The sequence below is a fragment of the Thalia democratica genome, chromosome 6, assembly GCF_965202585.1.
Source record: "Thalia democratica chromosome 6, ktThaDemo2.hap1.1, whole genome shotgun sequence".
Taxonomy (NCBI): domain Eukaryota; kingdom Metazoa; phylum Chordata; class Thaliacea; order Salpida; family Salpidae; genus Thalia; species Thalia democratica.
In genome coordinates, this window is record NC_139170.1 from 48,735,511 (window position 1) to 48,860,110 (window position 124,600).

A 124,600-nucleotide genomic window follows, 5' to 3' on the forward strand; every position below is an offset into this window, starting at 1 on the left:
GCCTTTTTAGAAATATAAATTGCAAGCTAAATGTTGTGCTTATATTGCTTTATAATGTTCAATCATTCGTTTAACTATGACACTGATTAAATTTTATATAATCATTTGACATTTTTTATGTAAATAATTTGCTTTTAATTATATTTTATGTAGCTAATTTTGTTTGATTTTTTGAACAAGCTGTTGATTTTCGTGTTTATAAATTACAATATTTTTTTAAACTTAATAAAAAAAAGTTTACTTAATTTTTATCTTTTTTAAAATTTAATGATCTTAGGTTTATTATTGCAATGTATTCATGTACATCAAAAAAATACTTTATAAAGTTTTTTTTATGTCAATTTCGGTTTTTTAAATAGTGGCAACTGTAAGAAAAACAGCATTTTTAAAACGTGCTTAAATTTATATCTTTTAGTTTTTTTTTCTGTTGAACTTTTGACTATTTTTGTGAAATTCTGTTGTTCCATGTTTAGTCTATGCATTCATAAAAACATTTTTCTACAATGAAATATATTTGTATTAGCCTTTGATGGCTCGATGTAATACTTTTTGATATTTAAAAAACGAATAATGAAGTAGAAATAATTCGTTTGATAAGTAAAAATAACCTTACTCAATTTTTTTGGAAAATATTTACAAAATTTTTAAACTTTTTAATTATGACCAAGCTTATCTAACACGAAAAAAATACTCATAAATGTGGTCAATGGGACCTGGTGTATAGAAAAACATTTTAGTCACTATGAAATCATTTAGATTTGTTATCTCTAAAGTTGCCTTGTTTAAACACGAATTCAATAAAAGCCACAAGCTAAAAGTTGAGTTATTGAAAGATTGTATTTTTTTAGTTTAATTTATTAAATACCAAGTAATATTTTGTATAAAAACATTCAAGTATTTATTAAGCTTTCAGAACTATCTTTTATCGCAATCCTGGGCTGGATTATTACATTAATAATAATATATACAAAAGTTAAGTAACATAATAATTTCATCATACTCTATTTTCAATATACTAATAACTATTCTTTGCATGTTTTTCACATATGAAAGAAAAGAAAAACAACTAATTTTGATACAAAATAAAAAGATTCTTTTACCAGGCAGTAAAAAGTATCTAGTTGTTGATTAAACTGTTTAGCTGTTTAAAATCTGGTTATATGTTGAATGGAAAAATATAGGTGAAGACTAAAGGTGGATATATTAACAATAACTAGCTTGCTAAAACTTGAATAAAGATAATTAGTAAAAAGATCTGAAAAGTTTCAGTTATGTAATATTTGTTAAACTTGTATGCAGTGTTAGTAGACATTAACTGTTGGTTAAAACTTTAAAACAGAAGGAATTATATATTAAAACAAAAATAAATAGTTATCCAACTCATATATTTAAGTATTTTTATAGTGTATTTTAACTATTGGTAAAAAGTTGTAAGGTAAAAACAAGTATTATAATTATCTATATGTTATTAGAATAAATACTAGATAAAACGTGAATGAAAATTTTATTAGTTTTAAATGATTTTGTTATATTTTAAAAATTGAATAATACCTATAAAAAGTATAATAGGATTATTTAATATTTAAATAACAAAATTATATTAAGTTAAATAATTAAAGAAAATATTGAAGTATTACTATACAGGTGTCTTAGTCAAGTAGTTAACATGGTCATTAGTAAACTACAAAAATCAAAACTTTAAACAGTTGTTAAAGCAAATGTTACAAAGAAAGAATGAAGCTAAAATGTGTGTTAGAATTTAAAAAGCTAAATTAATAAAGTCCCATTTTAAATATTTTATATGTAATTAATTACAACTTACTTCCTTTAATTTATTTTCAAAAAGTAGTTCATTGTAGTTAACACTAATGACTTGGCATTGAATATTTTAAAATAGAGTTTCAGTATCTAGTTCGTAAACGGTTAAATAACTTGTTTACATATACATACCAGCTATCTTAAGTCGATTGAAAATATAATTTAAGTCAGCGCAGGGATCCAGTACCAAAAGACTTGTAGTACAAACAACTTGATTTGAGTGTAAAATGAAATACTCAAAGTCTTAGATGCATATAAATAAGATAAAAGTTTCTTACTAAAAGATAACTTATTTGAAACAAAAGCTGTTAATATCTAAAAAATACCAAACGTGTCTTACAATTGAGCAATCAGTTTCTTAAAAATAGCCTCTCGTAGAGTTAATGTTAGCTAAATTAAGTGTTTTAAGAACTTAAAAATATGTACCACTCTAAAATAAGTAATTTTGTATTTTTTCTGCTTCCTACTTTAATTACCAATCTCTCAATAACTTTTTAGTACAACAAAAATAATATATGTTTATAATATTTCTAAAAGAACTTTTTTTTTATTGTTACTCCTAGCTTTACACAAAATCAGTGCTAAAATGTTTACTTTTATTAAGAGAGTTTGACAAAAAATTACTAGAAAGCTTCACACTTCAGTAGCTCATACAAATATAATTTAAAAAAAAGTTTTATTGTATTCAGCGCTTTACAAATGTTTGTCGCTTACGCGATGGTCACAAGCAAATCAGTTAACAAGTAACAGTGGATAAACACTTCATATAGTTTTACCTTCGAAATTATGGTATTTAAAATATTAATAAAACTTAATTAGTTTTATTCTTGTATTTCCCATAGAATTATCTTGATCATACGATAGTGATGTGTTAAAACAACTATTTTTCAAAGTCTTTTTAAATGCAACTTTTATTTTATCAAAAACTTCTCAGGTTTAGAAAAAGATGATAATATATTTTGGATCATAGATAGAATTTAGACATGGATGATTAAAACGGAATATCATACAGATGTTTATAATATTCTCTTTTCTATATGAAAGATATTTGTCGTTTTCCAAGTCTATGGTTATATCTAAAAAATCCACTCTTTGTTGACTAAAATGTTTACAACTACTAAGTTATTGGTTGTTAAACATATGACAAAATTTTATTCACTTCTAAGTCTTCTTCTTTTTAAAGGATGAAAGTGAATGAAATTTAAAAATAACAAAACGAATACTAAATGTTGAAAACATGTTTGAACACAAACTGATTTTTTTTCTAACCTAAAAATTACTTTTCAAAAGTTGAATTAAAGTTTTACTTTTCAAACACAGATAAAGTACATAACTAGTTTACAACATATCAAAAATAAATATATTTTTATTAAGATGTAGTAGACATATAAATTAAAGTTTTCTTAAAATATTAAAACTACTACTGTTTTAATGATACTAACATTTTATTTTTATATTTTAAAGCGGATGTTGTAAACTGTTTTACGCAGATTTCGTGACGTGCTTCCAGTATTAAAAAACAAAAGCATTTTTTATTGTTAGGAGTTACATTTGTTTCAGTGCTTATAAAACGGAATTTTACTTGCAGTAGCAGTTTCGGCAGAGCATTCGGCAGTTATTAGTGTGCTTTAAGTTAAAATACATTTTAAACACGTTAGATTTAAGAACTAATGTTTTCATGTGTTTTTAACTTTAGTTTTCGTATAGAGTGATGTAATTGTATCTTTGTGTTGTTTAGTTTATGAAAATAAAATATAAGTGTTGTTTTGATTGTTGTACTAATATACTTTACTAATCCCTACTACCCCATAATAAAATCTGTGTAACGGGATACTGTTATTAAAATAAAAATAACTACAAAGTTTTGTTTAAATGATATCTAAAATTTATCTTTATTTTATTTATATATCAAGCAACCAACATATAATGATTGTAAATACGTGTGATTTCAGTCGGAAAATATTTGAGTCTTTAAAGAACATCAGTATGTTGAGCAATTATAGGTTGACTGTAAAAACAAAATAAGATATCATAACACTTTTTCAATATATAAAGACGTTCAAAAACTCTCAACACTGATACGTAGTTATGAACTAATTTGTCAATTTACTTAGTTTGTTGTAAGATAAAACCCCAAACAGGCACTGAGTTTTACAAACGAAGTTATACTTGCAAAATGTTCGTATTAAATAAAACAATGGGAACAAACTCTTCTTTTAAACTTGACAGCTTTTATAAGCGGTTATCGATAAACAGTAGTGAACCAATGCAAATAAATAGTGAAAACATCAGTTTGTGTTCTCTTATACTCAACAAGAAACATTTTGCGAATATGGAGCAAGCAAGTTTCATTGTGCGTAATTTGACCTACTCTTTTGTTATTAACACTTAAGTATTATAAAATAAATAAAAAAACACGTAAAAGCACTTGATGGTCCAAAGACCTGGTGTACGAACAAACTTTTCGGTCATCGAGTCGTACACAACTTGGATACGGTTTAACGTCATTGTCCAGGACACTTAATCATTATAAAGTAAACAAAAATATGTAAAAACCCTTAAAGGCTTATAGTTTGGAAAACACCTACCAAAACACCAAAATTAGAATGAACATTAAAGACTACAAAGAGTGAGAAAATCCTCAAGCAATCGATTACGGAAGCTACAACTAAAAAATACACCAACATTGTGTGATCATTGTCACAACCTCTGTTACAAATCAAACTAGATTACTAAATTTTAAATCTTAAAAAAATACTGACAACAATGCACTTAACCTATAAATATTAACAAAGATGCAACATTTTAAGCAGTGAAAGTATAAACGATTTACTGTTTATTGAACGACAAAAAAAGCGCTCGAAAAATTGGTTTAACGTTAAAAACATTTCGGTTATCAATTCGTACACCATGGATACAGTTTGAATTTTTGTCCAGGATAGTGAATAAAACTATTAAAAAGTTTTATAATAAAACACAACTGTTTAAGAAAATATGTATAAAAACTCGTTTATGATCTTAAAATACTACAGATAGAAAAATCACATTGTTTAAACAACCATCATAATATTTAATTATAAAAATTAAAACTTTATCATGATTGCCACTGATCAAGCTGAGAAAAATTTCCTGACTTTTCCTGACTTTTTACCAAAATTTTCCTGACTTTTTTTAATCAAACTCTAAAATTAAACTCATTCTAAAATACATAATCTAACACTGGAAACTATATAAAGCTTTCAATCTAATTTTAATACAGGTTAAAAACAACAGTCTTTTGCTGAATTCTATCATCAAACTTCCAGTACATCACTTAAACCATCTGTGTATGATTAATGTTTGTAATAAACAGCTCTATCAGCAAAATACTTGTATTATTACCTTAAAACACAGCTTGTCTGAAAAAACGCACAATTTTTTAGTTTTTCTAGCATAAATGTATCTAGATAAAAAAACGACATATAAGCAACTTTTACAATTAAAACCTTGAATTAATAACGAACTTTCACAACTAAAATTTTAAAACAATAACAAATTTTTGCAGTTAAAACCTTAAAACAATAAAGAACACATTTTTTTAGTATTTCCTAGCATAAATGTATCTAGATAAACAAACGACATATAGGGAACTTTTACAATTAAAACCTTAAATCAATAAGGAACTTTCACAACTCAAACATTAAAACAATAACGAACTTTTACAGTTAAAACATTAAAACAATAAAAAAATTAATTGAATACTGTCTTTTTAAATGTATGTACTAATTTTTTTTTGTTTTTTATTAGCACTTTAACCTCTTCATCTAATGAAGATATGGTTTCCTTCATCTGAACTGCATTCCGCTTCATTTTCTTGGCAGTTAAAATTATTTGCCTCATTTTATTTAAATCGCTCTCATCTGCTGCCCCTACACTTGTTGAAGAGAATACTTTCTCTAAATCAAGCCACAACTTGTGGGCTTCATTTCTTTTCTTTTGGCACTCGTTTATTTTTCCTTTCATTTATAAAATATTTCCTCTTATCATCTAGTATAAAATTTGTGACGAAAAAATTTACTCTTAATTACTTTAAAAACTTAAGTTACTCTACAAAAAATACAAATAAACTTAATCTTGGCATATACCTCTCTTATAACTTATTTTATAAATTTAAGCAACTTTGAAAAAATTATAAAGAGGTAATGTATACACATTAACTTGTTACATAAAATACTAAACTAACTGCTTAGTTATAAAGAACCCAATTAATTACTTAAACAAAAAACACTTTAATTAAAATTATGCTAGATAAACTTTTTGTATGTATCACAGTTTCACTATGGAAGTGTCCTTACTACAGATCATCAATACTAAAAAGCTTACAAAATCTGCTTGTTCAAAAAAGGTACAAGTAGGTCTTTTGTTCAATATGTTAATAGAAAGTTTTTGCAGTTTTGTATAGGATATTCTACTAATTTATACCAGATGAAGGCATTGGAAATAAAATTAAATAATTTTGTAAATTTCTAGGATAATTTTTGAATTTTTTTCTGACTTTAAAGGACTTTTTATTAATTAAACTAAGGTTTTGAAGGCTTTGGAAAACAATGAAATTTTGTAAATTTAAACTGACAAAATCTGACTTTTTTTTAAATTTTATCAAATTTCCTGACTTTTTTTCAAAACCCCCCATTTTTTCCTGACTTTTGTCATTCTTTTTTATTTATTTTTTGACTTTTCCTGACCGAGTGGTAACCCTGCTTTATGCATTGTATCTATTTAATACAAATTTAAAGCTATCTTCCAAGTGTGTTATGCGAATAAGTAGATCAAACAAACGTTAATCAACTGTAGTCAGTCTACCATCCAGTTAAATCATAGTCAACTTGCAATTAAAACACTTACTTTAATTCCAGCAGAACAGTCTTTCAGAACAATGGGTGCCTTTTGAGTCAGGGCAGGCGCGGAACAATCATTTATATATTTTTAATCATACGATTGGCTTGAATTAACAGTCACCACCTCAACAAACATACAATGCAGAATAAAATAAACTGTAGTACGTCTTTTAAAAATGTTCGCACCCAAAAAACAAACTCAGCTTAGACAAAACAACTCAATAATTTTTTTATTTAAAAGATCTTAAATAGATCTTCCAATATAGCTCGTCATTCAAAACTATATACAAACGCTTTTATTTTGCTCAACATTTAGAAACACGTTCGTCATTACACTAAAATCCACTTTTTTTACTAAGGTTCAAATAGTTTTTGAGTTGTTGTGAACTAAATTTTTCAAGTTACTTTTACCATCATAAACTTTCTGGTTTGACCTTAAAGAACTAAAAAAAAATTTAATAATTTCATTTAATATGGCTGTAAGAAGTTTTAAAACTTAATAAAGTATGTCTATTTTCAGTTTTAATTAATTTTTTCTATCAATAAATATCTTTATAGTGTTATAATCTGATTAATTAAGACGTTCAAATACATTTTTTATTATTTTATAATTTCAAAATACTTATAGAGATATGATCTCTTAAATATTTTTAAGAATTTGAATCGTCAATTAACTATGTTTTAAAATAAACATTCGAACTTTTTCTGTTACAATACTTTACATGGTTTATACTCATACATATATATACGATTTAAGATATTATTATACTTTATGTTGCTTAAATAAAAACTATTTATTTTAAGATACACGTTTTATAAAACCATCTGAATTATAGTGCCAAGCTTAAATTTTGGTGCAAAATTTTTTTTGATAATGCTGTCTTGGAGAGTTTTAACGTTTTATGAAAAAGATTTGTAAGCAGTTTATATTATCGTTACTTTCGTGGTATAATGAAAAACTTGTAGATAAAACTCCTTAGACTTGGTACATACATCTAAAATGATAATAATACTTCTCTAGTTGAGATTTAATGCTTTTAAAAAAACATATTTGGCTTATCAAGTTCCAGAGACATTTTTAATTATAATTAGAAACAGTATTTATAAACTTAAAATCAATTGATTAAAATTAGGGAGCAATGTCGTTTTTTTCATAACATTTTTGGCAATTCTGTTGTACAAAAACACTTGTCTTTTAACATGTTATTTTATATTTCTTTAAACTAAATAACTTAAGTTTCATCCTTAAATTATGAATAACCTGTAAATTAAGTTTATTAATAATTTAAAATAGCTTAACTTTAAAACTAAGCTTAGTACTTTTCCTCACAGAGTATATAATTAACATTGAAACTTACATACATAAAAAACACAAACCAGAAATTGATATACTTTTTTTGTACATTAATATTTACACTTTTCAAAAAGAATAAATACAATCAAAAAGCAACAATGAAATAAATTAAAAAACTGTTTTCGTTATGTCTCTGTTATATATTATGTATTATGTGCAAAAAAAGCATGAACAAAGATTAACATAATTGAAGCTATTTATTAAAAACTGAAAAAAAAACCTGAAATTCATTTTGGTATTCTACAGTCATTTAAAAAATAATATTTCTTGATGTTCAACTATAAAACTTTAGAATGTTCTTATAAAATGACCTGAGCAACCGATGAAAGCCAAAATCTACCATCTAAATTAAAAAAACTTAAAACAGCTCAACCGAATCAAACAATTCAAGCAAACTAATTAAAACGTATTAAAATTCGTAAACCAAACAATATATTGACGAAACTTTCAAACAATACAAAAAACTACATCTCTTGGCAAACCGTGTAAATTTTCTTCAAGAAATTAAACTTTTACCAAACAACAAATTATTTATCCTCCAGTTTTCTCCTCGACGCGGCGGTGTTGCTCGGAATCGCCTGCAGCTGCGGATCTACTTTCTTTTGGCTTTTCGGCGGAGCGGACAACTTCTGACTGGTGGGGGTCTGCGAGGCGCGGAGGAATATCTGCCCGGGCGTCTTCCTCAGCTGCGGGCTCTCCACGAAGCTCCTCTTCTTCGATCTCTTGCTGGGAGTGGTCAGCGACGCGTTGTGGCGCTGCTGAGACGACTGTGACGTCATTGGGGTGATGACGTCGTCGCGCTTGAGCTTGGGCGAGGCGGATGCTGTGACGTCATGTGGTGGTGGTGGGGGCATGGCTGTTTCCATGGTAAAAGTATAAGTTAATCAACACCTAACTACCTAGTTGTGCGCATACAGTAAAATAAAATAATATTAAAAATAATCATGACTCATTACTAAATATCAGTAGTTAAAACGCGTTTTAAATTATAATGATAATTTTTTATTGTTCTACTTTAAGCTTTACGCCAAAATGATGGATAACAGACTTGAAATGATATTCATAAGGTGCAAGTGTGCCAAACTTTCAGTTTAATTTTATGAAAATTGTTGAGAACTTATGTTAAACTTTAAAAAATCATAAAGTTAAACTTACAAGAAATATCGTGAACGGATTGATTTTCTTTTTCATCCGAAGAACTCTCAACTATCGGTAACTTTTTAACGAATTCTTTAATGTATTTAGTTGCCATTTTGTCTGTTACAACCTGAAACAAAAGTTATTTTTTAAAATAAGGTTAGGTAAGAGATTAATTTCTCGTAGTAAATTAAAATACACATACCTTTATACAAAACAGTACCTGACAAAAAATTTAAATAACAATTTATATTTTAAAACTGCCATTTTGAAAACTTATATTTAAAAAGATAACTAGAACCCGTTTAACATACATGCTTAAAAGCTTTAGCTTTGAGAAAATTTTCAATATTGTAAAGTGTTATTGTTTATTTATAATAATATACTTTATATTGTACAAAAACTAAACGTTAACTTCATGTAAGCTACGGTGAAATTTTCAGTATAAGCATCAAACAACTAGTAGCACAACTTTAAAAACTTAAATAAATAAGTTATTTACTTTTTGATGGATGATATAATACCATGTAAGGTTATACCTTACATTACCTTACATTTTTCTATTATCACACAAAAACACAACAAACTTGTAGCATATTGGATGCATGCATATATTCAAAAGTTGTTAAAATTTACCATTTTAATTCGACAACTTTCAAAACAAAAAATTTCACAAACCTGCAGCAGATTGGAAGTTAACACGTGCAGGTCTTTCACGTTGTTGGTCAGCTTGAAATCGAGTTCCAGCTGCGGCAACGCTCTGCACAAAACCGCTGCATTCATTGCAGACGGGTCTGCGAGAACCTCGTTGCAGATCATCGAGGCGAAGTTGTCGTGCGCGGAACCCTCTTTCAACTGTGGTTTGTTTGTTACAACTATTATAACTTTTCTAATATAAAAAGTGAAAAACAATTTTAAAGATATTGAGAAGTTATTAGGATTCTAACTTTTTCATTAAACATTGCTGTTATGTAAATAAATAAATTTTAAATTTAATGAAACTTTGTCAAGCGAGTATAAAACTGATTATCAGTACAACTTCTATATTTTCATCAATTAAACACTGGGATATTAAAATGTCTAACTTGATAAATCATTACTTAAAATTATGCTTAAGCTTAACATCATGCTTCTACTTTGAAGATTTCGGACATTCAACCATCAACCAACCCAATTTTTCTTCTTGAGGAAATGCTGCGAGGTCTCCCTTATGAGGCAAGGACTGGTGGCGGTGATGAAGAGGTTGACGACGTTGTTTATTTTAACGTGGGAGTAGGGCGAGTTGTGCGGGGCGTCGAAGAGCGTCCTCAACGTGGGAAGGAAGGCTTGCTGCATGCACTCGTGCGCTTCGCTGTGGTGAAATAACTTGCTATTAATTAATTAAACATAAATTAGACAATTTAGATTGAGAGTTTTATTCAACACGGTGTTTCATGCAAACGCAATGATCACGATTTAAAAACTCTATAAAGTAAGATAGGCAAAGCTATACATACTACTATTAGATGCTACTAAACAACACTAATCGACACTAATTATATTCTTATCACAACTGATTAAATTAAATGTGCTTGCTAAATTAACAAAAAAATTCCAAAATGCTTAATGGCCGATTAAGTAAAACCTATTGGATAAGTACAAAATAGATAAATAAATAACTAGAAAACACAAATGCAACAATAATAAAATAAAAATAAAAATAATAGAATAAAACTATATTAAAAACAAAATAAAATAAAATGCAAGCACGAATGTAATATACTTATAAAACTTGTAAATATGAACATGACAATGTTAAGATTTTAAATAAAATTTAGCGAAGTGTCTGCATTTGCCAATTAACTCAGTTCTGGTGTTGAGCCAAATAACTTACTAGTAGGTTTGTTCAAGTGAGGTTACTCTGTTAAACAAACTTACTACTACAAATGTTAAGTGTTTACTAAAATCTACGGCATGTGCTTCTCAGTTAAGTTCTATTATGTATTACTGGTAGTGTTTAAAAAATACCGAAAATTAACAAATTACAAATAACGGTTTTTACGGATTTCAAAATATCAAAACCTTCATGCATTTATGAGCTTCGCTGAGAAAATACTTACAAGTTAAGTAAAAAAATATTTTAATTTGAGTAATTTCAATTTGGTTTATTGGTTTAATATAAGATCATTTCTTGCCAAGGATACTTAATACAAACTAAAAAACAACTGACTATTCAGTGATTGAAAATACAAAACATATTTCGAAATATATAAAAATAATATAACCACGTATTTAAAAACTCATCAAGTTCATTATAAAAGAATTTATTATTCAATAACTTACCCCGACATGTTAGGGAAAATATCCAAGAATTTCGATATGAGTTCAACGATCGTAGGATCTGATTTTGTTATTGGATTGAACCAGTGAAGAACCAACCTGCATTAAGAGATAAAAATAAAACTATTTACTAATACACAGCGCCCGCTAACGTAAAATAATTACAACAAATTTTGGCAAAGTACTTACACTAACCTGCAACTTAAAAACATAAAACTATTTACTAATACGCAGCGCCCACTAGCGGATATAAAAACAAACCTGCAGCAGACCATGGGGCTTATTATGTGATGACTGACGTGAGTTCGAACCAACAACGAAACTACGGCTTCGCGCACTTCCAGCTCCTGTGACGTCATAATAAAGTTATCAGTAATCAGACTTTTTATCTGCTACATAGATATTTATACGGAATTTTTTCAAGCTTAAAACTGATCAACTGGGACGTTTTATTTAGGTGTTAACACGATTCTGGAACTGATTTATTTTAAGAACATTTGTAATAAATAAGTTGTTGTTGGCAGGTTTGGATTGCATTTATAAAGTCTTTTTCTCAAGAAAATCATGTGACTAAAGTTTTAGTCAAAATAAGTTGTAGGAAAGTTCATGGTAAGATTGATTATGGTCAATTATTTATGAGTTACTTTATACTATTGCATGAGGTTTAAATTTATTGAATTGATGACTAAAGTTTATATATATATTGTTAGAAATATTGTACAAAAGGACTAAATACAAGTTATGTTAATAAGCAAAAATATCAAATTCAACTCATAAAAGTTTCAAATCTTTGGTTATTTAAGTTTAATGAACATTCTTTAAAATATTATACGATCTACTTGCTTCTTACTTTTAAACTGTTGCAAACAAATCAGTTAAATTTACTGTGTAATTACTTTTTTTACCTTCCTACCCTTTTTATTGAAATATTTTTTCAAATATATCTAAAAGTAAAAGAAGCTTGTAAATTTTAAGTATAACTAGATAAAAACGGATTAGTTATTGAAAACTTTACTGAGGATTTTTATGTAAAAATTTTTAATGAAACAAAACACCTTCATGTTAATTTTTATGATTAAATTTCCTCGCACATTGTTAAAAATCAGTTTAATTTTTAATATACTTAAATTAAATTTTGTTTAATTTACCTTTCATTTGATTTAGATAAACAAATCTAAAGCTATAAAATGAATAACAGAACTGTTTACGATTCATCATAAATAAATTTTAAAGTTCAATTTCTTTCAATATTAAATGTAACTTTAGTAAAACGCTATAAGTTTTGTTGAATAATATGACAAAAATGTTGGTTTAAAAAATCAAAATTAAAGCTACATAAGAACGTTATTTTAATAAAAACATATTTTTTTACATATCATGTGTTTGTATAAAAATAAAACAATTTAACTCCCATGCGACAATAAAATGAAGCTTAGATAACATTTAAAATTTGTTGACAAAACAATTTTATGTAAAAGTATTTCTTTTAAAACTACTTTTAAAATTAAATCAGTAATCAATATTTAATGAGTTTTTAAGAAACTGTTTTGTAACCATCACGAGACGTAAAGGTTAAAGATGATTTAATTTGATATGAAAAGTATAAACATAGACATCCTTGAGAGAGTGTTACCTAACGAAGCTCAATACTTTTTAAGAAATCGATTTTCTAGCTCGATTGCATAAAAAATATTCTTACAGCCTTTACAAAAAATTAAGTGTATTTTAATAGCAGTAGTGTAAAAAACATTTTAAATCAAACACTATCTTTATACTCGAAAAATAAAACTTTTTAAAACTCACAAAATTTCATAAGGCTTATTTGCTGCATAATATTATACTCGAATAACTTTTTTTTTATTCTTAGCATTGATAAAAAAACAATTTTGAAACTTTAAAAAAAATTAAAAACTAATTTTTCTATACAAAAACTTTTATATTTCAACGTGGCAAATTTAATCATTAAAGTAGGTTGATATTCTTTATTGTCATACAACATTATATTAATAATTAAATTATCAATTACTTATTCAAATTAACCTCATCATCAAGCATTGATAGAAATTTGTTCATCAAAACCGATTGACATTCTTTATTGTCGTATTCTTCGCCTGATTCCTGAAAAAATTATTAATTAAATTAAATTTTTTCGCCGGATTCCTGTTATAAACGTTAAAATAAAATTCAGTTTAAATCCCACAATGCTATTGTGTTTTCACTTATCAAAACAAATAAATAATAATGTAACTTGCTTTAAATCTATTCTATTTGAATAAGACCTATTTACAACAACTGAGGATCTCCTATATGCAAGTATAGGAGTGAAACATTGTTTTGTTTGTAATAAACTGTTGAAATAAATATTGGAAAACAAATAAATGAACAAATTTTCTCATAATAAAACCTTGAATTAATTAGAAGCAAGAAACTTTAATCTTAATGTTGTCAGTATTTTTTTTTACTCAGTAAAATAGCTATAAAAAAAAATTTATAAAAGGAAACTTTGTAGGAAAAGCATATGTTTAAATCACGATGCAATATTTGCAAATTTAAGTAAATCTTATTCAAACAAAGTACCGTTGTGTATCAACTTTTTTTTTGTAAAGTAATTAACAAAATAAAAAAAAAAACAATCAAAAGCTGAGCCGTAAACACCCGACTTTTACTTTTTTTAAAAGTTTAACCAAAATAATTAAACATTAAACCTCCATGCTTTTCTTCAGAACTGACTTGCAGCCGAAAAATCTGATGAAGTCGCAAACGCAGTTGATGGCCTCCGCTCTCACGTTGTACTCGTCAACTTCTGCAGCCTGTGTGACGTCATAATTACTATTTAATTTATATATATTATATATAATATGCTCTGACGTTGTACTCAATGTTATGTGTGACGACATAATTAACTAAAAACGTACAAAATAATAAAACACACACATTAGCTAACAACCAGATAGGTTTGAGAGGAAACTTTTAACATTTATTAAATCATATTTATACAAATTATTTAGTTACTATCTAATTTAACTCGTTAACTTCTGCCGCCTATGTGACGTAACAATCGTTACTTAAAATTATAAACTAATGCTTTAAAATGATTGAAAACTTTAATAAAAGTTGAAAACATGAATATTTTAAAATAAATCATTGACCGAAAAAAAGTGTAAAGTATTAATTATCAAAATAGCTTCCTGAATAGTTTAAAATGTAAACGGGTATTTTTTAATAAAATATATTAAGTTTATAATGAAATAAACAAAATACCTTCATAAAAAGTTGGAAATGCAGACTTGCAAGCTTGTTCGAATACAGGCAACAGGTTCCAAGCGTCTTCACAGCTTCGAACCTCACATTTGAGTCGGGATTGAAGAAACATGGAACCACTATGTAGTCTATCCAACCCAAGAATGTTGAGTGAATACTAGAAAAAATTAAGAGAGTAATTATATTAGTTTGTTATTTTTATTTATTAACTACTATGTAGTTTATACAACCCAAAAATATTTAATGTTTACTAGAAAATAATAAGAAAATAGTCGTTATTAGTTCATTATTTATTGAACTACTATGTAGTCTGTCCAACCTATAAATGTAGAATGAATACTAGAAAATTGTTAATAATATACTCATTATTAGTTTGTTATTTATTAAGAAAATAAACAAAAAAAAGTTTTTTGTTTTTAGTCATAAAAATTTTAATTTTTGATTTTTTATAATTTTGTTCCGACAGAATTTTATAAATATCGCAAGGACAACTCCCTGAAAGTTTGAAGTAATTATCTCCAAAAAAACTAGGAGGAGATAGATTTTTAGTGATTTCTAGTTATTTGCCGTTTTAGTTTGCGCCTCCCATAAAGAACCTATTGTAGTTACCGATTTCGACCGGCTACATCTCAAAAATTGTTTTGAGTTTTAAAAATCTGCAAAAAGCAACTTGTAGCTAAGTAAAAACTCAATAAAATAAGACTTTATTGTGAAAAAGATGATATACCTCCCTACGCCCTTAATTAATACTAACTATTATTTCATTATTTATTAAATTTCCCTATAGTAAATATATTGAGTTGAAATTTAATTTATATATAGTTTATTTTCCATATCAACGCTAATTTGACAAAAATTAATTGCCTACTGAATTTTCTACTATTTGTTAATCAACTTTTAACATACTTTACCTTTTCTTTGAGTCATAAACTGCCCTGAGTCACCCTGAGTTTTTTTTCAAATCCTTAATTTTTTTTTTGCCTCTGGCGCAAACTACTTATGCTTCATGTTCTTTTTTCTTCTAAATATTTAAAAGAAAGGTTGTATGTGTATGCTTCTGCATAAGATATTCACTAAACTTGTGAGAAATAGTGTTTTTAAAGATTCAACGTTAAAAATAAAGTTAATTGAGATTAAAAATAAAATTTGTGGATAATTTTATGTAATCATGTTAGTTAACTTCATACATAATAGAAAATTACTTGGGACTTTTTTTTATTTTAACTAACTAAATTTGGTCTAACTTCTTAAAGTACTCACTTGAATGAATAAACTCAAACATTGTGAAATTTAATTTCAGATATGAAACAAAAACTACAATGCTATTTCTGAAGTAATTTAACTATAGAGTTTAGAACAAATAAATAGGACACAGTAACCTATCCACTAATAGGAGATTGACAATTAATAATTTATTATTTTTGAGAATAAACAATTACTCAGTTTCACCGCAGTTTCACTACAGATTTACAAATTGAAAATCCGCTCTGCGGTGAAACTGAGTAATTGTTTATTCTCAAAAATAATAAATTAATATTATTTATAAAGTAGGCTAAAAATAACTAAATAAGCATTTCAAAGTCAATAAAAATCATGTAATTAAACAAAATTGTTTATATAAAATAACAAAATATTGAAACTTGATCAATTAAACCCCATTCTAGATCTAGAAAAAAATATTTCCTAAGGTTTTAAAAAATTCTAAAACTATCTGAGACTTTTATAAAAAATCAAAACTGGCCTGAGTCATCCTGAGTTAAGAAAATTTCAAAATATCCTGAGTTATCATGAGTACTCTGAGTGTGTGGCAATCCTGCATTTATAAACAAAATAACTTTATAACTAACCTTCCCTTATGAACAGCAATCTTGGTACTGTTGGCAGATTTGCACCTCAACACAAATAACGAGCTGGCAAGTTCAGTTACCAGTCTCAAGCATTTTATGAGTGTGCTCTGATCGTTCTGTGTAAACTATCATTCATTACTGTTTTGTAGATATTACTAAAAAATTATAAGTGTTATTTGGTGGTTATGTATTAGCTTATTTTAGAAATATTAACCTTTTTTGAATACTCTAGCAAAACAATTGACAAGTGTAATTTTAGTTGTTTCGTGTTAAACCATTAACAATTTAATATAAAATTTAAAATTTTATACTAATAATGAGCTTGCAGGATAAAAGTTCACTGCTTTAACTATAACTTAAAGCAGTATTCAAAATATGATTTTATGTTATAAAATATTAAAAATCATAACAAACTTTTTCGTTTTGTTGGGTTTCTTGTTGAGATTCCTGCGAGTCTTGGGAGTTCACGTTCAGAAGATCTTTTTTGTTCCTGTAAAAAATATTTGACTACAATGAAAATATTCAGTATTTGTTAAAAACTGGTTAGATTCTTTGACTACCAAAACTTTAAAGTACTAACTTTTAAGGCCAGTTAAAAGTTAAAGCTGAACAAATCAATCATTTAAGCTAAGTATTAATGTAATAACTGTTTTAACCGATATAATCAGTATTCTGAAACATCAAACCTAACAGTATTGAATATTTCAAGTAAGTGTGAAATTTTAAACCGTATAAGAAATACCTGATGGCAAGATTCGCTTTAAGATGAAAAGTGTAAAACTTGAAAAATCAGTAAAAATTATGAACAAACTTTAATCTCATATAATATCAAAACAAACAATATTCTTAAAACAATTATGAAACCTTATAGCAATACCAAGACTAACAATAATTTAAACTAATTAAATACTTAACACAATAAAACATTATACAAAAAGCCTTATAGCAGAGGCGAGATTGACAAAGTATGACTTTCATTTTCAATTTTATTAAGTAAAAGTACTACAAATAAAATAAATACCAGTAAACAATGAAACCTGATGGCCGATGCGGGGTTGACAATGTTGGATATTACGTTTTCGATCTTCGAGCATTGCGATTTGATCTCATCAATGTTTTTCTGGCACTCCTCCGCTTGACCGTACTTCTTTTCGCTTATGAGCTGATCCAGTATCTCGTTCTCACTACGTAAGTTCATCGTGAGTTCTGCTTTCTGTAATTAAAGTATGTCCGATATAGTTACACAACACTTTGCTATTAATTAACAAGTTCGTGCCTGTTAATCTTTCCAAGATCTTTTCTGTTAATGCTCTTATTAAAAGATCGATATTGATATGTACTTGAATCATTTTATTAGTTAAAGATTCGATCAAAAAATTTTGATAGAAATTACACTGTAATGTTAAACTTTCAAATTTTCTTAACTTATATTAACCTAAAAAAAGATTTTTCACGATATAAATAATAAACGTAAGTTGAAATGCAATTGAAACGGGACACGTTCAAAATACACCCAGTCAAATTCGAGAACCGCTTATCGATCGAAGGTAAGGGTTAGGGGTAACAGTGATAGTGAAAAATATATAAAAATAAATTTACAAATGCAAAAAATTTATAAAATAAATTAATAAATAAAGAAAAAAAATGGGTGGATTTTGAACGCGGTGGATTTTGATAGTATACCAATTGAAACATGCCAAAAACAAAAATTCTTAACAATGTTGAAAAAAACGATGAAAAGTTGATACATATCTTTTTATATATTAAAATCTAAAACAAACCTTGAACCGCAACGTGTGAACTTTCTTCTCGTCCAAGTCGGGATTGTCCGACGAAGATCGGGGGAGCTGGTCTTCCTGCGAGGAGTCCTGCGGGATCGTCATCGAAGGAATCCTCAGCTCCGATATGAGACGAGACACCGCGTTGATGGTTTCCGTTTCGTTGCTGCGTCATAAAAAATGTGTGACGTCATAATGATAAAAACTTTCAAAAGAACTGCTGTTACACAGTTTTATCGAGCGTGAGCAGTAAAATTTCAAGTAGCTTTACAAGGAAAAACAACTGGTTAACAGTTAAAAAAGAAGCTGAGATAATATTTAGACATGTACGTTTGCAGTTCATAAAAACTATATAAGTACTTCCTGCTTATTACCGGTATCAGTAATATAGAACAGCTACTAAAATGTTGAAACCTCCAGAAAGTTTTTCAGATTGAAACATAAGTAAGATGAGCACAAAAACATTGCATAATGCACACAATTAGTAACAAAAAAGTGTCTTACTTTGAGAAATGCACAGCTACAAACAGCTTAGCCAGAGCCGGGTAGAAATTGGGAAACATTACGACGTCTACATTTGAAATTATCTTGTTTGTTATTTCGTCCATTTTGCGACGACCTTAAGAAATATAATCATTAATACAGATATATTATTTAATTACATTTGATATTATCTTGTTTGTTATTTCATCCATTTTGCGACGACCTTAAGAAATATAATCATTAATACAGATATATTATTTAATTACATTTTATATTATCTTGTTTGTTATTTCATCCATTTTGCGACGACCTTAAGAAATATAATTATTAATACAGATATATTATTTAATTACATTTTATATTATCTTGTTTGTTATTTCCTCTATTTTACGTCGACCTTAAAAAACTAAAAAGTACAGTACTTAACTACGTTTCATATTACTTTGTTTGTTATTTTGTTGATTTTCCTGAGAGCTTGAACAGATATTTTAAATGCCAAGTTTCAGTTTTTTACTATTATCAAAAAAAAATTTGTCTGAACTTATATTGTGGATTTTTTTTAAACTATAAAATGAGGTACTTATGGCCTTTCAATATTGTTTTTTCTATTGTAAAATATTTCATGTTTACTTAGATAAAATAACAAGTTTGCTTTGTTGCTTTATGCCTAAAGGAATAGAAAATAAATGTATAATATACATGTGTAATATTTAAAAGAATTGAAACTTAAGTTCGTTACCTCAGTAGACAAAAATTTTAGCGATTGTACATTTTGTTAGGAATTATACCAGCAAAAACTGAGTATTCAAGAGTTGATGTCGTATTAAAACAGTTTTTTACAAGAACAATGCTTCAAATAAAACTTTTTGTAATAAAATAATTGATATAGTTCACATACCTGCGGAATCGGAGTAGTCAAGAGTCGCCGCCATGTTAAAGAGCTGTTCAGCCACGAATTCCTTGTCGATTCTTTCGTCTTCCAAATCTTCAGACAACACTTCATCAGCATCCATTGTCAGGAATGGCACTATGTTTCTGTTTGAAAATAAAATTTTACTTATTTGATAATATATAAGTTATTTAGTAAATTTTTAATACTTGTACAATTTGTAATATTTCTGTTTGCATTATTTACTTAATAAAATATTGTTAGTTTTATTGTTAATATTGGCACAATGTATTTGTTAGTAATAAAGTGTTTTGATAAACTTCTTAAAATGTTTCTGTTAGTAATAATATGAATGTCAGTTGTTGAAATTAATAAATATGATCATTGTAACAATCTTTCTGATAAAATATATATCATAAAACTTCTATTATTGACCATAATATTTGTATGTGGTATTATCATAACACTATTCAGTATGTTGTGCTAACTTAAATGTTGATCAAAACTTTTCAATCATATAAAAACTATGTTTTAACAATTAAACTTTAGCATATTAAGGGCATTGGGGGGGGGGGGGGTAAACACCCTTTTTTGGTTTTTGATCTTATTTTATATAGTTTTTACTAAACTACAAGGTGCTTTTTACAGATTTAAAATAATCAAAATAGTTTTTGAGATATAGCCGGTCAAAGTCGAAGCCGACAATAGGATCCTTATGGGAGGCGCAAACTAAAACGGCAAAAATAGACTATTTCACTAAAAATCTATCTTCTCCTACGTTTTTTGAGATAACTACCTCAAACTTTCAGGAAATGTTCCTTGATATATTTAGAAAATTCTGTCAGAAGGAATTTAAAAAAAAAAAAAATTATATAAAAAATAAACAAAAAAAACAGTTTTTTTTTGTTTTTTTGTTATAAAATTTTTTAATTTTTTTAAATTCTGTTCTGACAGAATTTTCTAAATACTGCAAGGAACATTTCCCGAAAATTTGAGGTAGTTATCTCAAAAAACGTAGGAGGAGATAGATTTTTAGTGATTTCTAGTTATTTGACGTTTTAGTTTGCGCCTCCCATAAGGATCCTATTGTTGCCTCTGATTTTGACCGGCTATATCTCAAAATTTATTTTGAATTTTTTTAATCTGTAAAAAGCATCTTGTAGCTTAGTAAAAACTATATGAAATAAGATCAAAAACCAAAAAAGGGTGTTTACCCCCCCCTATGCCCTTAAATATAACAACAAACTTCTCATAGTATTATTCAATGTGTTGTGCAAATTTGAACATTAAAGGATTTATTTTAAATATTTGAAACAATATTTTATTTATCATGATATATAACAACAAACTTCTCATAGTATTCTTCAATGTGTTGTGCGAACTTGAAGGTAGAAGGCAGCAGATCATCAAGCATAACAGTTCCCTCGCCTTTCAGACTTCTCAGATACTCGCACAATATGTTCCAATAAGCAACACTTTCGGGCGATAGTGAGTCAATCGGAATGAGGTTTCTGTAATAAGAAAATTAAATTTGTAACAGTATTTCTTTTATTTTTCTTTATTTCAAGTTTTATATTTTTGTTATACTAATCGTACAACATGTTCGAATAAGCAACACTTTCGGGTGATAGTGAGTCAATCGGAATGAGGTTTCTGTATAATAAAATTTTAATTATAATGAGTATTTTTTTTATATTTATTTATCTATTTCTAGTTTTATATTTTTGTTATACTAATCGCACAATAAGTTCCAATAAGCAACACTTTCGGGTGATAGGGCGCCTATTTGAATGAATTTTCTGTATAAGATTTCTTTTTTAATAAGTATGTCTTTTAAGTCTCTATTATTAATTTCGGCATACTATTTTCTAACTTTGCATTTTTATTATATCTTTTGCACAGTATGTTCCAATAAACGACTGATTGAGGCGTCAGTAAATTTATTCAGATCAGGTTTATGTAAGGAGAAAATTTTAACTTTATCATTAAATTTAACTTTAAGTTTTTTAATGGTTGTATGTTATAATTAAAATATTTGCAGTAAACTATTTGAAAATTAATTCAGCAATCTTATCTGCTCATCCAGAGTCTTATAATTGATTTATTTAAATTTTATACAAAATGTTTCTTGGTAAACAATACATCAATTCATATTTTATTTTACAAACATTTTATGTCATACTAACACTGTTTACATCTCACAGTTGCTATTAATATTAGAAACTATTCAATTTGAATTAATTATTCTAAAATAATTAACTATTCAAATTAACTATTAACTATTCAAAAAACATAACTTGTTAACACAATCAACGTGTGTTAGCTTAAAAAAAAAGAGTACTGTTTAAATTTGTTACTATTATTTAAAACATATTTTTTGAACAACTCACTCTTCATTCAGCAGTTTGAACTTGTTCACCGCATCGAGGTTTTGTTTTTGCAGGATTGCAATCACTGCGTGTCGGGTTGTGTCGTAAGCTCCTATTATGTCCAAGTGTTTCAACAGTTCAACTATGTCGTCCTGTTGTGTATAATATGTTAATATTTATTAATACACATAAAAGTAAGCCCTATTACGCCCAAACTATTATAGCACCTTATTAAAACAAACACAAAACAGATGAGTCCGTGATAACTTGGTTGTTGTTTGAAATTACTATTTACAACTTATCAACAAAAACGAACATCGAATTGATTCAGCCATCCCATGATAACTTGATTTTGCACGACTTTTCTCACGCTAGCAGACGAATCGCTCAATCCTTGTATGATCAGGTACAACCTCTTGTTGTTGTCCAGCGCCTTGATGCTCAGTTTCGACGCGATAGTCTGAAATATTTACTTCATTTGTTCGATGCGTAAACAAAAAATAAACATGTGACATTTTACCTTTTTACTTGGTATACTAATTATTTTCTGTTTGTATTAATATCGGAATTACTTTTTTGCTATTGTTTATATTAGTCGAAAGTTGATATTTATTATAAACTTTATAATAAATATCAACTTTCGAATGTGAGTCATACTACTTAGCTTTTTTTTCGAGTCTTAGTATTTAACTGCTTTCACAAAAGTCATACCAGTTAGATGCTCAGTTTTGTCTGGTTAAAAATATGCATTTAACTTAGCTAATGTATGCAATTTTGTAACATAATCATACAACCTTTGTTTTTTTCAGTCGGTGGTCATAATTTCAAAAGTTTTATTGTTGTAACAAAAATTTATACTAATACTTACTATGAAAAACATGTCTAATTAACAGGGTTGCCACTCGTTTCTTCAATTTTTTTTCCAGGTCTTCCAAATTTCTTCCAGGTTTTTAAAAGTAAACATTTTTGGGTTTATTTTTAGTTTTAGGTTAACTTCTATATAAAAAAGTGTAAAAAATAGTATAAAAACATTGAAAAGATACTGAGAAGTTACTTTAATTGTGTTTTTTAATAAAAAAATTTATGATGATGACAAAAAATCTTATTTATATGATAGATTTTTTGTGTCAAATCGAAATTTTATTACTGATAATGTAACAATTATTAAAAATTCCAGGTTTTTCCAGATTTTATGATCAAATTTCCAGGTTTTTCCATGTTTTTTTCAAAATTTCTTAAGTTCCAGGTTTTTCCAGGTTATTTTTGCCTAAATTGTCGAATTCCAGGTTTTTCAAGGTTTTTCCAGGTTTCCAGGTAAAGTGGCAACCATGAATTAAACAAAATTATATTGTTTTAAGTAAGCTTAAAACAACAATGTCTGTTTGGTACACAAGTTAATATTATTATAGCACTTAGCTCATCAAAAAACGTATTCATATTAAAAATATATCGTACCTCATAAATGAGCTTATATCAATGTTCCTTACAAAAAAACAGCAAAGTTTATTCAAAACGTAAATAGCATTGTAATAGTATATCAAATATTAATAACCATATATTTTAAAACTCATGTTAAGTTATTTTTAATACGCTAATTCATCTAGCTGAAGGAAAATTCACATTGTTAATTCATACAAAACAATATCTTTAGGAAGATTGAATATATTAACAATTAAATTATTATTTAATTCAAAAGCATCTCATAAATGAGCCTTCTGGCATAAGTAATCAAACTAAATTAAAGAACTACTATACAATTTTTACTTGATAACTGGAAAATAATATCTCATAAGAGAGAAAAATTCAAAAAACCACATAAAAATTAAAGAAAAAATATCTCATAGCAACTTAGCTACATTATATTAACAATTATAATACAAATCACACCTCATATGTGAGCCTCCTTATGTTTTCAGAAACGTCCCTGACTCTTTCCAACACTAGAGGCAGCGTTTTGACGGTCAGGTACATGCATTGCAGGCACGAAGATCTCACGACCGCTGATTCGTCACATTGTAGATGGAACATGTATTCTATTTGTATCATATTATCTATTATATTATTTATTATTTTATATATTATTTGATTCGTCACATTGTAGATGGAACATGTACTCTGTTTATATCATATTATCTATTATATTATTTATTATTTTATATATTATTTGATTCGTCAAATCGTAGATGGAACATGTATTCTGTTTATATCATATTATCTATTATATTATTTATTATTTTACATACTATTTGATTCGTCACGTTGAAACATTTTTTCGGTTAGCATTTCTTAGAATTTATATTAATTAATGCGTTTTAGAAATGTTTTAGTAAAATTTCTAAAATATAAGTTATGTTCTATGTTGGATCACCATAAAAAGTTTCAGCAATTTTGTTACAAATTATAGGTGACACAATATTTAAAATAATGAAACATGTATTCTGTTGGTACTAGAATTATTTAATTGTCAGTTAGTACATATTCTTAAGTATTCCGTTCGTTTTTATAAAATAATCGAGTACTTTACATTTTTCTTTATAACAAACTAACAATTGTATGTAACAAGAATTCAAGATATTAGTAGTAACAACTAACAAGTATCCAACATGATAGCTTTTAAAAACTAACGGTTGATAATTGGGCAGTTCTTGTCTTTGGGCTGCTGCAACCTGACCGAAGCCTTGACCGCTTGAGCCCTCACTCCCGCCACTTTATCGTCCATTCGGTGGACCATCACGTCCGTTATCCTGTGATTTGTTTTTACATTTATATTAAACGGATAAATATCAAGTGTATCAAATATATAAATCACTTCTGTTATCCTGTATTTTGTGTTCGTGTTTATTACACTTAATGTTTATATGTTATACAAAGCCAGCTACTATATCAGCCATTCTATAGACCATTGCGTCTGTAGAGATAGATAAGTATTTTGGATTGATAAAATACTATAAAGGATGATGTTATAGACAGATACATGAAATGAACCCAAGTTAAGTGGTAAATATTTTAAGGGCATAGGGGGTCCACCTTGATTTTTACAAGTTGATCTTATTTTAAAGAGTTTTATCTAAGCTATCAGACATTTTCAACCGCTTGAAAAATTCCAAGTATTTTTTGAGATATGAGAGATCAAAGTCGGTGACTTCAATAGGTTCCTAATGGAAGGCGCAAACTAAAAACACAAAAAAAGACCAATTCACTAAAAATCTATTTCCTCCTTCATTTTTTAAGCAATCTTCTTCAAATTTTCACTGAAAGTGTGTTATTAATTTTTTTAAAGATTGAATGCAGATTTTTTTTTTAATTTTGAAAAATAAAATTTTTATTAAAAAAAAACCTCTTTTTTTTTTGTCTAAAATTAAAACATTATATTTTTAAATATTTTGAAAATTTCAACATTCAAAGTCTTATAAACTATAAACGGAACGTTTCCTGAAAGTTTGAGGCCTCTAGCTCAAAAAATGAAGGTGAAGATTGATTTTTTGTGGTTTTTTAAATTTCCAAGAAAATGACCTTAAAAAATATGCGGTCTATTTGTTTGTATTGGAAACTTTTTATAAAAATTACAATATTTAAAAAGTTAAATAAGATTTCTTAATTCTATAAAAACCGGATTGTAGTTTGTACTTTATGCTTTCATTTTAGATCCAATATCATATACTTCCCCCCCCCCTTATGCCCTTAATGGTGAAAATACATAACAATTTAATGCATGTAAAAGATCACTTGTTTTCACTGTGGGAGAGATCAATTTGGATTTTTTAGTAATACATTAAATATATCAAGCAGCTTAAAAACATAAGGTGAAAATAAAAATGGACATCGATAGTAGTTCAACTGAAGATGAGATATACAGCCTGGCTTTACAGTGTTTTACCATGCCTGTTAGTTAATTACTTATAACTTTAGTATTATAAATGAAACTAACTTTAAGTCACCAAAACTGCACTCATTAAACTGCTTATTTTAAAATATACATTAAATTGTTATGGTTCACAGTTCTGAAATAGCTAACTTGAGTAGATAAATTAACTTTTTAAAACATAAAAAAATTCTCAGTAAGAAAGTAACTTGACTTGTCTCTTTAAAAGAAAAACATGTTTAACTAATACAACTTACACCAGTTGCTGCGTGAAAATTGATACTCATTTCAAAAGATTAAACTAAAACGACTCACAGTTCAACAATGTCTTCTTCGAGCAAGCACTCGGTGGGAACTGCAGCAAGCAGCAATTGCACCAACTGGCAAGACCTGAACCTTATTGTTTTGTTCTTGTTGCAGTGATACTGTTAATAAATATTTTAATTTTTTTGTATGTTTAGGCAATATAGAAAACATAAAGGGATTTTCTGAAAACTTATACTTGGTACTGAAAAATACATAGAGTTATTAAGATGTTACTGTTAAAAGTATGACACTATAATTTACTGTGTGATTGGGATATAATAATGACTTTCTGTAAAATACTTATAATAAGCTTAAAAACAATAAAATAATAATAAAAACGTTTTTTTCTTGTTGCAGTGGTACTGTTAAAAATAACTAATTTTATATAACAAAAGTAAAATAAATTTCTGAAAATCACTTTACTTGGTACTAAAAAATAGATACAATAAAGTCACCAAAATTGTGTTAAAAACAATGTTATTTAAATTTTATTTGTGCTTAATACACTGTCTGTTGTGAAAGATGCGTGTTACAACTCGCAACGGCCACAATGTAATGGGTAGAGAAATACATTTATGCACTACTACTGCTATTTAAAACTTTAATGAATGATGTGAAATTTAAAAAGAAAAGAAATTTGAAAACTTTATTTGATTACTATTTTAAAAGAGTCAGCACTAAAATTTTAGATTAAAAACTTTTTACATACAACTATATAACAATAAATCAAATAAACTTTTTCAGAAACGACAAGCCTGATGAGTGAGTAATAAAAATTTTCTTTTTCTTCGTCTTCATCCTCTTCTTCTCCGGTGTTTGCAAATAGAGCTCCGTATCTGAAAAAAATATTTACAACTACAAGTTTGAGTTTCTATCATAAATGTCTTGTTCTGCCTGACTTCGTCTAATGATTGGTATAGCACTCAGGAACTTAAATAAAATACTTACATTTAATTACATTGGGTGTATTTAAAACTTAAAAATTCAAAAAAAAAAAAACATTTAATATTTACAAGATAATATACGTAAATAGCAACAGCTTTGTACACATTAAAACAAGCAAAGCATGCAAAACACTTTACTGCTAAAAAGTTACTTCCAAACTAAATGTTACTACTTGAAAAATTGTAAACAAACATGGCAATGAACTGCATGAATTTTTCAGCGGCAGAGTCCCTGTTCTTGGTTTGCAACCCGCATTCGACGCAGTGCTTGAAAGTTTTGATGAACTCTCTTTGCTTGCTCTCACTGGTGCAGACCTACAGATGAAAAAAAAAGTTATTTAACAACGATGTTGAAACTTAATAACTTACTATCACTTTTACTAACAATTAAATTAAGTTTATTTTTTTTATTATAAGCAGAAATATTTAAAACTGTTAAATTTAGACTTTTGCTTATGCAAATCTGAAATTAAACTTTCATAACAATGTTATAATGTAGTAGTACTAATATGTAGATATTATTTTCAAAGCAGTTTCTATAATTTCTGATTCTGAAAGAACTTGTTTTAAGTTTTAAAACTAGAAAAAAAACTGTAAAATAAAAAATTTACTTAAACTGTAAAAAACATAAATTAAATATATTGAACTTAATATTTTATGTTGATTTTTGAACTGATACATGAAGTTGATTAAAATTTACTTTTGATGTATGACAACTTCCAGTTATACTTATAAAGTAGTTCTTTTTTCATAAGCTTTTGTAAAGTGCATTTATAAGCAACATGTAGAAGCTCAGTTAATGCAAGCTATATATTTATTTTTTTTTGACTAAAGAGTTAAGTTCATTTAATAAATAAATAAGGTCATTTATGTTTGAAAACAAAGCAAGATAAAAGTAGTATATTTGTTCACTCACTTCTTCATAAAACTTCTTGAGAAGCTCTGCCAGCTTGTTCAGGTTGAACTGCGGCTCCTGGCACTTCTTGAAAGCCTCCAACACCTGAGACTTAACATCTGAGTCCTGAGGCTCCTGAGCTTCCTGAGGTTTTACTTGTGAATCCTGAGTTTCGGGACTTTTTGGAGCTTCCTCCTCAGCCTCTTGGGTCTTTTTTGGAGCTATTTCAGTCTTTTTTGTTCTTTTTCTAGGCATTTTAGAAATAAAAATTTAAAACTGTTTGCAATTAAAATACTTTTCTGTTAAAAGTGTTTACATTTCATAACAAGTCATACTAACACACATCATGTTATTTCAACCTTGTTTATATTAATTTTCTGTGTATAAAGTTATACAGATACAAAGTGAGCAGAATAGTTTAGCCCTTAAACAACTTAAATGTTTCAATAAAAGTTATCATAAAGTTATAGTTTCACCCTTTAAGGGATCTTCAGTTACAATTTAAATCTGAAAAATAAAAGTAAAACAAAACATGGAAGATACTAAAAAGTAAAACAAAACAAGTGAATTAGAATTCGTAACTTATGATGTTTGGAAAGTTTCAACTCTTGAACATTAAAATTGTATGTACTAGAATTACTTAATAAATTGAAAACTTTAACTTGGGTATTGAACATAAAACTACTAAATTTTAAAAAAATACAATCAGCTTAAAGTAAATAAATAAACTAAATGACGTTAAAACGTTTTGTACTAATAAGTTAAATAGTTGATAACTTATTAGTACAAAACGTTTTTAGTCCCTTTTAAATAATTTTAAAAAAACCCAGCTTTAAACTATAAAAACTAAATTATAACATTAACTTAATTCAAAGTATACAATAGTTACGTCATAATAATAGAAGCGATGTTATTCTAAAAAAATTTCAATGCAATTTTAAATTAGCATAATTTAGCTCCAGACAGCTAATAGTTTATCAACTTATATATTCAATTCAAATCTCTTTATTCATGGTAATATGTAAGTTATTTAGTTTATTTACTATGTACTATGTCTCAAGTATTTTATTAGTACTATGTCTCAAGTACTATAAAGTAGTTTTTAAAATGTGAGTATTACAATGATGTCAACAATTTTTTAAGCAAGCATGTCTACTAAAAGTCTTATTTAAGAAACTTATTTCACTTGAGTTTATAACAAAACTTTAGCTTTCAGAAAAATTTATTACTAGTATGTTCCTGCATTTATAGTTAGTAAAACTTAATTACCACATAACACATGACAGTATACAATATAAAAAGAAAACTCAAGTAAAAAACATATTTCATTGAATTTTTATTGTGTAACTGAGTAAAGAAGTTTATATGTTCTAAGCTTCTTTAAGACGGATCATAACAATTTTTTTCTACTTATGGTAAATAGCAAACCTTACAAACTTTTAAAAATTGCTCAAAAGTCTTATGAAGAAATTTATGAAAACTAGTTCATGATTAGCAAAAAAAAGGTATAACTAAAAACAAAATGTACTATTTTGTTAAAACTAAGAAATAAATCAAAATAATTTTTTCAAAACTTGAAACTTTAATTTACTAGGGTAAGATTCTTTATAATAAAGATTAAATTGAAAGTATTAAAATAAACTTGTAAGTTAGTGGAACAAAAACTTAATTTTTAAATTATTTCAAACAAATCAAAAATTTGATAAAATAGCTTAAAATAACTAATGAATATTTTTGTTTTAGCTAAAACTCTTAAGCTTTATCTTATGAATTATTTTATAATACGTATAGCTTATTATCAAACAATTAAACTAAACTAAATAAAATATAAATAAAATAAGAATCAATAAATCTTAAGGTAAATTGTCTATCAAGTTGTGTACTCAGAATATTTACAAACTACTTTTTTTTAAGCATGCCCATGTTTAAATTTTGTGTTAGATGTACTAAGTTATAGATGTATTTTCTAAAACAGAGTTAACTGTATAAATAAATGTTAAGCTGAGATTACTGTTTCAAATAAACTTATTATAAATTAGTTTACTTTTCTGAGTAAACCTAAAGAGAGTTTGTTTCATTTATGTCTTCAAATATTGTTTGCTTCTTTATAGTAACATTTTTAGGCATTGAAAAGTATATTTAAATAAAAGGATTTTTTTTGTGTTATAATTCATCATTATTTTTTTTTCTCATTAAGTGCATAGTGTGTAAATTTTACAGTAATGATTTTTGTATAATAAAATATAAAAGTAAAGTTAAGTTTATAGCTAAATTTACTTTTTTTTAAGTTTTAAAAAGACTTATGTTTTTTAATCATAATAAAAAACGTACTGGTATTAATGGGCTCCTCTTTTATATTTTAATATTAAAGTAATTTTTTGTTTAATATTTAATTTTATGTTTTTTTTTTCTTCTAAACAGAGTGGCCTCTGGTTTTTCAGAATTTTTTTCCAGGTTTCTAAACTTCTACCAGGTTTTTAAAAGTATATGTTTTAGGTCTTATTTTAGATCCTTGGGTTAATTTTTTAGTTTAAAGTTAAGTTTAAGGTAAAAACTGTGTTAAGTAGTATTAAAAAACATTGAAAAGCTACTGTAAATAAGTTTATGTTTTTAATTGTTGATGACAATAAAAATTTTTTTACTTGATAGACTTTTTGTTTCAAATCAAAATTTTACTACTTAACAAGTATAATGTTTCAAATAGAATTGCTAAATTTTTATAGCTAAAAAGAGTTAAAATATTAAAAGGTGTTGCTCAACAAGAAAATACTTTTCTCTGTTGATTTATGAGTTGTAAGTATATTTTTCTTATTTATTTTTGTGAGTAGGGGTAATAGAAAACTGTATTAATTAAACTTGAACATTGCAATATTGAAACCCAGTGGTCAACACATATGCATAATAAAAGTTTTAACTTTTAATATTAATAAAATATAAACATCTAAATTAAGGCCATAGAGGGGGTCCAACATTTTTTTTTACAAAAATTAATTTTGGCTTTTGTATGAAAGCTTTAAATACAAACTACAATCCTGTTTTTATAGAATTCAAAAATATAATTTAACTTTTGAGATATTGTAACTTTAATACAAAGTTTCCAATACAAACATATGGACCACAAATTTTTTGGTGTCAATATTCTTGGAAATTTAAAAATTCACTAAAAATCTATCTCCTCCTTCATTTTTTAAGCAATCTTCTTCAAACTTTCAGGAAATGTTCCTAATATTAAAAGGAAAAACATTACTTTAGAATTTTAATGATGTAAAAAAATAAAAAATTTATTTCAAAAACTAAAAATAAAAGTGTTTTTTTTTTTAATAATTTTTTTACAATTTTTTTTTTAGTTCTAAAGTAACGTTTTTTTGTTACTGTATAAAGATTGGACTGTGAAAGTTTGAAGAAGATTGCTTGAAAAATGTAGGAGATAGATTTTAAATAAAATAGTCTTTTTTTGCTGTTTTAGTTTTCCCTTTCCAAAGGGATCCTATTATGCGGCCTGACTTTGACTATTCAGATCTCAAAAAATAATTTGATTTTTTTAAAACAATAAAAATCATCTTCAAGCTTGAAAAAAACTCTATAAAATAAGATCAACTTGTAAAAAACATGGTTTACACCCCCCCCCCCCCCCTATGGCCTTAACATGGTTGCCACAGATCAGGCTGAGAAAAATTACCTGACTTTTTCCTGACTTTTTAATAAATTTTTCCTGACTTTTTTTAATCAAGCTCTTGACTTAGCCCTATTGTAAAGTACATAATCAAACACTTGAAACTATATAAAGCTTTCAATCTAACTTTAATACAGGTTAAAACAACAGTTTTTTTTGATGAATTCAATAAACTTCCATTACATCACTTGAACCATCTGTGTATGATTGATGTATTTGCAATAAACAGTTAATATCAGCAAAATACTTGTATTTTCTAACTTATAAACACTACTTGTCTATAAAAAGACACAATTTTATAGCATTTCCTAACATAAATGTATCTAAATAAACAAAACAATATATAAAGAATTTTTACAATTAATACCTTATATTAAAAACAAACTTTACAACTAAAACCTTAAAAACATTACAAACTTCTACTATTAAAACCATAAAACAATAAAGAACTTAATCAAGCACTTTTTTTTTTATATGTACTAAAATTCATTTTTCCGTGTCTTTATTAGCACTCAACCTCTTCATCTAATGAAGATATAGTTTCCTTTATCTAGTCTGCATCCCACTTTATTTTCATGGCAGTTAAAATCATTTGCCTCATTTTATTTAAATTGTTCTCATCTGCTTCCCCTATACTTGTTGAAGAGAATCTTTTCTAGCCACGATTTGTGGGCTTCATTTCTTTTTTTTTGCTCTCATTTATTTTTACCTCCAATTTTGCAAGTTAATAGAAAAACTTTGCAGTTTTATAAAAGAAAATTTATTAATTTATACCAGATGAAAGCATTGGAAATTTGGTAATTTTGTAAATTTCAAAGAAAATTTTGCAATTTTAGTCTGACTTTAAAGGATTTTTCATTAATTTTTTACCATTTGAAGGCTTTGGAAAAAAAGGAATTTTATAATTTTAAACTGACAAATTCTGACTGTTTTTTTTTTGTCAAATTTCCTGACTTTTCATGACTTTTTTTTCAAAAATCCCCATTTTTTCCTGACTTTTCCTGACCTTGTGGCAACCCTGAGTTAAAATTAAACACATAACATTTAATAGCTTTCAACATTTACTTTTTATAAACAATTAGAAGTTGTCTATAACTATTTTGTATTTTTGAATTCAACATTATGTGTTTTTGATGTTCTGTACAAGACTTAAAAAGGTATCCGTGGTTTGCAACTCTATAACTAAAAGGTTTGGTAAATACCTAGGACTATGTGGCACCAATGTCAAACTGAAGTTATACGATAATGTAATATCGATAAAGTAATACGATACTTTTTTAACCATAATTTTAGGCTAAAAATCAATGTTTAAAGCCTAATATGTTTAATCTACAATGATACGATTTAGTTAGTTAGTTGCTTTGTTTTAAACAAGCTGTATAAATACATAATAAGAATTAAATTTATTTATATAAACTAAAGTATTTAATCGATTTTACTTTACAACACCATAATCAATATAAACTATTGTTTTGATGTAATTGCTTTATACTGTAAGATAAAAGCAATAAAACATTTAAGTTTTATTAGTTTATGATTAATAAGTTTAATTTTATTTAAGAAGTATAAATTTTAGCTTAAAATTTTGGTTTATAAAACATCAAATATTACATTATTTCAGCTTGATATTGGTGCAACATCATCCTAGGTAATTACCAAAGGTTCTTGTGCACCAGGCTCTAGAACCAAATATTTTGAGCGCTTTTTTTGTCTTCAATATATAATATAAAATTTCAATATAAAATATTTGTAACATATGCATATAATATTTTGTATTTTGATTTGACATTATGTATTTTTGATAAAATATTTGTAACATATAAATGAAATATTTTGTTTTTGGTCTCTTGTAGTAAACACTTGGTGGATGACAGTTTTATGAACTAGCCGCCTCATTTATTTACTGACGAAAATGTCTTTTAGAATAATCATCAAAGGCTTTGAAATCAGCTGAGTAAAAAAAATACGAGTTTATCTTAAGCTCATGAACAGAACAAGTTTTGTTACAATTTCTATACCACTAATAAGTAATCTTAATTTAAAACTGTTAATATTTTTTACTTAAGTAAGTTTAAAATGTATATTTGAATAAACTAAAATTTTAAAAAAAGGTCTGTTCAGGTAGTGCATTTAAAAAATACATTAAACTAATTACTAACTAAGTAACAAAAACACGCAATATTAAAGTTGACTTATGATGTACTTTTTTATAAACGAAATAATTTTAAACGTTTCGTCTATTTGTTTTTTTTTTTTCTAAAAACAATATTTTAAACAATTTTAAGATTGGTTTTAGACAGGGTTATTCCGCCACTTGGGTTTTGTCAGAATTTGTTGAAAGGGTACTGTCCTATTTTGATAAAAGATACGCAGTTTGTGCAGTCTTTTTGGATTTAAATAAAGCATTTGATAGTGTAGATAGAAATATTGTACTAAGGAAATTGGATATTATGATGTAGTGTAAGAGATAATATGCATCTACTAATTAGTTCATATCTAGATGAAAGCAAACAGTTTGTTAGCTTTGGAGGATACGAGTCAACTTGTGAAAAAATTGAAGTTGGGGTACCACAAAGCTCAGTATTAGGACCGTTGTTACTCCTAATAAATACAAATGACTTACAAAATGATACTAGTCTCAACTCAACGTCCTCAACTTTGCAGATGATACAATGTTATACAAAACGTTCACAAAAGATACATATCTAAATGACAGTAAAAGTTTTAATTCGATTGGCTTATGGTAAATAAACTGAAACTAAACTTTGATAAAACCAAAAATATGCTTCTACGTTAATCAAAAAATGTTTTTTGAAAAAAATAAATTACAATGTAAAAGTAGATAAAACAATTAAAAAAAACAGTTACAAAAATTTAGGAACAGTTATAGACACAAATGCAAGTTGGTCAAAACATTTAGAAACTATAAAAACTAAATTATAAAAAACATCTGGTGTATTATATAAAACAAGACATTTCTTAAATGAAAAAACATTACATTCTTAGACAAGACGTTAAGAGGTATCTGTGGTTTAAAACTCGATAACCAAAAAGTTTTTTCGTCCTGGGGTCAAATATTTTGAAAGTATTTTTTGTCGTTCAATAAACAAAATATATATAATCTTTAGTTCTTTGTTTATGAGCAATGTTAGATATGGTTGGTTATGCTGGGGATAAGGAAATAAAAAAATAATTAATGATATCAATGTTCTTATAATCAGAGCACTTAGATGAATACATTATAAGAATTATGATAATAGTGTTAGAAAATTTAAAACTAAAAAAATAAATGGTGAAAGTCTGTGTTAAGTCTTATTGAAGTGTTGAAGTGTTTCCCCTAATATTTGCTGAGTCAACAAAAAATATCATGATTTTTATTTTTAGTTATTATAAATTTGCTTTTCGACTATTTTCCCGAAAGGCTTTTTCGTATTTCAAGTCCTTATACCAAACTTTTTGAGCGCTTTTTTATCGTTCAATAAAACATTGAATACTAAATTAGTCATTCTTTAAACATTCTGTTAAGTATTAGAGGAGTACACGAACAAAAACAACCGTCAAGACTTAGTTAGGCCTTAGAAAAAAAAAACTATTTGGTGTTTAATAAGATATATGTTTTAACCATAATTATAAAGTATAGTATAAATAGGAACTGCAAACTAGGAATGTTTATAAATAAATTAGTAACTGTTTTTTATTAACAAACAATAAATATGATTCTGGCATTTTTTTAATATTTACCCTATATGTTTACGCTTTTTTGATTTATTTTTCAAATTATTATGAAACAGACGGCATTTAGAACTGACTACAGTTTATTTTGCATAAATTTAACCTAGAATACGAGCCATACTAAAAATTTGAGCTAGTATACTTTAATATCAGTCTAAGCTAATAAAATATGGTTCAGCAAAAAAAGAAGCTTCTTTTCATGTTATTTTCAATATCAATAATTTATTTATTTTTTGACAAATTTTTAATATGTTTGGGTAAGGTGGGTGAGAAATAAGGGAATAAATAATAAGGACGAACAAAAAAACTTTTTTTTTAATTTTGACTCAGCTTTTTTCAGTTTTTTTTTTCAGCCAAGACCTTTGAGTACACTTTCCAAAAGTTTGACTATTAGCATATAATCATCATAACAGATACAGTTTTTTTAACTAATAGTTAACTTAAAAACTTTATTTTCCTTGAAATTAAATTTTTTAACTTAAAGTTAACTTGATTATAGCAGATATTTAGATAATTATGATTAAAACTTGGAAGCAACTGAGTGTAATTTTTTAAAGTCGTTGTTTATTGTGTTAACAGTTTTTAAATTAATTCAATGTGGTATATTAAATTTTTAACAAAGAAACTTTGTTGAAAGCAATGAACTAAAAAAGTCTAAAAAAAATTTTCCTGTGGCAAAAAAAACGTTTTTCTAACAATGTCACAACAAAAACAGTTAATTTTTAATTATACATTTAAACTTTAATGTGCATTAACAATATAACATGCAGCTGAACTTTATAGGCTCAATATATATAGTGCATAGAAAACATTTTTTAAACTTTTTGATGGTTAACTTAAATGTTTCGCAGATATGCAGATTGCTTTTATTTTAAGATTTTTGATGCGTTATACATATTTTCTAAAAATTTTCCCACGCACGCACAATTTCCAGAACTACATTTAGCTTCAAAACTAAATCTTCTCACATTACTTTTAATCATCTATACTAGTTAGCAACGATTTCGAATGCCGCATGTTAAACGATTTTCAATACATAGTAATTATAAACAAAATATCTTTAAATAAAGCTGTTCTAATGTATTAGTTTTCTGTACAAATTTTTTTAGACTAGTTGCTACACGATCTAAGTGTAAGAGGTCACAATATTTACCGCGGTTTGACTCATAAAAAACCTATGATCATGGTTTTGAGAATTAGACCCGTATTTCTGTGTCTACACGTTTGTGCTGAACAAACCTACTACTAGGTAAACCAACTACAGTTTACATAAGATCAATAAAGACTAGCAAATTTTCAACGGAAGTAAATAAAATAAACCATCACTTAAGTTTTAAAATGATAAACAAAGTGATAATTAGTTTAGTAACCTTAGGACACAAAGTAGCTGAACTTTGGCTTAAAATTTAGACAACTTTTATTATTTTTATGCAAAAAAACTAGCTATTTAAAAAAATTTAATTCCTGTAACTGTTTTGTTTTAATTACTAAGGGAATTTATTTTAATAATTGACAAAACTAGATATGATTTTAATATTTCTAGATTAAAAGTTTTAATTAAACAGCATAGCACTATTTATTACTTTTTTTAATTCCACTTTTGTTTAGCAATATGACAACTAAAAAAACATAGTAACAATTTCAAAAACTATTTACAGAACAGATTATAGGTTTTAATATAATTTGAAAATCATTAAATTTTAAAACCTTTAATATTAAAAAAGTACAAATGTCGCCGAACTATTTACATTATTAAGACACTGGTAATGCTAAGGCTTATTTAAATTTAAATAAATATCAAAACTGCTGATTTTTACCTGTAATAAAACTTAATAAAAATATATTTTTATAGAAATAACTATAAAAATTTTTATGAAATAATGACCTAAGTAGATACTACAGCAGTTGTAACATATGTTTAACGACATTAAATAGCACATATTTACAAACCAAATGCAGTTTTAATGTGCCTAAAGTGCTTCATTTTATGCCTTAATGTAAAAGTTGTTTGAAAACATACAAATAATTTAGTAAAATGTTTTCAAAACTACTGCTTTACATGTAAGTCTGTCAAAAAATATTTACTTTATCGCTCTATCGCAAAATAATGTGTAAATTTGTAAATATAAAATTGCAATTACAACAAAAGTCTCTACACACGTAGTAATGAAAGAATAAAGGATTTTGTTTATAAAAAACAAACTATTATTTAATAAAAGAGTACAAAAATAAACACTTATTTAAGTATATGAGGAATTTAAGTCTATAATAATATATAGTCTGTTTTGGTCAGAAAATAATAAAAATGTATTATAAGAAAAAGAAAGAAACCGAAACAATTTTTTGTATAAAAACTAAATTATTATGTTTTTAAATAAGAACGTTTATAAGTAAAAGTAGTATGTAACAAAATTTTAAATTAACAAATTTCAGTGTTAGTAACTTTATTACATAAAAAACCTGTAACAAACATACATTTTCTAGAAAAAATGTAAAAATGTTTAAGTAAAACAAGTAGCAAAAAGACAAGAAAAAAAATTGACTAAAAAATTACTTTAAATAAGTTATTTACTTTATTTGAGAAAGTGCTCAAGCATCATGCTTAGCATTTTCAATTCAGCTTTGTTGATTTTTGATTATCAAACAAGTTTTTATTCTGCTTTAACGTACTCAGTACTTTTATTGTAAGAAAGTTTGTTTAGTTCGATAGCTCTTTTGTATTAACAAAGGAGAATGCAAAGTACTGATGTATTATACTTATGAAAATTTTAGGTAAAAATAAGCTTAGTCAATTCAGTACTTGATAAAAAATTAAGGAAATCATATAGCTATAACTTTTAGAAGTGCTATGTAGTTGTTTAAGTTATCGTATTTTTTCAGACTTTTTTCTAAACAATAAAGTTTAATTTTTAAACAACGCCTTGTTTAGTTTAATGCATAAGGAATGGACTACAAAACTTTATTCAACTTAAAATTGTTTTTGAAAAGTTTTATGTTTTAAGTCAAAAAAAAAATCATAGTTTTTTGTATATTAGTTTATTCAAAATAGTTTAAGTTTATTTGGATATTTAAAATGACAATTTATGTAAGATATTATGAGTAAAGTTTTACGAAAATTAAAACTAGTCGTCATTCAACTTATAACAAAAAGTTAATTTTGTGTCTTCTGCAGAAGTTTTTCTTGTAAAAGAATGATATCTTTTGCAAAACTTTGATTTCACGATAAAAAAAGTTTAAGTAGTGTTTTGTTTTATATAATATAATAAATGTCTAGTTTTTTAATTGATAATCCTTCATATAACCAAGCTGCACCATATAAATCTATTATCAAACAAAAAAACTAAACTTCAAAACATTTTGTTCGAATATAGTAGAAATAGTTTAAAAATATACAAACAGTCTTTTATCAAAATCGTTTAAGTTTTTTATATTAAACAATTACATAAATTATTTCTGTAATTATTTATTTTATATTGTAGCTCCAAAATAAAAACAAATATATATTGTTTAAATAAATTGTGAACTAGTTTCTATTTGGTTTCAGTAAGTACCAAAATAATCATTCAAATATTTTCAGAAACTGAAAAACCACAATAAGTCAGTAACTTGTTAAATATAAAGTTCTTTTCTTATCGTAAGCAGTTATCTTTAAAAATAATAACATTTTTTTACTATTTTTTTTGGAGTTTTTTATGAAAAAAAAAATATTTAAGCTTAGCAAATAAAAATATATAAAAAAGGATTTTAGCATTATTAGAGAAAATTAAAGTAAGTAGTTTCATACTTAAAGTTTCTGAATTAATGAACTAGAACCTATAAAGAAGTTAAAAAAAAAATAAACATAAGAACAAAACATTACTACAATAAACTGTGGTTAAAAATTCAAAAAAAAAAGTCTAAGAAACTGTATTTTATTTTTTTTACTCTTTTAACTTGTTTTTTATTCAATATTAAAAAAAAAGTGCTCATAATTTAATACTTAAAAACATAAAGTTAAAGCTGAAACTTTTTTCAACTTATACTGTTGGTAAAAGTTACATAAAAAATTTCCTTTAATTAAACAAAGCATGTAAATATGTAAGCAAACTTTGCTAACAAAAAGAAATGTTTAATATATGATTTAATATTCTTTTGTGTATTTTAGAGAGAAAACTTTTACTGAGAAAGTAGTTATTCGTTTTAAATATTAGATCGTTTCTGACATCGCTCTTTCAGTTCTTAAAGTTGAAGCTAAGTAACTGTGTTTGTAATAGTTTTAAAGAAGATTTTTTGTACTTTTTTGTTCAGGACTTAGTTATTACAACATTTTTAACAAACAGAATAAATGAGTAAATCAATAATACTTTTACTCCTTCTGACCGGATTTATTACGTTGTCTTCCTCAAGAGGTGGACGGGGAGGCTCTAGAGGAGGAGGAAGTAGCAGAGGGAGGTCTCACTACAGGGGAAGCTCACACAATAACCACGGTAACAGCAATAACCATGGTAACAGCTATAGCGGGGGTATGAAATAATTTATTTTGTGTTATAGGTTTAAATATAATGAATATTTTCTATTTCAAACAACAATACAGATAGTAACAACGATACAGAAGTAAATACGGAGGTTAAACTCTTGAAGTTTTTAGTTAGACTAATTTTATACAATTTGAATGAAATCAAAGTTTTCAGTTGAAGTTTTTTAGTAAAATACCTTTATAATAGTTTTAATGAGACTTTTTTTAATAATTTTCAACATTAATTTCTAGTTTGTCATCATAGACATTTAGTACATTACATGTCAAAAGTTGGTAAAGTTTATTTAAATAATACAAAACAACTATTTTGTACTCAAACACCTTATTGACTTATGACGTTTTTCTACATGAATAATGTCTATTTGAATAAGACTTTGTACACAAGTTTAAAGTCAATAAAGTAAAAAAAAAACATATTTTTAATTTTCCAATGAGCTCTGTTTGCTTGGATCTCAAGGATTAAACGCTTTATTACGGTATATAATACTAAACATTATAAAAGCTATTTTGTTTAAAACAAAACTTAGAAACTTAATTTTGTGACTTATTTTATTTTGATGATGATAAAAACAAAGTTGAAAATGTATTAACAGTATTGTTAAGTAATAATTTTTTTTGACTTATATTCTTTTATTGAAAATTTTGATTAAACTAATAGCTTGTTTTTATAATACAATATTTAATTACATATTAAGTATTACCAAGTGTTTTTAAAAACTTACTGTTAAATGTGTTATATAACTACAAAACTATTTTATTTTTAAGAACATGGAAATTCGTACAAACCTTACAAAAACAACTATGACAAAGCTTCTTCTTTACTAAAGAACAATAAAAAGTGAGCTCTTATTAAATAAACAAGTTCAAAGTGTAAAAAGACAAAAAATGCAAAACAAGTTTTTATATTTATTTAAAACATTAACCAAAATATCTTTACTTAAAAAATCTACAAACATAACATTTTCATTTATAACCAAAAATTTTTATTCACCTTAGCTTTGTACATTGATATCAGCTATTTTGCTTAGTATCTTTATGTTTTTTTAGAGGAATATCTTATCTTTGTATAAATATATACTCGTAATTAATATAACTGGCACATTACTAAGTTTTACTATACGTTTTTTAAAGCTGTTAGTTTTTTAAGCACCTCAATATACTTTAAAAGTTGACTCCGTACAAACCAGCTGTTTGAGTCACAAGCTACTTAATCTTAATACGATAATTATACTCATATGACTGAAAGTAACACTTTAATGTGTTAAAAACTTAAACTTTAATGTTTAATATTTACAAATATCTCTATAATATACTGTATTAGTTCAGAGCATCAAAATTCATAGACATGTTTGAATAACCCTTTGAAGTTTTTGCTTTACTAATATCAGTACTGAATGATAATTTTAACGGTGCAATACATAGTTTTTTTTTACAAAAAACACTAGATAAACTTATTTAATAAAACAAACTATTGCGACCATGAGCGTTTAGATCAGGGTTTCCCAAGTATTTTTTTATAAGGCCCAATTTAAAGAAATTAAAAAGCTATGACCTACTCCGACAATAAACTAACACTATTTAAATACGCCTGAATCCTTTTTTTTCATCATCAACTCCAGAAGATCTATTGTAAATTTAAATTGTGGCTTTGTAGCTCCCCTTTTTACAGCTTATGGCCCCTGAATTTATGAAACTCTTCTATAATATCTAGTGTAATTTTTAAAACTACCCTTATTAACCCCTAAGACTTTTTTTGCCCTTCGCCATCAGTTCCAGAATATATAGTGTAAGTTTCAAATTATGACCTAATGACCCCCTGTTGCCCCTTTGCTGCTCATGGCTCCCTAAATATCTGTAATCGCACTTTTTTGGAAACTCTTGTCTAAATTATTTTTTGCTTGTTACTTTTACCTACTTATATAATTTTTGTATAATTTCTTTTAAACTATTAAAACGCTAAGTAAAAAACTGAATTGAAAATCTTAATATAATATTAGTTTTCAGTTAGAAAATGTGTACATTATACCAATAATAACACTTAACAAATTGTAAATTTTATTTAAATAATTGATTTATTGTAATTAATGATCTCATTAATCTAATTTATTAATTGAGTGATAAAAAATTTAAAAATATTATAAGCTTTTATTTTATTAACATATAGCATATCTGTGTTGTAGATAGAAAAAAATTTTTTTGTTTGCAAAAGAAATCTGATTCTAGGGTTTTTTTTATTTATCTAATGCCTTTTTTTGAAGTGTATAAGTTTTTGTTTTATAAATTTTAACCATAATTTGATTTTGTGCAGTTAACTTTAAATTATTAACATTTGTTTATTATTATTACTTCTATTTTTACATAAATTCAAGTTGTACTTTGAAGTGTTAAGCTTTTGTTTTATAGATTTTAACCATAATTTTATTGTGTGTTGTTAACTTTGTTTTATTAACATTTGTTTATTATTATTACTTCTGTTACTATATAAATTCAACTTTATCTTTTATTGCTATTTATCCACTGACGACAATAGCTTGAAATATATCTGGTTTATTGCGTTGAGTGTCTCTATTTTATATACTGTTTGAAAATAAGTTGAAAGAAGCATTTTTTATAAGTAAATTCTTGCATCAAAAAAATTATAAACTATACATATAAATTAAAATTCACCACTTTTTTAGTATTGAAATACTTGTCGTATACTTATTTCTATTTTACATTTACAGCAAAATTTAGTTTTAACGCTTTTTGATTTATTGTAACTTACTTAAAAGTGTAACTAAAATCTATATAACATGCGTAATATAACATGCATTGCATATACTTAAAATAATTTTCATTCACAGTACAGTTAAAAAAGCCTTGATAGCCGTGGCTGGCTACAAGTTATTGAAAAAAAGCACAAAAATCTTCAGTTATCCAAATAACGACTATTACATGTTAGTTTCGTTACAGTACTAAAAATAAAAATAAAAATTTATTATTTAACTTTTTGGCACATTTCGCATTTAATCTATATTTTTTATTTAATATAGTCTAACTAATTTTTAAGAGTTTTGTCTTTGATATTTTTTATTTCTTATAGATAATAAATTTTGAAAAAGCAAACTTAAAAACAATGTTTTCATATATTGGAGTTTTTTTACATATTAATTAAACTGCAAGGTACATTCCTGCGTATTCAATGAGTAAAAATTTCAACATTAATAACAACAAACCATACACGCAATTTGTTCTTCCCTTAGAGGATATGTACCTAAACTGTCTTGTTGTACCGAAAAACAATGAACTTTATAACGTTTGGTACGAAAGTCACTACACCAGAGACAGTGAGTTTTGTTTTTATGGAATGGAAAAAAAAAAGAATTTTAAAATTTTTAATCATAAAAGCATGGTTTTTTCACTCTCTTATCTTATTAAGCTTAAAACCTGAGTGTTATTCGGTAAAAAAATGTAACGCCAATTTTTAAACTTTAGGAGAATGTTCAAAGATATTCAAAAACCGTGTCAAATTGCAATCAAAATTTTACCCGCCATCCCACTATAACAATACAATTGTCAGTACAAACAATACAATTGTCAGTAGTTCAGTGAACAATACCGATGTCTATAGTACTGCAAACAAGGACACTACTCTTTGCTGCATACCAAATGCTAGTAAATTACCTACTACTGATGGTGTAATGATTAGATACTCGTTATTTACTGCGTTATTTTGTATGTTAACTGCTTTTACATGGGTATTTTAAACGTATTTAAATGGTTGTAGTTTTTGTAATTTTTTGTGACTTAAGCAAATAGGTTTAGATAAGTAGTACATTAAACGCATACATGAATACCCATATTATTATATTTTATTAGTAATAATATTTTTAGGTCTTCTTAATTTTTTTTACAAGATTAAAAAACTTTGTTTATACTTTTGCGAATAACTTGTTTTTTTTTTCATTGAGTATATATATTAAACTGTAAAAAATAAATGTTCAGTAATACATATTCCATTGTAAACATTGAAATAAAACAAAAAGATAACAAACTTCTTTAAATCTAATAGAACTAATATTATTTAACTACTTATAGATAAAATATTATTTCATGTACTTTCTTTAAACACTAGTTAAATATATTAAACTCGATAGTTTCAAGTACTACAGCTTTAATGTTTCGTAACAACTTCTATATATAAACTATTACCAATACTGCATTTTCAATGCTTTAGTAAGGCTAAGTTATACTTAATAGAATCTGTATCGTTTTAAAGTAAAATAAAATTTTGCAACAAAATCAGCTTAAATGTCGTTAAAACTGTAGTTCTAACGAATAAAAAGATTTTTGTTTCAATGACTGAAATAACTACCGGTGTTTAAGAAACTTAATAATTTATTTGTACCAAATAAAAACTAGAACAAGTCTTATGCAGGCCGGACTTGTTATAAAACGATTTGCAGGCTGCTGTAATTTCAAAAACTTATGTAAAAAATTTTACAAGCTCAAAAGCAAAACTGCAACTAGATAATAATTTAATTACATTGCTGTGTACAGAAAAAATAATTAAGAGCACATACAACATTTATCAAATATTAGTTATAAAAAAGTAAAGTTAAAGTTACGTCTTGGTTAGCCGATGCAGTAAACCGTTGTCAAAATTACATTTTAAAATATTGTATTCAAACTTGCCTGATGACATATTTTTATTGCAGTATGTATGTTTCCGTTTATTAACTAGAAATTAGAAGTTGCTCAAATTTACAACATTCATAACATTTTGATACGAGATTGTTATAGTTTATTGAAGGACAAAACAATAACGCTCAAAATAATTGGTCCTAATGCACGAGAGCCTTTAGGTTATTAAGTCGTACACCACGGATACCTTTTAACGTCTTGTCTAGGACACATATTTGCATATAAAGCATATTATATCACATACAAGCTGTATAACACATATTAGATAACACATATTATCATATAAAACAAAATTAATCTTTCTTAAATTTAAATGAAATATATACAAATCAAACACATACTTGAGTTATGCTTATAAATTTTAGTTTTTAACAAAACAATAAAGTTTTTATGACTTAAAAGGAAGACTTATTATCAGTTTAAGGCTTTAAAAGAAGTTAATATTGTTTATTTTTTATCAAAAGTCTAAGTATATCGTACATAAAAAGGACGAGTTAAAAAGCTTTGCAGTTTTTTTTAACTTTTTAAAACCTGTGTACTGTTTTTTGCATATTGAAAATATTTTTTTAAAGTAGCATGAAGTAATTGTGTAAGTAATTTTATTGATTGAATCACATACTTCATAACATATGTCATACTATAATCAAGAAAAACATCGGCAAAAGTCTGCAGAGCAGAAACCTGGACTTTTGTGTGCCGTAAGACAAGCTCAAGTTTAACAAAAGGGTTTGAACCTATTCGATCATCAGGCCACAAGCCTTCGGTAGACTTCGGAAACCGGTCTCAGTCTAACGAAGGCTTATGGTCTGATGATCAAATTGGTATGATCAACTCTTTTGTTAAAATTTATACTATAAATTAAGAAAGCCTTTAAAAAATGTTAATACAAGAATTCAAAAAATATACTAACTTCTTTGATAACATACGAGTTTACCTAAACACATAAAAAAAAAAAATTTTAAGTAAATTAATAAACAAAAAACTAAAAATATTTTGTTCAACAAACTAAGTATGAACACAATTTTTAGTGTTTATGCGACAAACGTTCATAGCTAAATCAACAAGAAATTGTTGTATAATAGTTAAGAATTTTTTTTAAATAATATTAAACCACTTAAGTAAACTTTTGATATAAAAAAATGACTGAAACGTTGCAAGTTTATATTGATATATTATTATATTGTATAAATTATAAATATACAATAAAAATTGTTTCAGGCATTAAACTTTGAAGTGTAAATTTAAATTTAGTAGTAAGTTAATTTTTTAAAACGAAAAAATTTAAACTATGTATAAATATTATAAAGAAATGAAGAAAAATAAAACGTATGAAGTATACTTAATACCAATAGCTTCTTCTTTTATAAGAAAAAAAATGTTATGCGTGCTGAAACAGTTTATATTTTATTTCATATTTTTCTTAGATTTTTATTAATATGTTTGCTTGTAACAAATGACCTTTTAGGCTTGTTATATATGTACTTTCAAATTACAACCTTACCAAAAACCTACAAGCTTAAACAGAATTTTTTTTTTTTATTAATTTTACTAAAACATTTGTATTAAATAAGTGAATATTTTAAGTTATGGTAGAGGCATAGTGAAGAAAGTTTTTCTTTAGAGAGACAAGCATAAAACTTTTGTTTTAACTTTTTTTTTCGTCTGAACACGTGTTTTACCGCAGGGCACTAAAGAATTGACAGTTGTAATGTGTATTGTTGTATATACTTAAAAGTGTATTATATTTTACAAGATAAATATGTTTATTTTGTAAGTTTTAAATTTTATAAAAGTTACCAGCGTGAAGACGAGAAAAAAATATTTTTAACTAAAAAATTTGTATTTAGAAAAAAATAAGTTAATTTTAATTAAAAGTTTTGTTTTTAGAGAAAAAGTTATTTTCAACTAAAAGATTTGTATTTAAAAAAATGTAAGTTTTTAAGTATAAATAGAAGTAGAAATAATTAAATTTGTTCAAAGATGCAGGTGTTAGCTATTTTTTTAATAAGATACTGGTTTGATAAATTTTAACTCACTATTTAATTTTTTTATAGGACAAAAAGAATAAATTTTGAAATTATATTGAAAAGATTAAGTCATTTCAAAAAATTAATGTTTTATTTGTAGTAAGTAATAATTTAAATTTTTAAACTTAGATAGCTTACGTCAAAAAGTATTTTCTTATCGATTAGTTAAAAGTTAACAATTTTATAAGAAAAATTGTTTGAGTCTATAACTCCTAAAAAAGACTTATACTAATTTTAAAAACAATCGATATACTAGTTGTTTTTTAGTTATGTCTTTTTGTTATAATTAATTGTTTTTAATTATTATCTTGCTAAAGGTATGTTCTACTAAAATATAAAACTATGCAAATAAATACTTAATATTTAATCAATATTTGCTAATAGTTTAATTGTACATATTAGATAGTATTTATTTATTTATTTTTTTATGACTTTTAAAGATACCAATTACAACAATACTTACAAAACTTTGACGTTTTGTTTGAATATCAAAAAAAAAAGAAGAATTTAGTTTTGAATAAGTAGATTAAAAATACAAGTTGTCAAACGAGTAGAATACGTGTAAGAATGTAAATAACTTATTGCGTTTTTTGGATTTAAACAATCAAATAAATAGAAAGAATAAATATTGTGAATTTTTACCTTTTAATTCTAAATAAGTTAGTATGTTAAAATAACTATTTTGTATCATTGTGCGTTAAAATGTGGAAAAACTTTAAAAAGTTTAAAAGGATATATCTTAATCTTTTTAACAAATTGTTATCAGTTTAAACTTTATAAGTATTATAAAATTGTACAGTTTATTTAATACTAATATTTAAATAGGAAACAATAAAAAATATTAAAATTGTTCACATAACTTGTAAAGTAGCAATTTTGTTTTTAACAGTATGTATGAAAGTGATGTTTTTGTCATTTAATAGAAAAAGTATAAAAAAAATTATAAAACTTACACATCTAGGAATATCAAAAAATAGCTTTTTGATTAAAAAATAGTTTGATATATTCTCAATTAAAAGTGTTAGTAAATATAATAATAGTGGATAAACAGGCTTCACTTTAAAGTTGTAGTCTACGCGTTCAAAAAATTTAATATGTTTTAAAGTACCAAAAAAAAAATTATAATAAGTAAATCAGCAAATCTGAGTATCATGCAACAAACTTACAAACTATTACATTAAACTCAAAGCTTTCAGGTGCTCTTGAAAACCAAGATCCATCAGAACAATGAATAGTTTATCTTTGCTCCTTGTGGTCGGTTTTTGTTCATTGTCAATCTCCAGAAGAAGAGGCGGAGGTTCCAGAGGAGGAGGTTCTAGCGGAGGAAGCGGACCGAGTTACGGAGGAAGCTCGTACGGTAGCTCAGGTGAGGAAATAACACACGTTTCAATCACTGATTTATTTAACCAAAATATTTTGTTACGATTTTACTTTTCAATAGTCTTGTCTAGAAATATTATCTTACACGTGACCTCAATTTGTTTTTTTTATCGGGTTGATTTGTAGTGGTAAGCTCGTGTATACGAAGCACTGTTTGCAAAATTAACTTTTGTAAAAATTAATACAAGATGTTTTTATTTTAGGCAGTTCGTACAATACTGGGTGTGTGAATAGTAATAATCACGGAGGTGTTGGAATATGATGATGTTTTTAATAAATTATTTATTTTTTCAGGTGGCTCATACAGTAGCGGATACGATCGAAACAGTTATAATGGAGGTTATTTTTTTATTTTAAAAATAATATAATCATCAAAAGTAATATGGTTAAGTAAAAACTACAAAATAACGCTAAATAAATCATTATGTTGTTCTAAGACTGTTGTTAACTAATGTTTTTATTTTAAAAATATACAAGCATAATATTTTTAATATTTTATTCATTTTTGTTATGATTCTACTTTTTGATCGTTTTGTCTAAAAGTATCAATTATGTTAAACGGGTAGGAGTCTAAAGATGCACAAAGGGACACTTTTGAACGGATTGAAAAAAAAACAATTAATTTTTTTTTATCTATAGATATTAATTTTTTTTGCTATCACTATTACCCTTAACCCTTACCCTCGGTCGATAATTTTTTTTTTCTTGTAATTTTATTTATTTATTATAGTTTTTTTCTTTTCTTTTTTTTTATTGATAACTTTTTTAGGCTTTGTTTTTCTATTACAGTTTTCCTTAACCTTTACCCTCGGTCATTAATTTTTTATTCTTTTTGTTTTTTCTTAGTTTATTATTCATATTTTTATAGTTTTTATTTTACTTTTTTTATTAAATTTTATATATATTTTTTTATTATTGTTACTTCTAACCCTTATCCTTGGCCGGTACTTTTTCTGTTTTGTTTTATTGATCTTTTTTTTCTTTGATAATTTCTATTTATTTTACTTCTTTACTCTCGTTCAAAAATTTCCCTTCGTTCAAAAAAGTCTTCGTGCAAAAGTGTCCCTTCGTGCATATTTGACCCGTTCCCATATTATACATGACTTCGGGACACGTTCAAAATCCACCAGCGATCATAATCCACCCGCGTTCAAAATCCTCCCAGTCAAATTCGAAAACCGCTCACCGATCGAGGGTTAGGGGTAACAGTAATAGTGAAAAATAAGTAAAAAATATACAAAAAAATGCAAAAAATATATAAAACAAATTAATAAATAAAGAAATAAACAAAAAATTGGGTGGATTTTGAATGCGGGTGGACTTTGATCGCGTGGATTTTGAATGCGGGTGGATTTGACAGTATACCATGACTTCAATTTGTTTTTTTTATCGGATTGATTTGTAGGGGTAAGCTAATATGTACGAAACACTGTTTGCAAAATTTACTTTTGTAAAAATTAATACCACATGTTTTTATTGTAGGCAGTTCGTACAATACCGGGTGTGTGAATAGTAATAATCACAGAGGTGTTGGAATATGATGATGTTTTTAATAATTTTTTTATTAATTTATTAATATATTTATTTTTTTCAGGTGGCTCATACAGTAGCGGATACGATCGAAACAGTTATTATGGAGGTTTTTCTTTTCATTTTAAAAATGTTATAATTACTAAACAAATAGGCTTTTAAAATAAACTTAATTTTAATTAGCTGCTATTTTTCAACTTATCATTAACAATAAAATAATATCAGCAGCAAAAGTTTGCTCTAACACCTAATTTGATTTAATAAAAAACTTGAAATACTTTAAGAATTTACATAGAATAACTATAAAACAATAAAATATTTTCTAAGTTTATTAGTACTGTTCATGAATTTGACTTTGTAGCATACTTCTTATGATGTTAACATAAATAAGTGTTTTTATCGCAAACATGATAAAGCATTTAACTTATCATAAAACCTAACTCAAATAAAAAACTAAAACAGCAACATATTTTCTTTTAAATACAAATAAACTTAAAATATTGACTTTATTTGTTTGGATAAGAGCAAGAAAGTTCTAACAAGTTCGTTTCATAACAATACAATTAATTAAATTTAAGTGTATGGAAACTCTTATATACCTTCGCCTTACAAAAGCAACTACAACAGAGCCTCTTACATACTAAGGACCGATAAAGGGTAAGTTTTTTTATTGAAACAATTCAATCATTTAATAGCTATAGTGAACACAATAAACTAAATATATTTTGTCAAATTGAGCACAAAAGTGTAGTTTTTAAATATTCTGTTGAATATCTCCACAATATATACAGATATTTATGTGTATAACAACTTTAAATAACAAAAAATGTTTGTGATTAAACTTATAAAACTATTCGGTTATTAGATTACTTTGCTAGAAAAAATAGATTTATCAATTAGTTAAATTCTTTTAGAAATTTCTAAGTTTAAAATGCTGTCAAAGTTTAAGCTGCTTAGTTTTTATAGTTATAACAATACTCACATGATTAGTAGTAAAACTTTGCTGCGAAAATGAGACAAAAATATGACTGAGCTATTTTGTAGCTATACTAAACTTTAAAAATTGTTTCAAACTTTATAAGAATTGTTTAGTCTTTGTAAGAATTGTTTCGAAACATTTATGAATTGTGTTTACAGCACTACATATGTTTCAATTGAACTTATATAGAAAAAATCTCAACATGCTTAGATATGTCGAAGTGATCCAAAAAATTTTTTACAATAGCTGTAAGATGCTTTTGATAGTCGATACGCTTATCAATAAGAAAAAATAATTTGTCAACATTAAAGATTAAATAATTTTAATCAACTTAATTTTATAAACTACTATTAGCTTTTGTTCACGTGCCAAAATCAAAATATATAAAGTTTAGAATATTTACAAAACAGTTTCAAGTGCAAAAGAGATTATATATTTTAAACTTACTTAATATGTGTACTTTTACTTTAACAACAAAAAGTTTTTATTCAATTACTTTTTGTATTACTTATACTTTTTTTTTAATATATCAGGTAAACCAAAATATAACAATATTATCACTTTTTTATAAAAGTTGTTCTCTAAGTTAAAAACAAAGTTTACTGAAAAAATATCTAAAAATATAAGTAGTCTACTTTATCATTTCTTGAACAACAATATTTTAACTTTTGTAGTTGTTTTCTCTACTTTTCAAACAAAATTTGTTTTAAACAATTATTTAATTAAAAAATTCACAAACAAGTTAATTAAAAAGTTTTTAGTTAATTTTTTATTTAAAGTGCAGAGACTTAAAATAAAACAACAACTAATAATCAAAAACAATTTTATTTACAGCTCAATTAAAAAAGCTCTGATAAACGTGGCACGTTACAAAGTTTTGAAAAAAAGTACAAAAATATTAAGATACCCAGACGATGAATATTATATGTCAGTATGATTTTTAAAGGACTTGTTTTGGTTATTAAATTCTTTTTTAGTTTTTCTTTTTTAGTAAACTTTTAGAACTATTACTTCATTTTTAAACGTTTTTAGCGTGTTTATTTATCTTTAAAAAACACACATTTTTGTAATACTTTTACTTCAAAAGTACATAAACAAATGTTTTCGTAATAATCAGGTTTTAGTACATTTATATTGTTCATAAATAAACTATTGATTGTAATCTAATTTCAGGTACATTCCTGCGTATCGATTAAGTCCAACTTTCAACATTAATAACAACAAACCATACACACAATTCGTTCTTCCCTTAGAAGACATGTACCTAAACTGTCTTGTGGTACCAAAAAATAACTATTTAGACAGCTTTGGTAGTTATAATACTCAGTATAGAAGAAACAGTAAGTTATGTTATTGAAAAAATAGAATAAACGTTTATAATTAATCTTAAATAATTAAAATGCATCATTTTACGCAGTATGTTTTTTTTAAATTTATTTCTATTTTGTTTATACAGAACATTTTTCATTTATTACAAACACATGAGTACTAATTATGGTATAAATATTCCTAGCAACCAATATTTTAATATCAGGAGAATGCTCTAGAATATTCAAAAGGCACGTGGAACTGCAGTCAACATTTCATCAGCCTTCTTACTACAACAACACAGATGGTTCAGAAAACAAAACAGTTGCCAGTGACGGTACCAACACTGTTGCACTGAATGAACAAATGCAGTTCTTTTCTGAATATGTTACGAACAAAACTGAAATCAGTGATACAGAAAAATCTAACATTACTCTTTGTTGCATACCTACTGCAAGTAGTGGTATGAAAACAAATGATTCTTTTTTATTTACTCTAATTTGCATTACAATTGCTTTTATTTGGATAATTTAAAACCTTGACCGTTGTTAAAATCTGTTATGCTCAACTTATCTATAAAAAAAAACTTATAAAAGAGTAAATAAAATCTTATCTCATATTATATTTTCATATTATATTTATGTACTTAAATATTTAATTGCTTCTTCTGTTTAGGTTAAGAACTTTTGTAAATACCAATTTATAAGTGTTGTACTTTTACAATTGTTTTGCAATAAACATAAAAAAGTAAACTAAATATAGTTGATGATTTGTTAAGCTTTATAAAAGTAGCAGAGAAAATTTTTCAATTATACTCTGTAGTTTAAAGAAAATAAACAAAATGTTTAACTAATACTAGATTTAAAGCTTTTATAACTTGTTGTAGAACCGTATTTATTTATGAAACATAACTTAGAAGCGTAAATAAAGATTATAAAGAATATACTTCATAAATAAATTTTGTTACTTTTTGTAGTTATTTTTACTCTCAAAAGTAGTTCTCACATAAAAATGATTTTGTTGTAGATATTTTTTAAGATTGAACAAATAAACAATAAATTTTTCATTTACTAATCAAGTGATAATAAACAAAAAACATTTTAATGAGTGTATTTAAAAAAGCTGAAACTTAAATTATAAGAATTTTTTTATTATAAAGCTTTTTCACTTAGCCTTACATAAATGAATGTATGTGTTAATTATGTTATATAAATATGTTTTTATTTTATAAAACTTAAGAGGTAAAAACTATTCTAAAGTAATGAGTTTAGTTTTAAATGTTTTAAAATTTAATTTTTTTTATACATATACTCAGAAAAATAAATTAAGGTTAATTGTGACTCAAGTATCTAAACGCTATTTTTTTCAACCAAGTAAAACCTAAAAATTAAAAACTTTTATTAAGTTAAGCTTAAACTTACACAATATTGTTTTTTTACATAGTTTACTTTGTATGACATCTGTTGTGAGATAAGCAGTTAGAAAAAACCAACACTAAATTTTTAGTGTAAGATCAAAAGCTAGCGAAGAATTTGTACGTCATGAATAAATTGACTTAAAACTATTTTTTTCAATTGAATACCTCCTTATATAGTTGATGATTTAAAAAGAGTACTACAGTGAAATTTCAAAAATATTATTAAAACTATAAGTATAGTTTTTATACCAGCATGCAAGCGTCAATTTATCGGCTGCTGATTTTTATAAACTCAATTTAGTAGTTGGTATGGTAATATAATAAAAAACTATGTCCTAGAAAATTTTTAAGAAGCAAAGACTTTAAGTTTAGAAAAGTTTAAAATAATCTTTAAATTATTTTTTTACAATTAACTTCTAGTACGTTAGAAAAATTGAAAACATAGTTGAGGATGTAATGTAACTTTAGTTGTACATGATTTATAAAAGCTACAAAAATATGACAGGCTTGCAAATTTTTTTAATGTATTAACTTTGTAAACTTAAAACCTAACGTAAATTGTCATTCATATTTTTTTCTTAGCTAAATAGCAATATTAGTGGTGGTTTATTGTACAATACTTGCTAGAAACAAAATTGCACTAAATGTAGCTGTTCATTCAACCTCGTTGTTTTTGGTTACTTATTTTTTTAATGAAAAAGTTGAATTTTTTTTGCTAAGTTAGATGAAAATTGAACAGAAAATTATTCAAGCTGATATTTTTTTGTTCTTTGAGTAAGCTTTCTACTCAATGACAGTAACACTAGTTTATTACTGTAGTACTCTTTTACTAAGTCGAGGGGCTGCCGGAAATTTATACTTGTCAAAACGAATTTCTTTATTTATTTCACCGTAAAATTATAATACTTAACAAAAAAAATTTTCATGTACTCCGGTGCTCAATTACGATGACTAAAATAGAGTTTTGACAACCTAGGCCGGAATGCAAAAGAAAAAAGAAAAAAGTTAAACATTTAATATTTTTTTTCTTAATTATCGGAAAACGAAAATACTAGTTGTAAAACAGAGAAAGAAAAATTAACTGATTTTTTTTCTGTATAAAAACTTGAAAACAATAAAGAAAAGTATTTATTAAAAGAAACAATTTCATCAAAAAAGTTTTGATAAACATTTGTTAAACTTTGAGAATTACAACATATCAAGAAAGTACTTTTAGTTGTTTTAGTTCAGGGTATTTACACAATTGCACTAGAAATGCTTTTATATAACCATATGCTTCCATGTTTTTAACAAATTAAATGCTGAATTATTAGTTATTAAATAGAAAAAACAGCCTATAAATATAGTTATTGTAAAGAAAACTAATTAACGTATATACAGGGTTGAAAAAAAACTTTAAATTTGACAATTTACCCAAAAACAACCAGGAGTTTGAGAAATTTTGTAAAAAAAATTGACTTTTGAACATAAATTCTTTCAAACAGTATAAACAAGACTCAATATTTAGAACAAAATATATTTCATGCTTCTTTCATCAGTTGTATACTAAGAAATAAAAATAAAGTTTTAAATCTAACTTATATAGTGGAAATGCAATCAACATAATTAATAATAATAAAGCAAAGAGTAATTAACAATACATAAGTACTTCTAATTACAATGCAACTAAAAAATAATAAAACAGAGCAACAACTTATAAAACAATTAAATAATCAAAATCTTTATGTTTACACAACTTAGGTTTTCTTAATAAAGTACAAATAGCCTCAAGTTTAATTAAATCCGAAATGTGAAAACAATTTTTAACAATTTTAAATCTTTTTAAATTATAATTACTAGCACAATCAAGGTTATTTACTAAGTGTTCAGTAATAGCAGATCTTTTTGAAGCATTTATTACTCTAATAGATTTAATTTTCTCATTACTCTTACAAAATTCATCAATACTTTTTGGAATATGTTCTTTTATTCTTATGCCAAATTGTCTTGAGGTCATCCCGACATAACTAGCTTCACAGAAGCAGTTAAACTGGTAAACTACCATACTTTGTTTAAATTCTGCTATCGGATCTTTTCCTCCAGGTCTGAACACTGGTTTTGATATAAAAATAACAATCGGCTTGGCCAAATGATACGTCCTACTTACTAATTTACAAATCTCTCTTTCTAACACTCCTGAGTTCTTATTAACATAAGGCCGGTTAGTATACTAAAGTTAGTATACTTTAGTATACTAAAGTAATCAAGCATTTCTCCGGCCCTACTGGCTTTATTTTGTTCAAACTATTAAGATGTAAATTTATAGTTTTATTAACAAGTTCTTGTGGATAACCATTTTTATTAGATTAAATAACAATTTTATCTGTTTTATTTCATCATCAATTAATTCTCTTGAACAGATCTTATGTGCTCGATGGCAAAGCGTTCTTATTAAATTTGTTTTTCTCTTCATGCTACAGAAAGAATGGAAGTTTAAGTAGTTACCAGTGAAAGTTTTCTTTCTAAAAACGGTTGTCAAAAATTGATTCTTGTGTTGTTTTACTAAAACATCAAGAAAAGCTAATTCATCATTGTTTTCCTTTTCTGAAGTAAATTTTATTGAAGAATGTGTTAAAGTTCATCCAGTTTAACTGCTTCTGTGAAGCTAGTTATGTCGGGATGACCTCAAGACAATTTGGCATAAGAATAAAAGAACATATTCCAAAAAGTATTGATGAATTTTGTAAGAGTAATGAGAAAGTTAAATCTATTAGAGTAATAAATGCTTCAAAAAGATCTGCTATTTCTGAACACTTAGTAAATAACCTTGATTGTGCTAGTAATTATAATTTAAAAAGATTTAAAATTGTTAAAAATTGTTTTCAAATTTCGGATTTAATTAAACTTGAGGCTGTTTGTACTTTATTAAGAAAACCTAAGTTGTGTAAACATAAAGATTTTGATTATACTGTTTTGTTGTTTTCTTAAATTGTTTTATAAGTTGTTGCTCTGTTTTATTATTTTTTAGTTGCATTGTAATTAGAAGTACTTATGTATTGTTAATTACTCTTTGCTTTATTATTATTAATTATGTTCATTGCATTTCCACTATATAAGTTAGATTTAAAACTTTATTTTTATTGCTTAGTATACAACTGATGAAAGAAGCATGAAATATATTTTGTTCTAAATATTGAGTCTTGTTTATACTGTTTGAAAGAATTTATTTTAATGTCAAATAATGTTTTTGAACATAAATCACTAAAAAATCAGGAATTTTAAACATTTTATACATTTAAAGTAAAGAAATTTCAATTAGATATGAAAAGTGTTTACATAAAGTTAATACTTAAGATTTTATTTATTGCTTATTTTTTTCATCATTAAAGTTTTTTCATTAAAAAGCTCAATTAAACAGGGAGGCCACTAAGCATGGAATCCTGGAAAAACGTTGAATTAAAAAAAAATTGAAAATAAAAACATGGAATTTTGAACAAAATCACTAAAATGCTTGAGTTTTAAATAACTTTTTTACATGTTAAGTGGTAAAATTTTGAATTGAAACAAAAATCTACCATATAAAAAAAAAAAAAATTGTCATCATCAAAAAACACATTTAAAGTTTCTTTACAATATCTTTTCAATGTTGTTAAACTATTTAAGATTTAACTTCAGTATAATATATAATTCAGATGGACCAGAAAACTTGTATTTTAAAAACCTAGAATATATTTACAAAAAACTTTTGGTAATCCTGTGTCTATATATGGTCAATGAACTTTGTATGAAATAGACTTTATTGTCATCAAGCTACACTCATTCACTATTTTTGACTATGCTTAACACTATGCTCCTTAATTGAAAAAGTATAATAAGTATTAATAGTTTGTTAAACAACAAAAAAAGCATCAAAACAAAAATTTGGTCCATTTGTACAAAAAAAACCTTGTGGTTATTAAGTTGTACACTGATTCTGGGTACAGTTTAACGTCCAGGAGAGTTTAAAACTATTTTGAAATAGCTTTATTATCAACTAACTATGAAAATAAAAGTATTTGATTTTTAATAATAAACAATTTATCAGAATATAAAACCTTATTATTTCTTGCTAAGTTACTGCATTTAAAATCATAACTTTTATAATTATAAATCATAATTGAGTTGTAGCATAAAAAATATTATTTAAATTTCAAATTGACCGTTTCAGTAGTTTTGAAGTCATAAAAGTAATAAAATTGTATCTCAACTTTTTTTCAATGGATTGAATTGAAAATAAAATTATGAAACATAAAGGTCTGCAAAACTGTTTATATAGATTTTCAGAAATGTTTTTTGTATAATGTGTAAAGTATTTTGTAAAACCTGGAATCCTGAAAAAAGCTGGAATTTTAGAAACTTTGAAAAAAAACTGGAATTCCAAAAAAAAGTCACTAAAACTTGAAAGAAATTTTACTTTTAAAATATTTAAATTTGATTATTTACAAATATAATTGTTAAAAAAACGCATTTAAAGTAGCTATACAGTATAATTTCAATGTTTTTATGCTATTTAAGACAGTTTATTATCTCAAATTTAATTTTTTACTCAAAGTAAAACAAAAAATTGTTCTTCAAAAAATACCTGGAAGTAATTAGCAAGCCTCAAAAGAATTTTTAAAATGCGTTTTGCAACCCTGTAAACAAACTAAGTTTTAATATTTACAAGTAGCAAGTACTGGCATTTATATCAGGGAAACTCTGTTATAAGTTTAACACAGAGAAATGTGTGTCAGTTTTTAATAAACTAACTACTTTATAAACTGTTGTTGTTTTGTTCACATCTCCATTGAAAAAAATTGTTAACAGTTAGTATAGTTTGAACATAATATGTGTTTTTTTTTACATGAGTTTTACCTGAGTGTTAACATAATTTTAGATTAACACAAGTAAAAATGAACAAAATAACAAATTACCTAAAAAACACATCTGCTCATAGTAGTAGTGAAAACATTGATGAGTTATTCCAAATAAAAGGAGTTTCTAAAGTATTAGATCAAGAACAGTTTGAAAAAAGTAAGTTGTAACTTATTTAAGTATAGTTTATTAAGCTATAATGGTTTTATGTTTTACATTTTGTAATGAATTCTAGTTGTATAAATTCCCTTTTAAGTAATTTAAATGTTTAAAAACTTATAAAGTTCAATATTTTTTATCTATCATATATCATGCTTATAAAATAGTATACTTTTATTGAATTAGTAACATGTTATATGTTCTAACAAATAGTTTCATTGATTTGTATGTGTTTTTAAAATTACAGTCCTCGTAATTAAAAAGAATTTCTTTTAAACATAAAAAATAATTTACAAAGTTTACAAAAACCACTTGATTAAAAAAAAACTAAAAAAGTTATTATATATTTTACTTTAAAAGTAATATTTTGCAATCATAAATTTTTAAAACAAAGCAACAAAAAGAAGCTGAAGCAAATAAATTTAGCATTACAATTTTATTGTTTATTTGTTTAATTTTGTATATTAAAAAAGCTTGAAAAAACTATTTAGTTCAAGTCTAAATTTTTATTTAAAAGTTTGTAAGCACAGCATGTTTTGTACAATCTAGACAAAAGTCTACATAATAAGTTTTAATTTTTTAAAGTTGTAATTTTTTTATATTAAAAAATGTTCTACTATATATATAAACTTATTATACTATAAAATAATCAACAAAGATTTTACTTTATACTCATTATTGTTGTTAGAAGTGCTTTCAAATGCGTTGTCAGCAAGCAAGTTTTATTAATAGTAATTAAGATAAACACAAAAACCACTAATATCAATTGACATTCCAAAAGGACAATTTGAAAATTTTATATACTAGTATTTTATTATTGCTTACTTTGAAAAATATATACAAAGTACCTAATTGTATAGTTCAAGGTCATAGGGGGTCTACCTAGACTCTTACAAGTTTATCTTATTTTATATAGTTTGATCTGAGTTATCAGACATTTTCAACCTTTTTTAGTGATTTTTAAAATTTGTGAGAAAATTGACCCTAAAAAATTAGGGGTCCATTTGCTTTTATCGGAAACATTTTACAAAATTTACAATTTATCAGAGGTTAAATAAGATTATTTAATTCTGTAAAAAGTGGCTTGTAGTTTGTATTTAAAGCTTTCATAAAATAAGTGATGTTATTTTTAGTAAAAATAAAAAATGTTGGACTCCTCTATGCCCTTGATGTTGACATGTATAACTATTTTTTAGTGTATTCAAAACTAGTTTCTTTTAAGACTTTGTAGGATTCTACTGCAGTGTACAACCACACTAAAAACCTTAGTTAAATATAAACTTACTTACACTAAAAGTAATGTTCAATAAAACTTAGGGATACTCTATATAAAACTAGGCATGACAATGTTTGAACATGTTGTGCCAAAAGAACAATTGCAAATACTAACAAATACATAAAGAACATCAAATTTAGAAAATACTTTAAATGTGGTCTAAACTTTTACACAAGAAATAAATCTAACATTAATTATACTTTCAGAATGTTTAAATAAAAATGAGAATTAACTGTTTAAAACTAAAATTATAAAAATATTTATGCGAACATATTGTAAAATAAAAACATTACGCAAAACAATCAAACAATATAAATGTCTATTCTTGAATAACATGTTTACTGCAGCAGGCTATGGCTATAATAGACATTTTGATTGTTTTGTGTAATGTTTTTATTTAACAATGTTTTCTTCTCATAAATATAACTATAATTTTAGTTTCAAGCAATTAATTCTCATTTTAATTTAAACATTCTCAAAGTATAATTACTGTTAGATTTAATTCTGGTGTAAAAGTTTAGACCACATTTAAAGTATTTTCTAAATTTTATGTTCTTTATGTATTTGTTAGTATTTGCAATTGTTCTTTAACACAACATTTTCATTCATTGTCATGCCTAGCTTTATATAGAGTATCGTTATAAGTGTTATCGAATATTACTTTTAAGTTTATCTAAGTGTAAGTAAGTTTACATTTAACTATGGATTTTAGTGTGGTTGTACACAACAGTAGAATCCTACAAAATTATCAGGATTGTGATATTTATTAATTTAAAAAGCTAATTTTTAGTAATATAAAAGCTGTCAAACTGTATTTTAGGTCAAATTCGAAATTATGAGAACAAGAAACTAGAAATATATAGAAAAAAAGTAGAATCAGGAAATGATAGCTACACGTTAGTTTAAAAAGTGTTTTTGTTTATTTATAAAAATATTTCGTTGCTACAAAGTATTTAAACTTAAACACAAATTTTGAACCATGAATTTGTTTATAAAATGTATTACTGTTGATTTTATTGTTCAATTTTTATTTGAATATTTTTTATATTAACAGTTACACAATATTATTTGAACAAGTAAATACAACCAAATGTTGAAAATAAAACATATTTTGATGACAAATTCTTAATTTTTTAATCACTAATGAAACAAAATTTATTTAAGTTTATTATTTTTTAAGCACTCAAGCTTAATTGAAGTCTTATAAAGTTTTAATTATTTTTGTACTTCTTTGTTAAAAATCATCTTTTTTTTATAACTTGCTGTTTATAACACTTTAAATGTTGTTATCTATACTTATAAAATATAGTTTAAATATTTATCTAAGTTAACAAACTGTTAAGCTCTAAATTTTAATTATAAATGCAATAAATAAGGCAGTTTAACATCTATGATTATAATATAAGTATAGATAATCTAGTGAAAACTCAGTTTTATAATTAAAAATTTAAAATGTTGTACTAAATTTTTACATAACGTTTAGCATACTACAAAATTACTTTAAAATATAAAAATATTTAAAAACTGTATCTGAGTTATATTTTGTATAAAAACTGTATGCAGCAACATTTTTTTTTAACTTAAAAAAAGTATTAATGTTTTTTTTAACATCTAAAATGCACCATGTCTTAAACCAACTATGTAAGGAACACAAAAATAAAATTTCTTCTTACGCAGGCTGATCAAAGGCCAGCTGGACCAAGTTAAAAAGCAAATAACGGATTTGCAAACAAAAGTGAAATCGGCACCGACTGTGGTCAACTTTCAAAAATTAGACGGTTTGAAGCACAACAAGGCTGTGTTGATGCGAAAGCTCACAAAAGCTAAGGCCGTTCTGAATGTGGCCAGGGCTGATTTGAAGGGTTGGTATTTAGTTTTAAAAACTACTTAGTTGCTTATAAACGATTAAATTTATATACAATATTAAGTGGATTGTTTTGAAGTGTTTTCAATTAATTTCAGCTTTTCACCTACTTTATACTATTTTAGATTTAAATTAAACTAAATCGCTTATAGAGAGTAAATTTGTATAAAATAATAATTGGATTCTACTGAAGTGTTTTGAATCAATTTCTGCTTTACTTATTTATTTAAAAGTTGATATTTTGTTTTATAAAATTTAAATGCTTATAAGGACTAGATTTATATCTATATTTCTAATTTTTTATTATTTCATTGTTAAACTCTAAACAACTGCAGCTTTTTAACAAAAAAATTTAACGTTTGTATTTTATTTAAAGCTATTAATAAATATTAATAGAAATGCAAATAAACAAAAAAAAAGTTTAGTAAATTTTAGTTGCGCTTCTTTGTCAACAGTATTTTTTTTTTAAGTAAAGTTGGTTTTAAAATTTAATTGAAAGTGTAATAAATTATGACTCTAGTTATTACCAATATGTACTATTAAGATATATTTTTTACAATTCTAAGTCTCAAATATAAACTTACATAACCTTACATGTTAAAATGTCTGTTTTTGCATATAATAAGTTAATTTAATAATAAATAAAATTTACAGCAATACATGGTCACTTAAAAACTTTTAGTCATTAACTTCAGTATATAGCCATCATATAAGTATGTATAAATAAACTACATTTATATAGTAAAACATCACATACCAAACAGCAATACAAGACCACATCAGCACTTCAGAGGCTGGAACTTCAGGAAACACAACGAACAGCAAAGACGATCTCATCAAGAGAGGTCTCGCCAATCCGTTCGAACTAGAAAAGAAGCCGCTTGAAAAGAAACCTGTTAAAAAGTTGACGTTGGCAAATGACAACTTGTTCTTTGCTGCCGAATCTCCAAAAAGTATTAAAAACAAGGAAAAAATAACAAAAAAGAAAAAGTTAGAAAAAGCCCCAGTAGTGAAATCTGAACCCGATGTTGCGAAAGAAGAAAATGAAAATGGGTTGTTTAATGCTGAAGATAGTAATTTTATGCGTGCAAAAAATATAAAAACTTTTCACGAAGCTGATGAATACCAGCCCTCGCCTGATGAAGAGTCTGAATTTTGTTAGTAGTAAATACTTTTACCGTAAAAACTGTTTATATAAGTGTTGAGTATTTCATAAGTTAATCTCAAGTTTTTATTGATGTTTCTCTGCTTAGATTTTATAATTGGAATGTTTTTAATGGTACTTAAGTAAGTTATGTTAAAGTAAAAAAGTTTGCGATTTGTTGTGTACCATAAAAGTTGTTCTTGCCAAATTTTATTTTTTATGGAAGTAGAAAATTCACTTACCTATGCTGAATTTTCATGTGTAACGTGTTCATTTAAATAAAAATTTTAACCTTAATTTTTTTTAAGATTTATTTTCAAAATGTATTTAAAAAAAAACGTAATTATAACTTTAAAACGACATTTTATAAAACAATAACTAAAAGTTTTACACTAACTTTTTTGTTGTTAATTTAATTAAATATTTTTTTGTTTTAATTTTATTTGGTGCTTGGTATATTATTAAAAATACTTTTAAGCACTAATTAATTATTTAGCTTCAGAAGCCTCTGGAATAGATGAAGCAACAGATTTACTTTACAAGAAAAAATCAAAAAAGAAAAAGAAAGGCAAAAAACATAAAAATAAGTTAGTAGTTTTATTTACTTAAGGCCATAAGTAGTCATAGAAATTATCTTCACAAAAATTAGAATTGATTTTTATTTTAAAGTAAAAACTATAAGATACTTACTATGGAATATATAAATTTTAATTAATCTCTTGAGATATAGTCAGTTATGTGAATACTTCTCAAAACAAATGTATGGATTTTTGAAATATGATTTAGAAAATTATATGATGATGGAACTCACAAAGCGTACAAAAAGCGAATTGAGGAATATCTCAAAATGAAAAAAATACAAAGCGTTCAACAAACTGAAAAACATAAAGATGAAATTATTGATAAACAATTGAAAGTTCCTGGCGAAACGTGGAACAAACTTTATAAGTGAGCGGGATTTGTTTGAACATTTTTTGAAATAAGAACAACAAAATACTTGGATTTGAGTATTTGTTTTAGTATTACATCAGTAACAGTTACAAAAAAAAAAGACTAGTTTTGAATTTATGTCAGCTGCAATTTTGTATCCTAGTAAGGTTTTTACGCTGCATATTGCCATTTTACACCTAATAAGTTCAAATCACAATTTTATATGTCAAAAGGCTCGTTCTAAATACTCCCAAACCTGATTGTTTAAAGAACTTCTATTTAAAGTTTTTTTTTTTTCTTTTTTATAATAATTGCTCTTCTCTTTGCACATTTTAAAAGTTGACCTGAAAGGCATCAATGTTTTATGATTTATCAACTCACCATTATTTTGATTTATTATTTATTATACATTTAACTCACCATTTAAACCAGGCATATAAAATATTTCAACCAGGCACCAGCAAACGGGGCTGACGTGGTTGTGGGAACTCCACAAGAGGAAGCAGGGAGGGATACTGGGAGACGAGATGGGGCTGGGCAAGACGGTGCAGATCGTCGCTTTCCTGCGAGCTTTGAAGCACTCTAAGTTACACGATCACAACGAACTGTTCTCGTTAGTTTGATGATTTCGATTAAAAACGTTTTGAATTATTCTGATTGAATATACAAGATTTTTTTCACTAAAAATGTAAATTTATTCTTAATAATTCTTAAACAAAAATTTTATTCTAAAACGGAAAAGTTTAAATTTGTCGATTTTCAGCTGAATTTTGTTTATTTTTAAATACAAAGTGGTTTTAATAAGAAACTTTTAACACTTTTGCTGTTTTGTTTTACTTTTATTACATTAAGAGTATTTTATAATGATGACAAGTTGATACTCGTCTTATTAAAATTTATAAATATTTTTTAAACTCAATATAAACACTATGTCGAACAAAAGTACTACAAAAAAGATAAAAGGGTTTATATTTTTTCAAGCAGAACGTTTAAAAAATCACAGATACGTCGGATTGGGTCCAGTTCTCCTTGTGTGCCCCACAACAATCATGCACTTGTGGGTACAAGCATTTCACCAGTGGTTTCCGACTATCAGGGTGGCTGTCCTGCATTCCAGTGGTACTTACAAGGGGAAAATGGTTGGTTGAATCAAAGTATTATTTTAAGTCTTATCAGCTTTGATGTATATTTTTAAAAATATACACTGTTTGGAAAAAAGAAATGGTCGAATAGTATTTTAATATTTTTTATTTCAATATATTTTCTCTTAATAACAAAATTAGGTTTCAAGCGTTTACGAGACAGCAAGAATAATTGTGCACATCTATGAGTTTGAGTAAAACAAATACATGAAACTAAATTAAGAAAAAAATACTCATAAGTATATTTAAGACATTTTTTTCTGTTCGATTTTTAGCATGACTGTTGTCAAGTTATGTCTAATTCCGGCTACTCAAACATTTTTCCAGGAAAATTTGATATACGCGGTTTCAAAGATAAAATTTTAAATACTAATAGTTTTATATAGTATAACTTAGGAAATAAAACTTATTTTTTAATAATAATCGTTTTAATAAGTTTTGAACTATTTCAGAAAATATTGTTTTTTTTGGAGTTTGAATTGTCATGTAACCTTATTCAAGTTATTTAGGACTTTTTCAACCAGTTATTAAACATTTCAGGAGAACATTTAATTTTTTTATTCACCCATAAGTTTTTGTTGACTAGTTAAATATATTACCTGGAAAAACTGATATTCTAGCAATTTATTAAACAATTCCCTAATAGGAATTTTTAAATAGTCATATATATATATATATATATATATGACTATTTATATATATATGACTGCAAATCAGTACTGTTCCACGAGGGTGAACCATGGTCGAAAAAGCATAACAAGAACAGCTTTGATGTACCAATGGGAAGCTTTCATGGCGCAGAAATTTGCGAACTGGTTGGTCTATATATTTTAGATATATTGAAGAAGGAAAAAATCTTTAGAGATGGTAACTTTGGTATATACCGTGACGATGGTTTAGCAGTGGTGGACATTCTACCGGGACCAGATATGGAGAGAAAAGTCAAACATCTAAGAAAAGTCTTTAAGAACATTGGTTTTGATGTCACTATCGAAGCCAATCTGTTTGTAACAGACTTCTTAGATGTAACTTTAGATCTTCAAAATGAAAGCCATAAGCCGTATAGAAAACCAAATGCGCATACGGTTTATGTGAATAGCAAGTCAAACCACCCAGAGCATGTTTTAAAACACATACCGGTCGCAGTGAATAACCGCCTCCAGAAGATTTCTAGCAGTCAAAGCATTTTTAAGGAAACAACCTAGCAATACCAGGAAGCTATAAGAGAAAGTGGGTACGATCACGAGTTAGCCTATAGCCACAAAAGCGAGAAGGGTAAGAACAAGAAAAGAAGGAGAAGAAATATTTTATATTTCAATGCTCCATTCTGCAAAAGTGTGGCAACACGGGTTGGGAAGCGCTTCCTAGAGATTGTGGACAAAAACTTTACTGAAGACCATCCATATTGTAAAGTTTTTAAGAGGAAGACACTAAAAGTGTCCTATTCCTGCATGCCAAACATGAAACAACTTATAATGGCACACAATCGAAAGATGTTAGACACGCAGGACAAAGAGAGGCGAATGTGTGACTGCAAAAAACAAGAATGCCCGGTAAATGGAAGTTGCCTAATGGAAAATATTATATATAAAGCGACAGTCATAACTGAAAATCAGACTAAGTTTTATGTCGGCTCGACTGGACTATCGTTCAAGAATCGCTACACAAAGCACAAGTACAGCTTCAAACACGAAAAACATAAAAGTACGACAACATTATCGCAATACATTTGGAAACTAAAAAATTACAAGGTCAATTTTAGAATTCAGTGGGAAATATTAACAAGAACGAAAAATAAGTATAATTTAAAAAACGGATGTAAATTGTGCAACGCGGAAAAAATCGAAATTTTAAAAGTTAAAAAATCTGAATCTCTAAACATAAGGAAACGAATTACAAACTGGCTGCATACATTATAGAAAACAATTTATCTAAAAACTCTGTTAATAATTTTGTCAAAAATTAACTATCTATTCTATTATTACGTAATACCTAATTTTGTATAATTTTATTGCTGTACTTACAAGTTTGTTTTTCATTGAATAAAACTTGGCTGAAGACGCGTATTAAACGCAGAAACAGCTGTCCCAAGCAAAAGTTTATTTTGTGTATTTTAGTTCTATATGTATATATATATATATATATATATATATATATATAAAATTTAGTTATTTAACTTAATAAATTAAATTTTTCACACTGAGCCCACCTTGAGGGCTTTATTATTAAAAAGGTTTATTTAAAGATGCAAAACTCAAAGGACTCGAGTTTCGTGACTATTCACTCATCAGCTTCAAAACAAGTTTAAAATCTTGTTTAAAATTTTAAACTTGTTTTGAAGCTGATGAGTGAATAGTCACGAAACTCGAGTCCTTTGAGTTTTGCATCTTTAAATAAACCTTTATATATATATATATATATAGTTTATTGAAATGGCGATTTTTTAAATTCTGGAACATATGTTTCATAAAAACAAAGAAGATTGTCTCTAATCTTCAGCCAGTTCAAATTAAAAATAAAAAGCACTTTGGTAAACAAAGATGCAAAAGTTTACAAAAAAACAAAAACAATATGACGTAAGAATTGAACATTGTACATTACAAATATTCAGTACAAAAATCGATCTACCATCTAACTAATCAAACAACCAAAATTAACGAAAACAACAGTTAATTGACTATAAAATACTTCAAAATTTGTTGTATTTTAAGAGAAGGTTTTTCATATGTCGACAAGACGATATAAATTCGCTCCTCTTATTTAAACAACCTTCCTTTTTTAACGCATACATAACGGCTGTAGATTCTTTTAAGCACAGCCTACAAACAGGGTTGTTACCATCTGCTATTGGCTGTGCTCTTTTTATCACCTCCCAAGTTAATTTAAAATCAATGTTTTTGCGCTTAAGGCCGCAAACATACTTCGAAAGCTCAGTTTCATTTTCGTATACACCACCTTTAAAGGATTTTTTATGGTTGGCATACCGAAATCTGAATTGAGTGGAGCATAGGCCGATGTAGAACTTCTTTTTAAGGTCAGAGTTAACTGTTGCCTTATAAATAATGTTCTCTGACCGGCAATTGCCCCCCTTCAAATTATATTTACAGATTTATTTGATTAAATTACTTTTGTTTAAAATCCTTTGGTTATGTGACTTAATTAATCTCTCCAAATTCGCCATACATGAATAACTGATTCGCATATTATGTTTGTTAAATATCTTTGATAATGGTTTATTTTTTTTGAAACGTTTTTTTAATAAATTTATAAATTCTCTGCCGATGTTTGTTTTAACTGAAGTATAGAATGGGGGATTATACCAAATTTTATTTCACTTTCTTTCACTTTTATTGGTCGTTTTGTTTTTTTGCTCCGTTGTTTCAAAATTAAGTTTATCATTGTAACCGCATTTATATCGTCTTGTCGACATATGAAAAAGCTTCTCTTAAAATACAACAAATTTTGAAGTATTTTATAGTCAATTAACTGTTGTTTTCGTTAATTTTGGTTGTTTGATTAGTTAGATGGTAGATCGATTTTTGTACTGAATATTTGTAATGTACAATGTTCAATTCTTACGTCATATTGTTTTTGTTTTTTTGTAAACTTTTGCATCTTTGTTTACCAAAGTGCTTTTTATTTTAAATTTGAACTGGCTGAAGATTAGAGACAATCTTCTTTGTTTTTATGAAACATATGTTCCAGAATTTTAAAAATTGCCATTTCAATAAATTATTTAAAAGCCCTTCGAGTGGGCTCAGTAGAAGGTGTTTAAGTTTGAACATTAACCTTATTATATATATATATATATTTATATAGAACTAAAATACACAAAATAAACTTTTGCTTGGGACATCTGTGGTATATATATATATATATATATATAAAATAAGGTTAATGTTTAAACTTAAACACTTTCAACTGAGCCCACTTGAAGGGCTTTTAAATAATTTATTGAAATGGCGATTTTAAAAATTCTGGAACATATGTTTCATAAAGCTTTAATTTTTCATAAAGCTTTAATCATCAGCCAGTTAAATTCAAAATAAAAAGCACGGTACTAAAAAAAGATACAAAAATACAAAAGTTATGCAAGAAAACAAAAAACAGTATGACGTAATATTGTACATTACAAATATTCAGTACAAAAATCGATCTACCTTCTAACTAATCAAACAACTAAAATTAACGAAAACAACAGTTAATTGTCTATAAAATGCTTCAAAATTTGTTGTGTTTTAAGAGAAGCTTTTTTATATGTCGACAAGACGATATAAATTCGCTCCTCTTATTTAAACAACCTTCCTTTTTTAACGCATACATAACGGCTGTTGATTCTTTTAAGCACAGCCTACAAACATAAAAAAAGTTCTAAGAATGACTAGATTTTGAGACTCCGAAGATCTGTTCTAAAATTTATTTGAGAGCAGTGAAACGCCGTAGTCGGAATAAAGTTTTAAACAATAACATCTGTGGTATATATTCAGATAAGTTTAGCTTATCAGGACCTCTAGGACTTAACGCCTTTTAGTATTACATCTTATATTTCCAGGAAAACTTTTTCTTGTAATGCATCTTTTAACACAATTTTCAAAGTTTGTATTATAGTTATTATAGATTTAAAAACTAAAGATATAAATAATTGTATTACGAACATGCATACATATATATTGAACTTACATTTAGAAAAAATAGTTTTCCTAATAAGAACTAGTCATATGTTTTACCAGGAAAACCTGATATACGCGGTATCGAAAAGCAACGGGGTAATTGTGACGTCGTATGAGCGGATGCGACGTAGCGATGACGTCATACTGGACACTGCGTGGCACTACGTCATACTTGACGAAGGTCACAAGATCAGGAACCCGGACAGCAGGACCACGGTGGCAGTTAAAAGGGTTTGATTTGATTGTTGGAAATTATTGTTTGTTGTCATTTCTGGTTATTAGAATGAAAGAAAAGTAAAGACTCTCCAGGTTGTACCAACTTGTAAATATAAAAAGTCTGGAATTTCGTAATCCTAAGTAACTATTTATTAAACAGCTTTATATGTTTCGTTTTAATTTTCAGTTTTCTTCTACATTTTAATACTTTTATACTACTAATGCAGAAAACAGTAAACAAGTGTTTATTTCAACCAAATAATAATCCACAGGTCCAAACTCCGCACAGAATAATACTTTCTGCCTCCCCGCTTCAAAACAAGTTGGAGGAGTTGTGGAGTTTGTTCGATTTCGTCTACCCGGGAAAACTGGGCACCAGGGAGGTGTTCATGGAGGAATACTCCACACCCATTGAGATTGGAGGATACACAAGTGCAACTGATGTTGAAGTTTGTTATTTTGTTAGATTTTGATAAAAAATCTATTAAACTATAAATTGTTCACCCAGGTTCAAATAGCACAAAAGTGTTCTTTTTAATTCCGAAAAATCCGTTATACTACTCGTTTTCAACACAATTTTAATACATATATAAACTTCTCACAGGTTCAAATAGCACAGAAATGCGCTCTCTCCTTGCGAGAAACGATCAAACCCCACTTGTTGAGGAGGATGAAGTCGGACGTACAAAAGATGCTGAAACTTCCTCCCAAGAAAGATCATGTGCTAATGTGCGAACTCACTGAAGAACAGGTAAAATATTTTTTTTGATTAATTTATTATATTATTTATTTACTTAAACTTCCTCCCAAGAAAGATCACGTGTTAATGTGCGAACTCACTGAAGAACAGGTAAAATATTTTTTTTTGATTAATTTATTATATTATTTATTTACTTAAACTTCCTCCCAAGAAAGACCACGTGTTAATGTGTGAACTCACTGAAGAACAGGTGAAATATATATATTTTTTTGATTTTTTATTAATTTATTAGATTATTTATTTACTTAAACTTCCTCCCAAGAAAGATCATGTATTAATGAGTGAACTCACTGAAGAAAAGGTTTAAAAAAAAAATTATTTACAAATAAATTTCTGTCAAGAGTTAGAAACTATTATAGATTGATAATAATCAAACTACCTCCAAAGAAAGACCACGTTTTAATGTGCGAACTTACTGAAGAACAGGTTTTTATAACTTTTTTTATGAATACATTGCTTAAATAAAAATTATCCAAAAATCGATCACGTTCTCATGTAAGGTTTGAAAGAAGAGCAAGTTTGATTTATTTATAAAAGTTTAAGATGTTTGTTAAAGGTGAAGAAAATCACAAAACTTAGAATAACTTCTCTACATTTATACTAACGTTTAAAAAAATTTACAAACTAAAATTGACATCAGAAATATTTCATAACAAATGTACTTGTTTTCCCGGATTTCAAGGAAAAAAATTGATTCTTTTGGTAGAAGGCATTATTGTTTTATAAATCAAATTAATGCGCATCTGATATTTTAACATAGGTTGTACTTGTTTAAAAAATTTAAAGTCTGAAAAATAAATTTATTGGCATAAGTCTAAAAAAGGAAAATAAGCACATCAACCAGCAAAGGACTGTAAAGTAATCTTATTTAACTTATTTCAAACAGATAGAAGTCTACCAGCAGATATTAAATTCATCAAGGGTTCACGGAATACTGCATAAATCAAGCGATAGAAATTCTGTAAGTTTAGAAACTTTCTTACTTAAGAAATGTAGACTCAGCAATATTTTTTGTGTCTAATAACTATGTTTTTATAGTTTTTATGAATAACTTTTTTTAAACTTTAAGTATTTAGCTGAATTTTAAAATTATCAACTGAAAAGTTGATATAGGATAAAATTCAGACCAACTTTTAAGCTTTAAAAGTTGAACTGTTATTTTATCAGTTTTATTCAGAATAATCTGCTTAAAACGTTAAAATAATTTTACATATCTACCATAATACTTTTTAAATAAATATTAAAAATTTATCAGGTTCTAGCCACCATAAGGTCGATGGCGGAGGTCTGCAATCATCCTGACATTCACACTCACAAATATAAAATAATAGAACCAGCTACAATATCAGGTAATTCATAAGTAAATATAATATATAAGTATTCGCCCTCACTAGTATAAATTATAGAACCGGCTATAATATCAGGTAAATTATAAGTAAGTATATTATATGAGTATTCACACTCACAACATAATTGAACCACAACATTAATAATATCAGTTAAATTATAGGAAATTATAATATATATGTTTTCTTACAAATATAAAATAATTGAACCAACAACAATAATATTAGGTAAATGGTTAATATATTATAATTTGTTTTTTATTTCAGTTAAATTATAAATATCAAGTACAAAGTAATACAAATAGATAATAATTAATTTGCAGGTACATCAGTAGTGATATATTATATAAAGGATGCATCTAGCACTATATAATTCAAGTAACAATTAATTTAATTTTTGCAGGTACAACATCGGTATTAGATAATAGTTAATTTACAGATACGACATCAACATTAGATAACAATTAATTTGCAGATACAATATCAGTATTAGATAACAATTAATTTACAGATACGACATCAGTATTAGATAATAATTAATTTACAGATACGACATCAACATTAGATAACAATTAATTTGCAGATACGACATCAACATTAGATAACAATTAATTTGCAGATACAACATCAATATTAGATAACAATTAATTTACAGATACGACATCAGTATTAGATAATAATTAATTTACAGATACAACATCAACATTAGATAACAGTTAATTTACAGATACAACATCAGTATTAGATAACAATTAATTTACAGATACGACATCAGTATTAGATAACAATTAATTTGCAGTTTAACATCAGTATTAGATAACAATTAATTTACAGATACAACATCAGTATTAGATAATAATTAATTTACAGATACAACATCAATATTAGATAACAATTAATTTACAGATACAACATCAGTATTAGATAACAATTAATTTACAGATTCAACATCAGTATTAGATAATAATTAATATACAGATACAACATCAGTATTAGATAATAATTAATTTACAGATACGACATCAGTATTAGATAACAATTAATTTACAGATACAACATCAATATTAGATAACAATTAATTTACAGATACAACATCAGTATTAGATAACAATTAATTTGCAGTTTAACATCAGTATTAGATAATAATTAATTTACAGATACAACATCAGTATTAGATAATAATTAATTTACAGATACAACATCAATATTAGATAATGATTGATTTACAGATACAACATCAGTATTAGATAATAATTAATTTACAGATACAACATCACTATTAGATAATAATTAATTTACAGATACGACATCAGTATTAGATAACAATTAATTTACAGATTCAACATCAATATTAGATAATAATTAATTTACAGATACAACATCAGTATTAGATAATAATTAATTTGCAGATACAACATCAGTATTAGATAATAATTAATTTACAGATACAACATCAGTATTAGATAATAATTAATTTACAGATACAACATCAGTATTAGATAATAATTAATTTGCAGATACAACATCAGTATTAGATAATAATTAATTTACAGATACAACATCAATATTAGATAACAATTAATTTACAGATACGACATCAGTATTAGATAATAATAAATTTACAGATACGACATCAGTATTAGATAATAATAAATTTACAGATACAACATCAGTATTAAATAATGATTAATTTGCAGATACAACATCAGTATTAGATAATAATTAATTTGCAGATACAACATCAGTATTAGATAATAATTAATTTACAGATACAACATCAGTAGTGAATAGTGATGATGCTTACGGGTGCTGGAAGAAATCAGGTAAAATGGTAGCTTTGGATCAACTGCTGAAAATTTGGAAGAAAAACGGAAACAGGGTTTTGCTGTTCACCAACAGCAAAAAGGTAATGTTTTAGTTAGAACTGCTCGTTTGTAAATGAAAAATAAGTGATAAAAATATGATTAAATATTTTTTTTTAAACGGAGCATTTGCTAATCACAAAAAGGTGTTTATGAAGTGTTTTTTTAAGCAAGTTATTTTTGTATCGTTTTTTAATAGTCTATGACAACAAATAAATTTAAGTATATTAATGTAGCAGCATAAAAAAAAGTTTTGATGTTAGTCTAACTTAACTCGTTTAGTTTTATATTCAATTTCTTAGGTTTTCAATGCAAAACTTTAAATTTGAACAATCATGGAATTTTTGACAAAAAATTAATTAAAATATTTTTGATGTACTTACTAACCTTGTTTTATATAAGATCACTCTTGAATACTTATATTGTGTTGCTATTTTAACATAAACTTACTTATAAACTTTATATTCTTTACAGCTGTTGTCGATAATGGAGAAGTTTGTCAAGCAAAGAGAGTACAAACATTTAAAAATGTCTGGAGACACGAACATATCGAGCAGAGGGGGCCTTTGCAAGCAGTTCAATGAGGTTAGTTAGTTTTATGTTTAGTTTAATAATTATTTTTTAATTTAGTTAATGATTTGTTGAATTTTAAATTGAAGTGTATAAAAAAACTTTTTTTTTGTTTTACTTAAGTTTTACATTATTTAGGATTCTCCATTCCTTTCATTTATTATTATTTATTCTCAAGCAGTTATGCTTTTTGAACAAATCTTTAGTGTATATCAAATTGATGCGTGAATGATATAACTTGGTTATGTAAAATTTTGAATAGTTTTATCTTAGTTTATTCTATGTATCATTGCAGAAATAACACAAATAAAAGATTAAACTTAGTAGATGTAAGCAAAAACTACTGTTTTTTTTGATACAGTTGCTCTTTTTGTATTTCAATATTGTTTTAAGCCTAATATTTTTTCTAGGATTCGTCAGTGTTTTTGTTCCTTCTAACGACAACTGTAGGCGGTTTGGGAGTCAATTTAACTGGAGCCGACAGGTTAGAACGAAGTTAGATTAAAGAACAATATTCGAGTTCCAATGTTTTATTCAATAATAATTATTGTTATGAATATTTAAGAATACCTGATAAATCAATTTAACATAAATATACCAATAAATATCTGATAATTTGAATAAACAGAGTTGTAATATTTGATCCAAATTGGAATCCATCAACTGATGGCCAAGCCAAGGAAAGATCATGGAGAATCGGACAGGTAGTATTAGTATTATAATAAATAAATTAAGTAGCTTAGTTAATTAATATTAAATGGAGAACTGGACAGGTATTTTTTTGTGTCTGATGAGCTGCCCTACAGTGAATTAATTTAGTTTAATTAATATAGTTAATCAACAAAAATAGTATTTTTAAATTTAATTTGTTAAGTTTATTTGTTTTAAATAATGAATTAACTGGACTAGTGAATTTTTAATTTAATTTGTTGAGTTTATTTATTTCAGGTAATTAAATTAATTGACAACAGGATAAACCGGTTGAAATATTCAGGCTAATTTGCAGTGGAACCATAGAAGAAAAAATGTATCAGAGGTGAGTGATAGTTTCAACAAAAATTATACTATTGAAGAAAGTAAACTTGCATGTTTAACGTAGGGGCAATTTTGATTGAAAACATTTAAAAAAATTATAAACACTTGAAGAAAAGTCTTAACCGTTTTTTGTTTGAATAAAACTCATACTAGTTTAGTTTCATGAGCCTGATTGAATAAATATTAGAAATGAAATATAAAGTGTATTTTTAATTATATAAGATTTAAAAGTTTAAAAAAATTGTTATTGGTAGTTGAAATAAAAACAAAATTTAAAATACTACTGATATTCAAAAGCTAATATTTTTAATTTTACGAGTAATAAATTTAGTTAGTTAAAAAAAAGTATGTTTTTTTTCTAGATACAATTATCTAACCGTTTTTAATAAGTATCAACACAAACTCACTATTGCGGATTTTTAAAACTTGTTATTTAAGTTATCTGTAACTTTAAAACTTATTGCAACTGAGGATATCATTAGAACCATTAATTAAATAAGTGAAACATTGTTTTTGAATAGTTTTGTGAATTAATAAATTTGTAATTTTCCTTTTGAATACAAGTTAAAAACTTTGATTGTTACTCTTGAAAAAAACTTAAGTATATAACTTGTAATAGTCAATGTTGAATATTTATCAATTCAATGCCAAGTATTTGATCGTGTCCTATTTAAAAAAATATTTTTTATTCATGTTACAGATACACCTTCAAGACTACTTTTTATACAAAATCTAAATCTACTTTAACACAATACTTTTATTAACACAAACTATTAAATTACGTCTTGAACTTTTTTTCAAAATATTCTACAGCTCTTCCGTGTGCTAATCAAGAAACCACATGTTTCTATTTCTTTAAACTGAAATCTAAAATACATATAAATTATATAGTACTAAATTCAATATTTTTCTACCTCACAGACAAATCTTCAAGACATTCACGACGAATAGGGTTTTGGAGGATCCTTTCGCCAACCGCATCTTCAAGAAGAACGATCTCATGGAACTGTTCACGCTGAAAGTTGGTTTGTTAAGTTAATTAAATATTTTACTTTTATTAGCGGTTTAATACTTAAAAATGTTTAATGTAATTGTTCACGGTAAAAGTTGGTTTGTTGAGTTAATTAAATATTTCAAATATTCCGTTTTGTGCTTAGAAAATAACAAGTTAAATATCAGTAAACGAAATGCATGCATAAAACTTATTTAATGTAAGAGGCAGTGAAACCAAATTAAGATTTAATTAATTTAAAATAAAAAAGTATTTCTCTTCTAAACGACTAGAATACAATAGTTCTTGAAACCAAGTAATAAAAACAGTGACTGAAAATAAAAACTGCGGTTTATTTACTTGAAAATATTTATCAATAAAAGAAAGTACTTCAGTAAAATAAGTGCGTTTTAATAGTAAAAAAACATGAAATCTAATTGTGTATTCAAAATCAAACAAAATGAAATGCTTTCTAAATATTTAATAAATTTTATCTGTACAAGTTTCTCACAACATTTTTGAGACCACGTAATAAAAATTTGAGTATGAATTAGTACAATACACAAAAGAACTTGTTAAATAAAATGTGTTCAGTGAAAAGCAACTGTTTATAAATTAATTAGAATATCATTTTATAAATGAACAAGTAGAGCACAATAATTATTGACAGCAGTGTATAAGTATTGCCTAGGCATGGTTATAATTTTGTCTTAATCGTTAAATTTGTTATACTTGTTTCAGATTTATCATTCTTGAAATTTATTTGTCATTGAAAAATTACAAACAAGAAATTTATTTACGATATGTGTTCAATAACAACTGAACATTTTATTAAAAATAAAAACGGTGACTAATTTGATTATGTAGGAGTATTGTACTTTGATATAAAATCTCATAATATTATTAAAGTGGTTCTTGAAATAAAACAAAACAGTGACTAAAAGTAAACGTTGACTATCTATTAGGTGGGAGACAGGAATATCGGAGCAGGGAAAAACACCGGAACCGAGACGTCTGCATTGTTCAGCGGAACCGGGTCGGAAGTCGACGTGAGGAAGCTCAAGCGGAAGAGGAAGAAGATTGATCCTCGAGAGGAGGCGGAGGTGCCACTGGAGGGAGGTAAAGAGAAGAACAAGATAAACTCGTCGCTGGAGAAGGTCTTCGAGAGGTTCAGAAGGGAGCGGGGGATCGAAAAGAAGAAGAAAAAGAAAACAATTAGTTTGTTTAATTTTCTATTTTGTAATTTAAAATAAGTTTGTTTAATTTTCTATTTTGTAATTGAAAATAAGTTTGTTTAATTTTCTATTTTGTAATTGAAAATAAGTTTGTTTAATTTTCTATTTTGTAATTGAAAATAAGTTTGTTTAATTTTTTATTTTGTAATTGAAAATAAGTTTGTTTAATTTTTTATTTTGTAATTGAAAATAAGTTTGTTTAATTTTTTATTTTGTAATTGAAAATAAGTTTGTTTAATTTTTTATTTTGTAATTGAAAATAAGTTTCTTTAATTTATTATTTTATAATTGAAAATAAGTTTGTATAATTTTCGGTTAAGTATGAATAAAAGAATTGAAAAGAAGAACAAAAATGAAAATAAGAGTTTATATTTTAGTTTTTTTTGTACTTATATAGGATTGTACGGTGTTGTGGGAGTTTTTGTAATTTTATATATTCTGTAAAAATCATCTTAATTGCCAACTATTTTCTACATTTTTTTAAAGATTTTGAAATACTTTTGAGTTATGAATTACTTTTTCATAAGGTTAGGTAGGCTCTTTGTGAAAGAAGATAGTAACTAAAAAAGCTAAAAAAAATTGAAACCAAAAAGTTATTAAAAATTACCCTCCTGCCATAGTTGTAGAGTAATAATTCTCAAGTTCTTTTAACCTAGAAGTTTATATGAAAACTGAAAACGGTTTTAAGAATTTTCTGGAGTATAAAATATGTTTGTTTTATTAACTTTAAAGCATTTGTTTCATTTTATCTATGCAAGGTAAGTTTTATGAAAAATTGAGGATCTTAAGTTACAAAAATGTAGATCTATTTCGTCTAAGTTTTAAAATTTCCTAAAAACTTAAAAGTTGTGGGTTTTTAGCTCATAGTGTAGATAGTTTTCTTTACTCTATTAAAATTAATTTATCTCTAATACTTTAATTTTTCATATACGAGCCAATGTTCTTTTTTCTTTTTAAATTAATTAACATTTTAGTACTGCTTTCATAATGGCCTTTACTGTTATTACATTTGATAACATTTTTCTAAAAATGTATTCTGTTGGAGTAATGTAGTTATTTTTAACATACACATATTTCTGTCTAACTTTGACTATTTTTAATAGAAAGTCATAATTTAAACCACACTAAAACCAATAGATACCTGGAAATCTTTGTGATTTTGCCGAAACATAAACAAAACAAATTCTTTTATAACATAACACAGTTATTATTACTCTTTTTTAAGAGTAAACACATATGTTAAAAAGCTTCCTTAAGTACATGAAGATGTAATTTATCTTTTTGTAAACTAAATTCTGATTTTTAATAGAAATAGACGGTATAGAAGTTCATAATATTGTGAAGAAGAAAACAAATAAAGAAAAAAACGAAGTAAAAGATTCTGGTTGCGATTATATTTTGTCTAAGCTACACAAAAAAGGTTTTTAATCAAATTAATTATTATATAATTCTTTTTTGTCAAGTTTTAAACAAAAATATGTGAAACACCCTTTAAAATTTTTCAGTTGTAAATTAATTTTAAGCTTGTCAAGTTATTAATATGAAGAATAAATTTTGTTTATTTATTAAAACAACTAATAATTATGTTTTGATAACAGATTTTAACAATTAAATAAAACTATCAGTTTAAATTGTTCTTTGTTTTCTGTATTCAAACAAAAGCATTGTACTGCGAAATGTCAATCATTAGTTGTATAAAAAGATTTTTTTTTGACAGCAAAATGGTATTACTATAACCAAGGAATACAAAAGAAAGTTTTTCACAAAACTTTTTATATAACCGTTATAAATAATTTTATTTTTAATTACGTAAATATAGGCTTTATTAAAAAAAAGCTGGTTACTCAATTTTGTTTTCAATAGTATTGAACTTATTTACTATTAATATTGAAATTTTTGTATCAACATTTTGTTACAAATTCATAATAATGTTTATTATAGTTAATTATTATTACTGTTAACTAAATAATGATAAAATAATAATTTTACAGGATTAGTGAAAACAGTGTTCAACCACGACAAAGTAATAAAAAGTTCGTGTACCGACTACCTAGCTATCGAGAATGAAGCTGACCGAGTTGTCAGGGAGGTCAAAAGAAACGTCGAACTTTCCAGAAAACAATACAAAAACCCGCTCAAGAGAAAAAGAACTAACAATTTCGTGTAAGTTTGCAATTAAATATCGAGTAAATGCAGTATAAAGGTTTGAGCTTACACATCTTGAAATGGAATTTTGGATAAAAAGGGGAAACTTAAGTGAAAGCAACATGATTTACTTTTTATAGATCTTTCTTATGTAAACTAAGCTAATTTTTATTTACGTAGTAAATCTTGTCATTTCGATGCACGTTTTAATTTGATTATAGACTAGCAGTTTATTAAACGCGTTCTAAATACTAATTTTAAAGTCTACTAAATTAGTTTGTTCATAACAATGGGTTATTTTAAATTGAAGTTTTAGAAAGAGTGATGCAATTTCTTAGCGGTTTAAAACTTATGTCCAAGCTCATTGATCCTCATCATTTTATACAATTTATATTTTAAAGGTTTGGAGCGAAAAAATCTAAATTAACACAAGAAACTGAGATGAAAATTAAAGAACAATCACCAAAAGAAGATAATAAAAATATATTCAACGAATCACCTTTTAACAAATTGGGTAGGTTTTGTTATTTTTAATCTATTTCTATTATAATAAAAATACTTTATTTTCAATACTTTATTATTTTTATTGTTGAAGTTGGAATTAGCTGGTCATTCAACCCTTTTTTATAAGTATATATATTTAAAAAAAATAGCAGTTATGTTTAATTATATTAAGTTTTAAAGAAAACTATTTTTTAGTTGTTAGATATTTTTTTAAATTAAGTAATTACAATTTTTTTTCGACATTTTTTGAATCTCAGTTTAAAAGACTTAGTAGGTATTTTTTATTTAAAGATTATTTTCAGTACAATTGTTTTAAAAATTAAATATGTTTATGGGTTGAGGTTGAAACAAAAAAAGAAAAAAATTATTAAAACTTTTGTAGTTAATTTTTCTCGTCATTAGATATAGAAAAATAAAAGCAAATAAGTAAATTTGCAAAAAAAAAAAAAGAACATTTTTCATCAAATCTTTTTCATAATATTATTTTTTATCATCAGCCGGGTCACCAATGACGTCATCATCCGGTTCCGCCTCGCTGCTTTCCAGGATAAAGAAGAGAAACTTGCAAAACAATTGTGACGTCAGCAGTAGCAGCGACTCTGATTCCGATGACGTCACAAATGAAACAGTCGAAAATAAGACGAATCGTTAGAAATTTGTTATTGTTTAAATTAAAAAAAATAATTTTAATTACGTTTATTTAAGGAATCGGAAGCCTTTTTAGTAACCATACTTATAAGAAAAAAATATTTAAAAAAAAGTTGCTAAAAATTATAAGAGCAAGATTTTACTAAAATGTTTTTCATATATTGAAAGCACTATAAGTTTGCTCACAATTGAGTTAAAATCACATTTGTAAATACTTATAATGATTCAACTTAAATTAAGTTTTTTCTGACCCGCGAGCCGTAGTTTGTATGCCATTGGAATGATTTTATATAATTTTTTCTTATACTTTTTGTTGATTTTTTACTTTTTAATTCTTTAAAGGAGAATGTTTAAAAAACTTTTGTCAATACAGTTAAAATGTTATTTTTTTTACAATGATCAATATTTAAAACTACTAAAAGTTGAATAAAATGTTGAGATATCGTCAATTATGAAAGCTTGTGTTACTTTTTAATATAATATTTTATGTGTATTATTGTAATTTCAGTTAGACAAAAGTCTCCAAAGTTTTTTATACTGTTTCAAAGCTTTGAAAAGTTGAGCTAGTATTGTTCTAAAACTCTTTTTTGAATGAAAAATACTTTATTGAAAACATTGTTTCACCAGATTTTTCAAATGAAAAACACGAAGAATTGTGGAACGGAATAGTGAATTACATGAAAAACAAAGCTTATGTAAGTTTTATATCAATAAAACATTTATGTTTTTTATTTTGAAAAACAGTTATTTTTTATTTTTTAAATAACGGTTATGTTTGTGATTTTATTTTAAGTCAAAAATGTGTTTGTTTTTTCAACAAAAATTAAAACTGCTAACAATAATTATAATTGACATAATCTATATTCATAAATAAGAATTAAGTTGTTTAGCTTTATACAAAGACATAGAGCAAAAAAGGCATTTTTTATAAAAAGAGTATCTTAAATATTTATGTGTACAAAGATAAAGCATAATATGCGTAGAAAGTAATTTAGATTTTTTTTTACAAAAACAGTAAGAAATTTTTATTTTAATATGTTTGAAATACAGAACGAGTTTATAAATTTTTAAATAAATATATTTTGTTCAACTTGTAACAGAACAACCAAGCTACAACGGACGAGGTGGTTTGCGAGTTCAAAAACAAATTGCCGTCGGGCCACAACGCCATATTCCTCAACATGCTCAAACAAATTTGCGATAAAAACAAAGTGGAAGGGGTTAACATGTGGAAGCTCAAATACAAATACCTCACCTCGTAATAAATAACTTATAAAATTATTTTGTAGTTATTGGTTGTATGTTAATATGAGAAACATACACATTTTTATCAGTATTTTAGATGTTTAAAACTAAAAACTATACAACTTTATTAAAATAGGCTTTTTTTTTAAACCAAGATATTTTTGAAATTCTGAAGTTAAGTTTTGTATGCTTTTTAGGTTTTATCGTAAAGCGAATAGTGTCTTATGCTAACTAATTTTTTCTAGTTTTACATGGTTATTGTTTTCAGGATGGTACATTTATAGTTATCAAGAATGTAATAAGTATTTTAGCTTTAATAGATAAATGATAAAGCTATTTATAGCCACGAACCATATTTAACACTTTATATGTAATGTCATTTTAACTGTAAATTATTGCACTTTTTTAATGAAAATGTTTGAAGCTTGTATCGCTTAAAAACGTTTGATTAGAACTTTTTGTTTGAGCAATAATTGAATGTAGTTCCTTATTTTCTCGTTTTTTTATTGTCTTCTGGGCCACCTAACATTTGCTACCTCTTCTTTATATTCGTTATTAAATTCTTCAAACAATGATTTGTTTTTATGTTTTTTATTGTAATTACTATTTGTAAAATGATTATCTTTAATAAATGAGGTTTAAAAAAATTAGTAACATCTAACAAGTTTTATCGACTAATGTATACTTTATTAAATCTAAACCCCCTTAATTTTGCTGAAGAGTCATAATTTACGTGTTATTTGTTTTAATGTAAACAAAAATGGTGTGCATACTAGATTGCACCGAAAAACTAACTCTAAGTTTATTCTAAGCTCCATGCTTAATCGACTACTTAGACGGATATTAATGTTTTACACTTGCTAAAATCACTTATCTGTATTATTTTACTAAATTTTACAATAACGTTTTTAATAAATACATTTGAATTTTAGTTATGTAGTATTTTATATAATATTAACCGTATATAAGCTAATTCTCACTAATTTTGGACGGAATCCCACCGTTTATGCTGTGGATTTTATAAAACAAGGAATAAATAGTTACTAATGCTAAAATTATTTAAAAGCAAGTTATATTAACAAAAAAAATTGATATAAGTATTTAATGAAGAAACTAAAAAGTACAAATAAATAAACATGTATATAAGAGTTTTTCCAAATTAATTGCACAAAATCAAAGTATTTTCAAGATGAAGTTATAAAACATTCCTCATAAAGCGTACTGATATTTTTAATTAGTACCTTTAAAAACATTTTTAATATGTTTAATAATAGCATTATAAGCTTGCAATTTTTGTTGTTGCAACATTGTTTTTCTCATTTTACAGCCTTTTATTTTGCTGAATAACATACTATAGCATACATTTTAGAGATTGATAGTAATTTGATTGAAACTTTTTTTTTTTGTAGAGATTATTAAATACAACTAGTAGATATTTAAGAGCTAAAAATGTTTAAAGTGAATATAACTTTTGTTAATTATACAAATGTTCTTTAAACTTACTGTAACTGTTAAGGGTGTACTTTTTTCGACTGGATTTTACAACTTAAAATTTATTTTACATAAGCAAAAAAACAGTAATAATTTCTTAATTCTATGAATAGTTACTGCAATTAATATGTATAGTAAATTTTAGTGAAAATAATCTAATTTTACTTCTTTAACAATTCAATGTTTTAATTTCCTTTAATGTAAATTTTAATAATCATTGTAAACTAGCTCTTGTTAATCAAAAATTTGCGGAAGTTTATTCAATATTTACTTATTGAATTTAATTGCAGCAAGATAAAATATGTATATTTTGCTAAGTTTTGAAAATGTTCTGAGTCACTGTGAATAACTAAATTTCATGTTATTTTGTATCTATTTCAGTTTGAAATAATATATTTTTCCGTTGCAATTTTTATTTTGCTTGAAGCTCAGCAGTGTTATAGTCTGAATAAACCTTAATCTTAAACTTATTCAAAATTTATTAGTGGATCACTTGAAGAACAGTTGGTTTTTGATCAAATGTTTCTAAACCCTCGTTTGCTATTGATGTTATAAAATATAATTTATACAGTCTTTTAATGTTTGTTTACACAATATGACAGACGTAAATAAAGGTAAAGTACTCAGAAAAGAAATGATTATTCTTTTTATTTAAACTTTACTTTATAAATTTAAAATTGTTTAGACATTAGGGTTTACTTCATTTGAAAAAGTAGAGTTTTCTGAAACCGGAGTCTCAATAAGCCTGTACTATTTTCTGAGTGTATACATGTATTGTATTTAAATTTTTATTACGTTAAGCGTACTTCTTACACTTTAAACTTTATACATTAAATATAAATTATACATATACATACAAACTTAGTTTGCATAATAAAGTCTTGAAGGAATAAATACACATACCGTAGATAAAACAATAAATAATTCAATTTAAACAGAATAAAAAAAAATTTATTGCCATTAATAACTTATAATCTAAGCTAAGTTTCTGCTTTTTATTAAAAAAGGCTATCAAAAACAACTCTTTTATCATTAAATTCATTTAACAAAAAAAGCGCTCAAAAATTTAGTTCCAGGGACCTGGTATAGAAAAAACCTTACGGTTATCAAGTCGTAAACTATTTCAAAACAGTTTAATGTTTGTCCAGGACTTTAAAAAAAAATAGTTTTTTCAAATATTTAAAACACAGTTTAAAATAGATTGTTTTAATTTATTTCTACTAAGATTTCAATAACTAAACACATAACTATTTATTAAAAAAAATTTAAAAACTTTTATTAATACTAAGTTATAATTTGTGTTTAAGTTACGTTCCATTTAAAATGAAATTTTGCAACTAATTTTGAAACATTTTGAACCAGGACATAAAAAAAAACTTTTTTTTTGTGTTCTTCAAAACTTACAGACTATAATCAAAAATTAGTCACTATTAGGTGTGTAAAGTACACACAACTTAGTTTTAATTTTTTAGCAAGCAATTAGTAAAATTATAGCAATTTTGAAAGAGTAAAAACAAGTTCTCTAGATCTAAATAGAAAAATTAAAATATAGCAAATTAAATGAAATCATTAAAAAAAACAATAACAGTTATGTCCGTTTTTATTATTTTTTTTTATTCTAAAAAATTTTATTTTTCAGAAAATCCAATTAAAAGTACTTATCATGCAAAATAATGCGACCAACAAAGAATATTTAGATTTTATACTACCAGCGGTAGGTATGCAACACAGGGTAGTATCATAATTCACTGCATTACTGATTTGCGTTTTGTTTGAAGTAGCCATGTTGTTGTAATGAGAAGGTGGGTAAAATGTTGACTGTAGTCTCACGTGTTTTCTGAATATCTTCGAACATTCTTCTATTGTTAAAAATAAAACAGTAAGTAAACTGAGAGATTTTTCTCTATTAAACAAAAGCCTGGTATTTAATTACGAAATACTGAAAACAAAAATTTGTTTTATAAACTTTAAAGTTAACTCAAAACTTATGGTTTAAAATAAAACAAAACTTACTACTTGTTTTATATTGAGAGTTATAAAAATTAACCTGTTTCTACAATTAAACTAAAGTATTTTGATCAGAGTTTACCATATTTCGTCCCTTCAAAAGCAAAGGGGGTGTTAATAAGAAGGCGGGGAAAAAGATAAATAATTAATTAACTAGTTTAGATAGGCGATTTTTTTTGCCAAGTGGCGTTTATGAAAACGAGTTTAGAAAACCTTGATTTAAATTAAAAAAATTGAAAACAAACAGATCATACCTTGATAGTTTTAAATTAATTAAAAGTAAAACATCAGTTTTATATTTTTTGTATTAAAAACGCAACTTACTATTTCTTTTCTCTTGAGTGCTATAAGGACCAGCGTTATACATAAGATGATTTTTTGGTACCACAAGACAGTTAAGGTACATATCTTCTAAGGGAAGAATGAATTGTGTGTACGGTTTGTTGTTATTAATGTTGAAAGTTGGACTTATTTCATACGTAGGAAAATATCTAGAAGTTTGTTTTGTATTTTGAAATACTTAAGCCCAAAAGACTTGTTTTTACCTTAATCCTAAAGAAAACTATTTAAACCTTAAGCATTTTTTTAATCGATTTTCGACTAAGATATTTCCAAAGAAAAAAAACAACTTTATGCTTATATTTTTCTAAATAAATGAAAAATAGTAAAAAGTTTATAGTACTGTAGTAAAAGCAAGCTAACACCATAAATTTTTTTTGATAAAAATGAGATATGCAAAATTTTTTAACAAAACATTGCTTTACACAAAATGTTAAGAAGAAAAGTTGTTAAAACAAATTTTGAAAAAAAATTGTAATTTTATGTCAAAAAATTTCACACTAACATAAAGTAATCGTTCTCTTGAAATCTAATTAACCGTTTTATGAGTAAAAAGAAAATAAGTTGTTGTTATATTGAACTATTATGGAATAAAATGCTGTACTCTTATATTTATAATATTTAAATACTAACATGAAATATCTATCATCTGGAAATCTGAGCAATTTTGTGCTGCTTTTTAATATTTTGTAAGCTGCTACGGCTATTAGAGCATTTCGTATTGTTCTGTAGATAAATTGTTATTAGTTTTTATAAGTATATAGGTTTAAAGTTAGTTGTTTTCGGATCGCAATGACGGTTTTAAAACGAATTATTTCATGTATTTTGTACTATCAAAGTTGTTTATACAAAAAATACTCGAAGATATAATACTTCACTAGACTAAAAAGTATTAGAAAATACTTAGTATGAAAACTAATTTTATCTTCATTTTTTATAACCTTTTAGATAATTTTATTTTTTAACTTTTTCACTCTTATTTTTCAAAATAACACTGTAAATGTATTAAGAGAACTTAATGTACTGTATAACACACTGTAATCTAGAAAAAAAATACTAAAATTTATTTGAAGAAAGTAGTTTAATTATTCATAAAGTTTTTTAAGCTTTTGCTTTACTATTGAATGAATAATATAAAACTCAAGAATAAGCTTTCAGAAGAACTTGAACTAAATATTTAATGAACTAAAAACAAGTCTGTCTGTTTTTATTTCATAAGCATATCGTAAAATATCAATAAGTTATTGTTATAGTGTTACAAAGTGTCTTATTCTTATTTGTAAAATATGAGACAAACTAAATTGACACACAATCGAAATTTTTTTTAGAAAATATGCTCTAACTGCAATAAAAAAAAAAACAAGAAATATTGGTCGATGGTCAAATTTTTCACGAATATTTAAATTTATTGGCCAAATTTAATATTTTTTTTCAACTGAGTTTTGATTTAAATATCGGTATACAAATCATAAACATGTGTTACATGGTACACATTTGCAGTATATAAGAAAAATTGAAAACAACAGGACTGCTTTTAGATTAATTTTGAAATCTTGGCAAGAACAAAAATGTAAACAAAATTTAAAAAGTGATTGTAGTTTACGTAATGCTGGAAACATTAAAGTTTTTTAAACAAAACAACTTTACTTAAAACTTTTGTTCAATCATAAATGTTTATTATACTATTACTCAACAGCTGATTTTTGTACAAAATTGAAAATAGTCTTTTAACAGCTGTTTAAGTTTAAAGTTTTTTTTTTGATATATTCATTTTATTCAAAAATTATACATTAAAGGTGATTTATAGGTTTACTTTGATTAGATTTACTAAGCAGTAAAAATAATATTTGGTAGTAACAAACTTGCACGAGAGTTTAGAAAAAACTGTTAAAATTTTGTGTCCTTTTTGATGATGCTTAAAATTCCTTAAACACAGCTTTTTTTAACTAAATTTAAAGTAAACTTCAACGTGAAACAACACAAAGTTTACGAGAAAAAAAAAGTAAAATCATTTTTATAATCGCCCAGTTGAAGTAATAAAAAAAAATCGACCCCCTTTGTCAGATGTTATCCTTTCTATATTTAATGACCAATTTAATTATCCACCTCCTTGTTTTCTTCTTTTAAGAAACCCTTTTTAATTAAAAAAGTTTTGCCGTTAAGTAATTTTAACAACAGCAAAGTTTAAACAAAAACTTTTGTTTCGACTGCTTGAAACCATTAAAAAGTAAGCACTTTAGTACTTTAAAACATTAAAATATCACAGAAAAGTTAAGAAGTTTACCTATACAGACTGATGCTTACAGTAGTTTTCTAATGTTTAGTTAGTAGTAGTCTAAATTGAGTTGTTCGAATACATTATTTGTCAATAGATACTTGACTTTAATTTTTAAATTTGTTAAAAAATATTTTTTTCTTAGTTTTGTGACCTTAATATTATGTAGAGCAAAACTTACTTCTTGTTGTTTTTAAGTAGAGAAGAGACTTTGTTAAAACTGCTCTTTTGTTTGCTGGGTTTGTACGAGTTTCCTTTGAAGTAGTAAAATTATTAAACAAAAATATAGCTTTAAAGCTATTTATATGTGTCTTTAAACATTTATGTCCTAAACAAATTTAAGGATAAGTATTTTAACTTTATAATTTTTGACACCGTACTTGCTTAATGCATAATTTATTAACAAATATTTATATTGGTTGTTTTATTTAATTTTCTAGAACTATTAGTTATTTTGTAGCTTATACAAACATACATCAAATATAAAAACTTTGCTTTATATTTAGAAATAAAATATAGCTAATAGTAATAACTTTATTCAAAAGTTGTTAACATTAAAAGTCTCAACAATTCCTTTTTTGCCAAAATAAAAAATAAACAAACAAGAACAAAACAAATAACCATAGTTGTTGCTTTTTCCATAGTATGTGTTTCTATTGTATGTGTTGCCTGCAATAAAAGGTAATTTATCTTAAAAATAACAAAGTTTAAATAATGCACCTACCCCCATAGTTCGGATTTTTATTATATGTATTTCCCTTGTAGCTTGTTTTTGATTTACTACGACCTCTTTTGCAACATGATAAAGAGCAAAGACAGATAAGAACTAATATTGCTAGTACTAGTTTTTTCATCAATACTGTTGCTGACTTTTTTAATTTATTTTTTAGTGCTGAAATTATTTTAGGTTTTTTTAGCAATTCAAGAACTAAACTTTAGTATTTAGTGTTTATATTTATTTGCTAATTTTTAAATTAGTAAGAAAAAGTTTAAAAATAAAGCTTTGTTTTCTAGCAATAAAGTTTTAAATTGGTACTTAACAAAAACTTGTAATGTAAAACTTTTATAAATTTATATTAGATTTTTAAACTTATGCAGTTATTGGTAAGTATTATTTAAGTCCTAAAGAGTTATTTATCTATACAAGGTTTTTTGCAACTCGTTTTTTTAAAAAGTAGAAAATCAACAACTTCAAGTACTAGTCGTAAATTTTAAAAATAAATACTGCATATAGCCTCAAACTTTATCATAGTTTAAAATGGATTTAAAAACGAAAATTGTAATTGAACGTTTTTAAGTAAGTGATTATAAAACGTTTTTTTTTTAGTTTAAAATTTTTGATGTATTTGTAAATTATAAGAAAAATTATTAGTCCCATTAAAAAATAAATTATTCATAACGATGTTTATAAACTTTTTGTTGTGACTAATACTAATAAAAATATGGAAGATAAATAAAACAACAGATGTATTTCAATTACTCTTAAAACTAACAGATTTTATTGTTATATAAATAGTTTTAAAACAGAGTAATATCACATGAACATAGCATTTTTGGTTCTAAATAGAACTATTTAAAAAAATCAATATCATTTAAGCTTAATGTTCTAATTAAAAAACTCTTTATGTTTATTCTAAAGAATATTTTTGTTCACCTTCAGACGACTGATAAAATACTATAAAGTTCAGTTGCTAGTTTGTTAAAATACGTTAAGTTTTTTTTAAAGAAAAAGCTTTGAGCGATCTTATTTAAAGAAAAATTTTAGACAAAGTTAAACATAAAAAATCAACCTTTTTAACAAAAACTTTAGAAAACAAATAAGTAACAGTGTTATTTTACCTAGTTTTATACTGTTCACATATATATTTTACATTAAAACTTGTATGGTTAAAAAGAATTCTAAAAACAAATCACTTTACTTGATATGTACTTAAAATAAGTTAATTCAAAACATTAATTAGTTCTTAAGTGAAAAAACAGTTTACATAAAAATGTAGTTTACTTGAACTAAAAAGCTAAATTTATAGTTTTTCACGTAGTTTATTAAACAAAATTCGATAAATATTACTGTCGTTTTCAATTCTAACTTCCTACATAGAGATAGTTTTAAACTAAGATCCAGGATAAAAAATAAAATCAATAATTCATTTCGTTCTCTCGAACAAACTAAGCTTCTTTTCTTCACTTTTACTCCACCCTTGGTTTAAAAGGATTTATATATCGGGATTTAAAAAAAATAAGTAGTTTTGACCAAGTTGAAGTAAATTTTAAGTTCTTATTCTTAAATTTAAAAACTTCACCATGTCTAACTAATAAGTATTTATGTGTGAGTTTAATAAAATATAGTTGCAGAACTTACTCTATTTGTTTAATTTACATAATAAAAGCTATTGTTTTTTTATTTTAGTATAACGTATCTTTAAAACTTTAACTTCATTCATAAACGGATTATTTGAGTTTTAAAAAATAAAAACTCACTCTAAAATTAATAAAAGTAGTTTAAAATATAACTTTTTAAACATTTCAATCTTCTTTATAACACTTAAACATAGTTGTACATTACATTCAATCAATAACAGACAAAGGTCGAATGTATATTATTTGGCATGTAAAATTTTTACCTGTTAAAATAAAAAAATCACTTTCACTTGAAAATAAGCTGTCTAAGTTACGAAAAATCTTAAAATTTGCAACCAAAAGCTATTTTAATTTTTGTAGTTTGTTATCTAAATTTAACATACTTGGTTTAAATTATTTGTTTTTACACAATTGTGCTAATACTGATCTTGCACAATTTAGTTTGCATGTTTTTATTAAAGTTTTAATTTAAGATAGATAATCTTTGTTTTGATAGCATATGCTTCAAAGTAGCACATTTGTTCCATCTGCTACATTCATGTGCACAAACTTATCTACAAATTTATCTCACAAAAGCTATAAAATAAGTTAAACATTGTTTTTACATACAAAAATGTTATTAAAATTCTATGCGTTCATACTAATTAAGCATCAGGATTGTGTAATTTTTCATCGAACAAGGCTTGCAACAGTGAAAAGAACTAATTATAAAGTAAGTCAAGTTATCAGAAACTATACTATAAAGTTTTGTTTAAAACTTCTTGTAACCTATATCAAAATGCATTTATAGCGCAACTCTTTGTTTTATATTTACTTAACATAAAAACGTATCAAAAAAACTAATACTTTTAGACTTTTATTTTTGGTAGAGATTTAATTGAGCAAGACAAACTATTTACGTTTAAACTATATTAAAAAAATATATAATTTCAAATAAATGACCACAAATTTTATATTTTTCATATTGATTAGAATGAGTTGGTAACAGATTTTAAAAAAGTTAAGTAAAAATAGATATTTGTTTACTATACTTTTAGGTACATTTGCTTAACTGTATATATATATATATATACAAACAGAGATAAATACATTTAAGAGATTCAAAAAGTATTGCTGACCAATAGGTTTTGTAATTACAGAAAAGTATTAAAAAAATTGTTTTTATTTTAATAGTTTGAACTCAGCAGAGTTAATTTAAAATACTTTTGTAAACAACTATATCGCTAAAATGATTATTAAAAAAATATTCAGTTTTATTAACTTTTTGTAACTTATCGATTTGAAGTAAAACTTAATTTTTTTTGCTAATTTTATTTTAATATTACTATTAATTATTGAAAAACTGTAAAACTAAGTTTAACTTTTAGAATGAATAAAATCAGCAATATAGTAAAAGTTTAGACAATTTGGCCTACAATAATTATTTTATTTTTATATAAGCAACATTTAGGGTCAAGTTTGTGTTTCTATCTGTTTTAATAAGAGATGTACTGTTATGATGCAAAAAAAAAAACACGAAGCTTTTGAAACTAGTCGGTTGAAAATATATAAAAACATAGAGATTTAAATGAATTTAGATGATAAAAATGATCACCTGTTTTTTCAAACAAATATTAACTTCTATTTCAATTTTACAGTTTTTTTTTGCTTATGATATTCTAAATTTTAGTAGGCTATTTCAAGCTTTAGATTTCAGTACTTTTAAGTATGTCAGAAAATAGCTTGAGCTTTTGTATTTAAATATAAACTAAATTTATAGTAACCATTTTAAACAGTTTTTTGCGCATATAGTTGTAGTATGTAAATATGTAATATAAAAATTACTCAAAGATCAAGCGAAAAGTTTGTACAAACTAATCTATTGTCAAATTTTTGAATGTAAAATTAAACAAAACCTTTCTTTTGAATAGTAGAAACACGCTTATTGCGTTAACTTAAGAAAGTAATCATATATTGCCAAAGCTTTATTTAAAAAACACACAAACTTTTTTTTTGTTAACTTTTATTGTAGGTTTTGTCTTTTTTATTTTATTTACATCTTAAAAGCTGTTTTTTGTTTGATAATTATCTGAATTATATTTAAATACTACGTACTATAAATTTTTTCTTAAAACTAAATTTTATTTTTTTAAATAATTGAACAAAATAAATTTGAAATTTTCCAAGTAAAAGAGGAATTTTTCAGTAAAGTTTTTAAAAGAGTATTTAATTTGAAAGCTGTTTGCTTATTCATCTTAAGCGCCTAACAGAAACTTTCTATTGTTATCATGTTTTGCAGTTTACATTAGTAATACCATGTTAAATTATTCACGTGCTTATCAAAATCGAGCTGATTATTTAATTTTAATCTTTAACTCTACATATTTTACAAATTAGTTTGGTGTGAGAACACAAAGGTTCAAATGTTATTATTTTTTTAAGTTTATAAAGTTGTAGAAGTAAATACTTTGATGTCTAGTATTTAATTTAAAATCTATCTGGTTTTCTTACGTTTTGTAACATTTTTATCGATTTTTTTTTTAATTTAAAAATACCTAAAACTAAGGACAAGCTTATCAAAACTTGTTACAAGTAATAAACTTGTAACAAGTTCAAAAGTCAAAATAACAGAAACAATCGTTTTTAAGTTTTAATATTAAATAAACTTCTTATGGTTAGATGTGAATTCGTTTTCAACAAATCATTTCACTGAATTATCCTCAATCTGTTTCGGCAACAAAATGATGAGACAAAAGATGGCAACATAAAGCGCTTAAAGACACCGCGGCAAAATTTTAAGTTTAAAAAAATTAATTTAATAACTGAACCTCAGAACTATTGACTAGTATAGGAAGATTGAAGACTATTGATTGTGATAAGATTGCTGATTAAAGCTGTCTCGTTGCATTATTTGGAACATTTCTGACAAATACAGTTTAATAAGTGTAGACAAGTTTAAATTGCTTCTTATGTTCTGGTTTTCAAATAATTAAATTGGTATCATTTTGTTATTATAATGCTTTAGTTAAGTTCACGAATGTGCTTAAATGAAGTGAAAAAGTTTTAAAGTTATAAAACTATGTTAAGTACAAAAACAGACAGCTATGATTACAAGACATTTGAAGTTGAAACAATTTAAATTCTAACAACTCTAATTCTTAAAAATATATCGAGGGGGCTGCATTTTAAAAAGTAACTAGAAATTTAAAAAAAATGTATCAGAAGTGAAAACAGCAGGACTATGAAAGTAAAAGTTTAAAAATATATCTCAGAAGATATTTCTTACTATCAATAGATTTAAACAAGTTTAAGCGTTATATAAATTTTTTTATTTTTAAGTTAAATATATTTGACGTGCGACTGTTTTTATAAGAGATCAAAACACTTTTAGTAAAAGAATTTTCACAGTTTCAGTTAAAAAATTCTTTCTCAACTATTAGTTTTATTCAGATTTTTATAAAAACTGTTTACAAATCCAAATACCTACTTATTTTTTGTTTAACTATATAACATCAAACCATTTCAAGTCTGTGTAAATTAGTGTTTCCTCTAAAACTAAACACATCAGCATACTAAAACTTTTACTTAATCTAATCTGTTTGAGAAAAGTTATTAACATTAAGCAAGTTTTTTATAAATAAGCTGTTTTAAAAATGAGCTAATTTGTAGAATCTACTAAATTCTTCTAGTTTAATTAAGTTTGGTATAAACTTTTTAACTATGGTCTAACTAAATCCATAATAACATCAATTAGAGCTTGAGTTATTTTAATTTAATATAATACGAATAACTAGAATTATTTCTTAAATATTTAAAAAAGTCCATTTTTTACCAAAACCGTAAAATATTTATAACAGTTTTGATTTTAAAAATTTTGTAATACCAAAACATTTTCTTTTTTAGCTAAAAGTAGAAACAATAAAAAAATTTAAACATAAAACAAATATTCAGCTTGAAGCTTCAAAACATAAGTAAAACGTAAGCGAACTTAAACAAGTATAACTTTTAAATATTATTTGTTTTATTTTTGTTAACTTTTTATTATAAAACTTGTTTAAACCAATATAATAAAACTTATAAAAACCGTAATATGCAATTAGTTGGTAAGTTATTACTTTTTTAAACTTTCTAACACTTTTCAAGCTTTAAATACACTTTTTAACGCTTGGTGTTTTATTTTTTCTAACGCTTATTTTTAACGTTATTTTAACGCTTATTACGTTTAAATCTAACGAACAATTATTTCCTATTTTACTAACTTTAGCAAGCTGCTTCTATTTTTGCAACTATAACATTATTTTTCGTTGGTAATTTAGTTTATTAAGCATGAGTCAAATAGTATATGCGTTTTAAGCAATTATGTTTTATGAGTAACAACAACTTATAAATTTTAAAAAAAGTCATAAAGTTTTAAGTATAAAGTAATGGTAACTAGTTCCTTTTTTTCTAAAAAGATAACAGAAGTTTTTTCTAACAGTTTTTATTTTTCATTAGTTTTGTATTTTAGCAAGGTGTTAGTAACAAAAAATAAAACTTTTCTTACTTTCCTTTAGTTATTATAAAACTTAAAAAGGTATAAATGTCAAATCATGCATTATTGATTTTTTAATTAAACAAAAGCAAAGCAAGTTAAATTTTAGAAAAATAATACTTTATGAGGCAAAAGTTTTGCTATTTTTTATTAAAAACTAAGCTTATACTTTTTAAAATACATAGACAGCGGATGCTGTAAATACTATTGTTTATGCTATTGTCATTTGAGCATTAAAACTGCTTTACTTTCTATGAAGAACAGCAACTTAGGGAGTTATAGTATAACTTATAAAGTTTTAAACGTAAAGTATTGTATGTAAGTTATAAGTATCTTACCAAACTTATGCAAATATGTTAGACCGCTTTTTATTTGTCTATTTCATATTTTAGTTAGACACAAGTTATAACAAGCAACAACTTTATAACTTTCTTAAATTTATACAACTTATAAAGACTTATATATATATACTAGGATTAATAAACGAATGCATAAACTTTTAATAAATATTTATAACCAAAACAACATAAGTATATCAAACTTATATTTTAGCTGCTTTTATTGAAAACTTTTTATACATTTAGCTATATTTAAGTATCAAAACTTGAATGCTGTACTTAAGTGATTAAAGTAAACTATAGACTAATTTACAAAAAAGCTTTGTTGGATTTTATAAATAACTATAATTTATACTTTTGTAAAATGTTTCATTTTTATTAAATTTACATACTTGTATACGTAGTAGATACTGTATTACGTCTATAAACGTAATGTTTCATATTTCGTAATAATTAGGGTGGTGTAACAAGTTCAAATTTTAAAAGTAAATTAAATTTCATTCATGTTTTTGTTTATGGTGAAAGCTTCGACAAAAGTTTTGTTTCTACAAAAGAATACTGTCATGTTTTGTTGTAATAATATTCTAAAATAATTGTTTTGAAAGAGTATTAATTTTAAAATATAATATACTGTAAGTTTATTACTTACTGCTTTAAGTAACAAAAAATGAAACTACTTTTATTAATTATTAGTTTATAAGTTTTGTTTATACTGTGCCGTTTAAATTGTGTATCATTAAACGAATTGTATATAAGTTCTTTTTGTTTTTATTTGTTACAAAACAAAAAGTCTTAATATTAAAAAGTTTTATAATTATTTGTTTAAACTTGAGCAAAGTAGTGTTTTTTTTTTCAAAAAACTGATTACAGCTTGTAAGTTAAACAACTAAAGTACATTTAAACCCTTTTAAATTTGAATTAGACAAACATAACAGCTCAAAAGTTTTAGTTTTGTTTTAAATCTTGTATATATTATTATTTGATCCATTGAAACTATCTTATTTAAGTTTTTTTATGTACAATAACAAAAAGTTAGTTTAATGCACATGCATAACAGTTGTAACAAAACTATATAATGAAAACTTTGTTTTTTAATTTAAAAGTTATAATTTATTTTTAAGCAAATTATTTTCTTAAATTTGTTACCTTTTTTTTTCTTCGAATATTTTTGAATTTTAAATGTTTTATAACTTATTTTTTTTTACTAAAGTAGAAGTTTTTTAAATAACATACAAGTAGAGATATTAATTTAAATACAAAAAACAAAGATAAGATAGCTCTTAAACTTTCCAGAAATATTCTGATAGTATAAATAAAGTAATTTAAATCCTGAAACAAAACGAACTTGAACCAATTATTATAAAACTTATATTTTAATATAACAAAAATAAGGCAAACTTACGATTTGTAGTACAGATTAAAAAAATAAGTTGTCGAGAGATTTAGATAGTTTCAACTTGCTGAATTAACACCCTTGCTTAAAAAAGTTTTACTTATTGTAATATGTTAAATAAAAAAAATTAAGTTCTTTTACAGATAAGCACTTAAATTGAAAAATCGTCAACAAAAAATATATTTTTAAACAAATTTAGAACTTTAATATAAACAATGGAAAAAAACAAAAACGAAGCAGTCAAAAAGAGTATATTGGTGAAAGTTACAAAAAGTTCAAAAAGCCGCTTTGATTCGACTAATTTTTACAAAAAACTTGGTATAGCATCTTCTTTAGCTAACTTCTACGTTGAAGAAGACTTTTTTTCGACCGTCAGGGAGCATGTAAAAAACATCAAGCATTACTCTCCATCACTGAAGATGGACTTTATAGTTTGTGTCGGAAGCGAAGATGTTATTAAGAGCATCTCAGCAATGTTCCAACAAGATGTTCCTCCCATAATGCTGTTCAACGGTGAAGAATCAGTATTTGTTCCTTCGTACAAAATGGAAGATTTTAAAGATGTTATCAAAGTTGTCTTGAACGCTGGGTTTGAAAAAGCTTCGGTTCAAAAGAGAGACAGGCTTCAATGTTCGATGCTAAAGTAAATCTTATCTTGTTCTTGTTAGCTTGAAAGATTTAATAATATTTCTAACAACTTAAAACGTACTATTGGAAAGCATTTGTAATGTAGCAATATACCTTAATTATCTACTTTAACAGCAAAAACACTATGACAAAAATAACTTTTATTTTACCTGTAAGCACTAAAATCTTAAAAAATCTTAACTTTAGGTCATTGAGATACGTAACTGTTAACAATTTTATTATTATAAAAAAGTTGTAAATGAATAAAATTTATACTTTATATTAAATGTTATTGAGCTAATTTTTTTTTGTCTTAAAAGAAAGTTTTTGTTTAAACTTTTTAGTAACAATCATTTAAGTTTTTTATTATTTTGTTAAGTTTGGTAATTTAAAAATATTTAGTATGTATAAAACCTGAAGCAAAAACGTCTATAATAATAATGAAAAATATATTTAAATGTTAACATGTATTAAGATATCAAGGTGTAACTAAAGCAAAACAAAGCAGTTACCCACAAAAAAGTATCAAAACGCCTCAATACCCTTTGCAAAGTCTTTTTTTTTTAGAAAAATATTAGCATCTATTGTATTTAAAATAGCATTCACATACGCTAATGTTTCGTATCTAATATAGTTTTGAGACCTAAAAGATTAACTAATTTTCAACTTGTTACTAAAAGAGACGAGAAACATGAACCTGTTCCTGAACTCAACTCTCAAACATCAAACTCGATAACCTGCACTTGCTCGTCCAAATCCCCTCAGATGCAGTCAGAAAAGATCCTCTCCACAGCACTAGATCAGATCAGCATCAGGAACGATTGCGTCAACTCACTGTGCAACGTGGATCTCTTCTTCAGGACGAGACACATCACTTCGGTGCAAGGTTCGGGAGTTTTTAAGAGATGGAGTTTGTTTGATATAAATAAGTTGTTGTAAAGTAGTTTTGTTTAAAAATAGTTTTGTAGTTTTAAAGTGTTTATTTTAGAAACTTTAGTAACCAATTTTTTTTAAATAACTTGGTTTTTTATATTTATACTTTTAACACGATTAATATTTCAAAAAATTCTTTTACAAAACAATGTTTTGCCCTGTAAGGTTTTCCGCATAAAATTATATTCTTGTTTTAAAAGAGTTTAATAATTTCAACTGCACGTAAAAAAATTTATTAGAAAATACAAATAAACCTTTAAACTAAATTAAAAACAAAGCGATTTAAATATTTTCTACCTTAAATTACAGGTAGAGATTTTAATCAAAAAAATTACCATCTTTTCTTAAATTTTGCTACAAAAATGTTACCAGGCGACGGTCTGGTGATTTCCCTCTCATCCGGTTGCCACGGCGACGCGATGGCCTCTGGTGCGTCCCTGGTGCACCCCCAAGTTGACACCATAATGGTCACTCCCGTATGCGCTCATTCCTTGTCGTTTCGTCCCGCTCTGGTTCCCATTTGGGCGCAACTGGAACTTAAGTTGTCTGAGGAGGCCAGGTAATTCAGGGGTTGAAAAATACTATCTTTGCAGATTTTTGAAGAAGTCGTACTAAATTTCTACTTTTTAAAATTTCCAAGAGAATTCTAAAACGAGAAAATTTTATAGTTTTAAATAAAGATGTTTATTACAAAGTTATCAACGTATATTTTTTTTGTAGTCAGTTTGTTTTTTTTCTAATCAAAAACGTTTTAACGTTAATCAACAAACCTTAACATTTTAAGATCGAAAAGTTTAAAAACAACAAACTTTCAGGTCTTCCATGCACGTGAAACTGGACAATAATGAGAGGGTGAAATTTGAAAAGGGGAATATTTTTAAAATCGTAGTATCGGAATTCCCCCTTGAATTTATTGACCTTCCAGAGTACAGAGTGAATTGTGATTGGTTCAAGTTTTTGCGGGAAGACCTGTGTTGGAACTCCGCGGTTAAAAAGTGAAGTTTTTATGGAACTTTAAAATTTTTAAAACTTATTTAAGACTTTTAATAAAATATTTTGTTTTGAAATCAATATGCCAACACAAAGTTTTTGTAATCATTTAAACTTTATAGTTTTTCTAATAATCATTTTAAAAGCTACTAATTTAAAGGCTTAAGAAATAAATGCTACTTGTATATTTAAAATTCAAAACTTATAATTTTTACAATCATTTTTAAATTTTTAATTTCTATGCAGCTACTAAACTTTATTTTTTGATAAGTTGTTGAAAAAATTTAATTTATAAAAAAATTGTGTTTGAATTTTTCATTTGGTTAAAGCAAGAATGTAAAAACAGTATATAAAAACTTCTTAACAGAGTACTTAATAGTAATAAAACTTTTTTAAAGCTATGTGTACACTGTGAAACTTGTTTAAATAGAACAAATAAAATTAAATATAATAAAAAATATCTTTTTTTAATTAAAAATATATATACAAACTTTATTATTTGTCTATAAAAAGTCTACATCTGTATGTTATGTACAAAATGTGTTGGTTAAAGTGATTAAAGTGAAAATGTTTTTTTTTAAATAAATTGCAGACAAATATTAAAATAGACAAAAGTTTTACAGTTACTATGTGTAGCGTGTATAAATGTTTATAGTTCCATTTGCAAACTGCAGTATATTTAGATATTTTATCTTTGTTAGTTTTAGATATGCAACTTTTAAGTTTTAAGATTAACCTCATTGCAGTTAATGTTTAAAAAAACTGAAGAATAAAAGTATTCAATTATGAGTACTAGCTAGACTGTATTTATTTCTGTTTATGTAATTTATTTCTATACTTAGTGTTCGTGTCTATTTTGATGACTTGTGTTCTCATTCAATCGTGACTTCGATTAGATCTTAAAGTTTACTTGTTAGATAGATTAGTAAACTTTTAATAATAAATTTTTATATAAATACAAGTTTTTATATTTTAATTTGATTTTTAAATAAAATTAGCTCTTTTTGATATTTTTAACCTGCACAAGTCTTCCTAGTTAAATTGAAAACTTTTTTACAAACTTTATGCTGTAAAGTTTTATTGTTATACCTAAACTTTACTAAATTTTAAGCTTTTTTACTTGGTTACATAAAAACTTATTCAAAAAAAAAAAAGTTAAAACGTATAGTTGTTAGATATCGTTGAAGAAAGTTTTAAGCTTAGTCGGTTTTGAAAGTATTTTTAGAAAAAAACTCATGTATTGTTACACAATTAATTCAGAATTCTACAGTTTTGACATACAATTTAACGGTTATTAATTATAAACTTTATCACAAAAAACTATCTTTAACTTCAAAAACTATCATTTTATATATCGCAATTTTTAACTGAAACAACTTTAAAGACCTAAACGACTAAGCATTTTTATAAAAAAAGTTAATTGTAATGTAGAGTTTAGTTTAATCAAATTTTCTTTTTTTGATATTAGCTCTTCAACTGCTTAAGAAACGTTGTAGGTGAATATTTCAAATGAAATGTTTTGTCGTGCACCTGATCCTAGAACCAAATATTTTGATCGCTTTTTTATTCTGCATATTCTTATGTTTACGTAAAAGCCCACTTGACAGTTATATGTGTTTTAATATAATATATATTTTCTAAACTATTATAGCTTCTTTTACTAAAAGTGTTTTCAAATGCACGAACTCACATCTATTTAGAATGTAAGTTGCTTATATATAATTTTTAAAAGTTTACAAATTTTACTGCTAAATGGTAACTATGGCTGTAATTGAAATTGGCGCTTAAACTTTAAGTCTCAAAATACCTTTACGTTTTTGCCTATTCAAAAAATACATGTATATAAGAAATCCAAGTTATTACTTAACCAGTTATTACTTTTTGAACTAAATAATAAAATCTTTACATTGCAAAATGTGAAGTTTGCTTCAGTTCTACACTTTTATTTCAACTTAAAAAGCAAAGACAAAATACAAAACTTGAGCTTAAACGAGTTGTACTTAACTTATTACAAAGGCAACTGCGAAAGGTTTTCCGTGCACCAACCAGGTTCTAGGACCAAATATTTGAGCGCTTTTTTTGTCCTTTTAAACAATCTACCTTGAGAAGAGCTGCTATAAAGTTATAAGTAGACATTAAAATGTAAAGATGAAACAAAATCAAAAAAATGTTATATAAGGCAATATGCATAGTTACTAAAAGTCTGCAAAAAATTGCCACACAATTATTTGAGAATGAAAATTTAAGTTAAAGCAAGCAAACCTTTAACAGTATTAAAGACTTTTTACCAATGTAATTTTATAAAATAACCTTGGGATTGGTAGTTGATACTTTAAAGAAATGTTTTTAAGGCAAAATATTTGATTGCTTTTTTGAATATTTGTTTAATTTCTTTTATATTATTGTAAATTTTTGGATACAAGCTATTTTTTTACTCAAAACTTTCGATAACTATTTTTAGAAACACTTTTAAAACAAGTAGCTGTATACATTGTTCAAACTTAATTAAGCTTCAAGTATTTTGAAAATTTACAATGTTGAAAAATAGAAACTTGTGCTCAGTCAACCGAATAGCAAACTTGTTTTTCAGTTCTATTCATTCCATGTGTACCAAACTAACTTATGTCCAAGATATTCCTCACATCAGTGTTTCTGGAACTTTTTTCAAAAGGCCTCCTAAACAAAAATAAAAAAACCTATGGACCCTTCCAACAAGATTAATCAAAAAAATGTCATTGAAAACACTTATGACCTTTTTTTGCTCTTAATCATTAACCCCAGAATATCTTGTGTAAGTTTCAGATTATAACCTCATAACCCTTTGCTCCTTGTGGCCCCAAGGGAGCCACTTGGCCCACTTTTAGAAACCCTGCTTTACATCCTTCCAGGATTGAAATGTTTAGTACTAATTACTAAAACATTACTATAGTGGCATTCAACAAAATTTTGAACTCTCCACAGTGTTTTTTAGTTTTATACTATTCTAAAGCTAGAACATTTTCATTTTTTACAGTTTTTAAGTGGCTTTATAAACATCAAGTGTCATATTATCTTTTAATTTTGTACTTTACTTAGTCAAGCTACAATCATAATGTTCATATAAGAAACAAAAAGAAAGTATTTTCAAAAGCCAATTTATATCAGTTGCTCAATGGCTATATTAAAGCAGGTATTTAATGAGTTTTGAATGTTTTTTTATCATTTTTTTATTATAACTTCAGACATACATAGTTCATTATCTTTACAATTGTTATTTGCAATTTTTTTATGTGATTTTTCAATTAGTCTTTCAATTTCCATTATTTCTTGAATATTTTTAAAACTTTGTTCAAAATCTTAAAACTTAACTTTTGTGATATTTCAAATTTCTACAAGTTTAGTTGTATTTTTCACTAATTCTTATTATCAGGGTTGCTACTTTACCTGGAAACCTGGAATTTGACAATTTAGGCTATAATAATCTGGAAAAACCTGGAATTTGAGAAATTTTGAAAAAAACCTGGAAATTTGATCAAAAAACCTGGAAAAATCTGGAATTTTTAATAACTTTACAATTTCAGTTGTAAAATTTTGATTTGACACAAAAAATATATCAAATGATTAAGATTTTTTGTCATCATCAACAATTTTTTTTATTAAAAAACACATTTAAATTAACTTTACAGTATCTTTTCAATGCTTTTATTCTATTTAACACAGTTTCTTTAATAGAAATTAACCTAAAACTAAAAATAGACCCAAAAATGTGTACTTTTAAAAACCTGGAAGAAATTTTGAAAACCTGGAAAAATTTTGAAAAAATGAGTGGCAATCCTGTATTATTAAAAAAAGTAGGGGTAGGGAGTATAGCACATTTTTTTGGTTATATTGTAATATTCATTCAATTCATTATGGTTTGGATGTTTTTTTGCTTCATTAAAAAGAATCTGAAAAAAAAAGTTACAAAAAAAAAAACAACTGCTGCCCAAAAAACTAATTTCAATCCCAAAAATCACATACTTATCAATTTTTCGACTTAAATAGTTATAAAATCACTTATACATGTCCTAGACTTATAGTTTATGTCTTATATGAAAGCTTATTTTTAAAGACATATTAACTGCTTTTGATGTATTCATAATCACCCTAAATGTGGAAAATTTGTCTGTAAAATGTAGGGGTAGGGAGTACAGCACATTTTTTTGGTCATATTGTAAAGTTCAAATAAGTACATATTATTCGAATGTGTTTTTGCTTAGTTAAAAAGAATCTAAAAAAAAAAATTTTGTAAAAAAAACGTTGCTGCTCAAAAAACTGATTTCAACCCCAAAAATTACATATTTTTTGACTTAAACAGTGATAAAATTACTTATACATGTCCTAGAATAATAATTTATAACATAAATGAAAGCTTATAATTATAGGCATAAATTAAAGACATTTCAACTGCTTTTGTTATATTATGACGCCATTTTTACACTAAATATGCAAATTTTGTCTGTAGAGTCATACATTATTTTCTAATATAAAAAGCAAATTCTTCTGCTGGTTAACTTTTAGTTTTGTTATTTAGAGTATAAAATGTGTCAAGTCAGCTAGGCAGAAAGTGATGTAATGTCATTTCAATTGCATGTTGATATATATATACAATACATTTTAAATCACTTTTGGTTATTAGAAATTATGATTATTGAGAGCACCTGTCTAAGAGTAAAAGATCTAAGACTTATATATCATAGAAAGTACATGTAAGTTTATTATAGTTAGTGAAATTTTATTCTTTTAATTTTAGAATTTTTTTTAAATTAAACAATAAATGTTTATCTGTATTAATTTTTTATTAGCTCTAAGTATGTTATTGTTTTCAAATTACTACTAGTTAGTGTTTATAAAGTATTGTACATCTAAATAAATTAAAACTTAGTTAATTAGTTTGTTTAAATGTTTCAGTTCTCTAATTTTAAAGCTTTTTATCAAATCTTTTTTAATTTTAAACTCATAGCAGTTAATTGTTATTATATTTACTTAAATAAAGTGCTCTCAATAATTATAGTTTCTAATAAATAATCCAATTAGAAAGAAATTTATTTAAAATGTATTTTATATATATAAATAAACACCCAATTGAAATGACATTACATCGGTAATATCTTTCTGCCTAGATGACTTGACACATTTTATACTCTAAATCAAAAAACTAAAAGTAAAACAGCAGAAGAATTTGTTTTTTATATTAGAAAATAATGTACAATTTTACAGACAAAACTTGCATATTTAGTGTAACAATGACATCATAGTGCAACAATGACGTCATAGTGCAACAAAAGCAGCTGAAATGTCTTTAATTTATGCCTATAGTTATAAGCTTTTGCTCAAGATATAAATTATAAGTCTAGGACATGTATAAGTAATTTTATTACTGTTAAAGTCAAAAAATCAAAAAATATGTGATTTTTGGGGTTTAAATCAGTTTTTGGGCAGTGACTTTTTTTTTGCAATATTATAATTGCTTATTTTATATTTTTTTATAACTAAGTAAAAACACATCTGAATCATATGTATTTATTTGAATTATACAATATGACCAAAAAAATGTGCTGTACTCCCTACCCCTACATTGTACAGAAAATTTTGAACGTTTAGGTTGATTATGACGTCATAATATATCAAAAGAAGTTGATATGTTATTAAATATATGTCAATAAGTATAAACTTTTATTTAAGACATGAATTATAAATCTAGGACATGTATAAGTGATTTATTACTGTATAAATAATTTATTACTGTATTTTATTACCGCGTACTTCTTAAAGTGCATACCTAAGCAATGTATTATTTGAATCTGTTAGTAAATATAAATAGAAGAATTGCCACAAAGTCAGGAAAAAGTGAGAATTTTTGAAAAAACGTCAGTAAAAGTCAGGAAATCTCATTTATCAAAACTGACTTGTAGTTTGTACTTAAAACTTTCAAATAAAAGCCAAAGTTATTTTTTGTAAAAAAATGTGTTTGACCACCCCTATGGCCTTAATATCTATTCTGAGTCATTAAGGTTTGTTAAAAGTTATATATGCTTTTTAAGTATTAGTTTGGTTTTATGACTATAAAGTCCATTTATTTCTTGAAAATTATATTTTTATTCTGGATATTATATATTCTTTTGTTATTATTATGATTTCTTAAAGATTCAAGCTTAAACAACACTGTTTTTTTTTCAGTTTTTTGGTTGTTACTTACTTTTTTTTCCAATTTTTACAGGTATTTTTTACCTGTAAACCTGAAAATACCTGTAAAAATTTATAAATTTGAAAACTAAGTAAAAAATAATCTGAAATCTTTTTTGAAAAAACCTAGAGTTATTGATATTTATATATGCAAAATTAAAAACTAAATAAGATAAAATATCTATATTATCTAAAATAAAAAAATTTCTATTGCTCAAAGGTTTTTTATGCAACAAATTAAAAAGTAGTAATACAGTATTTTTTACTGCTAGAGCTAAAACCATTCCTATAAATTAAGATTAATGTTTTAATAAAACTATATAAAAATTTATTCTTTAAAAGACCTGGAATGAATATATTAAAACCAGTGGCATGGCCAGTAGCCTAATTATACTAAAAACAGTGGTTCTCATGGTCTTAAAAGTTTTGTAATGATTTAGTTTAAACTTTTTGTTGAGAAAAAAATAGTTTTTTTTTAATTAAGTTGTTTGTATAGTATAGCATGACACATTAATAATTATTTTTTTATAGCTATATAGAATAGAACAAGATTGATTTTGCATATATTTAAACATATTTTTACTTCTAAAACTTTTCTGTGCTTTGCACCTAAACTCAAGACAATAGATTTTTTTTAAGACTTGGCAATAAGCTTAGGTTTGTTTTTGTTAACTCTGGTTAGTTTATCTGTCTCAAAGAGTAAATACCTGTTTTATCTGGGTTGCCACATACTTAGCTAGTTTCAATACATTCCTACATTTTAAACTAGTTTTTAATGAATTTAAATCTTCTTTTTTTTTTAATAAATACTGTTTTAATAAGTTATTTTATTTGGGTTATAGGGAGGTTAAAACACCTTTTTTCAAATTTAGTCTTATTATTACATAACAAGATAAGCTAACTTGTTACTTTTTACTGCTTGTTAGAACTCAAAGTAGCTTTTGAGATATAACCAATCAAAGTTAGAGCGTTCAACACGTTCTTTATGGTAGGCACAAACTAAAAGAGTAAAAATAGACTATTTCACTAAAAATCTATATCCTCCTTCAGTTTTTGAGAACTTGTTTTAAAACTTTTCTGAGTTATCTTTAATATATCTTAAACAACTTGTAGTTATATAAAAAAAAATGATATAAAGATTTAAAAACATTTTTTTTATTATAGTTTTTTATTGGCTTTTTTTCCAAAATATGCTTCATACCAGTTGCTTGTACTATTAAAAAGTACATTTCCTGAAAATTTGAATTAAATTGCTATAAAAATGGAAGAGCAGATATATTTTTAGAAAATTTTAAAAAATTGTGAGAAAATCTACCTTTTAAATTTTTGATTCCATACCATTAAATCAGATTTTTATAACAAAACTTTTACCTATTTTATTATATCTCAATTAAGACCATAGGGGGGGGGGGGGGGTAAGTCATGTTTTTTACAAGTTGATCTTATTTTAAGCTTTTTTTTTTCCAAGCTTGAAGATACTTTTTATCGTTTTAAAAAGTTCAAATTATTTTTTGAGATATGACTAGTCAAAGTTGGGCCGCATAATAGGTTCCCTATGGAAAGGGAAAACTAAAACAGCAAAAAAAGACTGTTTTATTTAAAATCTATCTCCTCCAAAATTTTTCAAGCAATCTTCTTCAAACTTTCACAGTCTAATCTTTATACATTAACAAAAAAATGTTACTTAAAAATTAAAAAAAAATTGTAAAACTTTTTTTTAAATTTTTGTGATAATATTTTTATTCTTTTACATTAATAAAATTCTAAATTCAAGTTTTTTCCTTTTAATATAAGGAACATTTCCTAAAAATTTGAAGAAGATTGCTTCAAAAATGAAGGAGGAGTTAGATTTTTAGTGAATTTTTAAATTCCAAGAAAATTGACCCCAAAAAATTTGCGGTCCATACATTTGTATGGAAACTTTTTACAAAAAATAAAATATCTCAAAAGTTAAATGATATTTTTGAATTCTATAAAAACTGGCTTCGAGTTTGTATTTGAAGCTTTTATATAAAAGCCTAAGTTAATTATTGTAAAAAAAATGTTTGACACCCCCTATGGCCTTAATTCGAATGTTTTTCTTTAAAAAAAAGTATGTTATAGTGTATACTCTGAAGCTTTGAATTAAAATCCAATTTTATTTTTGTACAAAAATGTTGGGTCTGACATTTTTTTTTACTAAAAATAACATTGGATCTTAAATGAAAGCATAAAGTACAAACTACAAGCCAGTTTTTATAGAATTAAAAAATCTTATTTAACTTTTAAGACATTGTAATTTTTGTAAAAAGTTTCCAATACAAACGTATGGACCGCAAATTTTTTGGGGTCATTTTTCTTGGAAATTTAAAAAATCATTAAAAATCTATCTTCTCCTTCATCTTATTAGCTAGAGACCTCAAACTTTCAGGAAACGTTCCTTTTATAGTTAATAAGACTTTGAATGTTGGATTTTAAAACTATTAAAAAATAAAAATTTTAGATAAAAAAAAACAAAAAAATAGGTGGTTTTTTTTAAATTAAAATTTTATTTTTCAAAATTAAAAAAGTTCCTGCATTCAATCTTTTTAAAATTTAATAATACACTTTCTGTGTAAATTTGAAGAAGATTGCTTAAAAATGATGGAGAAGATAGATTTTTAGTAAAATGGTCTTTTTTCACGTTTTAAGTTTGCGCGTTCCATTAGGAACCTATTGAGGTTACCAACTTTGATTGTTCATATCTCAAAAAATACTTTGAATTTTTTCAAGTGGTCAAAAATATCTGATAGCTCAGATAAAACTCTATAAAATAAGATCAACTTGTGAAAATCAAGGTGGACCCCCCTTCCCCTATGCTCTTAATGTTTTGTTTTTAGGTATTCAAGTAGACTATATAATTTTTTTGGTTTTTGATTGACTTTAGATTTCATTTTAAATTTTTCATAAACTCAGGCTGACTTAAGCAAGCTTGATGTAACACAGGTTATTTTTTGTCTCTTAAACTAGCTTTTTTGTCTCAAAGATTGGCAATCCTTTTCTATCAATGTAAATAAAAAATCTCATAAACAGTAACAATTATAGAAATAAGATAAATCTCACTTAGCTTATCATTTAAAACTATATAGAATAATTCTTTATAATTATCAAATCTGTAGTTATATTTTTTAAGAAAAAGTCTGTCTTAATCTTTTTCTTATAAAGTAAAAAATAATGTTAGTTTTACTTTTTATTGATAACATGTTGTATATAATCAGGATCACTTTGTTTGAAACTTAGTCAGAAATTTTTATTTAGTTTGAAAATAATAAATATTCTTGTAGTTACTTCTGTAGCAAAAAATCATATACTTGTGTAAAAAAAACAGGTTGTCGCATACTTATGATGTAAATTTCAAATCTTTAAAAAAATTCTGATTTCAGTGTGATTTTAGTTAAGATATTTCAATAAACACAAGCTAGTTTTCTTATAACTGTTTTTTACAAAAATATAAAATATTATTTAATAATATTTTTTATAGTTTATTAAAACTGTAACTCTTTAGAGTTGTAGAATAAATTTGTTGTTATTTCAACATTATTTTAAAACTAAAGTTTAATGCTGCCATATATATTTTTTTACTTTTGACCCAGGTTTATTTTGTGAAGTTATGTTAGAGGTTACTGTACAGTACTACATATAAAAGGCTGTCTAAAAAACTGCTAATCTACCATAAAATATTCAAAATTTGAAAGTCAATTTGAAAAACTATATTTAAAAAACCATATCTAAAAAATTTTGTGTATACTCAAATTACCATAGGTTTTATCAAAACTTTTATTAAAACAGTTTTATGATAAAATTATTAGTAGAGTTTTGTGGTTTAGGACTAGGATAACTAATAAAATAGTAGAATTGGATGATAAGCTTTGAAAATATTGCTAGTGGTTGAGTAGATTAAGCTCAGGAAGGGTATGAAGTATATCAAAAAAATATGCTGTAATGAACAGGGCTAACTATTTCACTGGAAAATAGCACTCAATTAAAAATCCACTACATAAAGTTATAAAAAAGTTCATAGAAAACACATGAATTTACTTTTTATGCCAAGCCACTGGTTTTTGACTACAAGTATTTATATGTATACATATATTTAAATTTTTTAGTAGTTTGTTTATTAAATAGGTTCTTTTTTTTTTGCTAGTTTAAGCATACAAGTCACTTAAAACTGACACAGTTGTAAATAAAGTTAATCGACAAAAAGTGTTTAAGTTTTGACTATTTATCTAATTTTTAAAAGTATAACTAGTAAATTTATCCAGTTTTGTTTGTTTCATAGCACCATTAGTGTTACAAATAACTTTATTAAAGCTTATTAGAGTAAATAAAAAGTAGTCCCTGTCCACATTTCTGTCTATAACATCAATGTTTGTTTAATAATCCTTTTTTAGCAAAAAATTATATTTTGTTACTAGATAAGTTTTAAGTAGCCGTCACAAGTAAAATGAGATCAAAAGTTTTGTTTAGTAAGTTTTATCTTAACTTACTGCTCAAATAAATTTTGAGTCTCTAGTTTTGTTTATGAATAATCTTCATTGTCATCTGGTTTGGTTAATAAACTGATGGTAGATTTATATAGTTTGTAACAACTTTTAAATGGATACTTCAGTTTTTTTTTTTAATATTATTACACTACTTTTGTCTTTGTTGTCATAGTTTTAAAGTAAAAATATTTTTAAGTTTTTTTAAGTCTTAATTTTATAGTGTTACGACTTTTTTTAAAAATCCTGATCAGTTTCTTAATAGGCCTTATATCTTGGGAATAAATAATAAAAACAATAAAATTACAAGATGTATTTTTCAAAGCTACTAAGTACTAGCTACAAATTTAATTTTACTTAAAAACATTGTTTTTTTGTTAAATAATTTAGAAATAGAGAATATTCAAAGTATTTTACAAAAAGTGTATAAATAGAATAAAAAAAAGCTAACAAATAAAGTTTAGAGGCTTTGGGTACCATTAAATTCTTTCTAATTAGGGTTCTGATATTTCTTGAGTCTAAACTTCCCAACATTAAATTTATATACTACTCATAATTTGTATCAGCAAAATACCTCAATACCTAATAAATGAATTACTGTATAGTATTTTACATGTGTGTATGCTTGTTAGGCATGGCAAGTTTATGCAGGATTGTGCACAATAAATAACATATATTTTAAAGCAAATACTTTTTTGTATAAAACCTCTTTATAGTATTTTTCTCAGATTGCCACCAGTTTTTTATATTATAATATAAATCCTACCTTCTTTCTTAAATATTATGCTAGTTTTAGTAACTAGTTCTAAATTATCTTAGGTAGAAAAATACTTTGTATGGTATTTTATAAATTTATTGTTTGATGTATAAATGTAGATGATATTTATAATTTATTCAATATTTTTTACCAATTTAGATTTTAAATGAACGGTAGTTCAAATAACTTTAATGTACTAATTTGTCAAAGATTTAGCAGTTGGACTGATGTTATTGATAAGGCTAGAAATTTAAAACATTTTGAAAGGAGAAAACTAATAAAAAAGTACAAAAGGTCATTGAAAAGGAAACGCAAAGCAATAGAAGCAAATAAAGACTTAAGCAATGTAACTAAAGAAGATCATTTGGCTGAATCTGATTCTTCAGATCAGTTTATTGATAATATTCTGTCAAAACCTTTTGTTTGCTCTTATCTTTTAGATCAAACAAGTTCAAACAGTAGACAATCCAGTCCTAGCTTAGTTTTAAAGAGTGATAGTTATACAGAAAGCTTGATCAATAGTTTTGATAAAGGTGAGCAACACACTTCAGCTTCTTTAGAAAATAAAAAAGGAAATGTTACAACTAGAATATTTCCAAATCAGCCAAAAAATAAGTTAAAATATAAGTCTTTAGAAAAATATGTTGAACATATTAGAAAGTGCAGCTTTTTTGAACTAGTTGGAGCATGCACTGATGAAAATTGTCCAAAACAACATGTAGAAGTTGTAAAAAGCTGTGTAATTTTGATAAGTTCAATGTATTATTTTGTTGATTTTGCCATTTCAAACATAGAAAAAGAAAGTTGCTCTGAAAATGCAGTACCAGAGGATTTCACAGAATTTTATGCTGACATTTCTCAAGAGTTGAAAAAGTTTGGTACAATCAAAAACTTGATAGTTTGCTGCAATGAGTCTCCACAGTTGAAAGGAAATGTTTATGTTGAGTATGAAACTTGTGTTGAGTCACAAAAGGCATTTGAAAACCTACAAGGAAGGTATTACGATGGGAAAATGTTAAATTGTACTTTTGTAAATATTAATGACTGGAGTAAAGTCCTTTGCAAAAGATACTGTATGGGTAAGACTTGTTTGGATGAACTGAGTTGTAATTATTTGCACATTATTTCTTATTCTACAAATAGTGATGAATTAAGCAGTGAAGTAGGTGTTAAATTTCTGAAAAATAAAAAACATTCTAAAAGTTCAAAGAAGTCAAAAAAAGACAAACTTTTAAAGAAAAATAAAAATAATAAAATTACAAAGCATAAGAAGCGTAAAAGTTCAAAATATAGTTAAAATGTACAAAATATTTTTATAGTTCATTTGTTTTTGATATTTAACCTAAGAACACATGTAACTGTTTTCTTATAGGCCAATGTCAACAATCAATTTCTCAACTATTACTTTTTCTAATAGTAAAATTGTTTTTAATTAATGATTAAAATTTCTTTCGAATGTCATTAAATTGAAAAAAAAACTTAATATAACCTCAACAAAAAGTGTCACACACTTAACTCTTTTGAATTGTTTTGTACAATTTTACTTTTAAATAACAAAATTACTGTTCACATCTAAGCCAAATTATACTTATGTTTTATTATTGTTTGAAGGTATATGGTGTTTATTAATGTGAATGCTTTAAAATTTCTGCACAAAATTTTCATTAAAATAGGAAGTTGATTAACAATCATAAATACCTTTTTAGTTTTCTAAAATTTTGGTAAAGTGGACATGTAACAATGTTTTTTAAATAAAAATGTCTAGTATTAAAAGGGAATTTTGCATGAAGAAACTTTTGCATGGGTTGTATTTTTTTAATTAATCTATTTATTTTTACTAATTTAAGTTAGTTATTTTTTATAATCTTTACTGTCACTTAACCCTTACCCTCGGTCAGTAAATTCTCTTTTTTTCTTGTTTTTTTTTTAGTTTTGTTATTTTATTTTTTATTGTATTTTATCTTTATTAGTAACTTTTATTAGTTGTTATTTGTTTTTATTTTTAATATCACTGTTACCCTTAACCCTTACCTTCGGTTGATAACTTATTTTTTTTAAATAGTTGTGTTTCTTTATTTGTAGTGTTCTTTTAACTACTAATTTTTATTAGTCATTTTTTTATCATTATTTTTACTATCACTGTTACCCCTTACCCTCGGTGGGTAACTTATTTTTTCTTCTTTTTATTTTATTTTTTATTATTATTTTTTTTAACTCTTGTGCAAAAGCGTCCCTTTGTGCACGTTCGACCAGTTCCCAGTATAAAAAGATATAAAACCAGCTATATTTAATTTTGGACAATTTTAATCTAACATATTTATTCCAAAAAAGTTTTTAATCATGTTAGTTAAAAAATATTAAATATATTGTATTTTGAAGTTTTTGTAATAGTTATTTTTTAAGCTTTGTGTTTTAATTTTTTTTTAAAGATTATCAATCATATTTGTTAAATGTATTTAAATTTTCTCTTTAAATTTGCTCTTAGTTAAATTTACTTTTGTACCTTTACAGATTTATAAATAAACTATGTCTGCAATTGAAGATCCAGAGCCTCATTTTCGTCAGTTTGAGCGCAAAAGAACCATCATGGAAATAATAAAAAGTCCTGAACCAACAAAAATTTGTGCACCGATGGTGCGATATTCCAAGCTGCAGTTCAGAACTTTGGTGAGAATGTACGGCTGTGACATTGCTTACACTCCCATGATAGTCTCAGACTCTTTTTTGAAATCAGAAGAATGCAGAAGCGTCGAGTTCCAAACCAGCAAGGCTGACACCCCGTTGGTGGTTCAGTTTGCAGCCAGCAACGCCAAAGACTTTGCCGAAGCGTCTGAACTGGTTTACCCATACTCTGACGGCGTGGGTTTGAATGCCGGCTGCCCGCAAAGGTGGGCCATGGCGGAAGGTTACGGTGCAAAAATGCTGAGATGCCCAGAGAAAATAAAAGACTACGTCAGGTTCACCAGAGCAAAAATAAGCGATGAGAAGTTTGCAGTTTCCGTGAAGATCAGGCTCCTGGAAGACGTTAAAAAGACGGTTGAAATGTGCCAGATGCTGGAACGCGTGGGTGTTTCTTACGTTGACGTTCACGGAAGGACCACTCAGGAGAGACACCAGCCTGTGCATTATGACCAAATAAAAACCATAAAAGACAATGTCAGCATTCCCATCATTGCCAACGGTGATGTCACCACGCTTGATGAAGTTAATGAAGTCTGCAACAATACAGGTGTGTTTTATTAGACTGCTTTTATGTTAAACAGGATTACCATTTTACCTGGAAAAACCTGGAATTAGACAATTTAGGCAATAAAAACCTGGAATTTATGAAATGATGAAAAAAAAACTGGAAATTTTAACAATTTTAACATGTCAAGTAGTAAAATTTCAATTTGACTCAAAAAATCTATCGTGTAGATATAAATATTTTGTCATCATCAAAAATTTTTTTTATTAAAAAACACAGTCAAAGTAGTTTTCGAGTACTTTTACAATGTTTTTATACTATTAAACACAATTTTCTACCTTAAACTTAACTTTAAACTAAATATAGATCCAACAATATGTAGTTTTAAAAACCTGGATAAATGTTTAAAAAAAACGAGTGGCAACCCTGATTAAAGTATTTTATTTTCTTTTTATATTGCTGAGTTAAAGTCTTAACATAAAATATGTTCAAGTTATACTTATAACCTTTAAAAATAATAATATTTTCTAGAAATAAATGTTAACACATTTCTATTAAACATTAAACAATTTTTACAGTTATATTAAACTAGAGAATATAAATTTTCATCAAATATTTATCATAGCCAGGGATGTATCTTAAATAAGTCTGCTGATACTTAATTTCTTTTGATTTAATTTTTTTATTTTAGTATATTTTTAGTACCATTTTACTTTTATAATTTATAATATTTTACTTAACTTTAGTAGCCTAAACTTATAAAAAAGGTTCTTTTAAAATTAAAAAAACGGTTTTGTTTTAAGTAAATTAAATAACTTCAGCTTTGTTGAGGCTATGTTTATTAAACTATTTATTAAAAGAATGTTTGGGTTAAAAAACTAAAAGTTTTATTTGTATTTAATAATTATAAAAACCAAAAAAAATGCTTTCAAAGTAGTTATAACTTAATACAATCCAAAACATTTGTAAAGCCAGCAAAGTCAAAGCATGAACTTACATGTGTTGTTAGACAAGCTCAAATTAAGATAAGTTTTAGATCATACCACTTGGATTATTAGATCACAAGCACTTGGTAGACCAAGACCTATGTTTTGTATTTTTGTTGAAACTCGTCAATCAACAAAGAAAAACTTGCTGTTGTCAATCTACATGAAGTTTATGATGTTTTATGACTCTTAAATGCACATGGCGCCTATGATCATACCAGTAAATGGTAGCGCCATTATTAATCATGATAAGCTTTTTGTAGATTGGCAATTGCAAATTCTTTGGTTGCAACTGACCAACAAGTTTAAATAAAACAAAACTTAGATCTCAGTAACTGATAGCCTGTAGTCTGATGATCAGAGCTTTTTGCTTAAATAAATGCAAATAATGGAGAACTACAAAACTTTAAATAAAAATAACACACAGGATGCGAAGGAGTTATGGTGGCAAGAGGGTTGCTGGCCAATCCTGCCATGTTTTCCGGGCACCAACACACCCCACTCGACTGCATAAAAAACTGGGTTGACGTTTCCCTGCGACTCGGAACCCCTTTCACTTGTTTTCACAATCACCTCATCTACATGATGGACAAAATCGTTTCCAAGTCTGAAAAGAGACTTTTCAATTCTTTGCAGAGCACCCCTGCTGTTTTAGAATACTTAGACTCCAATGTTTACCCTTACACTGATTAATCATTATTCTTTATGAATGTACTTTTTAGGCAATTTTACTAACTTATTTGTGTCTTTAGATGTATGGTAGAAAATTTGAATAGTTAAGTAGTCATTTTTATTGTGTTTAATATTTGTTACGTTTTATAGTACTTGTTATGAATTATAGATTAAATAATGTAAAGACTTATTACTTCAATAAAACTTCATATATAGTTTTTTAGGAAAACTGTAAATTTTTTTATTAATTCATTTAAAATATAATATAGTTATTTAAATAATACTCGCAAATTGTGTATTGAAATGTGAATTAAAAAAAGATTACAAGTTTAATATTTCAAGATTTTAGTTAATTTATAAAATTCAAATGGATAACAAAACCAACAAGAAGAAAAAAGGCAAGAAGGTCAAGCAGTCGAAGAAGGACTTTTTTGCCGACCTGGAAAACGAAGTAGAGCCGCAAGTCGAGGCGGAAAAGAAAAGCAAAAAGTCAAAGAAAACCGCGGAGCACATGGAAGATGTCGTGGAAAAAATGGAGAAGGTGACGGTGGAAGACAAAAAGCCAAACAAGAGGAAGAAGAAGAAGGAGAAAGTGGACGAGCGGGAGCTGCAGGACTTCACTCACGAGGACGCGAAAGAGGAGGAGGCGGTGGACCACGCCAAGGCCATGGAGGGCATGACCAGGAAGCAGAAGAAGGAGTACGAGCGGAAGCGGAAGCTGGCGGAGGAGATGAAGGAGCTGCAGATGAGGCGCGTTGACGACGATCTGAGCAACTTCACCGCCAGCCAGACGCCGCAAGCGAGCAAGAACGAGGACATGGACAACAGCCTCGACATCAAGATCGAGGGCTTCTCCATCCAGGCCAACGGCAAGGACCTTTTCAAGAACGCCAACCTGACGATCGTGGCGGGGAGGAAGTACGGCCTGGTCGGTCCCAACGGAAAGGGCAAGACCACCCTGCTGAGGCACATAGCGCTGCGCAAGCTCAGGATTCCTTCCTACATCGACATACTGTACTGCGAGCAAGAAGTGAAGGCCAACGAGACGCCCGCCATCGAGTCCGTTTTGAACGCCGACGAGAACAGGCTCAAGCTGCTGACGAAGAGGAAGGATTTGGAGAGGAGGCTCGAAAACTCCGACGAGGACATCGAGTCGATCCAGGAGGAGCTGTCGAAGGTGTACGAGGAGTGCAAGGCGGCCGACGTGGACGGAGCGGAGCCGCGGGCGCGCAGAATTCTCGCCGGTCTCGGCTTCACCAAAGCCATGCAGGCGAGAGCGACCCAGGATTTCTCGGGAGGCTGGAGAATGAGAGTGTCGCTGGCGAGAGCGCTGTTCATGGAGCCCACTCTGCTGTTGTTGGACGAACCCACCAATCATTTGGATCTCAACGCCGTGATTTGGCTGGACAACTACCTTCAAAACTGGAAGAAGACCCTTTTGATCGTCTCCCACGACCAAAACTTCCTGGACAACGTCTGCACGGACATCATACACCTGGACTGCTTGAAGCTGTACTCCTACAGGGGCAACTACGCCCAGTTCAAAAAGATGTCCGAGCAGAGGCTCAAAGAGAAAGTGAAGGCTTACGAAAAGCAGGAGAAGCGGTTGAGGGAGCTGAAAAAGCACGGGGCGTCGAAGAAGGTGGCCGAGAAGAAGCAGAAGGAAGCGCTGACGAGGAAGCAGGAGAAGGGAAGGAACAAGTTGAAGAACGAGATGGTGGAAAGCTCGGAAACTCAAGCGGAGCTGATAAGCAAACCCCGCGAGTACGAAGTCAAGTTCAGGTTCCCGAGCAAAGACAAGCTGAACCCTCCGTGCATCGGCCTGCACGAAATTTCCTTTGGCTACCCGAATCAACCGCTGCTGTTCGAAAACGTCGAGTTCGGCCTGGACATGGACTCCAGGGTGGCGATAGTCGGACCGAACGGCGTCGGCAAGTCCACCCTTCTCAAGCTGCTGTGCGGCGAGATCGACCCGACGAAGGGCGAGCAGCGCAAAAACCACAGGCTGAAAGTGGCCTACTACAGCCAGCACAGCGCCGACCAGCTGGACGTGGACAAGTCGGCGGTGGCGTACCTGCGGGACAAGTTCAACGTGCCGTACCAGGAGGCGAGGAAGCGGCTGGGCTCGGTCGGGCTGGACAAGGACGCGCACGAGATTCAGATATTCGACCTGAGCGGGGGGCAGAAGGCGCGGGTGGCGCTGGCCGAGCTGATCTCGTGCGACCCGGACATCCTGATCCTGGACGAGCCGACGAACAACCTGGACCTGGAGTCGATCGACGCGCTGGGCGACGCCATCAACGAGTTCGAGGGCGGGGTGCTGATCGTCTCGCACGATGCCCGCCTCATCACGCACACCGACTGCAACCTGTGGGTGGTGGAGAACAAGGGCGTGGAGCAGATAGACGGCGACTTCGACGACTACAAGCAGGAAATACTGGACGAGCTGGAAACGGAGTACGGAAAATAATGTAATGTTGTTGTTTCAGGTGGCGGTTTTTGATAAATTTATAAAATAAATTTTAACAGTTTTTAATACTTTCAACAGAAAAAATATTTAACACTTGAAGAAATTAATTTTTACTCCGCCCTTTTATTTAAACAGACAGTTTGAAATGTATGCTTTGTGTTTATTAGCTTAAAGATTGTGTAGTTTAAATTGTTTGATTGATAATTTTACTAAAAAATGCCGATTAGGAAATATGGTATGATAATTTATTTAACGTCGTATTTTAATAAATTAGAATCTTGATGTCAGCGTTGTTTTTGCCTGATCAACACCAGCAAACGTTTGTTACATGTGAAAGCATGATAAACCGCTTGCAGATTGAAGGCTGCAAGTTTTTTCGGTTGTAACTGACTGATGAGTCCTAAAAAGGACAAAAATGGTCATAGTTTACCGAAGGCTTGTGGTCTAATTATCGAATTGGTATGATGAAACCTTTACATCCGGCTTAAAATTTTTATTTGGACTGTATTTTTCAAATTTATAATAGTATTGAAATAATATAATTTTTAACTTTGGTCCGAAATTGATAGTTGGAGATTTTAGTAAAGATTATAAGTGGAGTTTAATTGGTATTTAATGTTTAGAAAAATAGGTATGTGTTTGATAATTATCATTTACAAAATGTTTCGACATAACCCATCTTGCTATTAATTGGTAATTTTATAATAATGTTTCATTATTCGTAAATGAGCCAAAGCAATGTTAAAAGCTATTTCTATCACGCATGTTAACAAAATCTTAATTTACACAATTTTATGAAATCCTACAGGGTCATTGCTTATTTGTAAATATTTTAGTCTCGTTTTTTTAAATAGTTAATTATTTTAAAAAACACAGTAGTGTAAAAGCAAGAGTCTGTAATACTTCATAAAACTGTTAAGTTGCAAAGATCTAGTCAATTTATGTTATAAATACAAGGTTGCCACTTTACCTGGAAAAACCTGGAATTTGAGAAATTTTGAAAAAACATGGAATTTTTAATAATTTTAACATTTTCAGTTGTAAAATTTTGATTTGACACAAAAAATCTATCATATAATTAAGATTTTTTGTCATCATCAAAATTTTTTTTTTTAATCACATTTAAAGTAACTTTACAGTATCTTTTCAATATTTTTATACTATTTAACACAGTTTCTTTTTTAGAAATTAACTTAAAACTAAAAGTAGACCCAAAAATGTGTACTTTTAAAAACCTGGAAAAAAATTTGAAAAAACGAGTGGCAACCCTGTAAATATAACGATTAAAGAGGATAAGTTAAGAGGATTTTCACATGGTAACAGGTTCAAGTAAACACAAAAAGTCTTTATTTTTAAATATTTGGTTAAAAACTTTAAAAAAAATATTATGCACATTTATAAGTTTTATACTTAATTTTTAGATAATAGCATTTAAACCTTACCTAAACAGTCTGATAATTTCAGTCTTTTATATAAAAGTTTGCTTAATACTCCGAAGATAAGTTTAAGTTAATTTATTTTTTGTGTTCATTCGAATGTGTGTTTATTTGGAAAATAATCATGTACAAATGTCATATGATAATCAGTGTCCACATTTGAATGCAAAATATTCCTCTACCTGTTGTACATATCTATATTTTGAAGCTAACAGATCAAGTAATTGTTCTTAAGTTGGTATTTAATTCTAAACAGCATTGATTTAGAACTATTAGTAGGCATTTGGTTCTAACAAAACTAGCAATAAAACTTGTCCTAATTTAATCAGTTTAATTATAACTCTTATTTAGATTGGAAAATATAATTTAAAACTTAAATCCATATTGTTGCTTCAATTAACTAAATTTTTCAATATAATCTACCAACAATGGTCTTAGGGCAATGTACAAAAGTACTTACTAGCAATTATGACAAATATTTACACATTACTCTAACGTTGTTACACTATATGTACAGCAAAAATGTTGACTTATTTACTAAATAAAACATTAAAATTCTACTACCTTTTTTTAAAAACGTCCAACGGTGATCACTCTATGTAAAAGATTTTTCTTCAGGAAATCCTTTTAAAGATGATTATATTAGCATTCAACTATATATTTAAAAAGTTAAAGCTAAAATTAAAACAAGAGTATTTAAGAAGACAGTTATAGTATTTGTTTGTGTACAGCTGATAAAAATGCAATTAACTTTTACTGTAAATATATCATGTACCAATCATCAACAGCTATTTTTTAGTCCTTATTACTGTCATTTAAAGTTTATTCAGTTATAAATTATGTTAATACACAACGTTTTATCTGACTTATTCACTAAAGTCTTCTTAGAAGGAATTTTAGAACATTTTTTATTAAATAAAACTTGAGTAAAACAATTTTTGTTTTAATTTTGTAGAATTATTTATTTTGATTCATTGAAACACTTTATTTTGGTTAATGAAAAAAAAAATTTGAACTGTTTGTTTGGACCATACTTATGTATTTTTTAAATGAAATATTGTACAAAAATTAGCAAAAAAAGCGCTCAAAAAGTCTGGTGTAACAACCTGGTGAACAGAAAAACCTTTCGATTAAGGGTTCGTACGAATACAAATACTTTTTAACGTCTTGTCCAGGACATTTAGACAGTCTAGAGCAGTATATTTTAATTTATTTTATCTTCTAATGAAATATAGTTAGAACTTGAAGAAAGTGTCACTATAATAATGTCGTGGTCGAGTAGTTTATAAGACATGGTTGTTTGTCAGTTTTTAGTAAACGATAAAATTCAAAACTTAACAATTTAAATAACATATTTAAAAACTGTTGTGAAAATACCATAACAAAAGACATGTGGCAATCTGTTACAACATAAACAAATTTTCAATCGCTTTGTAAAAAAAGTAATAAAATTTATCTTCTCACAAAATTATTTTCGACAAGCATGTATGTAAAGTTAAATCTTAGTAGTTGATATTGAACATTTTCTATATAAAATTGTACTTTGTAGTTGAAAATACAATCAAAAATTCATCATTTACTTAAACTAGCACTTGTACTTGATAATTTTATACTTGTTAGTATATAGTTTTTTTTTGTAAATAGATTTTCATAAATTATAAGCTAATTGCTTCATCAGAGTCAATATATGTATTTTAAATCTATTTTAACTGATTCCCAGAATAGCATAAGCAAATTTTAAAACTCTTACATTTCTTTTTAATCTTATAAATTAAATATTAGTTATTTAATAATATGCAAAAATGCAAGACTAAGTATTAACATTTGTAAAGTGTCTATTAAAAAAACACTATAGAATTTTCTTGTTTTTAATCGCACAGGCTAATCTTACAAAACTTAAGATTTTTTAATTAGTACGACATTAGATATTTATAAAAGAAACATATTTATAAAAGATTATTAATTCTTTTTTTTATCATCTAGAACATTATGGAGTTTAAAGTAAAGTTTTTAATGACGTTACTTTCTAGCTTTTAAAGCTTTTGCCAAAAATCTGAAATATTACATTTGTTAAAAAAAATTAAAATACAGCTCTTTTACAATAAATGTTTAAAAAAAAATTCGTTAAAGTAGTTTGATTATCGAAAAACTTTTATATCAGTTTTAACAAAAAGTCAGCTACAATATATATATTTTATTAATACAGAGATACAGTAACACAGAGACTTCTACTTCAAGAGGAGAATCAATATAATTTGTTTTTTTAAAGTTTTAATCAGTAAAAAAAGTTTTACTAAGTTAGCTCATCAGTACCAGCATTAAAATCTATAAAAATATATTTAAGAGTCATTGAAAAAATTACATACTTAGAATACATGGAATTTATGTTTTTCCATGGCTTTTAAATATAATTTTCTAGATTCAATGCTGGTACTGATGAGCTAACTTAGTAAAACTTTTTTTTACTGATTAAAACTTTAAAAGAATAAACTATTAAGTTTACAAAAAAAATTACAAAAAATGTGATATATCTAAAAAGTTTTATATTACACATAAGCATTTTTGAAGATATAAAGCTTTGTAAGATAAAGCCAGGTACTTTTAATATTGAAGAAAACTCTTTTTAACAGAACAATCTTTACTTCGTAATACTAGTATAAAAAAATACAAAATACTCTGTACATTTGTATCCATATTACACTCAGTTGAAGTATATATTATTATTTTATTTGTAAATTAACTTTTAAAGTCATATTATCTACGCACAACGAAAATAAAAAACAAAAACTATTTAAAACGATACTTTTGTTTATCGAGCTGTACACCACATGATTATTAAATTTCTAATTAGCTTTTACACATACTTTTTTTATCATCTAAATTTTTAAACCAATAGTAATAAAGCAATCAATTAAACGAAATGAAAGTAAACAAAACTAGACGAAAACTAACTGAATTTTGTGTTTAAAAATGTATTTAAAAATTTTTTTAATAACATAATATCTAAAATATATACATATCACTTTAAATTAACTTATAGAAGGAGATAAACAATATTAATAGCAAGCATGTGAATACTTAAGTGGTTACAACTTCTTTAAAGAAGGTAAGAATTTTACATTTAATCTTATTAGTATTTTGTACTAAAAGCGTAAATTTTCTTTTTCATTTAGTAATTTTAGTTTAATAGTAAAAATAATTTTACATTTAAATATATAAATAAAGTGTTGTATAATTTTTTACTAATTTTTAAGAAGTGAACTCTACCATAACTGAACTTAAACTTTATAAATAAAAATCTAAAGACAAGTACCGTAAATTTGTGCACTTATTAAGAAAACAAAAACAATTATAATTAATAATTATAACAACATTAACAACAACAACAATTTTCCTTCTTTTTAAAAATATACTTTTCTTTATTTTGAATACTTGTCTAAGTCTAAAATTGAAATTAAAGAAAGCAAACAATATTTGTAAACAAAAAATTCTATAATAAATAATAATATAGTAAAACATAAAAATATTACATTAAGATTTATTGTTCCTTTATCTCCATTCTTTGAAACTTTTTCCTTTGAATCCCATCCCACATACTGTTTGGTAGTTTTATTTAATGTAGTAGGGCTTTATAGATTATACTAGAAGTAAGGCATTGATTGTCTAAAGGGTTCTTTACGGCAACAGCAAAGTTTATTTTAGTACTACTTCTATGGTTTTTATTACTTTTTATAAATTTATTGTTATTTACTTTTTTTTTTTAATGTCTTGTACAACTGTATGATTTTTTATTTTTATTGCAATTCTTTGTTTTTTATTAGTTGTTTTGGTCAAAGGATTAAAAAAAAACTGTGTTAATTATCTAATAAATTTAATACTTAGCTCAAAATTTTTTTGTTGAGCACTTTTGACAAAAACTATGTACTAAAAACACATAAAGAGATATTTACTATATATAATAAAATGTAATCAGTATAACTAATAAATTTTTACTGAGCCAACTTAAAGTGATTTGAAAATTTTATTGCAAAAAGTAAAAAAAAAACAGTCTAATATTTTCTTGCATGCTTTTGCATATAGTCTTTAGATTTTAAGTTTCGCATTTAAGTTTAAGTTTCATAAGAGTTAGAGTTTTCACATCTTAAATTGTCTAGATATTGTTTCAACATAGACAGACATATTCTTTAAATCTTAAATCTTTAAGTATTTTAACTTATAAACCATTAATTTCTACATAAAAAAAACCATTTAAAAATAGCTATTAAATAAAAAATCTTTATTTACTTTTGCGGGTTATGTAAACTTTAAAAAAAAAATTTAGACAAAACTTTAAACTCTAACATAATCAAAATTAAATTGAAAAGTAGTTCATAAAATCAAAAGTTTTCTAAATTTTACTGTAAAAATAAAATTGATTAAAGATTTGTGGTTGGCAGGTGTAGTCTATGTTAAAATATTTGTTTAACACTCACTTTATTAGTTACTAGGATGATTGGTATGTAGATAGTTTGTGTTTTTTAGAATCAGACAACTTTTAAAAACTTGAAAAACAAAAATTGGTTAAAAATCTATAAAGTTGTTTTGACATGACGTTAAAAGGTATCCGTATTCCGTGGTGTACGAATCTAACTAAAAGGTTCTTCGTGCACCAGGTTATAGGACCAAACATTTTTAGCGTATTTTTTATGTTTAATTAACTAGTAATTAAAAACTATCATAATTAAAAAAATACTTAGAAGAAATCTTCCGTTTAATATTATATTTTTCTTTAATTTTGCTATCTTCTTCGAATTGGATACGAAAAATCGAAAATATTCTTTTAATAAACGAATGATTTCTTTCTAAACAATTTTAAAAAAGAATTTTTACAGATTTCTCAAATTTAAAAAAAAACTTATTTATATTTGTTTTTTACCAGAGAAAAATTTAAATCTATCATAAAAATAGTTTAGCACTTTTTTTTTACAATTAAGTACAGTAAATATGTTCATTAAATAAGTTAAGTCTCAAAACAAGTTTTATTTTAAACTTCAGTCTTATAATGTTGACCTGCTATGTCAAAGTGTTTCGTAGAAAAAAAATTAATCTCTTACAGTGATTGCTATTCCGAGTTCAGTGTAGGTTACCATA

General features: G+C 26.0%; 9 protein-coding genes across 10 annotated transcripts; 7 read left to right on the plus strand and 2 right to left on the minus strand.

Annotated features, from left to right (window-relative positions):
- Positions 1–8,377: 8,377 nt before the first annotated feature.
- On the minus strand, positions 8,378–28,429 carry LOC145837961 (condensin complex subunit 3-like). The gene is made up of 24 exons (XM_082945462.1): positions 28,161–28,429; positions 27,438–27,559; positions 27,037–27,136; positions 26,310–26,419; positions 24,758–24,876; positions 24,020–24,165; positions 22,449–22,592; positions 22,154–22,284; positions 21,113–21,274; positions 19,773–19,909; positions 18,896–19,010; positions 18,395–18,557; positions 17,651–17,826; positions 17,028–17,103; positions 16,614–16,729; positions 14,767–14,923; positions 14,211–14,315; positions 13,546–13,623; positions 11,767–11,852; positions 11,509–11,604; positions 10,357–10,537; positions 9,865–10,041; positions 9,205–9,316; positions 8,378–8,905 (listed from the first exon to the last, which is right to left on the minus strand). Exons 1-24 carry the CDS (start codon positions 28,392–28,394, stop codon positions 8,577–8,579), a joined length of 3,372 nt encoding a protein of 1,123 aa, XP_082801588.1. The 5' UTR covers positions 28,395–28,429; the 3' UTR covers positions 8,378–8,576.
- Positions 28,430–39,868: 11,439 nt separating this feature from the next.
- On the plus strand, positions 39,869–43,841 carry LOC145839193 (uncharacterized). The gene is made up of 5 exons (XM_082946800.1): positions 39,869–40,046; positions 40,826–40,898; positions 42,904–42,996; positions 43,223–43,386; positions 43,535–43,841. The coding sequence occupies exons 1-5, from the start codon at positions 39,869–39,871 to the stop codon at positions 43,804–43,806; spliced, it is 780 nt and encodes a 259-aa protein (XP_082802926.1). The 3' UTR covers positions 43,807–43,841.
- Positions 43,842–47,997: 4,156 nt separating this feature from the next.
- On the plus strand, positions 47,998–55,818 carry LOC145839194 (uncharacterized). Its single transcript, XM_082946801.1, has 8 exons — positions 47,998–48,136; positions 48,445–48,489; positions 49,745–49,789; positions 50,259–50,337; positions 51,494–51,586; positions 51,833–51,999; positions 52,194–52,424; positions 55,784–55,818. Exons 1-8 carry the CDS (start codon positions 47,998–48,000, stop codon positions 55,816–55,818), a joined length of 834 nt encoding a protein of 277 aa, XP_082802927.1.
- Positions 55,819–58,283: 2,465 nt separating this feature from the next.
- On the plus strand, positions 58,284–82,065 carry LOC145838239 (DNA excision repair protein ERCC-6-like). The gene is made up of 26 exons (XM_082945801.1): positions 58,284–58,415; positions 60,512–60,587; positions 61,369–61,553; positions 62,320–62,712; positions 63,196–63,286; positions 63,486–63,647; positions 64,084–64,242; positions 64,633–64,768; positions 69,502–69,672; positions 69,930–70,106; positions 70,262–70,408; positions 71,304–71,378; positions 71,673–71,766; positions 73,533–73,669; positions 74,100–74,210; positions 74,606–74,679; positions 74,824–74,899; positions 75,167–75,231; positions 76,152–76,251; positions 77,187–77,439; positions 78,766–78,876; positions 79,448–79,619; positions 80,003–80,115; positions 80,603–80,752; positions 81,381–81,448; positions 81,854–82,065. The coding sequence occupies exons 1-26, from the start codon at positions 58,295–58,297 to the stop codon at positions 82,013–82,015; spliced, it is 3,579 nt and encodes a 1,192-aa protein (XP_082801927.1). The 5' UTR covers positions 58,284–58,294; the 3' UTR covers positions 82,016–82,065.
- A 2,901-nt stretch (positions 82,066–84,966) lies between these two features.
- On the minus strand, positions 84,967–88,989 carry LOC145838659 (uncharacterized). 2 transcript variants are annotated; one of them, XM_082946284.1, is made up of 6 exons: positions 88,835–88,989; positions 88,732–88,779; positions 88,292–88,364; positions 86,469–86,561; positions 85,821–85,987; positions 84,967–85,345 (listed from the first exon to the last, which is right to left on the minus strand). In XM_082946284.1, exons 1-6 carry the CDS (start codon positions 88,962–88,964, stop codon positions 85,125–85,127), a joined length of 732 nt encoding a protein of 243 aa, XP_082802410.1. In that variant the 5' UTR covers positions 88,965–88,989; the 3' UTR covers positions 84,967–85,124. The 2 variants fall into 2 exon arrangements, with proteins under 2 accessions (XP_082802410.1, XP_082802409.1); XM_082946283.1 differs by having other exon boundaries at positions 84,967–85,348.
- A 7,935-nt stretch (positions 88,990–96,924) lies between these two features.
- Positions 96,925–99,268, plus strand: LOC145839195 (NAD kinase-like). The gene is made up of 4 exons (XM_082946802.1): positions 96,925–97,352; positions 98,017–98,222; positions 98,642–98,828; positions 99,085–99,268. Exons 1-4 carry the CDS (start codon positions 96,925–96,927, stop codon positions 99,266–99,268), a joined length of 1,005 nt encoding a protein of 334 aa, XP_082802928.1.
- An 11,617-nt stretch (positions 99,269–110,885) lies between these two features.
- LOC145839196 (uncharacterized) lies at positions 110,886–112,016 on the plus strand. The gene has a single exon (XM_082946804.1). It carries the CDS (start codon positions 110,886–110,888, stop codon positions 112,014–112,016), a length of 1,131 nt encoding a protein of 376 aa, XP_082802930.1.
- Positions 112,017–113,303: 1,287 nt separating this feature from the next.
- LOC145839197 (tRNA-dihydrouridine(20a/20b) synthase [NAD(P)+]-like) lies at positions 113,304–115,585 on the plus strand. Its single transcript, XM_082946805.1, has 2 exons — positions 113,304–113,948; positions 115,320–115,585. The coding sequence occupies exons 1-2, from the start codon at positions 113,306–113,308 to the stop codon at positions 115,583–115,585; spliced, it is 909 nt and encodes a 302-aa protein (XP_082802931.1). The 5' UTR covers positions 113,304–113,305.
- Positions 115,586–115,910: 325 nt separating this feature from the next.
- On the plus strand, positions 115,911–118,309 carry LOC145839514 (ATP-binding cassette sub-family F member 1-like). Its single transcript, XM_082947112.1, has one exon. The coding sequence runs from the start codon at positions 115,932–115,934 to the stop codon at positions 118,032–118,034; it is 2,103 nt and encodes a 700-aa protein (XP_082803238.1). The 5' UTR covers positions 115,911–115,931; the 3' UTR covers positions 118,035–118,309.
- The last annotated feature ends 6,291 nt before the right edge of the window (positions 118,310–124,600 follow it).

What these genes read in the sequence shown, in the direction of transcription:
- LOC145837961 (XM_082945462.1), bottom strand. Translation starts at nt 28,394, where the DNA reads ATGCCTAGAAAAAGAACAAAAAAGACTGAAATAGCTCCAAAAAAGACC. An exon ending in AAACCCAACAAAACGAAAAA is followed by an intron (nt 16,730 to 17,027) that starts GTTTGTTATGAT and finishes TAGTTTACACAG; the next exon opens with AACGATCAGAGCACACTCAT. An exon ending in ATTGCTGTTCATAAGGGAAG is followed by an intron (nt 14,924 to 16,613) that starts GTTAGTTATAAA and finishes AATTTTTTCTAG; the next exon opens with TATTCACTCAACATTCTTGG.
- LOC145839193 (XM_082946800.1), top strand. Translation starts at nt 39,869, where the DNA reads ATGAGTAAATCAATAATACTTTTACTCCTTCTGACCGGATTTATTACG. An exon ending in TGGTAACAGCTATAGCGGGG is followed by an intron (nt 40,047 to 40,825) that starts GTATGAAATAAT and finishes TTTATTTTTAAG; the next exon opens with AACATGGAAATTCGTACAAA. An exon ending in AAGTCACTACACCAGAGACA is followed by an intron (nt 43,387 to 43,534) that starts GTGAGTTTTGTT and finishes TTTAAACTTTAG; the next exon opens with GAGAATGTTCAAAGATATTC.
- LOC145839194 (XM_082946801.1), top strand. Translation starts at nt 47,998, where the DNA reads ATGAATAGTTTATCTTTGCTCCTTGTGGTCGGTTTTTGTTCATTGTCA. An exon ending in AAGCTCGTACGGTAGCTCAG is followed by an intron (nt 48,137 to 48,444) that starts GTGAGGAAATAA and finishes TTATTTTTTCAG; the next exon opens with GTGGCTCATACAGTAGCGGA. An exon ending in TTGTTGCATACCTACTGCAA is followed by an intron (nt 52,425 to 55,783) that starts GTAGTGGTATGA and finishes TCTCTTGAACAG; the next exon opens with ATCTTATGTGCTCGATGGCA.
- LOC145838239 (XM_082945801.1), top strand. Translation starts at nt 58,295, where the DNA reads ATGAACAAAATAACAAATTACCTAAAAAACACATCTGCTCATAGTAGT. An exon ending in TGATGAAGAGTCTGAATTTT is followed by an intron (nt 62,713 to 63,195) that starts GTTAGTAGTAAA and finishes TTAATTATTTAG; the next exon opens with CTTCAGAAGCCTCTGGAATA. An exon ending in TGGAACTGTTCACGCTGAAA is followed by an intron (nt 76,252 to 77,186) that starts GTTGGTTTGTTA and finishes ACTATCTATTAG; the next exon opens with GTGGGAGACAGGAATATCGG.
- LOC145838659 (XM_082946283.1), bottom strand. Translation starts at nt 88,964, where the DNA reads ATGAAAAAACTAGTACTAGCAATATTAGTTCTTATCTGTCTTTGCTCT. An exon ending in TAAAAATCCGAACTATGGGG is followed by an intron (nt 88,780 to 88,834) that starts GTAGGTGCATTA and finishes CTTTTATTGCAG; the next exon opens with GCAACACATACAATAGAAAC. An exon ending in CACTCAAGAGAAAAGAAATA is followed by an intron (nt 85,349 to 85,820) that starts GTAAGTTGCGTT and finishes TTTTAACAATAG; the next exon opens with AAGAATGTTCGAAGATATTC.
- LOC145839195 (XM_082946802.1), top strand. Translation starts at nt 96,925, where the DNA reads ATGGAAAAAAACAAAAACGAAGCAGTCAAAAAGAGTATATTGGTGAAA. An exon ending in ACACATCACTTCGGTGCAAG is followed by an intron (nt 98,223 to 98,641) that starts GTTCGGGAGTTT and finishes AAATGTTACCAG; the next exon opens with GCGACGGTCTGGTGATTTCC. An exon ending in AAGTTGTCTGAGGAGGCCAG is followed by an intron (nt 98,829 to 99,084) that starts GTAATTCAGGGG and finishes ACAAACTTTCAG; the next exon opens with GTCTTCCATGCACGTGAAAC.
- LOC145839196 (XM_082946804.1), top strand. Translation starts at nt 110,886, where the DNA reads ATGAACGGTAGTTCAAATAACTTTAATGTACTAATTTGTCAAAGATTT.
- LOC145839197 (XM_082946805.1), top strand. Translation starts at nt 113,306, where the DNA reads ATGGAAATAATAAAAAGTCCTGAACCAACAAAAATTTGTGCACCGATG. An exon ending in TGAAGTCTGCAACAATACAG is followed by an intron (nt 113,949 to 115,319) that starts GTGTGTTTTATT and finishes AATAACACACAG; the next exon opens with GATGCGAAGGAGTTATGGTG.
- LOC145839514 (XM_082947112.1), top strand. Translation starts at nt 115,932, where the DNA reads ATGGATAACAAAACCAACAAGAAGAAAAAAGGCAAGAAGGTCAAGCAG.